The 144179-nt window shown below is 38.6% G+C and overlaps 3 protein-coding genes and 1 long non-coding RNA gene across 11 annotated transcripts in view; all 4 read left to right on the top strand.

Moving 5' to 3' along the window:
* Nucleotides 1-23547: 23547 nt before the first annotated feature.
* On the top strand, nt 23548-89127 carry spon1a (spondin 1a). Its single transcript, XM_051380469.1, has 16 exons — nt 23548-24222; nt 25145-25251; nt 29487-29620; nt 38968-39041; nt 39506-39628; nt 44736-44884; nt 69811-69875; nt 77018-77219; nt 79446-79586; nt 81152-81227; nt 81375-81557; nt 85267-85437; nt 85595-85762; nt 86794-86958; nt 87867-88133; nt 88215-89127. The coding sequence occupies exons 1-16, from the start codon at nt 23991-23993 to the stop codon at nt 88376-88378; spliced, it is 2421 nt and encodes an 806-aa protein (XP_051236429.1). The 5' UTR covers nt 23548-23990; the 3' UTR covers nt 88379-89127.
* A 19352-nt stretch (nt 89128-108479) lies between these two features.
* Nucleotides 108480-129988, top strand: syt9a (synaptotagmin IXa). Of its 2 annotated transcripts, XM_051380479.1 has the most exons (7): nt 108482-109345; nt 116347-116842; nt 117444-117999; nt 124989-125109; nt 125206-125377; nt 125656-125785; nt 127866-129988. In XM_051380479.1, exons 1-7 carry the CDS (start codon nt 109198-109200, stop codon nt 127932-127934), a joined length of 1692 nt encoding a protein of 563 aa, XP_051236439.1. In that variant the 5' UTR covers nt 108482-109197; the 3' UTR covers nt 127935-129988. The 2 variants fall into 2 exon arrangements, with proteins under 2 accessions (XP_051236440.1, XP_051236439.1); XM_051380480.1 differs by lacking the exon at nt 127866-129988 and having other exon boundaries at nt 108480-109345; nt 125656-125794.
* Nucleotides 129989-131299: 1311 nt separating this feature from the next.
* Nucleotides 131300-134195, top strand: LOC127352294 (uncharacterized). Its single transcript, XR_007881067.1, has 3 exons — nt 131300-131458; nt 131872-132063; nt 132153-134195. It is a non-coding gene; the product is annotated as an uncharacterized LOC127352294 (long non-coding RNA).
* Nucleotides 134196-141167: 6972 nt separating this feature from the next.
* The window catches only part of ppfibp2a (PPFIA binding protein 2a), an 18932-nt gene continuing 15920 nt past the window's right edge, over nt 141168-144179 (top strand). For 2 of the 7 annotated variants that reach the window (XM_051380456.1, XM_051380454.1), the window contains exons 1-2: nt 141172-141294; nt 142261-142508. In XM_051380456.1, the coding sequence (XP_051236416.1) occupies nt 141231-141294; nt 142261-142508 (312 nt within the window). In that variant the 5' untranslated portion in view covers nt 141172-141230. Of the gene's footprint in view, nt 141295-142260; nt 142509-143188; nt 143742-144179 lie in introns of those variants that run through there. The other 5 variants (XM_051380450.1, XM_051380451.1, XM_051380452.1 and 2 more) reach the window with 5 other exon arrangements.

Raw genomic sequence — 144179 nt, 5'->3', positions numbered from 1 at the left:
AATGTTTTGAAAGTACATGTTTGCAGTGTTTACACTAAGTACAGCATTTTCAACAAGGTAAAATAGAGCTGTCACAGGTCATGATAATGTAGAATCTGTTAATAATTTATCATCCATCAGTACTTTGAGGACAGGGCAGGAAAATGCAAATGCTAAGATGCTATGTAAAAATTTACTGTATTGCTTTGTAAATGATAATTAATTAGTGATAATCTAGTTGGGGTCAGTGTGTGGAAATGATTCGTTTTTTTTGCAGTTGTGGGGAATCAGTCTCACAACTGTGTACCCATTAACCAAGGACTTTTTTTGCATCTTTTAGCTGCCACATTCATGGTTTTGTTTCAAGCTCTTTTTTTTCTATAAAAATACATATTATACATGAAGAACACATACAAATATACCATACATATGTACACTATCAATTCAGTCTGACCGCTTACCATCAGAAAACAAGTCTAACAACCTTTATATATTGATTGGAAAATGTCTAAATATGTGTCTGAGTCCAGGCCTTTCACTGAATATGTTCTGTTGCATCTCATTATTGGACTCACCTTCACAACAAAGAGGTTATTGATTCTCTCACAGTGTCAGAGTTGCCTTCACATACTAGATTAAAGACAGAAAAAGTACCTTAAATGAAGCTCTGTAATTTCGCTCATTACCACCCACCTCAAGTGTTAGGCAAGTGCCTTTGAAGAAAAAAAGCAAATTAACTAACTAAGGTGATTCAAAGGACACAAACTTCCTACAGGGTAATAAAAAAAGAAATTTGGGCATACTAGAGTGCCCTTTTTTCTCTCCTCCCTCTTTCAGTGATAATGTGCAAGATACTGATGAGGGTTAGCAGTATATAAAATCAGTAAACTATTATATTATTGTTATTGTTATTGTTATTACTATTATTATTATTATTATTATAAATGATCATCGGTAAACTGCCATGATAGAAATGTTATAATTAATCCTAACTCTTACACAATTACAGTTCCTCTTTACTGTGTCATCTTCTGTCCAACAGGTTCCTCTCCATTGTAAAGGGTGTTATTTGTGATATTCATTTGTATTGTCAGCAAAACTGCCACTCTCACCCATTCCGTCTGGGTCTTGATTGCTCCTCCATAAAGCATTAGTAATAGTAGAACACCTACGGGTCATATACATTTTCATTCATTGTTTGCTCTTGTAATGAAAAACAATATATTACCATGGAGCCCGGGTAGCTCACCTGGTTGAGCTGGTGCCCCATGTATCAGGGTTGGGTCATTGCTGCGGTGGCCATAGGTTTGACCTGTGGCCCTTCATCCTCTCTCTCTTCACCCCTTCCTGACGCTCTTCAGCTGTCACTGTTGATCAAAAGCCCCCCAAACATTTATAAACAAAACAATATATAACCTGAATAGAATGTAGATGGAAAGACTGGCTTTTATTTTGGCAGAATGTATTACAAAGTATGTCTATCATCAAGGGTTTGATTCTGGTCATTTTATATGAAATCATTGAAAATGTATGCTTTTAAAGGAAAATCATATTTTTTGTAGTTTTGGCCATCATTTATAGTTTCCTCATGTTCATCTATTTATGCAATGAATACAACTCAGGGAATGCATTATGTAAGAAATATTGTCAGGTTTAGGTGCCCTTAGTATTTTACAGCAGCTTTGTAACTGTACTGATTATCATTTACATCACTGTGAAAGAGACATATATATCTGTCTTTCTTTGTTGATCCAAACTGCCTTGCTAGAGATCAGGATCATGTGTGACCCCTTCTCTGGCCCTGCAAGGTTAGAGGTCCTTCCCTGGGCACTGCTCTGTTTTGCTAATATTTTGCCCTACAGCACTCAGTCCTATTTATGGGTAAATAAAATATGCTTACAATAATAAACCTGTATTTCCATGTTTTTTAGATGAGAGGAAAGTAGAAAAGGTTATTGATGGATAGACCATGGTACAGATAGCTTGAAGGTAAAAGGGAACTAGAGAGAATTTATTTTATTTATTTATTTATTGAGAAAAGGCTAACTCACCAAAAGGCAGAACTTCACTTCACATTCACTAGCTAAAATATAATTAAACTTCACACAAAGGTTAAATGTTAATCAATTCACCAGACGTATTGGCTAGGCTTTAAAAATAATCTAAGGGGAAAAAATTTAAAATTTAATGTAGTAAATCTGTTAGCTAAAGGGGGGCACTGATGTCAAGCTAGGTTTCTTGGTCTTGATGAATGTCTTTGTAATGCATGCCTTGAAAGTCATTAGTCCTCTTTTGCATGGTAACCCCACTGAATTGGTTTAAAATAATTCATTTCATCTTAAAGTATTCACCAGAAGTGAGAAGGAGAATGTGTTCTAAGACACTTGAAATGCTCACTGCCTATAGAGCATTATGATTGTGAGGTTTTGGAAAGCAATGGAAGTGTTATATTTAAGAATGGGAGTGACATACAGTGCAAGAATATTTGCTATTATTTGCTAATGCTAAGATGCTAACATTTGCTAATGCTAATATTATTTGGATCTTGCGTCCAGTTCAAAGACTGTGCTGGGGCACAAAACTCAACGATGAGTTAGCGAGAAAGGTAGTGAGTAAACTGATGTCGCTATGAAAACAAGACCCAGATTGTAAATATTATTATAAAGATTATTTAAAAGGTTATATATATGACATTTAAAACATTAGCAGCAAACAACTATTTGCTATGTAAAGATAAAGTGGAGTCATGGTGGTCGCGGTGGTCCTGAGCTGAGAATGACATCACACTCCCTCCCCCTGTGTTGTTATCACAGCCTCTGTGGTTTATTTACAAAGCCTGGTCTGCTCGACGTGCAGCTGGGTGAGCGACTGAAACTACCGTTGTCTTATCAGCGTCAGTAAGGATTAATGGTGACCAAAACAGAGTTGGGGATTGTTTGAACAGTGGAAAGTCTGTTTTATTGAGTTTTAGTGTATCTGTCCACTTTGAATGATATAAAATATTTGAGTGATATAAAAGGTCAAATTAGCTACCGTTTTTGTCCAGAGTCTGTTGGCGAGTGATTGTTATATTACAGGTGGTTAAATAATAAGTATATTTGGTAGGGATCTTTTCCATTATGTTGGCGGACAATCTGAGCCTGTCAGTGGCAAAAACAAGCACTTTTAGTGGACGTACTTTGACGAGCACAGTTAGCTTGTGTTGCGGCCATTGCAGCCCCTCTAACTCTGTGAATTTAGGGTTTATTTTGACCAAACCAGTGTTGGCGATAGTTGGAAAGACTAACAAAGTCAGGTTTTGTGAGTTTTATTTTGTTTCTGTCCCATTGTTTTGGTCAGAGATGCTGGTTCTCTAGTGCAACATCCAATGGCAAGTTAATTTTCGTATTTAACCATTACATTTAAAATGTAATTTAAATTTAAATGTAATTACTTTTTCCTTAAAGTATTAAGAACAGGCAGGAGCTTTGCTGTTCTTTCTCGTATGCAATAACACTATGTTGATGTGTGCGTGTCTGTATGTGTGCAAACTCTCAAGTAATGTGTGTCTTTCACTGTGACCAGACTAAGAGTTAATAAATGGAGCAAGTTCAGGACAAGTTCAGAGACCTCCGGCAATGACTGTCTTTTATTTCTTTTTCCATGTTCAGGGACCCGAGCTGCATACAAATTAGAGGTAGGACTAGTACAGCATAGATCGCCTGGGGTTTTCAACATCTAAATTGGTTAAAATTGGTAGTCAGATAATTCTAGTAAACTTGGTGGCTGAGAATCAGAACAGCCGGTGCTGTTTTATATAACAGTCATACAACTGCATCACATGTCAGTTGTATTTTTATGAAGTGTAATATATTCATTATTTTTCATGATACTTGCTGCTAGTAATTACAATGAGCACATACAGCTTTCAGTTAAATTTTTTAGGGGCTTGTTATTAAGTTGACTTGCAGGGTGAGATATCTGGTATGATATGTATATGCTGTGGGTTTCTTAATGATTGTGACTTAGTGTTACTTTTATGTGCTACTATAGTGTACCTCCCCTATGGTAAACCCCTTAGGCTGTTCTATTGCTCTCTCACAATGTACTGTTCTGTCAAACTGCCAGTCAGTTTATTTGTCCATGCATTTTCTAACTGCTTGTAGGTCTGCTTATCTTGGTTTTTATGTGTTGCACAGTGTGCTTTCCAACTGGTGCTTTATATTAAATGTTATGCTATTGTATTTTAAGGGTCATGTGTGCCTATTATTTTCTGTGCACTTGGCAAGATGTTTTAATTCAATAACTTGGCTCATGCTACATTTACATGTAACCAACAACAAACATGCAAATGGGATCTTTAATCTTTTTGTTGGCAAACATAAGATGCAAATAATGCATCACTGATGGTATAAAATGTACTGATAATTTGGGGATGTAATTGTGTATTCGTGCATAAATTACTTCATCAGAACAGTATGTACAGCTATGGCATTCACTCTCTACTTCATATATTACATTTCCATATCCATTTGTTGATTGGAGTTACAGGAGTTAGAGATGGTTGATTGTATTGAATACTTCCATCCATGGTAAAGTCAGTGTAACCTTGTGTGGCACCTTGACATGTTGTATTACACTATTCTCTTTCCCTAAGATTGAAGAGGATAACTACTCTTCAGCAGGGCAGAAAATTACATTAACATTATCAAAGGACATGCTGTTCTACCTATGTTTGATAGGGAGTGATTTTGTCAGTGTTGATGAGCTACATTATTTGAGAGACAATGAGAGAGAGAGTGATGCAGCAGATTGGTCTAATTAAAAATCACATTTCCATTGGGATTGAATTTATCTTGTATCTTATATCAGGGTACACAGCGATAGTGTAAATGCATTATTTAAATCCTTGTAGAGAACCTCAAAGTGTGATCTTTCCGATTGATTCTCAGTTTTCCTAGGGACTGTTGTAGCGTAGGACTTGGGTTCATATTAAACTTAGCAGTAAGTATGAGAGGGGACTGCATACATGTAGTGGAAGACAAAATTCTCAAGAGAATAAAAGTGTGTGTGTGCTTGTATGTATGTGTGATATATTTAGTGCATTCGGTAGGGATGTGTTGTGAGGAAGCTGATAATTTTAATAGTGCCCCATTGCAATGGAGAGCTAATTTTTCACATGTAGTCAGTTTCTTTCTGTCCCCTCACTGGGTGGCCTTATTGTGCTGATGAAGCTCTTTGCTGCAACACTGGATCAGATGTTCAGGTGTTTCCCCATTCAACTTCACACACTGTGTTTTGAAAAACTCCACTATTAGCTTATGTTATATCCTCTCCAGAAGTTTACCTAGAAAACAAAGATTAGAAAATGAGCCTATCATTACCATGGGCCACAATGTCCAGGGTGAGCATCATTAGCAGAGGCCATGGCAGTTTTAAAAGCCTTAGTGAAAATGTGAAATTGCAAGAAATGTTGATTATTCTTCTTGTTTCCTGGGAGAGGCACTCATATGGAGTTGTTACTAGGGATGCATTATTGCTTCAAGACCTTACCATTAGTTAACATATCCACATCCCCGGAAGTAAATTACATAGCCATCCAACCGAAATAGCAACCAACTATTCAGTTTTAATTGGGAGTGTACCATTAGGCCATTGATGACAGAAGGCAAAGCAAGTAGAGTTCTAAGAAAAACAATAATTATTCAAGACACAGGATACATTTATATTGTATTCACACTCACATGTCATGGTATTGTGCGGTATTACTCTAGCTAAAACAACCACACTGTGCTACAGTGATTCAAATGTTCGATACGTCTCTGCGCTTTGTCTTAAAGTAGACACATTGAAGCCAAATTGATTTGCTGTTTGCAAACCCATAACTGCTCACACATTAAGACCATATTGTCGAATATTTGCAGGACAGCAATAACAAATCTAGCCTGATCAATGACTATTATTACCATTGTATGTGACAATGTAGCTTTGGCAGGAAACCTAAAATGGTATTGGAGTTCACCTTTTGTTCACAGGATCAGCATAAGACAAATGTGTATGTACACACAATTATTAGCATGTGTTCCCACAGAAAAGGGGTGAGGGATAAATGTACCACCTTCAGGTTGAGCTTATTCTCCACTGTTCCACTTAATGGCAAACTACTTTCCTCTGCAAACACAGTGGTCTAATGGACCGAAATCAACAGAAGTACTGGCAAATGTGTTTCTTTTTTTGTTTGACTGTATTTTCATAGCATTAGTTGTTCGGTTATGGACATTATGAAAGCAAAGGCCAACTCTGCCTCAGTTCTGTGTATCCCTGTTGTCTTTTGTTCAAGCTGCAAAGTACCAGGACTAATCTTTAATCGAGATTTGATATGCTCAATCATCTGCTGAGTATAAAGCATACTCTGGAGTGCAGTGAGAGCGAGTGGGAGTCAGTGTGGCCAACAATCGACATCCACGTCAAAGGACCATGCTAAAAGAAATGCTGGCATGTTTCTAAGCAACACACAATTGCACAAACACACACAGATGCAACCAGGAGTGGGAGATGTTTTTTCTCATAGTGTACTTCAGGTTCCTCTGATCCCTGATAGTCCTCAATTGTTTTGTTTCCAACTACAAAACATCTCTTATGCTCCCCACAGAGCCCTACGCCTCCAGTCTCAGGGGGATGAGTCAACCTTACACACTTTCAGTTCAGCATCTAGCACTTTCCAAACTCCCCTCTCTCCCACTTGCTTTTATTGTAACTGAAACAGAAATGAAGTTTAATTAACATGAAGTTTAATTCCTGTTGGAGTATATAGCAGATCAAGTGCCTGTTCACTGAAATTGAACATAAAAAAAGAGGGATTCAAAACAATTGCCTGATAAGTAAACTGACCATAGAACAGATGTAACACACAATATAGTATCAAATGCTGACATTTCACAATTGCTCACATCACCTCCACTATTTCTCCTGTTGATCCCTCCATAGCCTACTCTCAGACAGCCCTCTGCATGTCTCTATCTCAGACCAGCAGACTGCTTGACATTATCTGCTCCTTGCTGAAGCCAAAGTCAGGTTAAGATCACAAGCTCTTCATTAGTATTCAGGTTTAAGAGAGCTCTGTGGAGCTGAGTGGGCCTCAACTTTTGGCCAAAGCCTAGCTCAAACAGAGAGCTATTGAGAACCGGGAAGCAACAAGCATCCCAATTCATCACTCACATCAGTGCCGGTCTGCAATATTTTCTAATTCTTGCTAACCTTGTTAAGCATTCAGTATGCCACAGAGTCACTGCACAATTTGTCAGAAACCACCCTACTGTATGTACAGTATGTATTTCACCCTTTTGCTCTAAGAGCTATGACAGTGGCAGGAAATAAAAGTATGCATACAACATACTTTCATTATAAACTCAGGTTAAGAGCATACATATTTTTACCAAGATCTCTTTAATGAAAAATAAAACTCTCTCTCAGCCCTAACCAAGTAGATTGCTTTGGTCTTATCTGCTGAGATTTTGAGATATCCATCTCTGATATTTCTTCTTTGCTAGTTTTTCAGGCTAAGAGCAGCACAAATGAAATTCCCATCACTCCTATTGTAGGATTTCTGCTATCCTATTAGCGGGGTGGCCAAAATCTCAGAGGGATATCTGAAAAACCCTTTGTAGATGAAACAGAACTATTTTATATAGCTCGATATCACTAGTTATAAGCGGAAAAATATGTTACCTTGGGTGAACTGACCCTTTTAAACAGCAGGACATGGGCAGGTAGAATCTAAACAAAATGTCTCACACAATATAGACTCATTCTATTTAGAAATCCTTTTTATTTTGAACATGGTGTGTGATGCAAGTAAATGGTGTTATTATAAATTAGAATGCACATTCATTAACAGTCTTTGCAAGTATACTGTGACAAAGTTCTGCATGTACCACTTTCTAACACTCTTGAACTTGGATTGCAGTTGTAATCAAAACTGTGAGATGTCATTACTATTGGAGTGTGTGAAAGCAGAGAGAGAGAGAGGCAGAATATGTGGTGTTCACTTAGAGTGGAGCAGATTTGCCTCTAGTATAGTCACATTTCTTCCTTCTTCTCAAGACGGTAGCTGTACAAAGGAAACAGAAATGTCATTTCAGTTTTCTCTCCCTAACCTTACTATCTTTGTTTCATTTCCTTCATTTCATCCTGATCTGGACCACATAGTAGGTTTTCATTTTCTGCATTATTGTATGCCACCTTATTGTATGTCACCATAGCCCATCCCCATCCCCTTGTCCCTCTTTTGTGTAGCAGTCAAGAACTGAGGGAGCCAGTAGATGTATTAACACGTAAGTCTTTAGTGAAGCCACTCTAACATCTGCTGCCATCTCTGAGGTTTTTTGTTAGTACTTTCCTTGTATTCCCCAGATCCCACACAATCTGATCCTCTCTCCAGTCTGAGCCACATCTGTACCCAGGGTAGTCATTTCAAACTAATGATGCCTGGAATAGGGACTTAGTCTTAAGTCTGTCTTTTTTTCTTTGTCTTTCTTTCTTTCTTTCTTTCTTTCTTTCTTTCTTTCTTTCTTTCTTTCTTTCTTTCTTTCTTTCTTTATCTTTCACTCTTACTCCCATATATCTTCAGTAAAAAAAACACATGAAAAAAGTGACCTTAAAATGTCCTCCTGGCTCTGTGAGTCTGACTGACCTCTCAGTGTGGAAATATTTGAAAAACAGATGAAGATTTGGATTTTATTTTCTTGCCTCCAGACTCATCCTCATGAGCAATAAAGTGTGTATTTCTGCTCTAACAAATTGCAGGCACTCAAGGCTGTTAATGTGATGGGACTTTTGAGAGTCTGTCTTTTAATGACTCATATTAGGATGAATAAGAAAGCTGTACTGTCCTTCTTATGGTGTTGATAAACTTAGCTTAGGTTTACTGTAACGGTCACATTCTCCATCTCAAAGTGGGCCTTTGTATAGGTATTAATCTAATTTTATAAGTCAGGTGAACCTTTTATTCATCCACCCTGCAATTTTCCCCTTTTAAATAAGGGGCTTTGCTGACTTGCAGAATATCACAATTTATCATTTTTCATAAATGCCTCTCTTTGCCTTATCAAACTCCCTAATCTGATTCATCAACCTGTCTGTATTATCATCTGTTGAATCTGACGCAATGGTAAAGTGAAATGCTACCAGGCTGTCAACGCACTCCAGAGAGCATCATCTCTTACTCCGACTGCAGTTCAGTATCAGACACACACATGCCATGTGCTTTTTTTGTCCAGTCTATTGAAACACACCTCCCAACATGCTGGGCAGAAATAAGTCAGGCTCCAAGAAGAGATTGTATCGGGGAAAAAGGGGATGGGAAGAATGGTTTCAGGTGAAGCTATTGTGATTTGGGGGAGGTGATGGTGTCATGAAGAGGCACAGGGAGATAATGCCCTGCTGTTGTGATGATCTCTGAGATTAAGAAATATCCCAACACATAATAGAACTTGCATGTTAGAGAGAAATACATCTGTTTATTGCCTAGAGGTTGGTATGAAAGCCTGTGTCTTTTTGTATGTGTGTGGGTAGGGGTGGTAGATGGATGTGTGTAAGCTCATCCCAGTGGGAGAAGCGCTTATAGCCGCGTAGCTTATATGTCTATGACAATTTATATCGGAAAGTGACTAGTGTGGGTGCTCTGTGAAATGAAAAATGTTTTATTGCGAGATCTAGTTAATGTCTACAAATACTACATCTATATAGGGATAGAAGGCAGGTAGGTGGGTACGGAATCTGATTCCTGATACACATTTTCATCTACACTCTATCCAGCAATAAAAAGAAGAAAAAAAAACATCCTATGTGGAAATGCCTCTTTTTCTTTAACCTCTTAAAGGAGACACTTGGTGTTTCAGTCCATGTAAAACTTGTACATATGTTTGTTGGTGGCAACTTTTGGTTTCAGAAGCCACAGAAACTCAGGGCAGACTAGTTTACAGACGGAAAGCAATAAAAAGAAATGTGATTTTTAAGCCGACTCCTTAAGTGGTTAATGCCACCAACATAAGCCCCCAGCTTGTTTATCTTAACTATAATCCGGATGGAGTCAAGACAGTGGTAAGGGGAAGGTTTTAGTTAGATGTTGATAACAGCAACAGAAGCAGCAGTCAACAGCACATTAGGTTTACATCAAGCATGCTGATTTGGGATTAGCTCCAGCGTGCGATAAAAGGTGAGATTGTATTGGTGCGTTTAGGCTTCTTGATTAGATGCGTGAAATACAAAGACGCAGGAAAATATGAGAATGATAATTTCATAAGTTCATTCTGTTTCTCCACCACTTTGGTCCAGATGGAAATCTCAACTACACCTACTAAATGGATTGCTATGCAATTTTGGACAGACATTCTTGATCCCCAGAGGATGAAGCTTACTGACTTGTAGTGATCCCCTGACTTTTTCTCTAGCACCACCAGCAGGTTGACATTTTTGACTTTTACTGAAATATCTCCACAACTATTGCATGGATTTGCCATTCTTTCTAGATCTCTTGTGCAATTAAATATTTGGCTATGAATGTGAATTTCTTCTCAACATTCACACATTATAGTCTTTGTAAAAATTATATTTCAAAGCTGTCTTTTAGGACAGTGTTGGAGGGATGGGATTTGTGAAGTCCACTCTGCCAACTGGAAACATTAAGGAGTAAATCCTCCTTGACATGGTTCCAGATCATCCAAATTGTCCCGCAAAAAGGATAAATCCATCCCTTCAAACTTACATCAGCTGATACTCACTTGAAGTAGAATTATTTTGTGTCTGGTGTGCTGGGTAACCAGGTGTTATGAAGAATGTGTTCTGATAGTTATAGCATGATATATAATATTTGTAAATTTTACTAGACAGAACTTCATCAGCTTTACACAGCTGGATTGCTTCAATTTCTTAACAAGAAAGTCAGGAAGATGAATATTCTGCCTCTGTATACATTTGAGAATAAATATATATTCATATAAGTTTATATGCAGCCCAATTATTCTATCTGCTGTCATACAATAAACAGAACTGTACTGTACTAGAGTATGATTAATACTATTTCTGGCTATTGTATCTGGATGCAGTCACACCCTTCAAAGAAAACCTGCGTGTTTTGCATGTGATAGGAACATGAAAAAATATTACTTGTAGGTTACCCAATTAGCAAATTTGCCCTGGGACTCATGATGTCTCCCATTATTTACTCTGATGATTGAAATAATTGTCAATGACAGTTACTTTATGTTCTCATTTTCACTGACGTCCATGACATTTTCAGCATGTCATACAGTACTTACTACTTAAAGATCTCAAAGTTTCCTTCAACTTAATCAAGTTCAGTAAGGCTTATTTCCCCAGAATCCATACAAACAAACAAAGCTTGATAGGTTTAATGGACATGAATGAAGATATGAGTAGTCTGGTGCATTCACTCTGCTAGATGGCTCTACATGACTACAACCTTATGCTTCTATGCTATGACCAAGCAGACAAAGGGGACTAGTCTGACTTAATCTTCAAAAAGGAACTGTTTAAAGGGTTATCACTTTACCTTGGGCTGATTATCAGAATGGAATGTAAACAGAAATAAGCCTACAGAAATGGAGAGGCTAAAGAGAAATGGAATCAACAGAAAGTTGTGACATTAACCACACGGAGATACTGGAAGAAAAAATAAATGACAAAATTAAATACACTATATACACTATATAATACACACAATAAAATACATAATACTCAAACAGAACTAGTTTGTCTTATGAACTGCCAAACTGGAAGGGGGAGTGAAAGGCCGTTTGCTATAGAGAAGTAGGAGATAGGGTTGGGTGATTGGACAAATTTATTGGTTATTGGCGAGTCCAATGCTGATTGTTTTTTTTTTGGCAGGTTTTTCTCTCTTTTTTTGCTAATTTACTGGTCTGTCTCTGAAGAATGAGAGCCACTCAGTGACAGATGGCGGCGCAGTACACACTGGGTCGAAGATTGAGTGAGAGGAAAAACAGCTGTAGAGCCAGTGTATTTTCACATCTAACTGCAGTGAATTAAGGGGTTTATTTCAACTAGTTTGACAGGAAATACAGTTACAAGTTGTTTTACAGAGGCTCTAAGACTCTAACTCTGGGGAAGACAGGTACACTGCGCCAGGCAGGAGAGTGACTGGGCGGGAGAGGAGAAGCATGAAGCAGATAGAGGAGTGAGGGAGGTCGGGGGCATCAGTGTGGCAGCTACAGAGCGTAGAGCCAGAATATTTTCACATCTAACTCTATTAGACGGTTAGACACCAGAGTTGGTGATTGTTGGAACAGTATAAAGACTAATAAAGATGGTTTAGTGAGTTTTATTTTGTTTCTGTTGAGTTTGAATGAAGTGTGTTTTAAGATTGCTTAACAAGGTCTTAGTTCAGTATAAACTTTAATTTAGAAGGTTTATGGTAGTTTTTTAAATTTTAACATATTGCCCAAACCTAGTGGGAGACACAATATTATTAAATATGGGGATAAAGATTTTTCATTTTCTGAAAGTCTCTCCCGGGGGGCATTCATAGTATTGCACTTGCTTGTTCACAGGAAAAGTGACAGAAATTGTTGGATCAAGAAAGAAAAAATAGAGAGAAAAGATCACACTCTGGCTTCTGTCTGACCTCCACACAGCTGGCTAATCACAACATGAAGTGGGTGTGAATGTCAGGTTGTCAGTTTCAGAAAGTTATAAAAATGGTAGCACACAGCCTGCTTATCTGATGTTGGAAAGGTTTGGAGAGATCAATTCAGCACTTTGAAGAAGCATACTGGCAGCTTGACTGTGGGAAAGGTCTATGCCTTTTACCTTCAGACCACGCTATGGATTATCTGCCACTACTGAGAAAGCATAGTTGTGCTGCCATAATTTAACAAATTTCTGGTAACTTTTTCAAATTCTCTTGTAAAAGGGGCCGTGTTATCCATTTCATTTGCCATGTTTAAAACGATAATACAGTTTTTAATTAGAAGAAAACACCATTTACAAATGGCAAGTGGCAAGGTACAGAGACATGATACATGTCTCTCAAGCAATGAAGCTAGTGCTTTAACTTACTTAGGGCAGTGGAGTTTATAGTGAGGTGCCAGGATCTAACTCTATGGGTAGCCAATGATTCATCTAGAGTTTGACTCTTATACCCAATCTGGATGCAGTTTCGGTAAATACATGCTTTCTTGTTCTCTCTTACACCTTTTTCCTCTACTACTTTGTGCCCTGAATGTAATTTGATAAGCATCTGCTGAATATATTTGTGATTAATGAAACTTTTCTCATCCCAGAGGAAACTTCCTTGTTAGAAGCGGCCCTATTTCAAAGGAACTTCACTTAGATACGTGCAATTATTTGGCTTTTTAGCCTCTTTCGTGCTCTTTGTCCTCTGCAAAATGCTCAATTCTGGGAGAGAGCTCAAATATCACCTAAAATGTTGATGATACTACATGCCATATTTCTATGAAAATTTAAGATTCCAAACCTGGATATGCCTGCGGCATAAATACTAGTTATGTAATTGATGTTTAGAATGACTTATAAATAAGCTGTGGAATGCTGTCAGAGACATCATGAGCAACATTTATTCAGACACTTTCACATTAATGTATAATTCCTATGTGCTGTTCCTTGCTAGGAGAATAGGCGCAAACAGAACATTTTAATGCAGATGCTTAATAAATAAAATGCTCAACATGTACGTGTGTGCACTCTCCAGAGCAGTGTGGCATGATGTTTAAATGCTTTATAATTCCTATGGTACACACACATATACACATGTATATCTCACATGAGCAGATTAATACATAATTTATTTCCATATACACAATTTGAGAATACATGCTTGAACTCTGCAATGAGAAAATACTTCATGAGGCTGTTTCTGTAGTAATGAAAGAGGATAGGTCTTAACCTCCCTGCTTAGCTACACATGTGCTACACGTACAGTTGGTTCTACAGTATGTATTTGGTAGAAACCCTCAGCCTTCAGCGGAGCTGCTGGAACTGTCGTCAGTTGTGGAAAAGAGATACAATTCTCAGTAACTGATAACAGATGAGCTTGGTCTTTATTAAAGAGGGATGTTTTTGGATTCCATTTAAAATGTGTTGAATAATGGGCAGGAGGTAGGAGTACTTTTTGCAGAAATGATCTAAACATTATCTATATCTACAGTGATTACATAAAACGTAATCAAAACCAGATTCTAAGTTAAATTGTTTCGTTTTTTCGTTTTGTACTAGAAGAAAATATTATAATAAAAATATATTTGCATGTATTTCAATCTAATTGTGATCATTTCACATATTTCAACATATTTGTAGAATTCTCAGGCAGTGCTTACACAAACCATTTATTTATGGAACTTGTTGGGCCAAGTAAAGTGCACTGGAGGCACTGACTGCCACTTTTGACTGCATGTGATACAGACTACTAACTACCACAGAAATCCCCACCTGCTGGTCCCTTTATCCCCCAAAATAAAACATTCTGCACTTTTAGAAAAAAAATTATCTGTAAACAATTATATTTTTCCCATCGACATAAATGTTTGAAAACATCATTACTGTTTTTACATTACAAAATTGTATATATGTTTTTTGCAAGAACTGCTGCAAATTCAGTCATTTTGACTGGCAGTTATCCCAACAAAAGTTAGTAAGTACAGGCATCCATATATAATTTTATAATGTATGGATATAATAATAATAATAATAATAATAATAATAATAATAATAATAATAATAATACTAATAATAATAATACAATGTATTTGTATAGCATAGTTTTACACAAAACATATTTAAAAATGATTTTAAAAAAACAATCAAAAAGTGTTTTAGAAAGAGCAAGCCATTTGATGGATCAGAATAAACATACATTTAAAGTGGTAACTTAAAAACAGCATAAAGGGCATTTAAAAGCTTATGGGACACCGTGCAATTAATTATAAGCACATTATAAGATAGTGTGACTATGAAACGTTGAGGATATTAGAGAGGACACAACCAGTAATCTGTGAAATAATAAGCTAAATTACTGAGGTTTGTATACAAGAAGGACTTTAAAATAAATTCTAGAGTAACAGGGATGTGTTAAGTTGCTGTCTCTCAATGGATTTTTTAGGAAGATCAGTGAAAAGTACAGTGCAGTAGTCTAGTCTACTTGAAATTAAGGCATGGATTAATTTTTCAGCACCTTGTTGGTTCAGGAATGGCCATACTTTGGGAGTGTTTCCAAGATGAAAGAATGCCACCTTAATCACTTTGTTTAGATGGGGCATAAAACTTAAGTCTACACCCAGATTTGCTACTTCTGGCTTGAGCCAAGAGGTCATCCAAGGGTTTTGAGCAGCTCATCCCTTTTGGCTTTTGGGCCAACTAGTAGAGTCTTATCCTCATTTAGTCTTAGCACTAAAGTATTTTTCAAGGCCATACAAAGAACATTGTGTTGCAATCCAATACAACAACCCTACGATACATGCTTCTTTTTATAGCTTCTAAATGTCAGGCAAAATTAAATTCTAGAGTATGTTTTGAGTCATTATATCTATCCACCACATCACCACCAATAAGTATGGTCTTAAAAACTTGAATCATCACCTCTTTGACCTATAAGCTTCACAAATGTAATATATGTATGGTTATTGTGTATGCATATATAAATATGCATGTAATATGCATATTCTTGTAGTGTTGTGTGAAGTAGTGAAAAGAGAAGTCAGAAGATAAAACATGCTGCTTGAGTGAGTCTAGAGACACACAGGTATACCTTGGCTTAAGTTTTGTAAGCATGATGTACTTTATGCACAGATTGTATGTACTGTACAGTATGTAGTATATTTGTGTGTGTTTGTGGCACTAGCTTTTAAATTATTTATTGTTTTGATATAGTTTTGAGTGGTAATGTAGTGGGTGTGTTTAGATGAGAGATACAGGACCTGAAGTGCTTCCGGGCATGGCATTTGAAAAGAGAGAACACAAAAGCGTCTTCAGCTAACGTATGCAGGTTCTGAGCTAAAGGTCAGCAGCAACTTAGAGGGCTGAGATCAAGAAAAGGTCAAAGCATCTATGAAAATGCTGGTAACAAAATAGAAAGTATCATAAACAAGTGGAACATATCAGGTCCCTGAACTGATGATAGTCCAAATAAGCAAAAAGTACCATTAGTTTTATGAGAAAACTTAACAATTTGTGAAATTAGATTATCCATTGACAGACCTATTGTACAGTAGGATTGAGATTTTGAATGACGTGCCAATGAGAGTTTGTTGCCCAGACCAGTGTTCGAGAATGTCACAGCTCTTATGGCCCAGACAGCTTAGATGTTAATGTGACATTTAAACTGGACCACACTGTTGGATGTCTTGGCCTTCAACTATATATGGACACTGTGTCCCATAGTCCTCTAAGAGATATAAACAAAATGTCTGCTGTCACAAGCATGACCACACATGGTCAGTATGTGTGTGTCATGTGTCGTAAGATTTGCATTCAGTTTTACAGTGTTTGCATCACTGTGTTCAAGAAAGGTGCCTTTGAGTAAATTCACTAAATGCACAGTTGTTATTTCATCATTCAGTATCAGGAGTAGATGCAATAACTGATATAAACTGAAAAGATTTTTGCAGTTTACTTTAGCCGGTTCCAAGTTTTCATCTACAATAGAATACTAAATTATTTGTTTAAATTGCTGGCAAATTGATAGAATGAAACTCTTAACTCTACTTGATGCATGCACTGGGCACACATACTGTACACACACTATCCGGGGTTGTTCAGTCTATCATTGTTGAATATGGGTTTCGGTCTTATGGATCCCTTCTAATGTTGTTTTATTCTGTCTGGTGAAGTGCAGTCAGATCCCTCATAATAATGGCTTACATCAGATCTGACAACACCTGAGTGCCATGTCTGGTTCCTGTAATATGCCTTTGTTGTTGTGAACGTATTTCCTTGCCTGACTTGTGAGAAGAGTTATAGTAAGATAGTAAGAGTATTAGTCTAAGGACAGAGAACTTATGGATACCTGTCTTAACAGTTTTTGGTAATTGGAATACTCCATTATTAGACTTCTTGTTGTAATGTCTTTTTATGGTTTAATAGTTTCACTCAGCCAGTTTTTAGCAGTCAAACACTGTATTTGGCTTCCTATAGACTAGAGGCAAACTTTGGCTGAGACAGTCTGTTTCTGAAACAGAAACATAATAGTTTCTGACAGGGTGTGTGATTTCCTCAAAGCCATTTAGATATGGCCTGGGTCTCCTAAGAACTAAAGACAGGATTCAATAAGTAATGCCTCAGCAGACCCCAGCACCTGGCGATCCCCGTCACCCTCTGGCTGACTGTAATCATTTGTGATAGCCCCCGTACGATTGCTGGCCTCCCCACAGCACATGTTTCACTCAGGCTTTTAGACGGGCATCAAAATGCATTACCTCCAAAGCAGTAGATGAGGGCCTGGATGCGTGAAACCAGGGTGGAAATCAAGACATTAACTCTGTCTGCACACCAAGATTGCTGAGCTGTGCTGTGTGACATCAGAGCCTGTTATACATATACAACAAGGACCATTAATGCAATAAAGTCCAGTATATGTTAGTCATTGTCATACGTACGTTTCAGCCTGCAGATTTTAAATAAATATGTATGAAATGTATAAACTAAAAATGATTGCAATTAATACTCAAGGACAGCAACTTTGTGACTGGAGAGGAGAGAGAAACAATTTTTCTTCCTTCTTTCTCATCTATATCCTCTAACTACTTATCTTTCTCCTTCAAATTAAGTGGAAACAACATGGTAGATATTTTCAGGTTCCCTGCATATAGTGCTATTGCATGGTAAATATGGCCTTAATGACTCGGCAGCAGGGGGCTTGGTTGTTTAATGAGCAGGCTCTCCTGCTCCACCACGAACAAATCAGAGCCTAATTTGATTTTCCCTCTTGACCTCTATTCCTCGCAGAAAACAACAAAGCACCGGGGATTTTTTCAAAGGCTTATGCAGGAGTAGAGCAATTCAGAGGTTTGAAGAGAGCGAGGTGATAATGATGAGATTTTGCTCTTGAGGATATAAAGTATATTATACTAACACACATTATGCTAACACACACTTGCAGTATATAAAGCACACATACTGTATGCAGTTAGACATATGTACACAAACATTAGATGAAAATTAGATGAGAAGATTGATACCACCCTGTTGTTTGTCAATTAAATATGGAGCCACCACCAGCAGTCAGCGAGCTTAGCTTGGCTTAGCACAAAGACTGGAAATAATAGTTTTAACAAAAGTGTAAAAATTATGTTCTATGTGGGGTTATGGGTCAGACTATTTCTTGACCGGACACAATAACTTCCTGGAGTTTCCACTGGTTGCCACACATAACTCTGCCAAAAACGGCGAATTGTCAGTTTTTACACACAGGCAAATAAGTGTATTTCCAAAAATGTTGAACTTTACCTTGAAGCGTAGTTTGAGTTTTAGACTGTGCTCAATAATAAAAAAATATTATCATTTTAAGCATTTTAAATGACACCCGTAAGAAAGCACAAGCTTTTTAAGGAGGGAGCTGAGAGATTAAAATCAGTATTTGTATCTGTTTTTGCAGGACTCCTGTTGGAAACTGTTCTGATTCCTCAGATGTGGCAGCAGAAGAGACCACTTCAGAAGCAACCAGCAGACCATGGCATCACTACAGAGGAAAACACACAGTGGGTGTCCAGACCAACAGTAACAACCTCATGTGCTGATACCACCACATCCACAGACCACATGTGTTCTGTCAAACTGATGTCAGCAGCGAGAAAGACTTGTTTTTTTAATACGAGACATGAATCATTAAACTTTTTTCTTTTGAGGTAGGAAATGCGTTCGGTGGAAAGTCTAGTGAGCGGGGTCAAAGTTAGTGACATTTTTTATTATTCTTTAAAGAATTATCTCTTATCATGTCAACCTGCCTCAAATGTTTTACAAAACATTTTTACTTTTGTGTCACACCGTGGAATTAAAATCCGTTTTAATATAATAATGTTTAAATCACTTTTGGTTGTCCAGAAATGGTCAGCTAAAAGTGAAGGGTACTTTCAGCATTGCTGTTTTCACATCCCTTGTTGCACACACACGTACCAGGTAGTGACGCAGTTCATTCAATCTCCTACTGTTGCCTCTGAGTAGCTCCCCTGGAGCTGTTGGGGGCTAAGTGCCACACTCAAGGGCAACTCAAGAATAGTTGTTGAAGGAATGACAGCTCATAATTCATTCAACTTCACCACACAGATTTTATAGACTGGTTTGGGAATTCAAAGCAGATCGCCCTGGACAGAAGTTACTTCTCTAACAATTTGCAGTAATAAAACACAGAGACACTGTCATCTCTACATAGGCTTAGAAAAAAATAACTGGGGTGTAATCCAAAAATCATCTATAAATTCCATATTCAGCAATTGTAGACTCATTTGTTGGCTGACAATTGTCTATTTTTAAACAGAAACAACCATAAAAAACCACTTCAGGTATGGTGCTTTTTGGATTTATATTTCTTAATGCAGTAATACAGCACATGTATAATATTAAGTTGTACTGTGGTAAAAGCAATCTAGTGCTTTAATTTTATTTTATTTTTTTCAGAAAGAAGATTATATATTCATGAGGTAAATGGCTTTGAAAATTCTGTTATGCTAAGTGCAGTTACACAGGTCAACATTTTCCATCAGCTATATTACTTCCATTGGTAAAAGGGAAAGTAAAGATCTTGCAGAAATTGTTCTGATGCACACTATATTTTGTAAAAAGGCAGGGAGTAACCTGAGCACTGAAGGTGGGAAAGAGATTCTCAGCAGGGCTGTGAGACAAAATGCTTTAATGACACCTGCTGGTGTAGCATTCTGCAATCCAGACACTGTTCCTCTTCTCCCCCAACATCCATCCATCAACCCAGCGGTAGATGCACAGAGCATAGCCCCTCTCCATTTGTCAGTGCCCATCAGAAGTTGTTACATTCTCATTACATGCCTGCTGACCCTTTTGAAGACTGAAATAAACTCTGGGGGTGTTGCAAAAAATGTCACAAAGGATAAAATGCTGCCTTCCTCCTGAGCGAGATTAAGCAGCACAGAAACGAGGGGATTACATCAACACTTTTCAGTTTATTGCTTCACACCCAGTGTTGTCATCGTGTAACGTGTCATGTTTTTATTTCAGTGACCGCAGGACTCGTGGTGAACAGACAACCAATATGCTTTGGAAGAAAAAGGAAAATGTGAGTTAAAAAGGCAGAAAAGAACATGAGGAAGATAACAAAAGAGGGAGGCAATAAGTGATCAGAAGAATTATTTCCTAGCCTGTTCATGAGACACAGAAGGTCAAACTACAGCAAACCCCAGAATGTATTTTAAAAAAGTGTTTAGTTTAGTATAAGGTAGTTTTCCTAACATGGTGTGATCCAAACACCCAGTATGTGTTCCAAAGAGATCTTATTTCAAACATTAAGGCTTTAAATGTGCAGGAAATGGTTGAGATGGGTGAAGTCCAGCTTTTAAAACCCCCACTAAATTACAATGTGTCTATTACTGAGCTCAACAACACTTTGTGGATTTTAGGAGCTATTAGTTGTTGAATCAATCCATAAATAATTATTGGATAATGTGTAATAGAAAAGAATAAACCAAATATACATAAATGTCTTCATAAAATGTCACTCCACGCACTATTCTTCATCATTTATTAAATGACATTATACTGGGACACAAAGGATACTTTCCCTAATGGAGAGCATTTGATCATGATCATGAGTTGAAGCTGGACTACTGACATTCGGATAACTGATTCTGATTTAAAAAAGTCTAAAGGTGAGTATGTTCCTAAGAAGAAGACAAAAGCAGAGTGAAGAAACAGAAAGGTAGAGAATAAAGAGCTTACATGAGAGCTTACATTTTAAGAATCGTCATTCAGATTCACCTGACAAATGTTTCAAGACTGTGGTGTTTTTTTATTGGCTTTGCAAAGAGTAAACAGTCTCAAAAACCTTGCTCTCTCCCAAAAATCTTGGATTAATTCAGAAAGAGGCCATCATCACAACTGAGGGATTGTTAAAGGTTTGAGTTTCAGCTGAGGTGTTGAGGGAAATTATAATGTACCAGTATTTCCCTTAATACTTCACCAACAGAGTAAAAGTAGATATCTTTCAACTGGTGTTTTATAAACCATATAATTCACATGCAGGTTTGGATGATGGATATTAAAATAATAATGCTAGAAAAAATGCTAGAATTGCAGGATAATACTACTTAGACTTAGATCTTATATTTATATTTAGCATCAAGTGGCCTATATGTGTTCTTTTGAAAAAAATGTCAGCCAGATGTTTAGATTACTGATATTGAGTAATGTACAGTAGTACTCTGGTGTTCATCTTCAATTCCAATTTAACTTTTAAACGTCCATTGTGTGACATTTAGGAGGATCTATTGGCAGAAATTGAAAATAATATTCAAAGGTATGTTTTGAGTGATGATCTGAGCCATGTTGAACCACCATGTTTTTTAGTAGTTTAGAACAGACAAAGCCTGTTCTCATTCCCAGGTCGTCAAATACAGACGCAAGTGGTGATCAATTAGTTGCAATCTGCAACTTCATTGTTAGATGCCACTAAATCCTACACACTGGTCCTTGAAAACTTTGGGTTCACAATTTTAAGGAGTGATTTTGCTCACACCGACAATACAAACATGCTGATGCTTAGCATGTATAATGTACCATGTCCATTGTCGCATGTTAGCATGCTAACGCTTGCAAATTGGCACAAAACATCAAGTTCAGCTGAGGATGATGGGACTGTATGAGTATTGGACAAATGTTGTCCTGATGGTGGTGCTAGATGAGAAATTGCAGCAACACCAAATTCATTACAATTAATTCTGAGGCAGGCGATGACTACTTCAATCCAATCCAATCCAATTACAGAAGATGTCAGTGGATTATCAAAGTCATTAGGATACATTGTCTGGGCACGATAAATATATGTAGCAAATTTCATGGTAATGCATCCAATCGTTTTTCAAGATGTTTCACTAAACAAATGTAAACCTCCTGGTGGCGCTGGAGTAAAAGTCAGGGGATTGCCAAAGTCTGGAGGCTCAGTCCTCTGGGGACCACGCATGTCGTACAAAATGGCATGGCAATCCATTCAGTAGTTGTTGAGATACTTCCATCTGTACAAAGTGGTGGATTGACTGAACAACAGACTGACATTTGCATCTTAAGACATATGCAGCTAACATGGCTAAAACTGTTACACTACATATAAACTACTACAATCTACATAAGTGTATGCGGTGAATCTGCAAGGCCATATTTTACTGCTTACATGACAACTTAATTATGAGCTGCATCTGTGGTTGATGCAGCATGTGAGAGATATTTCGACCAGATATTTCGTTACTGAGATATTCAGTCAACTTTATGTATCAAACATGTTTTTATTGAGCAGATATGTTTGACATACATTACATTAGTGCAATCAATGCTCATTTTCATAGTTCATACAATTGTGCGTGGGGCATTGAGGGTATTAGTAAACCAATTAATAGTCACACAGGTAATATCAAAACAAAGATTGAATGAAAAACTGAAAAGGGGGGAACTAACAATGGGTTAGAAACAAATAAATAAAAATAAATAAACAAAATAACAATTATGTTGATAGCAAAACAAAATGAGTTGATCAGAGATCCCCTCCCCTCCTTTCCATCCTCCCTACCACCCCAATATCTGCCCCTACTCCCACCTCCTCCCTAGTAGTCTTCCCTTTCTCTCCTCCACCCCACCCACCTGCCTTCCTGTGCAGAGACCTTCACTGTTCAATCATCTCTGCTGGATTTATATTTACAAGATATGTTATGAGGGGTTTCCAGGTCTTGTTAAATTATAGGAACCTATCTTTTAGAGCTTATCGTATCCTCTCCATATGGAATGTGTTAGTCAGGTCCTCTAGCCACATCTTAGGAGTGGTTGTGTTTTTCCATACCATGAGAATTAATTTATTTGCCATTATGAGGTAGTAAGACAGAAAACGCTGCTGTGCTGTGTTTAGCCTTCTGAACGTGTCAGATATACCAATGATGATAAGCAGCAGCTCTGGCTTAATCAGAAATCCATAACCTTAGACATAATGTTGTGGATATCAGTCCAAAAGGACAGAACCTTGGGGCAATGAACAAAACTATGGAGGAGGGATGCCACTGAAGTTTGACATTTATTGCACATAGGTGACACCTCTGGGTATATAGGCTCTCTCTATAGGGTTCTTAAGGCTCTCTTCCCATAGATCCTCTGGGATTGATATGCCAAATTCCTTTTACCACTTCGAGGGGGAAAAAGACAAAGCAATGAATTCAACACTTATCACTTATTATTTAATTAGTCACCTAGACAACCATTTGGTATGCTTTTTGAATTCCTTTGTGTGTGTCTCTGTGTTCGTGTCTTCCTTAAGACTCTTGAGTGATCATACACAAACACACACACACCGCACCCACACCGAGAGTTCAGTCCAAGTACGTCAAATGTGTTGCCTCCTCTCAGCACTCATTGGTAGGAATGTTTGTCTTTGTCCTCAGTCTGTTGGTTCAGAGTATTCTTTACCTAGTCTGTTAGTAAATAGCTGTGGCCTTGGAGACAGCCGCCCAGCGCGCGTTCCTCGCTTGGCCATTTCCTCGGACCCGTGCTATCCTGCTCAGTGTGAGCCAGCGGCGGCACGCAGTGTGCAGTTCTCTTAGAGTGAGAGTGCACAGCACATCCCAGTCAGTCCTCCTCCTCCTCCTCTCTCTCTGTCATTCGCACCAGGATGGATCTACCCTAACCGAAGTCTACTTCAGCAGTTGGCAAGTTGGACTCTCATTAAGAAGTGCAACGGGAGCTGAAGGTTTCTTCTGTACCCCCCCTCCGGACAGGATTCCCTTCATCTCCGCGCATCAACTTGGCTGTCGGAAATCCACACGATGACAGCAACCGGGCAACATTCACGCGTTATTCTGCTGCTCTGCTTCATCTCCACCGCAGCGTGCAATATGTTTGCATTCACCGAGGAGCCCTCCGACAGAGTCGGGAAGTCAGACGGGTATTGTAGTCGGATATTACGGGCTCAGAGCAATCGGAAGGAGGTCAACACCGAGTTTCGCCTCCGCGTTGAGGGAGACCCAGAGAGCTATCAGCCAGGCAGCACATACAGAGGTTGGTGTTTATCCGCGAGATTTACGCACACTGCGCTTGTTGGCACTATGTGCGCATTGTCAAATACACACTAATTTACGGTCAGTAGGCTATGCAAACTAAGCCAAATATGTTTCTACAGAGTCTACTTTTGATGAGCGCAAGTCTATATGCCCTGAAAGTAAACTATATTTGATTAGTAAAGAGATGACCCTTCATCACAATAGGGAAATATGCATTTGAACCAAAAGCCTAAGGTGACAACAATTTACTTTTAACCCAATGTCAACACCCATGAGTTGACAGAACCCCTTAAAATTTAATAACGTTTATATAAAGCTGAATCTCTTTGAGACCTCTTTCATGCTTTTTACTATTCTCTTTCAAAGTTAAAACAGATTTAAAAACAACCAGCAGCCCCTCATTTTATTGCTTTTGTCTGAAGTGAAAGTTATTGGGTGCTGTTAATGGGCATGTGCCATCTGCCCTGTGAATCTCAAAGGCACATGCAGTTTCATATTATCCAAAGAGAATTTCTGAATTAGCTTGAAATGGGGAGTTGGAAAATTAAAACCATCTATACTAGAAATGTTTAAGTCAAAAGGATTCTCCTAAGATTCAGATACATTTGTACAGGACATACATTTTTCCTCATAGTAAATGAACATCCTTTTATTTTCTGCTAGATTGAAAAATGCATAAAGAAATGCTAAAGATCTCATGAAAATACTGCCAGGCTGACACTGTACCATTATAATTACTGTAACCTGAACTACCTTCTCAAAAATAGTTGCATAAAAATTAAGAAAAATGAAATTTATATCAGAATATATTCCACTAGTCTGACACAATATTATTTCTAAATGAAACACTACTACTGTATATGGGAGCAAGGATTGCAGTCAGTTGATGCTTGTTGTCACTCTTGTTTGCTTCCATCCAGTGACTCTGATTGCATCCAGTCCCTCCTACTTCAGAGGGTTCACCCTTATTGCCCTGAAGGCGGGTACAGAAGGAGACAGGGATGAGGACTACATTGGAAATTTCCAGGTAAGGAAGCAGCAAATTATATGACTGTTTGTACAATCAGAAAATGATCGCACTATTATTACAGAGCAATTACATGGTAATTATATTAACTCTTTCACTGTAAAGTCCATCCTTCATATCAGCAAATAGGTACATTTAAATTTAAGACTCACAAACCAACGCAGTTAACCACACCTGGCCTAACCATAATGTCACTCCAACACAAGCACTGCATAGTGTGTGAAGAGGGAGAAAAAATAGATCTTACTGTAGATGGGGGGATGGGGGTCTTGACAGATTTTCTCTTGCACACAGCCTTCCTGTCTTCACATGTCAAAGTGTGATTATTCTCACCTCACCTCCTCTAATAGGCTTGATATAGCATATGAAAAGAGCATACTCTCAGCTCAGCTCAGCTCCATGTAGCTTTGCTTTGCCAGGCCATGAAAGTAGATGTGCGTGGAATATGAGTAATTATGTGTGTGTGTGTGTGTACAAGCAGGCATACAGCTTACATATGTAGGAAGTGTACCTTTTGGTGTAGTTGGAAGGCTGATAAGCATTTTGGTCCAGCTGGAGTACTGTAGGAAGCAGGGCGAGAACAGAGTGGGGCCAAGAGTACGAAAGGAAGAGAGAAAAGGCAAGTAAGCTGGTATAGTTACGCACAAGTGATAATGGCCAAATATGTGAGGCCCTTTGTATTTATAATGCTGTGTGAGGAGTCAAGTGGTAGAGAGAGCGAGAAGATCGGTTGATGGGGTACGTGAGGATAATAATCATTCACTGTAATAAAATGATAAAAAAAACATTTCTAGAATGTATAATGCTAATGTAATGTCCTTAGATGCAATTAACAAACATTCACAGTGTAGAACTACATTTTAAGTTGTAATATTACATGAAACTTAAATGTAACATTACAATCATAAGCTTTAAATTAATTCTTCTTCACTGGTTCTTGTTCTGTTCTCATGCCTTGTACCTTACTATGTCCTGCCAATGTGCAGTTCATCCAAAGTCAAGGCTGCAGTGTCAAGAAATGTAGAGGGCTTACAGTGCACAAGATGACATCCTGTTTTGATATTATTTGAAAAGAACTGAGCAACTAAGGATTGGTTTTAGCTGTATCAAGTACACAAATGTTAGGGAAATGCTGGCTGTAGTTCACGACAGCAAAGCCAGTTTACCATGATACAGTGTATTTATAATAAAAATATGTAAGGCATATACAGTAAGTACCCAGTTTTAACCTAAGCTGAAATTCCCAGTCCTGCCCAGATCTTGCAGCTTTCTTAGAGCAGACCTTGTAAAAAAAACAGTTGTTAAAAGGGTTTAACAGCATGTGTGGTTTTCTTATTTTCAGACTTTTGTGAACCTGTCGGTTTCAGTCGCTTCCCACATAAAACCCTATTATTTTATTGAACCTGTAGTACAATGCATGGGGAGGTTTGCACAGCAGTCCTCAGGCTGTTCTGATCACAGTTACTGCCATGCTGTGGCACTCTCTGTGAACCTGAGCCTTAAATATGGGACGGCATGAAAAAACAGGAACATTTTATTTTTGTCCTGTGTGCACCTCACATCTCATTACCCAGCGTTAACACTGGCAAGGTTTATTCAGTTTTATTTGTCCTTGCAATTGACTTCATGCTGTTGTTATTTAGTGCCTGCCTTGAGCGTGCTCCTCAGCCATGTGTGGCATGGTTTGACAGGGTGCTAAACGTCAGGGGTAAAGAGGGGGAATCGCTACATCATTTAGTCACGTTCAGTCTCTTTGCTCCACAGATGGATAAGTGTGGAGTACACAGAGAATGATAGATGTGATAGATAGATGTGTGACCATAGCCTTTAAGTGTTGGTATCAAAAGTCAAAATGTCAGAACTGGGACCTGCCTTTGATTAGACTCCTGCTACATTTCAAGAAATTGAAGGTCTCTTTCATGGCTGCAGATGATCACCTGTCTTGTTACGTGACGGCGCAGTAAAAATCAACTGCTGTCCAAAGAGCTATCCCTCTATCATCACCTGCTGAGTTAGTCTTTCATGTTTTTTGTCTTTTATGTCAAAACACACACAGACACACACACACACACACACACACACACACACACAACGCACACACACTCTCTCTCTCTCTCTCTCTCACACACACACACACACACACACACACACACACACACACACACACACACACACACACACACACAATTCCTCCATTCTGAAAGAGCCCTGGGTGGGCCGGCCTCCAGGCATTGAGAGAAAAAGAAAGAGAAAAGAAGCTGCAACAGAAGACGTCAGGCTTTATTTAACATACAGCTCATTTGAAATCTGCTGGTGTGCCCCATCCCAGCCGTCTCAGGACAGCTCCCGACTTGATGAAAAGCACTTTTATTGAGCTTTCTGGGAAGGTCAGCTGCCACCGTGTGTGTGTGTGTTTGTTGGCAAGAGTGTAAACCAGTGGGCAATGCTGGCGATGTGTGATGAGACATTACTTCTCAGCAGGGTGAGATGATAGAACAAGAAAAGGCAAATTGAGGGGTGAAATTGGTGCCACTTTGACTGCAAAACATATGACATAATCGTAGACATAGGCATTTGCGTGCATTATCATCACATAATAATTCCAACAGAGATGGTTGACGCATAACCTCCATACAAATTGTGCTGTTTGCATTCACTTTTCTGAAGTCAAAAGTAATTTTAGATTGATGTCGAATGTTATTGTTTCGGTCTGACCAGCAGCTGCTGTAGAGCAACCAGAAACACAACTAATTTATTTTTCTTTTCCTAACTCTCACCAAGTCCAGTCAGGACAGCCCAGGATGCCTGTTAGAAACCATGGGAACATAGAGGGGGGTTGGTGTAATCCGTCAGTCTGAGATAGGCTGTGCACACACACACACACACACACACACACACACACACACACACACAGCTCCCAGGCTCTCCTTCTCGCTCCATCTCTCCCTCTCTCACGGACTCTAACTCACACACACTCACACACAGAGGCATACACGTCCACACACAATCCACTTTCAGAGGGAACTCATTCATAACATGGTACGACAAAGGAAATTCTCTGCTGACAGCTTTATGGAGTGAGAAAGTTCCTCGTCTTTACTGCCCTGATGTCACTTCCTATCAAACAGATCCTCGGTCCCTGGGCATTGAATATTAGCTTGCTGGCGGCACTCCCTCATGCAACCCACTCTACTAATTTCCTGTCCAGTTAGAATCAATGAGATGCTTGGTGTCTCAGGTGTGCACCTGTGTAGAGAGGGCAGCATGCATTTGGACTTTTTTGGGACTTGGACATTTAACCCAAAGAGTCTGGGTACTTTTTTTTTATGCTTTCTGAAGTGATAGTGTCATGGGTGTTAACTCTCTGATTGATCTAAGTATTGATTAAATTGAATTCAATTTACTTTATTTTACCAGGATAATCCACTCTAGTATCTAGTATGACTTTTTCCACTGAGACGGCTACCTTTCAGCTCCAGGTAGATGCCAACTTGAGCACACTAAGCTGACATATATATTGATAGTGGATGAAGAGTGCAATATGTCACTCATTCACGAGACTAGATTTATTGCTTTGCTGTTTGGTGTCAAATGCCTTAACCAGCTTTTTTGTACTATAACACACAATGAGAAGTTTTCACAATGAGGAAAATCGCAATATCCAGCCGTATCAAAAGTATCAAACCAACAAATATCCTAGCTCTTTTATTCTGACATGGTAGTTCCCAGCATCTCTGGCTTGTGACCCCTTGAAAAGAAGTTGTGCAGGTTACATATATTTATGAGTTGTGAGCAGTTCCACCAAGGAGTGACTTTCCTTCTATACCTGGGAGACAGTTTTTGTCTTCTCTCGTCTCATGTTAATCATATCTCAAATTTGCTTGGTGACCAATTGAACCTCATGATACTTTCATTCTGGTGTGCATGTGAGAGGGTTCTGTTCAGTTCAAACTAATAACTGCTAAAGTCAGATGTGGTTCATAGGTAAGCTTTAAACCGCAAAGGAAGACTTCTGGCATGATTTATTTCTTGTGAGTAAATCCCTTGATATGTCCTGAAAATGTCAAATGGATGTCAATTTCAGCTGCTAGTTATGTTTATAGGTGCTTGAGCTGACAGTGGGTGAGGAAATTAACATCCTTTTTTTATTCATCACTAATCTCTTTGTGTGTGTGTGTGTGTGTGTGTGTGTGTGTGTGTGTGTGTGTGTGTGTGTGTGTGTGTGTGCTTCACAGATAATTGATGAGGAGGAAACACAGTTCATGACCAACTGCCCTCATGCAGTGACAGAGAGCACTCCTCGCAGACGCACAAGCATCCAGGTGTTTTGGACTGCGCCCCCTAGTGGCTCCGGCTGTCTCCTCCTTAAGTATGCGTCTTGTATTTTTGTCAATGTGAATTTATTATGATTATTTGATAGGAGATTCATAGCATTTTTATCAGTGAAGATAGATTAAATAACAGAAACACTTCTCTGTATAATTAAATACAGTTCAACAGTACCACAAGCTACATCCTCCAAAATGAGTCTGTAAAATCACCACCTCTCTAATACAGATACAGTTTCGACAAAAATTTTACATAACTTCCGTGAAGATAAAATTTATTCCGCGATTGTTGCATAACTTTTAAACTAAATCCCTTTTAAATACATGCTTTTCAAGATTGGTCTAGCAGACTTAAATCAAATTTTAATCATTTAATATTTAGTTGGTGTATAATGGGATTGTGAGCTGTGAGCATACAGTATATCAAGTCCACATGTAAAGTAACTCTGTTTCATTACATTCCTTCCCCCAGGCTAAGCAGAGTTACATGCAGAATGTCTTGTGAAATTTTCCTTCCTACTTGCCTTCATAAACTATTCATTACCTTTATTAGTTATACGGCTGATTGACACCAATCAATTCTGTTGTTGTGTGCCCTCTGGGCTTTCTTGGGTATAGAAGTGTAGTCATGTTCAGCTGAAGACATATCATTGCAGAAATCCGTTTATTAATCCAGTACTGTGGGGAAATACAGGAGGTGGAAATACCGTATAGTGAGGAACTGTGACTCACAGGGCCTTCTGATCAATGCATTATTTAACTGTTTATGTGCAGTCCCCGGCCAATAGTCGGTTTCTCTGCTTCCTTGTCTATACCTCTGCTGTTTAAAGGGATGATAAAAAAGGTTGCATTTCTCAGTAATGCATGTTATTATTTGTGATGAGTTCCCTTTTCTATCTCTCTTTTCTATGTTCCATTTCCCTTGTCCTCATCTTCCTGGAGTATCTTCATGACCTCCCTGAGCTTTCATATACTCTCTCACATTGGTGTGACTGCTCTCCCCGCTCCTCACTCCCTCCTCCTCGCTTCTTATCCGTCTCCTCTTTGTTTTCATCTTCACTGTGGTGTTGTCATAGTTTTCTCAGAGAAGGTCATGGTGCATGGCATTTATGCTCTCCTCACAGAGACTGATGTGATGATGGCACAATTGAATTCAGTTAAGCACATGGAAAGAGGAGAAAGTGTGACAGAGCGTACAGTCTAGAAGGAGATACTTGAAAGTGCAGAGATGTGGATGTAATACCAGGACGCACACAATAGGGGAGGGAGGGAGAAGCCTATAGTTCAAAAGAGATGCTTCTGAAAATAATGATTGAGGCTGGGAGTTGGTACTTGCCACTGTTCTTCTTCCTACCTATGAGTTATAAAGATGACAAGGTTTTTGTCTGCGTCTGTGCTGCAACACAACAAAAGTCTAAATAAAGTATAATTTATTGAGGAGGTACAACTCCTGTAACTGACAAGTGCAGGGCTTTTTTGTCTGAAAACTGTTCAGAGGTAGAGAAACTCTTGTACACTATGGCTGTGTAATCATATAGCCCATCCACCGAGAAACATGGGCACATAAACACATAGTTAGTGTAGTCAACAAACATGCTCTGAAAGAAAAAACATAATAATGTGAAATTATATTATAGATTAGCACATAGAGGACATTTTCATTACCGCCACAGGCAGGGTAAATGTTTGTTTTTAATTTAATTCCATATCCCCAAAGAGTTCTGTCACTGCCTGTCTGTCTGCCTGCCTCCCTGCCTGTCTGTAAAATATCATGGTTATTTAAAAAAAAAAAAAAAAGACATCTGGCCATGAAATTAGGTGTGTGTGTGTGTGTGTGTGTGTGTGTGTGTGTGTGTGTGTGTGTGTGTGTGTGTGTGTGTGTGTGGCATGTGTGTGTATGTGTGTTTCTGTTAGAAATCTCCTGTGACTCAAATTGTTCTTGCTCCTCCCGAGTGGTTTGCTGCAGTATAATTGATGGGCAGTTGCTGTCTTTTAGATGGAAAGACTGAGCTTGGTGGTTTGGTTTTGTCTTGGTCCGTGATGATAGGGTCAGACAGGGATGCTTATTCAAACTTCTGAACTCAGATCACTGACTTTGAAAGTTTTACCATGCAATCTAGTTATTTTTGGCTTTCTTATTTGAAAATCAGATCACACCAAAGTTTCCTCCATTGTATCTCTGTTGGAATCCTGCTCTTCTTTTGTGAAAATGTATTCTTTAAATTGTTTTTTTTTGCAGACTTCAGTGGTTATATCACCTTCCCGCAGTGATACAGACATATATTCAGGGTGTGTTCAGTACACTTTGACATCACTGTGGGGTGAGGTTACAGATGCAGCAGCGCAAACTCCTGACAACATCCCAGTCGTGATGCTGGGTGTGGTCAGAGGGTTCGATATCAAATTCAAATCCAGTAAGGATATCTGCTTATTGAATCTGATTCCTTTCGAATCCCTTATCAGATTTAATTAAGTTAAGCTTTCTTTTATTGACTTAAAAATACTTTTAAAATGTATTTAAGTTAATTTATATCAATTTAGTGACAATTAAGAAATTCAAATATTAAAAAGTCTTAAATGGCATTTTCCGAAGTATCACATGTGGTAGCATGTTTTCAATATGTATATTTGTGCAAAGTGGACAAGAGGTTGTATGCTAAAGTTTGCATGAATTTAATCACTGTGTAGGCACGTAGTGGGATTCTGTGTGGTTTATTTATGAAATGTTACTACATTCGATGGCATTTGAAAAGGACAACATTTAGCGCACTCACTGACCAACTGATTGACATCTGCTTGGTAACTGTAGGCACTGTTCCTTCCCACCACTAATAAACCTTACATTTGGTTAGTCACTCAACTTATGCTTTGATCCCAACCCGCCTATCTGAATTAAGTTGCATTGCTACAGTAGTCCAAAGAGTTATCTCAAGCTAGTTACAGAACTGGCTCTGGTCAGGTGCACAACAGACTTAATCCAGCTTCATTCAATTCAAATTCCACCTGAAGAATTCAGTGAAAGGGTTGCATTTGAGCCTTGTGTTCCCACTTATTACCTGTTTGTAGTAGCCTTTTCTACTGCTGTTGATTGAAAATAGTAGATGAGTGACCGTTGCATTTAACAGTCACTCATCTACCATTTAAAAACCTCCTCTGTTCCCCTAATTTTTATCCAAACTGTTCTTTACATAGTGCCAGAGCTAACAGTCAAACTTACCTCACAGCAATGTTCAACTTTATGTCTAATTGGATTGAAAATAATTGGCTTCCATTCTGCTCATTAGGAGCAACTTAATGATAAAATCAAACATAACCTGCAATTGTCCAATGTGGAAGTGAAACTCTAGTCAGTAGCTATTCTCACAACTGAATCCTTGTGGTTGGCTACATTCTGGTTATTCCACAGATCCATAGTAAGTCGCATCAAAATATAATCCGTATATTGCAGTCACCATTGAAGTTGCCTCTATCTTTTATCTTTCTATTTGTAGGTAGGAAGCAATGTATTTGTCATATCCCTGTGGTGTGCAATATGTTGGGGTTGTTCTGATGGGCTGTCTGAGTGAGACAGTGCATCAGTGATCAGATGAATGTCACAACCACGTGCAGCCGTCAGAACCTGTTTATCTCCTTCAACACACAGATCAAGGAGGACTCTGACAGGACACTGTTTTCAAGCAGAACCATAGATGTTAAATGTAAATGCATTTGCTTTTGTGCAGCGGATTTATGTATTGTCTCTTAGTTGTTTCTTTGTTTTAGGTTCTGGTTGTAGCAGCAGCAGTAGCAGATAGAAGAAAATGAAATTATTTAATCTCTTGGTGTAGCAGAAGAAGAATAAAATAAGAATTTATTGTCTTATTTTACACATTTGTTGGTCATGCAAATGAAAAACATAGCCATAAAATACAAAATCTATTGATTATTTTATTTTTCTTTTCTATTTTTCTCCCTCTCTCTTCTTTCTCTCTTTTTGTTAAGCTCTCACACATATATACATACTCCCACTCTCACCTCCCCACACACACATTCAAATCAGTGCACTTTTGGGGTGATTGGGATCGGTGGTGGTGTGGATCCAGCAAAGTGAGATAGAATTTAAATTGGATGTTAAATAAGCATTACTCTGCTTGATTGTCTGGCCAGCCTTGGAAAGTGGGCAAGCAGTGAGGCAGAATGTGCTCCTCTCTCTCAGGGAGATATGTGAAATTGGGGTGATTGAATTAAAGCGTGAACAATTAAGATGTGCTGGTGGTGCCGTTTACCTTGAACCATTTCATCCACGTTATGAAAGGCTGTTTTGGCCATAAATCATACTTGCTCTCTGACATCCTTATCCCACATATATACCAGTATACCCTCTAAAGCAGTGGTCTCCAACCTTTTTGAGCGTGAGGGCTACCTAAAGAGATACAATTGTTGTGAAGGCTACTTTGTTATACTTGATGATTTAAATGGATGCTTTCAGTAGAGGAACATAGCAGTGTGTTATTTCATCTTTAGTCATTTGGAAGTGGAAGTAATTTTCTCTGGTTGTAGTATTAACACTGAAGGCTCTTATGAGAAATCTACTCTTATGAACTAATCAGTCAATTTACTCAACTCACCTAATAAAGGTAAACCAATTAACTTGTGTAATTAAAATGTAAAAGTGTAACTTGACAAGAATGTTGGCAAGGGCTTAGGCCACCATTTATGACACACATAATGAATGCCAAATGCAAAAGGACAGAATGGGGAAGCATGGTTTCAACTCATAACATATAATAAAAGCTAGACGCAATATACGTTTTTAATGAAAAAAAAAAATCAGTAATGTAGTTAAATGTTTTGACACAATGGAACACAAGTAGACTTCGTTTGAATATATATAAATATATATACGTATTTAAGATTTTAAAAAATCACCTTGTATGTGACCATGTGCATACAGGTCCTATAGAGCCCTGCTCTATAGTAAGCATGAGAGACAGAGTTGTGGTGTGTACAAGAAAGAATGATATGTTTATGTGAATTAGGGTGTATTTGAATGAGATTATGTACACTCTGTATTTAGAAGTACAGAGTGTATATGAGTGAAATCGTAGTGTGTCTCCGAGAGAATAGTAGTGTGTGTGAATTTGTGTAATGTGTGGATATGAAGAGAGTGTAATCAGGATACAATAGTGTGTAGGAGTATGTAGAGTGTGATTTATGGCCTAAGTGGCCTCTCATATACCATCATGTTGTCCATCATGTTCCTCTACTCAGTGTGCAAGCTTTGACCATCTCTGTTGTTTTTTTTTTTGTTTTGTTTTGGTATTGATTACTTCTTGTTTCTTTCATTTTGTAGAAGACCTTTTGCCCTCTAACCTTGTGTTTTTATTTTTCTTCCTGTCCATCTCTATCACACACTGCTTATATTAAAAAGCTAAATTAAGCTTAGAAACACTGAGAGAACAGACAGTGTCATGTTACTAGGTGTACATTCACCGTCACAGTGGAGATGTGGACTGTACAAATTGCTATCCCCAAACTATTTGATCATCATTCATAATAATAATAATAATAATAATAATAATAATAATCATGCAAGAACTACTCGTACGAGCACATTCGTAAGTAAGTGTCAGAAGGCCCATAAGTGATTTAAGAGAATTTGTGGAATTTACCAATTTTCTCTTTGTTAAAATTTTTCCCTCACAAACTAAATTTATAAGTGGTCCTGTACTATTATATGAGTCATGAACAGTCTTCCATTTCTTTAATGGGGAAAAACACTTTCACAAGAATTAGTATGACGCCTTAATATGAATGAATTTGGTAATAAGTATTCAAGTCAATTCAACATTGGCTGGAATCATTTATTTTGGGTACAAACAGAGGAGGCAGCTTTATATGGAAATTTAGGGGTGCTGATTATTCATCTGAGAGAAAATCTGAATGCTTATATCCTCATGAACAGGTAGAATTGATCAGGCTGAAAAGATTGATTTTACAACACATTTGTGACCTGCTCCATCATTTTGAGTCACTTTGACCCAGAAACACATTTTGAGTTTTCTTCATGGCTGTAAAGAGGAAAGTCTCAGCTTTATGGCGATACCAAAATTATTTTTCTACTCCAAAATTGTATGAGACACGCTCTTCCAAAGGTCGACTGTCACCAAACCTTGTTTTTGAGAAAAAGGGCTCTAAAGATAGCAATCAACATTCCGCCATATTCCAAATGAATTGAAAGACATTTATAAACAGTTTATATTCAAATAAATAAACTTACAAGTCAAAGTGCTTTACATAATTATAATCAGAGACATTGTGCGCTACCATCGGGTCAGCCATGAGTGGAATATCTTCCTCCTCGCCTCCGTCACACTCACTTTCTTCGCCATCACGATCGGAGCGCGAAATCCGAGTCAGACTCGGAGGTCGAGTCGCCGCTGTCACTCTCACTCTCAGCTGCCGGTGCGGTGAAATAGTCCGTAATAAGGTCGATCCAGTTGTCGTCTGAAGTAGCATGTCTTACAGGAATTGAATTTAAAAGTCGAGCAATGTCGTCGTAGCGAAAATTCATTTTGTCTGGGCTGTCAATCTGTCAATCTGTCTCTGTGTCCGTGTCTATCTAAACTGACAGTTGACAGATGACACAGATGACACAAACACACTAGCAGGTGTTTTGAAATCTGACACCTGTTTCATTTTATTTATGCTAGCTATATGTATCCTTTGTATTTTACATTAATTTTGACATGGTATTAAAGCTGAGACTTTATTTATTTAGAAACATGTAAAAACTGAAAATAGCCCAAAATTGTATTTTCTTGTAAAAACGTGTTTCTACACAAACGGGCCGCTGCGACATCCGACTCATTTTGATGGAACGCGTCACATTTGTGCAGTTAAAGGTTTGGTGAATCTGACTTGAAACAAACTAACTGGGTAAGGTTGGTTCACAGAAAAAAGTTAGTTTGAATATAAAGGGATTCTTGCAAGAGGCCTATTGTTACATTACAACATGTATATGACTGCCATTCACTGATGACTGACTGCGTGGTCCATACAAATACCCATCCCCAAACTCCAAAACAAATCATTTAGGAAGTCTTTTGAAAGCCAGCTTGGAGAGATGTCTTGGGTCCATTTAAACAACTGGCTCATATCAGATTAAAGGCATACTACAGTTTTCAAACAGCTACCCCTAGAGTCGCTGCGGAGTACTTATATTTAACGTTACTGTCGTAAATACCACTCACCAGAGCCGTCTCTATATACGGCTCTGTGTCTCTGCACTCACGGCCTGATCCCCTCCCCCCGTATACCGGTACATAGATAGATAGATAGATAGATAGATAGATAGATAGATAGATAGATAGATAGATAGATAGATAGATAGATAACTTTATTAATCCCACAATGGGGAAATTCACTTGTCACAGCAACATTTGAGTGAAATAAATACAGATATAAAAAACAGGAACATTTGCATACAGCAGGTCCAAGGTCTTATTGTCTCTGGTGGTGCATGTGACAAACTGGTGGAAGGTTGGGAGTGTGGACGAGAGAGAAACGTGGTTGAAGTCCCCTGTGATGATGATGAAGGCCTCCGGGTGTTTCGTTTGTATTCCTGCAGTCACAGTGTGACATCACACGCTGCTACTGCTTTCCCAGACGGAGGAATATAAACAGTGATGATGATAAAGGATTATGATGAAGACCACTGTGATGAATATAAACAGAGATGGCGATAACACTGGAAAATTCCCATGGCAGATAATATGGACGTAGTCCGACGGTGACAAGCTTGATGTCCGGGCTGCAGACACGCTCTTTCACAGAGACGTGCCCGGGGTTACACCACCTGTTGTTTATGAGTCCCCCTCCTTTCTCCTTTCCGGTCACGGTGGTGTCCCTGTCAGCTCGAACCATCTGGAAGCTGGGCATGGTGACGTTGGAGCCGGTATCTGCTCATGTAGCCACGTTTGTTTCCAGTGATGACTGCAGGGATGAAGAGTTTAAACCTCCTCATCTTCATCCTCTGTTTAACCCCCGCTCTGCAGCCTCGCCGTCTCCTCCTCAGCTCCTCCGGTATGGAGGAAAAATAAAAAGTGCTAAAAAACACCCAAAAAGTATTTAGGCGACGTGAACAAAGTAGTAAGAAAGTAAGAAAGTAAGAAAAGAGTTAAAAATAGCAAAAAGCACAGGCTGACCAGGTAACGTCTGAGTGAATGCCGTAAAGCAATTTGTGATTCTCGCGAGATTTGGCGGGGCGCCACCTTTCAGACTTGCATTGCTGGTTCTGCCAACGGTGTCCCTCTCCTGCTTTGCTATCGGGATGATTCGCTATACTATGAGTTTGTTTACCATCGAAATTACTTCGAAGCTGTTATACTAAGGTAAAATCGTGCATAGTGTGCCTTTAATATTTCCTTATAACTGTATGGAATTTCTTGCTGTGAAGACTCGGTTCTGGGAATGGCACAACACAGCTTGGCTTAGTTCGATACTCCAGAATAAATCGTATCCGAACAGTCCAGCTGGATGGGACCCACCTGGATCAGACCCTACCTCAGCACCTCATTGTTGGGTTTTATCCCCATGGAAACCTTCCTGCAGCCAGGGCTGGTGTAAAAGGCTGGTGTTTGTGAGGAAGTTAGGTGCCTGGAGGCTTGTTTTCTGTTGTTGTTTTCTCAAGTCTGCTGGCCTATGAAAAGGTTTGTTTGTGGCTGATTTACATGTCAAGGCCCCTCTTAGACCTGTGTTCCCAGTGGAACAAGCCTCTTAGACAGCTCAATCTAGAGAAGCTCCCCTCTGCCAGGCCTCACATTTTGTGGAGCATTACTGGTGGCCTGACAATCAATTCTTATCGACACAGTGCATAACCAACAGTATAGTGTGTCTGTGCGTTTCTGCATATTTTTTTTCACAAAGTGGTGTAGGACCTTCCTTAAATGCACAAATTACTCTAAGTTGCTGTCTCTTTTTTAACTTTTCAGTCTCTCATTTCTATGTACGTGTATATCTTAATGCTGAGTCATTCTTTTTGTGGTCTTTGTATGAGACATTGAATGCCTCTATCTGAAAGATAGCCCGATTTAGCAATTTCCCTGTGGGCTCTGATACCTGCTTTTAGGAGTCTTCTGAAAAAACAGGAAGATTACTATGAATATGTCTGCACCTGTTCCATCTGACACAATCCACTGTTCAGACTGTATCAGATCTTAAAAGCCAACATTTTCCACATTTCCCGTTGTCTGTTCCTTTCTTTTGAAACCTCATGGCTTCTCCAAATGGTTTTCTCTTTTTCCCATTTTGATATTCACTCTTACTTTCCCCCTTTATGCCTACATTTGCACTTGGTGCTGCCCCCAGCAAACTTCACTCCTGAATGCCTCCATCTCTTCTTGTGTAGGGCAAGCATTGTGCAGAAGAGGATAATCTATTTCCAGGATGAAGGCTCACTCACAAAGCGAATGTGTGAGAAAGGTAGGCTTCTTTTATTGACATGGAATACATGATTTAACATGAATTTCTTATTCCTTCAATCTCCCTGCTGGTACTCTATTTTACTCCCTACTGATAATCTCTTGTTTCTGTCTTCTTTTACTCTATTTTTTTTCATTCTTGATTTTGATGCAGGGACTTTCCTCTCTGCTGTTATGTTTTGGCATGTGAATGATTGTAAATGAGTGTAACCCCTTGCTGTGCATGACATTGGATGCCACACTGAGCAACAGATCAAAAGAACTGTGCCGCATATCCTCCCCCCTCCTGTCTTCCTTCCTTCGGCTCCCTACTTTCTTAAACTATTTGTCTCCTGTATAATGGGCATCACTCTCATCTGTTCCTTATTATAATGAGCAATCTTTCTATGTCTGTCTCATGGGCTTCTGTATTTTTCTCTTTTTGGCTCTTTTACCTTTCCTTCTCCTCCTCCAATTTCTGTACAGAATCCCTGTATGGAGACACTACAGATAAACCTCTGCTCGACTGTTGTGCTTGTGGAACAGCAAAGTACAGAGTCACCTTCTATGGGAACTGGTCAGAGAAGATTCATCCCAAAGACTATCCACGTAAGCACAAACTCTGCTTGTTGTCATGTCATCTCAGCTCCATAACACATTTAAACAATATCTATCTATTGTGTATACTATCTATCTTTTTACTGTCAAAAACTCACATGAAAACATCTGAACCAGTAGTGAATTGATCATGCTAATAAGTATTGCCTATGTAGCAAAATCCTGTTGTAATTTAGAGTACCATGTGATGGACCTCCATTGTTTTCCAATGAGCAACACAGTTTCAGTGGTTTACATCTTTCTGCTTTACAATGAATTTGTTTTTTATTTTTAAAACTACATTATGTGGCCAAAATACACTCATGAACCTTTTGAATATGAATAATTGGGCTTGGTAGTGAGAGCCACAGACTAGGCAGCAAAGTCAGAATGCATTGAGAAACGGACTAACACATTGTTGTTTGTGGTCTTTTAAACAATTTGTTGACATTAACAAAAATACAGAATATCAGCAGCCCTATCCTTTAATCGCAACTGTAGCCTGAAAAACTCTAGGATATGTCCCTGACATGTGGGTAGTTTAGCCCCAGTACCTGGCTCTCGTGTGGGTGGTGAGCTACAGTATAGTTTGATGTGATGTGCGTGTAACCTTGAGCCACACTGTCAGGATGTGAATGGACTCAAGGATTACACTGGCTCTCTTGTCTAAATCAGGTTCTCGTCAGTCAGATCAATACACTGATTAAAATGGAATAAGATAAACCCTGAGATCGAAAGGAGCCCTAATTTACTGTCTCATAGAGGGAGTAGTTAGTATGTGACTCACTCTCACACACAGATACGCAAACACACATCTCGCAGATAGATCAACTTAAAAGAGGATAGGGCAAGCTGTGTGGTTTCTGTTTCATCCCGACCCTTACTACGCTACAGTTGGATTTCTCCTTGCACAAAGTCATATCCTAGGTAACCAGTTATTATAACACTCCACGGATTTCACTGGACCGTATTATGTACTGACTACACTACAATACAGTAAGCACATGATGATCTGTCCTGATTTGTTTTCTGATGATACTTGCCAATCAAAACCCAACATCATTTTTGCTAGAAGTAAACTTAGTTTAACTTCATTTCTGGTGCAAGCACTCAGGCATTTTTTGTCACCTGAGATATGCCACTATGTCACATGTCATCCTTCTATTTTTAACATATGTCCTTCAAGTGCAGGAGCCTTAGACCATTGTGGTGACACACATTCTGAGACCAAAAATTCACTGTTAAACAGGCCAACAGGGCTTTTTTTTTACTGCTGACATGATAACCTTGACAGTTCTATTTTCCTTCTCCCTTTTGTCCCTATTCTAAGTCATGCAGCAGTGCAAGGCTTTTCAGCCTGAGCCATTGCAGCTCGCTCGGGCACTGAGAGTATAATGAGACAGTGTATTGCCTGGTTGTCATCAAAGACTATTGGATTAGTGTTAGAGACACATAAATAGGGGGAGAGAGTTCCCTTAATTGACCAAATAAAAAAGTATACCATCATAGACAATTTCCTCTTACTCAAGAGAAGCAATATATTGAAGTCCAGACTGAAAACATATTTACCAAAACAACACCTTTTTCACCTTGACAAAATGTAAAGAATAGTTCTGTATGATTTCATATGAGGCTTATGATGCATTCACAAACACAAGGACATTTTTCATTGCTTTGCAGTAGATAAAATTCACTTTTAACCAGACCCTAATAAAGCTCATGTAAGCCACATCTATATCCAAACACCAACATCATCGTTTAACTGTCTGATCAATCTATTTTATGCTCACTATAAACAAATAAATTACTCACAAAACAGTTCTGTTTTTTTTCTAGCATTAACAGTACAGTACAATTCTGCATAATTGTGTTGGACTTCATATCCAAAGATTCTAAGTTTATTTACAAACATCTAGCAATACACAGAACAATGTTCTAGCAGCGGGGATGAAATCAAATCAAATATAAAATCAAGTTTATTTATATAGCACATTTAAAACAACCAGAGCTGTCCAAAATGCTGTACAAATTAAAGTGCACGGCACATCAGTAAAAAAGGCACATAACACCAATTAATATAAGGCAATAACAAATATGTGCACAAATGTAAAAACAGAGACAGAACAAGACTAAAACTAAAACCCCCTAATGAACAAGCCATAGAAAACATATACATCTTGAGTTTTGGAGCTGACACCCTAAAGGAACGATCTCTCTTACCTACCAACCTTGATTGATCGTGGAACTTTTAAAAACAGATCTGAGGATTTGAGAAGCCTGGAGTTGGAGTAGGGACAGAGAAGTTCTGAGATGTACAGAGGTGCCTGTGCACACTGCTGTCCAGTCTAATCCCTAATTTGGGGAGAACATTGTTGAAGCCAAAATGGAAAGCACGGTTTATCTCTGTATGCATCGGCACCATGACAATCTTGTTGACCTTTTCCCAGGTGTGTCGCTATTTAATCAGTGGTTTGTTAAATGTCTCTGTTAAGTCTACTAGTGTTGTTCTGAGGTCCAGTAATGCACCATGGATCAGAGTCCTAATAACACGTAGAGAGATGTCACATATCATGTCACTGCTCTGTTTCCCTTCCTTGCATCTTAAAACGAACATTTCCACAAAATGAATATGGAAACCAGCCACAACACTGACCACAAGCATTAATCCCTACCAAAAATGCAATAAAAAGGAGGACACCGACTTTAAGTTATACCCACCTTTGAAATAAACTAATACTACCTCTACTTTAGGTGAAAGAACCTGATGATGGATATAAAACTGCCAACTGGAGCCATCATTTTAAAGCTATTTAGTTTTGGGGAATGATTTTCTTCTTGCCAGGGTCAGACATTTATGAAAGCGTGGGGCGGAAATGGCCTTTTTCATAAGGGACCATCAGGAAAAATATTAAACACCTAACATGTTTGAAATAATCTTGACAGTCAAGACAAAAATGGGTTGATGTGTAGGAAAGTTGAGGAAAAGGCATAAATCCTTTATAAATAAATGTTATGCACCGGGAGCAGAAAAGCATTTACCAAATCCTTTAACAGCAATAAGAAAAGGGCACATTTCACTGCTAAAAACACATTCAGATCAAACCCTAAGAGATGATACTGACATTGCCAGGCCGAGTCCTCAGGCAGGTCATTCCAAATCCTGGTCATCATTAGTTTTTAACCGGGACACTGGAAGAGTTGGAAGGCTTGTGCATGCTGGCAGTGTAAGAAAAGTTTAGAAAGATGGTTGGAGGCCAATTCCTGTAAGCTTTAAAAGTAAAAATCAGTAAAATCATAGAAATTTTAAAACAAACAGGCAACTAGTAAAAAGATGCAAAAAAATTAAAAGATTCTCTCATTTCTTTAGTCAAAGTAAGAACTTTACTGCAGCATTTTGAAAACACTGTTGTTGTACCTCTCTTTGGTTGGAACAGAAAACAGACATTGCAGACCTCATATTGTCATGGCAAGATACAATAAATGCATTTGTGCCATAAAAATATAGTGCAAATCTAAGTATTCCTTGCTTACTGTAAATGAATGCTCATGAATCCTGTTCCTGAAGATGGGGTCATTGTTCTAAATTAGCCAAGCAACGACAGGTTGAATATAACTGAATTTGACAATTGTATTCAGTACTAGAAGTTACAGTTGTGTAGAGTCCAATTTAATTAGTTGCCTCGGTTGATTGGACATGTGTAATCATTTTAAGAATTGGAGAGGATGTCTTTTGTCATGGCATCAAATTAGTGTACACAGAAAAAAGACTAAGCCCTGAATCTAATGCACAGCATTTAAGAAAAGACTGTGAGGAGCCAAAGCCAGTCAAAGAAAGTAGAAAATCTATATCAATCATAAAATCATAACCCAAACCCTAACTTTATCAAAAACTTAAGTCAGTATTTGAGACACCAGCAACTAGACGTGTTTAACAACCATGTGAAGTATCTTACAAATAATGTATTTATGAGCACAAAATAAAATGAAAACACTTCTCAAGCGGTCCTATATTAGCCATGCCTGCAATGGCCTATGAACTGCTGATTATGTTTTCAAAATATACTATTTCAGGAATCCTGCAAACACAGAGATTAGATTATCAGTATGATTCATCTTTGTTCAGACTCACTGGGAATCAGCAGAAGGCAGAAAGGGTGACTTGCAGAACTGCAGGGTAAGGGCTCTATTTAGGGCATGAGGTTGAGAGATAGACCTATGACCGATACGAGGTACTGCACCCTGACCTAATAGGTAGTATAATCGTGTTCAGACAAATGGTAAAGTTGTTCAGGTAAAGGACTCTCTAACGTGGGATGACGATCATCTTTCAGCTTGAATAAGTAGCTGTTGAAGGCATCTGAGGTTTATGTCTTTAAAAGACTCAAGGAACTCAAGCATACATTTTATGTTGACTGGAGTCATAAAACCACTATTGTGCTCTCAGGGTGATGTTGCTGGATGTTATTCCAGTCCATGTACTTACATATAGGGGAATGACATGTTTGACAGTAATATGAGATAATATGATAATATGTCTAGTTTCTGTGCGTTGAGGTAGACATGTACGACTACTGAAGGTCCACAATGAGATTAAGGATACCCCAAATGACCTGTAAACATCAACAGTACTAGATGGAACAGCTGTACTCCATGCCTTACACCTTACATAACAGTGGATGATTATGGTAGGACCTCCACTGCCTCGAAGTTAATTGTGTAAGGCTTGGGTTTGCTTTAGCCTGTGCTGTCACCTCTGATGGATCATCATAGATACTACCACTGCTGCATTCTCTGTATGATTACAGGTAATAGGGCAGATATAGAGCTCCACTATGTCTTTTTTCCACACCTTTGCCCTGAGCAAGAGCAATGTAGAGAGAGACTGAAAGGATTATGAGGGAGCATAAAATTAAAGTAATACACTGTAGGTGGTTTGCAGCAATAAGAAATTATTTTTAGACTGAAACAAATCACTGTTGTCAGTAAATATGTTTCACCAGAAAAGGTGCTTGGTCTGTCAATCAACAGACAAATGTATCAATCAACTGATGCATCATCATAAGCATCTCAAGTGCCCTGTGTCCAAGTAATGATATGTTTTGTTGTCTTATTTCACCAGGTCGTGCCAATCACTGGTCAGCCATCATTGGTGCCTCCCACTCTAAGAACTATGTACTGTGGGAATATGGTGGCTTTTCCAGTGAGGGAGTTAAACAGGTGGCTGAGCTGGGGTCCCCGGTCAAAATGGAGGAGGAGATCAGACAGAAGGTAAGATTCTGCAGCACTTAAAGATGACTGAAAGATGTTGCACACATGTTGAATATGAAGTAGAATGGTAATGGATCAAAATGTCCAGAAAAAACAAAACATTTTGAGAATTGATATATACATTTTTTCAAGATACACAGTGAGGGTATTTATAAAATGCTTGTGTTTTATACAAATATTCAGCCTTATTTCTGCAAATCTTTTGCTTCAAATAAAACTGGTAAGAGATGAGTTGCATAACCCAGCTGGCGCCTCAGAGGATGTTCCAGAGTGTGCACACCTGAGTTCAGTATGGGATGACAGTGTTCAGTGTTGCTTTGGCATTGTTGTCGAGATTGATTAGTGCTTTCAAGCATCTATGCTATTCTTAGCCTGCTTCTACTGTGTAAACCTTACCAATACACAGGATCAGGGGGGAGTACCTCAGTAGGACCTGGTTTGGATGTTAAAAGAAAAGGTTAGAAGGAGATTTCACTGTCACTTTTCTTTTTGGCCTTTTCATGGCTTTATTGGATAGGACAGCCAAAGATTGATAGGAAAGGTGGGTAGAGAGAGAGGGGATGACATGCAGCAAAGGGCTGCAGGTCGGATTCAAACCCAGGCCGCTGCAGTAACTCCGTATATGGGTCGCTAGCTCTACCGACTGAGCTAACCTGACTCCCCTTCACTGTTGGTTTGTATTGAAATCAGGCCAAATATACATATCTCCTAAAGAGTCAGCATTAAATTCTTGCACATCAGTTCATCTTTGATTAGATGCTCATAATGGTCAGTGGTTGCTTTGGAAGTAGATCTACACAAGGTATGAACAAATAATGAGCTGTTATTTTCATTAGTTAGTAATTGATTCCAACCAGGTTTCGTCTCTCTTACTACAGGTTACGTCTCTTTTACTGCACCCAAGAGAAAATTTCTCTAGTTTCACTTTAGAACTGGCTTTCACAGCATACTTTTACACATTAAGTTGTAATTTGTATGTATTTCTTGTACTCCACTTTTCATGTCCTTTCTCCTACCTCAGCCTCTCTTCTCTTTATAATTTTCACAAATAGCATGGTATATCTTTCTTATTTCCCTCTTCTGCATGGCTATCTCTCTCACTCCTAGAATAACCCGTGCTGGCAGAGCAGATGGTCCTGCAGAGTGCTTATTATTGGCTAATATTGAAGACCTGGAGTCACAGCAGATAATGAGAGCATAGTGTGAGCAATGGGGTCTCTGTGTCATTGCCGCCTTCCCACTGCTATTACAGCACACTCTTTTTTTTTTGTATTATTCTCATCTCTCGGCCTAGATCATTAGATGAGTTTTTTCTGAGCTAAGAGGTGCGAGTGAAATGGCCCTAGAGTTGATTGACCGGTACAGTTGTACAGTGCTAAAAACATAAATTTTATTAGTTATGTATTATTTAATTGCTGTGTTTGCAGTTTCTGGAAGGCAAGCTATGAAAATTAATTTACCCACACCATCGATTAGTTTTGTAAACCAAAAGGGACAGCTGTCGGTTTTCTACAGGGAGGTTGAGAATTATGGACTTACAGCAGTTGGATTGAGCAGTGAATGGACCTTTTCTTATCAGCAGGAACAGTAAGATGATTTAACAGGAAGAAATGAGGCATTTTTCCTCACCACCCATGATTATATCACTACCAGGTGTGGCATGGCTCAAGCTGTGGTTGTCGAGAATAATTGCTCAATAGTGAAGTGGGACTGGGTGACACATGAATGACTATTACACAGGCGATCAATGTAAACCTTGATTAGTCTGATACAAGGAAGCTGCATGCTATCATTCACTGCCTGAAAAAAGCCAATGAATAATCAGCCTTCTTCAATACTCTGCACAGGGCTTCATTAGTGCTATTTTTGTTTCTGTGTTTGTTGCCTTTGTGTGTTCATAGGTGGACATACAGTATGATTGTACTGTAATTAGGTGATAGCGCTGAGCCTTTGTCATGTAATTTTGCCTCACCTAACACGTGTTCTTTGTGATTGACATTCACAGCTGCTGTGATACCTAGAAACTAAAAACTCTTTTGTTGCCTCAGACAGCTACCGCACACGCTCATTGTATCCACTTTTATACAACTCAGACAACACATAGAGTCTGTCGATGCCCTTGAGGTAAGGAGGCTGGGTGAAGGAGCCATGCAGCGCTTCTTGCTAAACGCTGACACAAACAGAAAGCTGATTCTCTTTTGTCAGGTGGGGCGTTAGGGGGAGCAACTAGCGATGAATGCAAAATTGATATGCATAGCCAGACTCCACTCCAGCCAAGGGGTGCACTGATCAGTGTGTTCATACAAAGTTCCATTTGCAGAACCAAGCAGGCATGCAGACTGTGCAAACATGTGCGCACACACACACACACACACACACACACACACACACACACACACACACACACGTACACACACGCACACACACGCACACACACACACACACACACACACACACACACACACACACACACACACACAGCCCTCTTATCCTGCGCATGTCAATTCAGAGTGTGACGACTTTATTTTATTTTTTTGTTTTAGCTTTCAGAGCTTGGACAAGGGTGTGCTGTTCCATATGTTGTGTTGTTACTGCTCATCAGATGTGTGGTGGAATAATTACATTTAGAATTGGAGCTTTATTAAAATGCAAAACTACAATGGCAGTCATAGTATCTTGTATGTTTCCCTTTTAAAAGACAGTTGTCATACTTTAAAATGAGTAAGGATGTAACATGCACAATTTGCTAAATTACATTTGTCCATTTCATATAAGCATGCTGCCTGTCCCACTCAATTCAGCCCTCACCATGTGACTGGCTGGTAATAAAAATATGATTGCATGTCAGAGCCTCCTCAAACACAGCCTTCACCCACACAGTCTAAGCACCTCTGCACCCACACACTAGTAATCATGACACCATGTCACTCATCATATCAAAAGGGCCTGAGATTATTAGTGTGACTATTACTGCTCTTTTAAGAATTCATATAGGAATGAACAGCGTAAAATGTCAACATAGATTGGACAGGAATGCACTTTGATTTGATTTATGATGCTTGTCACCAGACCAGAGATGCAGATCAAACTTGTATTTGTTGAGTGTGCCCCTCTGTTAGTAAGTGCATTATGTTAAATAGGTGACATGTCTCCAGGTTGAGTAGTTCCAGTATGAGTCAGAATCTAATGGGGGACCCCTTTTTCTTTTACAAATTGTTTTTTCAGACTGTAAACACATGTGCAACACTGGTCCATTTGCCAAGTACAAATGCTCTTATCAGAGGACTTGGCAGCACAGGGATGCAGCCTGGGTCCGTTGTTGTTGTCTCTCCTTTCATGTCTGAGGTGATTTGTATATGCATTCAGTCATTACAGAAGCTCAGTGTGTCACTAATGAGAAGTTTAATGAGACTTTCTGCATGGACCAGCGACCAGGGCCAAAGCCTCAGACGGATTATGAAATCTCCTATTTCCTCTCGCAGCATGGGGTGTTTTTCATTATTGCACGGTACGGATGCTTACGGAATCGTCTATTATCCTGAGCGCCACAGCTGGGGCACAGAGCAGAGACAACCCAACTCAGGCCGGAGCCAAAAAGAGACATTACAGATTAATGACAGGAAATTCAGATCCATGTCACTTGTTACAGCTGTGGTTCTTATAATGGTGTCTGGCATCTTTTTAGTTTTACAAGAATACAATACACTTTCATGGATAATCTATGTGACTCCTGGGATACACCTAGGTTCCTTTTTGATTATAAAAAATAAATGCAGGATACTTCTGAGTAGGATTCATATTAAAGGTATAATGCCAATTGCTACTTGTATTTTATCACGGACAAATTTCCAGGTTGATGAAAGCTCCTTCACAGTTTGCAAGGAACGTTATAGCTGACTCGCACATTTAGTTTGCATTATGAGCAAAAGAACAACAGGTATTATGGAATGAAATCGCTACTTGTTGTTAATCTTTCTCTCTCTGCTCATCTTTCTGTGCACCTTGCAAGGATTCAAATGATAATTGTGCAGTTCATTTGTCGTGAAAACAGTAAGGTCTGCCATCTGTAAGTGGGAGGCCTGCAGTCAGGAGCGTGGGTAGAGAATAATAGATTTGCAGGTTCCTTTGGGTCCTTGACTCTCACTAAATGAGCAGGTGTTTATGTGTGTTTCCCTTTCTATACAGAGTGTTACTTCGCAACCACTTTACACTGCACAGAAAATCTGTATTCCCCATGTGTCTTTTGGTAAACCTTTAATTACCTCTTTTGGTGGCATTGCCCAGTCATAAATCAGTTGTAAATAGCAGGATTTTTTATATCTGGAGAAATTATGTAACTTTTTAGTAGATGCTCACTTAGAAGAGCTACTGCCTTTTGCATTGTTTGTCTGATCTTCTGAGATAGAGGGCGTTCATGGGAAGGATGAAGTGGACTTTTTTCATTTGATTTAATCATACCAGTGAACTGTTACTGTCTGCTGATTCCTCTTTTTGTCGTTTCTGTCTGAGGAAAGTCACAGTGCTTTCAGACCATTAACTGGTGTCATAGCCGTATTTCATTCTTGGCATTGTTGAACCAACAACACACTCAACACAATGTTTTGGAAAGAAGCTGTTTTGTTATTGCTTCAAAGTGTTTTCATGTGGTGCACATACACATTTCACTCCATTCTTTTCATTGAGTGCACAGTTGAGAAACAAATACATGACACAAGCACACTCTCCCTAAGTAAACACATAATAGTTGACATTTTGATGATGAGAGATTGTGAATTTTCTTTTTCTCCCTCAGCCTCCTAAGACCTGTATTAAGCTGACTGACGTATTATGATCAGAGAGGACTGAATGACTTGAGTTATTTTCTTGCGTCATTAAGCTTTCTAATGTCTTTTTGAGATCCAATCGCTCATCAAACAATAAGAGATGAAACCTTCACCTTGATGTCATTCAGACTTGGTCTTTCAGCCCCCACATTTGATTAATTCCTTGGCCAACTAATTATCTTGTGCCTCCATGCGGCATGCAAACATGTATAACACATCACTGAAATCCACACCCTTTTATCTTCCATGAAAGGGTCCAGTTCATGATTACTCACTCACTTACAATTCTTATAATGACAGTTATATTTGAATTGATGATGATGATTATTGAAATGTGTATGTGAGATACTCATACGGTAGGCATTGTGCTGTATTGTATGATCTCTGTTCTTCAGACAAGTGGCTTGCTGAAAGGGTCAAGCTGTGTAGGGGATGGGGGTTTAAATGCTATTAGGATTCACAGTCATTCAGATTTTTCCTCTTGAGTTTCTTTGAGCTAAATCCTTTCTCAGCCGTGTCATAATATAATGAAGCACAGAGAGGCTGACCCATCACTCTTAAAGGAGGCCATGCACTGAATCTTTGCCAGAAAAGTAACAATCTTTCAATTTTAATGTAGATTAAGTGATGTAATACATGCCAAAATGGTAATATATTATCTTCAGGTACTTCACAAACAGTAAAAAAAGGACCAAATAAAAATGTATGAGCAAAATACTGTAGATAGATTTTTGGAGAAACTGATTTGCTCAATTGTGTTTTCTCTATCAACATTCATAATAAGATTTGTCAGTCAGTCAGTCAACTCCAATCTCTTCCAGGCTTTTCTTTTTGGGCATGCATATGCCAGCAGGACTTGTTTTACTGAAGTGATAAATGATACATCTTCGGGGCATGTAAAACTGTCTCTTTTTTCACAGTGCAGTGGTGACAATTCCACCAGGTAGATCTCTTCAAAATGCTACTTCAGCCCTCTGGACACAACAAAATGTTAACATGACAATTCACTCATAAGCTACAGGTGTTTTTTTTATCTTCTTCTGTTTCTGTTGTCTTTATTCTCTTCGCTCTCAGCATACCATTTGTCATTGTCCTTGTGTATCTTTCAGTGTGCTGCTGCATGAGGTTAGGTTTGCCACAGTGGGATAGCAATTAGCTCTAAAGGGTCCTCCCAGAGGGTGAGTCTTGACCCCACCTCTGTATCCAACCATGCCAAGCCATGGTGCACCATGCCAAACCCCAATTGGTGTAAGAGTATGGAGAAATTCTTTAGTTATTCACCGCCAACCCCGCCATGGCCACATCTCCTTTGCTAAACCACTCTTGTGTTTTGTTTTCTTGGTATCTTCTTGGGTGTCTGTTTTTTTAAAGCAAACACCCAATTGTAGGAGGGAACAGTTCTTTAATTTCTCTCGGCCTGTCAAGTCAGCTTTATAAGCCTAGCAGAGATATTCCTGTTTGGGAAAACAAAGCTCTCAAAACCTTAATGCTTGCTTTGGTTCCCAGGACTGTTATTATGATTACCAAAATTGAGCAGGACAGCCAGAGGCTAACGCATTTTGAAATGCACTGAGATAGAGTTGGCTAAACTGTGCTTTGTGTATGTGTATGTGTATATGTATGTGCATGTGCGTGAGTATGTACATGCACATAGTTTGGGCATATGAGTGGGTTGTTTATTTTTCTCATAATGAAAAAGTCAGAGAAATTTGTTACTTTATCTTTAAGAGGCACACAGTTCATAATAGCTTCTCATGCAGCTTTCTTTTAAGGTAGATGGCATGTATTTGTGGGTAATATGTATGATTTGTTGGCATATTCACTGTTTGCATGTGTCCACTTCTGTGTGTGTAGCTCTTAATGTGGCACCTTAGTGGTGCTGGCTGGCCCAGGACTCACAGCTACATACACAGTCACAGGGATAAAAGCTAGATAATTCTGGAACCTCACACAACTTGGCTGGAGGCAGCTTTGATAAAGCTACCCCATTGTCCAGAGAACTGAATAGAATAAGAGAGTAGTAGCAGGCACAGGAGAGCAGACTGGACATTGCTCCAGTCCCTCTTGTTTGTGCATCATAGCACTCAAGGATTAGGCATGTGCCTTGCTTGTCGTTTGGATATGCCAGAACCTTTCTCTGAATATTTGTCAGTCCCTGTGAGTGTGAGATGACACAGTTTAAGAAAATTAAGATTCAAATTTATGCTAAATATTGGAATGTTTTGACTTAACATTGTATCTGTAGTCTCCAAGGGAAATATTGCCCTCTTTTATCTCTTATTAATCAACTATTAATACATCTCTTGTGGTCTTTCATGTGTTCATCTGTTTATTATGAGCCTTGAGAATTTAACTGGAGATGTCATACTTGATGTATCTATCTGTTAGTGTGTATGCGTTAGTTGGAGCCAATGATGCTACAGCTTGCAAACACACAGTTAAAGAAGTGAACAAGATGTGGACAGGGGTTGGAAAACATTGTCAGAGAAAAGTTTTATAATGGAGCGTGGAGTGAAGTGAAGACATATGTATCAGACCATATGGCTTTCACATGCTTACTCAACTGTAAAAAGACTTTGTGAGATGAAAGTAAGTATTACTCAGTGCATCTCATATTCATCCCATCTGTTAGGGAATGCAGCTGCTGTGATTTACCCAACATTAAAGTTAACATTTGATGTGTGCATCGTACATTACAACCTGTATAGACCTGAAGAGCTGATTCCCCTGAATGAGGTTTTTGGATATGGAATAGAGACCTCTCATATTTATTTTTTATTTTTTTAGATCTTCATAAGATCATGGCCAGCTAAATACAATAAACCCTCATTTAAAATCTGTGTGATCTTTTATTCATGAGGTGGCCTCGACAAATCTGTCTTCTGCAATGGCTCTCCCTGTTATGTTGTCCCTATGTAAATGAGACCATGGCTCTGAGGCCATGAATTCACTGCAATCTCCATATCATTTGGTAGGTTGGGGACCTGGAGTCTGTCTTCTCAGCCATGGGTCAAACAGATGAAGGAGACAGAAGGTGATTGACAGTTAAGGACACAGTAGAGCGTTTAGACGTGACCGCACGCATATATCTGACATACAAATCAAATACAAGTGCTATACACATAAGATTTGTCTTAACATTATAGTCTATGATATGATAGAGCATGTAAGCACAATCTAATCAACTTTTGATTGTATATTGTAAACACAATTAGCGTCTGTTACCATCACTATTATTAGTCTACAATAGCTTTTCATAAGAGAGAGCAAAGATTTATTTTTCAGAAACACTGTTTTTGTACCGCCACAGCTTTTGCTAATACCAGGTTATTGCTTATTCCATTACTTTTAGTGTGCCATCTTTCATTTCTAATGCTTCATTATTTTCCCTCAAATGCATTAAAAAGCTCATTACTCTGTGTGTGTGAGCACACTGCACACAAACAGTAATAATAGTTACTCTGTGGGTATGATTTCTCTGCCTATAGAGAGAACTAACAAAAACATGACATTTATGTTATCAGCTTAGGTTGGCTTTATCCTGGATGTTCAACTTTAAGGGCAGTGAAACTCGCGAGTTCTTGTTGCAGTTTATTGAAAAGTTTTTTAAAAAATTAAATACTGCATTGTGGTGTCTGTTTGATTTATCAGTGTTGTCTGTTTTGCCTACAAGTCTACCTACTTTATATAACTTTTAGGCTGATTAATTTTTTTATTGTTCTACTATATTCATTTAAATTCATGATATTTCCATTGGATACAGTGTTATTGACGTAATTCTACTTAAAACATCCACATACTATAGTATAAGTTCCTATATGTATAATCCATGTATATAAATGGACACACACATTATACATTCTGCCAAGACATCACAGTCTCTGTAGGCTTACATACTGTGTATCTATGCAAAGCAATCTTTTGCCTTAAGCATGGTTTTGTTTTTTGTTTTGTTTTTCCCCTTGGATGTAATTCTGAGTTTATGTCTCTTGTGAGAATTATGTATTCTGGTGCATAGCTGTGTGTGATACAGTGCTTCAATAAGGATGTACAACTCTGGTGTTGTATACATGATAAACACATGGATGGATTATAGAAACTTCAGGGCTCAGCCTTAGTTGGTAGAATTTTGTTTTGTTACTGGCGGTGGGCAATTTCAGGATCATCACACACACTGCAGTGCAGTACATCTAGCCCCAATGGCCACTGACCTCCTTACAGAGAAAGGATTCTGGAAGTAAGAATGAAAGTTAGTAAAACGGAAGAAAAGCTTAGCGAGCGACAGACAGCCTGAACTGGGTCATCAAAGGCAGTTACCTCAATTCATCTCTAATAATATCCCCTAGCCCTGGGCGCAGGTCTGCTGGAGTTGCCTGTATGATGGCTCAGGCTGCTTGATGAATGAGTGTGCCAGGCAGCACTATAGGCTTCCAGACTGTGCTGTAAGGCTCAGAGATTGCCACCGAGGACAACTGCAGTCAGCAAATCAATTCACAGTTCTCTAGAGAAGTAGTCAGCGCTTACAAACTCATCTGCCTTAAGCACGGACGATTCTCTTGTCACCACGTTTCCTCCCTAGCCTGCAGGATGTTCTCCTGTCCTGTTTTGAGCATGATTGGTGTGACTGAAGTGACTTCACCTATGCAGTATCGGAACTGCAGCTTATTCTGCAGGGCAGGATATGGGGATGTCAGTGGAGATTTAATTAACACCTGAAGGCTGTGTAAGCCTTTTACGCTATGCGCTGATAACAGCCAGCATGCATCCCATTGGAATTTCGAAGCAATTTTTTATGTCTATTAATAGTTTGGAGTACGTGCTGGGACAGACAGATCAGAGATTCCTGAGCAGAACTTTGATTACAACATCAGAGGTGCTCCTATCTCACACAGGGAAAAGGCTCCTTTAGACCAAATGGGGCTTTGGCATGCAGCTTTTAATTTCACATAATTGTGATGTCCTAGGGAACAGCTTGACCAGTTTAAATACAGAATTAAGTATTCAGCCATTTTTAGTTGGGGCAGAATCCCACAAAATACAAACAAAGTCATGCAATACTAAAATAAGCAAAGCAGTATTTAGTTGTTATACTTTTCTTGTTATTTGTATTCAGAAATGTTAAATTTGTTCAGCTTCTCACATTGCACTTTCACATAAGTCACCAAGAGATAAAGTAGAAATGAATGCAGTAGTTATTCTCCTCCTGCTACACATCGGATGTTTCCATGCCACAATCTTCAGTGTCAGGTTGCTTTATATTATAGTGGTGACAAAGCATATGAATGACTTATCTGCATAGTTCTGCACTCAGAGGAAATAAGCTTTCCTGATAATATTAACGAGGTGAAAAATAACAGAGGTATTTGCATGTTAATTAGCTCTAATGATCTTTTTAGCATGATGATTATACGAGTATGTGCTGCGGCTGATATTCCAAAGGGATCTGAAAAGGCAGAAGCTCCAGCTGTTACTGCTTCATGTGGATGTCTTCCTGCTATTGCAGTGAGTAAAGGGGTGTTACCTCCCTCATGTTGTTAGCATAGCCACCAGGAGCTGGAAATAGCCATTAGTATCATTTTTCTCCAGAAACTGTGTGAATGATATTGACAATTTCCACAGCAGTCTCCTCTCGGCTTTCGCTTCAGTGTCAGACTGGCTTTGTTGGCATGAAAGATGCTAATACGGTTTTATTTGCATTGGGAACCTGGTCGTCTGCACTGCCTCATCTGTTTTCTAGAGCAAGACTCTGGGCAACATTATCATCATCACTGTTTAATGAAAACTCAACCCTGAAGAGTCTCAATTCCGAATCTGAATGCACAATTTCAAACATGTTCCACCCACTTATACACACACACACACACACACACACACACGCACACACACACCCACACACACACACACACACACACACACACACACACACACACATCTGGAGGATAATTTTGACATGATGGACTGTTTGTTTACTTCAGTTATGACAGTTGCCTGATCTTATACAGTTTCCTTAAAATCATAGAGAATAGAATACATCTATCTTTGGTCCTGTGAGCATTGGTCTTGCACACATGTTGGCATTAAACAATAAGTAATTAAAGGGCAATTCAAAGACATGCAGTGTAAAACAGACAAACAATGAACATGCAATCACACAAAACACAGAAGTCAGAACAATTCCTTTTATTTGTTCACCAGTCCATTGATTATTCAGTGTTTAGCAGGTGGATACTTGTAGGAATAAATTATTTGACAGGTCTTTTCTATTATCAACAGTGTATGCTGGTAGTGGCAGCCTGAAGGCAGAATGATGTATCCACTATGGAAGGGTTGAGATGGCTCAGCAACGATTTCACCAGATATGCAATGTGGTCTTCTGAAGGCTGTGGGATATTTGAGCTTTTGCTGGCAATAGTTAACATTCTCTTAAGTATGTTCCTGCCTCCCCAGCAAGGTATGTTGAATGTGTAAAGACCATGTGTAAAGCTTTATTTATGGTGGTCTTGTATCTGCATCAAAGTTATATTATTTCTTATCTTTATTTGATAGTACAGCTGATGAGTGACAGAAAATGGGGGCACAAGCTGTGACCAGTTATTTGTCTTTGTTTAAAAGCAGTTCATTTCTTTTACACCACAGCGAGAACTGATTTTATTGTTGTTTCACAGGATTCCAACCAGTGCTGTATCATCTGCAAATGTGATTAACGGGCATTTACCCTGAGTGATTTTAACCGTATTTCCAAAGGAAAATGTGAATGAATGTGCGTTTTCATGCACTTCCGTTATGGGAATATTAGCATTATTTAAAATGTTTCTCTTTCAACTCAGGTTAAAAACAGGTGGATGGAAACACAGCTGGTTATTGATAATCATCTCCTATAGCCTCCATCAAAAACTATTGGTGTTATAAACTGATTAAACCACAGAAAGTGCACATATGCACTACGGTATGGGTTTCCAGGTGATTATAGACCTCGTCTAGTAAAGTTACTGACACAGGCCTTTGTATATTTTTTGGTCATTCCATCCAACATGGTGCATACGCTTATGTTTTACTGTCTGTTCCCTTAACACATCTTGAAGCAGACTCTTGTGAGACCACTTAAAGGGGATACAAAGGCTATAGCATTTTTTTTGCATATTCCAACACCAAGTTTGCCAAAAATATTTATATTTTCCTACGTAGCTTCCTTTAAGGGTCTGCTACTATCTTTTGTGTACAACTGTTTTGAAGAGAATTGTCAGGGTCACTTTTGGAGGGGAAGTTTTGACAGGATTTGGACAGGCTTACTTCATCTCCACCCTAAAGTTTAAATGCAGCCAACAGAAACTCATGGCTTTGATGCTGATGAATTGAGACTGCTGTTACTATTTAGTTTTGGTGCTCCAGTATTGTGTAATTGTGTTTTTTATAAAGGGAATATCAATATCGAACAATATAACAACAATGAACAATAAAAAAATGCTTTGATTTCCCCTGACTCCACTCTGCCTACCAGCTTGGGAAATCCCTAGCAAGCAAACTTAGTTTTGTTCATCTTAAAAATATAATCAATGTTGCCCTCTTATAGCTAAATCTGTACTCATGACTGCCTTTAATCTTTTAGGTGTACTTTGACACTATGTGCATAGTGTTTTTGGAAGCAAATTAATTTCACTATCATAACAAAAATGCTGTTTTACCTCAAAACTAATTAAAAGGATTGCAGATTTATAGTAGGTTTGATTGATTATAGCAAGTTTTTAATAGTTAATTCTGTCGTGTGAAAGCACATAGACTACTGTACGGCTGCCTTCCCGCCCATATTCATATTAAACCATTACAATTGTCAGTGGAGCAAGCAGGCAATATTAAACCATATTAACACTGTGACTCTGTTCCTAACCATTTCTTATTTGCGATGATGCCAGTTTAAATGCCGTTTCTTTCCTAACAGGGAATTACAAATGCTAAATCAAGCATCGCAAATGAAGGTTCACTGCGCTTGTCAGGACTAGATGGAAATTATTCATGCAATATGAATCTTTTCCCTCCAAGATTAGAGAGTATGTCATCTGCACTGCATGATGTGTCTTCTCTAATGGATACAAGCAGTTCTCTGTTCTGGAAATGACTCTACTGAGCTTTTTTCACAACATAAGCCAGTTTGAGTGAGCAAATGTATTAAAAAATAGAAACATGTTCAAGGTAGACTACACAAGAGCTACCTACAAGTAAAGTCTTTGCATACATATTGATGCTTAGTAACCTGAACTCACCAGCTTCCAGGGCTCACAGGTGGGAAAGAGGCCTGTTCATACTCTGAATGTCTCCTACTAGGAGCCTTGAGGCCCAGTGAAGTGTACTTCATCTAATTAGATTTTAAGCTATGATTTAAATTTTTCCTGTTTGCTTTCCACTCTTTGTTTTCATACATTTGCAAATTAATATCAGCCCAAATTAGTCTTATTTTTTTAGCACACGTCTTAATACCTTTCTTCTTAATCTGTGATGTGAAAACATCATAATAACACAAGCAATATTCTGTTGTGTGCTACATGTGTGAAGGGGCAATGTCCCAAACGGGATATTGTTTGTAGTTCATATGTGAGTTTTACAGTTTTTGTTTTTGACGAAGCATAGCTGTCACTGTAAAAAATGGCAAAGTTGTTGCCATCCTTTACGTGTTATTGTTCTTCCATGCATTGTTTTTCTTCTTCTTTTGGCATACTTATTGGCAGATTACAATATTTAGGCATGTATCGTGCCTCATCAGGTCAAGGCGAATTGCATGCTTACGGTACGGTTGAAAAACTGGAGTTCACATTTACTTGATACTCCAGCTAGTCTACAATGATGCAGTCAGTCTAACTGTCATTGTGAAGAATTATTTTTTTTATATTTTAATACCACAAGGTCCTTTTCATGCAATCATAGGTTTCTAGTTTTTAAAGGGCCATGGTTAAGACTGACCTTTGACAGAGCATTTATCTGTGTCTGCAATGCATAATCTTAATGGGCTCTTACTCTTGTGTTGAGTTTTTATTTCTTTTTTAGCCTCAAACATTCATGCTCTGTCTCCTTTCTACTGTCTGTCGGTCATATAAAACCATGTAAAGGGCTGCTTAGGGACCAGTATCTGGTATGACTGTTGGAGAGGAGTCTTTCCAATTAGCTTAAAAAGATTGTGTCAACAGTTGAGTAATTTTGTGGTACAACATGCACACATACAACATGTGCAGCTGTAATTAATGCTAAGTGCTGCTGTTTTCTGGAAAGGAATTTGCCATGTTAAACAGAATTTATGCAAAGTAGGACTATACAACATTGTTATAATCCCTCATAGCAGTCCTAAATTGAATTTATATTTCAGTGAATGGAATGTTCATCTTAATGTCTGCAATGAATAATGACTAGGGGTTACATTTAATTTGAGGCCTGTCATCTTCAAAACTCTCAGAAAGAACGTCTTTAATGTGCATGTAGGTGACTGTATTACTGAATAGATTCTCAATACTTATGATCTATATGCCCACCTTCCTCCTCTCATGTCCAATTGATTTCTGCCTGGAGGCTTTAAGCTGGATAAGTCTCTCTACAGGCCCATGTTTTCTTTTAACTACAAGTGGTAAACCAAATGTATCACTATCTTTACCTTAATTTATTCCACTGTACTTATTTATTCAGGGAAGGTTCACTGAGAGGAAGGAAAGCCCTGATCACATTTGCTCTGTTACACATTCATACCTGGAAGCTTCTCAGTACAACCACAGCGGTTAGGGTTAAGGGCTATGCTCAAGGGCACCCAAGTGCTGCTTCTTCACTTTCCCCACCCATATTTTTACCAGTTCTGGATTGAACCGATGACCTTCCAATCACAAGCTTGCTTCTCTAACCTTTAGGCCACCACTGCCCATTTCCAATTATCCACCAAAATTTATTTAAAGAAATTACAATTAGTTTACATCCTTTAACACTTTTAAGCACCTTTTTATTGTTTTTTCATAGAACAGTTTTTTCCATAACAAGTTAATACTGAAACGTCCTAAATCTAGTTTTAAACTCTGTAAGCTTCAGCAGTGCCGACTACAAGTGCACTTGCCACGGGCACATGCCACGTATGTGTGGCAAAGAAAATAAAACATTGAATAGAGGTGCGGTCTAGTTCTTTGCTCATGAAATTATTCCCAGGCCACACAGACCAATAATTTAATGGAAATTCACTAGTAGCCTGTTTTATTTAAATAAACCCAACTCTCTATTTAAATCAAGATTATGTGCTAACATTTTACCGTACCTTAAGCTTGTTAAAAGTACAATTATGTACCCCATTCTGTTAGCCATGATTTTTTACCTTTCAAATTAAACAAAATGTCCACAGTTTTCACCTTAAGGACATTTTTGATACCTTACAGGGTATTGTTCTGACAAATGTACCTTTGGGTACAGAAATGATACCCCTATTTATCTGTGTGTACTCATAAGTGAGGTTGGCTCTATCATCATTCACCCATGCACTAAACTAAAATGTATTTACTGTATACAGGAATAGAAATATGTAGCTTTATACTGCAATTCAGATCTACTCCCCAGCTGTTTTTTTCAAAAGGGGGAACATTACTTTCAGTAATTCCAATGATCATCCTACATCTGTGATACAAATGAATCCCTAAGAAGACAAAAGCATAAGACTTATCTTTTGCTACATAAGACACTCCTATTTTTAATAGTCAACTCTTTTCCTGTGTCTGTCTATGCTGTTTTATCTATACTCCCAGTGTCCCTCACCGTCACATTAAAAGCAAATAAGTTTGCAGAGGATCTGACAGACAGTCTGTAGAATTGTTGATTGGTGGATTAGGGGCTAAAAGAGTTTTTCTTGTGTAATTGTGACATTAACATTTTTGAAGACAGGTAAAGAATATACACTTGAAAGGCCACTAAACTATTAATGGAATCTAGTTATTGTGCTTCCTGTAGAAAGAAGAGAGAACACATAATGAACTAGTATCTGCTGTTGCTTGTGTTGACTTGATTTAAATACATTTGAGATGGTTTGTAGCATATCATTGTTGGTTCTTCTGTTTCACAAAAACTTTTGTAATGAAACACAACACTGTGACACCCTTCATCTCATAGAGAAGCATCTCCACAGAGAGAGAATTGTACTTCTTTTAACACTTGCTGTGATATGATGGCAGTGTGTACTTTTTTAGCATCACATTCCCTCTATCAGTAGTCCCTGTATAATTACACATGCTGTATTCACAAAAGGGAACTTTCTTGTACAGTCAGTACTCATTTCCACCGATTGATATGCTGAAGCAATTCTGGGTGTTTTGCTCAATGGAAGGTAAAGTTATTTTTCACTTCTGCATCTATTTGTTTTAATGTTGTGGTTCCTTATCAGCACAAACACATAGTTATTATTACCTGTATCAGCCAATGTTTTCCATTCAGTAATTTAATGTCTTATTTAGTTGTTGAAATAGCTAATTGTTGTCAGGTCTTAATAATGTAAAGGTGTTTCTCATGTTCTGTCTCTCTGGTGTGTAAATCTCATGGACAAAACCACTTAAACCAGCTAAACTACCACCTCAAAAAAAATTTGCATAGAATTCAATCAACACCTCTAATACAGTGCCAACTAAACTTGAACATTATGAACTTCACAAAGAAGGGATTTATTGCAGAACTGTTGGATTAGATTAGGGTAACCGGTTTACCAGATAAACAGGTAATTCACATAATAATATAAAATGGGTTAAGTTTGAGGTTAAATCCTCCAACAACTACAGCAAGTATTCACATTCATTCTTGTGCTTACATGTTACAAGCATGAATAATAAAAATAACTTTAACTGCTAAAATGATTATAAATCACACAGGACCAAATAGTTAGGTAAAGATTGCAGAGGCTAATGCAAACTGTGCTTGTTGAATCACCTTGAAAATATGGCTAAACCCATTGGCCTTGACAGTAGCCATCAGCCTACTGTGATCCATTGTAATAATGTGTTTTGCCTTGGCATGCGTACTGGTCACACAAACACACACACACACACACGTGCAAACATTGACATACACAGATGTTCAGAATCACTTACAGTGTATGACCAGGTTGGCATTTGAAAGCCAATTAATGTATGAGCTGACATGTAATCACGCCACCCTGTCAATGAAAGGCTTTGGTGCAGCACAGATCAACATGCACACAGACACGAATTTCACACATGGAAATGCATACACACATACAGATTTACATGCAAACTGACAAGAATATATTCCCCAGCTACAGCACCTGCGCCAGAGACAACACAACACGTGTATCAGTGTTTCCTCGCAGGTTTATTTTTGGTGGTCTAGGCTCTGAAATCTGCCACCTGAGGCGTGACTGCCAAATGGCATTGCATTCACAAGCAATCACAATCATTTGTCCTATATTATTGTATCATGTGGGAGGATATTTCAAGTGATCACACAGACTTACAAATTACATCAAAGTACAAACGAGAAAAACTTTTTGGGTTGGTCACGTAATTTTCAATATAGGGAAAAACACTGTAGCAGATCTGTCTGACTGAGAACTTACTTTGAGTTTCACCATTTACATCTCAACAGGACCAGTTACTTTAGTTAGTAAATTAAGCAGGATCAAATACTGCCAGAGTCATAGATAAAACATGCTGAAAGAGTAAATGTAATTGCACTAAAATGTGTCCTGTAATAAATTCTACACCCTTCACAACTAATCACTTTGAAGCAAGGTATTGCCTGGGTTACTGTGGGCATGAGGAACAACCACCCTGCACAGTTGTCCTGGTAATGGAAAAAAAGGAAAAGACTTGAGGGTTGCTAAGGTTTTATGTGCCAATGGGAGAACCGTGACACTACTCGGGTATTATCTGGCTGAGGCAGTATTTAAAGACTACACCTTCATCCCGCCTTGAGCCAATTTCATGCCTGATATCCTCAGTGTGAGGGACTGCGACAGGGCTATTCCACCCCAGCTGGATAGACTTGGCCTCTGGGGTTCAGGGGCCTCTGATAATAGGCTCACTTCCAGCACATAGTGTCGCTATTTAACAGGTCAAGAGCAAAATCAAATCAGTGTCCTTGCTGTCTGCATACTGGAGAACCTTATATTGATTAGTGCAGTCTTGAAGATTGAATCAGAAGAAAAAACTTAAAACTTAAGATGTAAAACAACCTGAAGTTGGGATAAAAACAGAGGCACCATATGGATGGGAATCATAACTCAATACTATCGTGATGTCTTGGATTTTTGAGATACTGCAAGAAAATCACACAGTCACAATCTGATGGCTAAATTCTAATTCTAAACCAAACAGCAATTGACAACCAACCACCATAAACTCCTGCAATGTCTGGTTGCTGCTTCACATATTGTGCCCTTGGGCAAGATCTTTTATTATAGGCCTGCTCCTCTGAAATGGTTTGCATGGTGCTCATGATTACTGCTCAGATGAAAAAGATTAAATCTAGCCTATAAGAAATGGACTCATAGGGTACATCTAAAATCCCTTAATTGCATCCACATTTCCCTCACTTGCATCTTTTTATTGTAACTTAGTCCCTCCCACTGAACATAGTATAGTTTTTACACGCATTTTCAGTATAAGTGTCAATCCAAAATGGCACAAATATTACCAGATTTTTAAAACACTGTTTAAAAGTCATACATTTGTGCTCGGAAGAAAAATTGCCTAGAATTTATTTACAAGAGCTGAAGACCTCTGATATATATCCACTACAGCATATTGCTTGTCTAACTTAGCAGCATTCATCAGTAATATAATACTGGGTAATAATTCATACTGTAGTGTCAGAGTTCTCAGCCACATGATGTGAAATTGGGTTATGAATTATTAAATAGATTGGTCTTTAAATTTGCTGCCACACAACACCCAGTTCATGAAAGTGCTTCTTTTGGATTTAAAAAAAAAACATATAGGGAGGGAATTACTAGCCTGACGTTGATAAATGTGCCCTTGCTTCGCTGGACTACGGTGAGATAATTGACTTGGAGCAGATGTTGTGTGTATACAATACACTGTATAATATTTTAATAAGTCACACTTTCCACTGTGACGCTAGCCATGGTGTTTGTCTAGTTGGTCAGATGTTTCTGGCTGCTGTGGTATTACGATATCAGTACACTATATGATTGAGTACAAAAACATAATTCCTTTTGGATATGTTTAGGGAAGTTATAAGAGCAATGATAAATTGTTGGAATGACTGAAAAAGTAAAGAAATCTTGAGACAAAATAGGCAATGTTTATTTTAGCTTCTCTTGAAAGTCAAAATCTTGAAGACTGGAATGTGGTGCTCATGATCTTTTGTAAAAGAGTGAAAGACAAAAAAGAGAAAGAGATCAACTGTAATGCATCAGTATTCAATAATTTAGTGAATGTTGTGGTGCTGAACAAGTGATGAAAGCACCATATTTCCTAAATGCATCTATTCAATGTTGCAAAAAAACTGCATTATTTTTGACTGACACTGTTTTGAAGAAGCCTGATGGGACTCAGGGTCGTAAAACTTAGTCAGCATAAACAATAATAATTCTTTAATAATTCAATTCAAATGAGAAAACCCCTTGGAACCTTGAAATGTGAAACCAGTGAGAAGCAGTATGTGGGTTTATTACTAACTAATGGCTTGCTGTACTAAAGCATATATATTCTTGAGCCCATTCTAATGAGTTCCAGAGAGGTTGTCCCTTAGCTGCCATCCCACCGGATACAACAGAATTATAGATTTGCTTTGCTCAATATTAAATTAGTGGAAGGAAATGACAGGCTCTCTGAAAAGCTAACTACTGTACATGTTGGGCAGGCGAAGCAAGGGACAAGTTACATTGCTAATAGGGTTCAGCTTTAGACATCCCTGTCATTAGTGGAAATGCACTCCATTTGAGCAGCAGAAGGTCTACTTACAAGTAATCTCTGCCTGCCTTTGACATACGCATGAGGGGGTGGATTTAGAAATAATTCTGTCAGTGGGAAGACTTTAATTAGTGGTGTAAGTTGTCCAATTAACAGCTAACCAGTAAAGTCTTCAGTTAGTATTCTGAAAATGAAAATGTATGGTAGCCCTTATATGCAAAAAACATTTATGAAAACAAAGCAAAAATACAACAGTTAAGAAAACAGCAAAATAGTAAACACACTTAACAATGCTCTAATTAAGATTAACAGAAAACAAGATGACAAAAAACTAAATTTTACCAAATAAATTATAGGCATGTTACATTTGTAGGGATTAACATGGTTCCAGGAACATATTATAAGGTACCACATCTCCCTTTGTGCTCTGGACAGGAACATTAAGTTTCTTATACTATAGGGGAAAAAAGTGTTCAGATGTTGCAGCCAGGACATTTTGGTCGAAAAGGATCATACGTAATGCATTTCATCAAGAAGACGATACCTGTACTTGTAGGTTTAAAGCCTGAATGTTCACCTGTTATAGCTAATATGTATTGTTACTGGGAGCAAATGGTTTTATGGATAATGTGGAAGGCAATTTTTCAAACTTTACAAATAAGTTTTTCTAATATGTTTCTCTGCATTTCTAGGATGTTCTTTGTCATTCTAAAACATACAAATGGTTAAGCGACTGTATGGATGCAAGCGCAGTTAGGCTTAATTGAGAAATGCATTCAGAGTCTTGGGATTATGTACTAAGGTAATGATCTGTTGCACATTTTGTCATTAAGCCAATAAATCTCTGTGCTACCAGTCATTAAATTTAAACAGCAAAGTTGTGTGAAGCAGTAAAAGTAAATTTATTTATGGAAGCATACTTTAATATTTATCTCTGATGGATGGACACAGTGAAAGACTGCTGCTTTTTCTGGAGTTCAAAAGAGGATTTTACAATTGTTTATGTGAGAATTAATATTAGTAATGTGCCTTTGAAATTTGCTTAATTTCTACTATTTGTTAGAAAGATACAAATTCAAACCTTTGCCAGTCAACTTGCAATTTGACAAGCTTCAAGATTTCAGTCAAAATCATAATGCTATAGCCATCAGAGTCAAAAGCAGTCTATTAGGGTATAAGGGTCCCTGGCCTGGTAGATTAATATTCTAGCTAAAGTTTGCAAGTGGTGCTTTTGGTGATGAAGGAGGCTATTTGCTTGTTTAATGCCGTTGATTTGCATGAATCTTTTAGTGACTAAGATGAAAACTCTGAGCGCTCAGCTCATGCAACACAGATAAAAAAAAAAATCTAAAAGTAAATTCTAAAAAGCCCTTGGAACACAAACTTAGTGAATTTGAGACCACTGTATCAGAGGTTATCTTTTGCTTGTGTATTCATAACTGTATAATGTGATGTAACTAGTACATTTGAGGATTACAGAAAAGTTGCAAGTTATGCTGCAAATCCATCTGACTGTAAGGAAATAAAAAATGAATAGCACTATGCCGAGGGGCAGCTGAGCCTCTGGCTACAGCCTAGCTTGCGGACAGTGTACTGACAAGTCTGCAATTAATTATAAAACTTATCCATTCTATCAAAAGGTCTGGGGAATTACTAAGTGATGGGTTTCTGGTAATTAGTAAGTAATGATGGGAAATATTGGATCACATCCTCTATATTGATCCTACAGAGACTTTTCTTCATTTGACTGAAGACTCAATTATGGTTGAAGTGGCAGCCAGCAGTGATAGTCTACTCTGCACTCTGTTGTTTTAATGCATGTAGGGTAACGATGAGGTCAATAATAAATTGTGTTTGGAGAATAGGAAAATTAGACAGTTTCCATAAGATTATCAAGTGACTTTTGCCAAAATCCCCTGAAAGGTTCAGCTTGGTTGGCGTGTCCAGTGTCCTGGGGTCAAAAGCTGATCAGTTTGCTTGCTTGCATTTTCTTGAAGTAATTAGCTGATGTTGAGTGTCTTAAGCCATCAGCTGTTACGCTGTGTCACCACTGGGCTGAGAATTTGAACCTGAACCTCCAGTAACATTTTTGTGTCAAAGGTCTTAAGGCTAATGTGTGTATTTGACTACTGATTAGAGTTTGCGTGATGAGCCTATAATGAGCAGGATAGCCTGAGACATGAGGCTCTACTTTTAAAAGCAAAGAAAAGTTTGTGTTATTTAGGAAAATATAAAGATTTACATGTGATTTTAAAATTGTTCTTTAATGTGTGTTACTAACTAGCTTTTGGGTTATATTTTGCATTATCTTTTGGTATTTTCATGACCAGGTCATGTGTCTGCTGATCATCAATTACATCCAATCATATCAGCTCCACTGATCGTCATTAAAAGCGGTGCCTTTACCAGCATGACTTACTAAGACTTTGAGTAAGGATTAAAGTCCAGAGTCAGACTGTCCTCTCCTGAGGAGAAACAAATATTTCAGAAAGTTACAGAGTTGCAGCAAAGTAAAATCCACATACTGGTCTCCACTTTAATAATTTATAATTGTGGAGAAAGGAGGAGAAGGCTCGGCTGATTCAAAAATCCCATGTGGCCATTCAGGTATAGTTATTTTAGGATGTTCAAGGGAAAAATACATAGAGATAAAAGGAAAGTGAGATCGACTGAGAGAAAACTATTATGTTGTTACTGGGTTTGCAGGTGCAGAACGTAAAATGTATCCTTTTCAGCAGTTATGAGTTGCATCTTGACAGTTCAATTTGTTCTGCAAATGGCTTCCAAAAGACAAAATTATGGGCAAAGGTCTTTTTTTTGGCTCACTCACTAGTGATCCATGTCACCGTCTTAGATGCTGCCTCTTGTGAGATATTTGTTTCTCTAAAGGTTTCATAGCAATATTTGCTAGCTCTATTTCTCATCAGACCTGTATTTCCAAGCTCCTTCCTTTTCACCTTCAACCAGGGAAATTGTATAGTGAAAATCTCTGTCCTAGATCACATTTAAGTGACAGATTGTCTGTTGAAAAAAGCAATCTCTTATAATACAACCTATATTACCCAGTGTATCTTCCAAAAACATAAACGTGCTTCCTTGTGCAGAAGAACAACATAAACAAATGTTTAAATAATGTTTTCACTATTTGAATTCACTTGAGAACCTGAGCCAGTAGTAGCTCCTTGAGTTTTATTTTTTATTCCACACCTGTTAGCTGCTATTCATTGAAATTGAAAGTACCTCACTAAATACGATTTAACACTGACTGAAATGTTTACTCAGAAGTGTAGAGCTACTCTAAGAATGCAATATTGTGTTGGGTAGTGAGTATATGATATTAGAATTCTTAGCAGTGGCACAGCCCATCAGTAACATCCTTGAATCTAAAATAGGATTAGTCTGCTGTGCTTAGTATCAGCCTTTCAGATTTGCTGAATTGAAATTCAATAACGCAGAGTAAGAGATGGGGGTGCTGTCATTTTGGTTACTGGAACAAAAATTACTTTTTGACCACAGGAAGTAAATGACTAATTCATACTAATGTTCTGGAATATTTTAAACACCTTTTTTTAATGAGAAGTAGTAATTTGCATGAAAATGCATTACTGTTCATGTGTTTGGCAAGAGAACATTTGTGACAGTGTCTTCTGAAGGCTTCTGAGGGAAGCAGCGGGCTTTTGACTGGAAGGTTGATCGATCCTCACCCCGGCAGGATTAATATTCACCACGTTGGATTCTCATCCTTTCATGTGTCTGGCCTGTGCATACTATATCCTGAGGGTTAGTCACAAAAACACAAATACAATGTGATCCTACACAATAGCTCTGCAATAAATACTATATATATATATATATATATATATATATGTGAAGCATATAGTGCTCAATTGATATTGTACTCTTTTATATATACCTTGATAATTGGAGTTAAAACATTTATTGTCTCTATTTCTAAGCAGGTGACAAGAAGCATTTCACAAAAAGAAATGAAACTAGTGGGTGATTCATGCTTTGTTGTTGTTGCACTGCCTTAACCAAACTGCCTTGACCTGTAGGGTCTGCAAACTGTTATTTAAATCTGTCAAATCCTTCAAGGGTCTATCCTTCTATGCATATCTTGCACCATTTCACTGTGAAAATGCATGTTAAGGCTGATGAACTTAAACAGAGCTCAATCTAAATAGAGCATTATATATATTCTGTGCTGCTTAAAATCTCCATTCCAGCCACTGATCAGTGTAAAGAAGCTTAAGAGTATGTGTGCATTTTCTTCTGACAAATTACTAGAGAAAAAGCCCAGTGTGACATTATTATTTTATTAACTCAACATATGATCATTCATGGATTTATGTTAACTGTTAACTAAGAGAGAGAAAATTGTATTGCACACAGGAATGCCAGCATCCTTGATCTGTCTACTTGAGAGCACGTTAAGTTTCCTCATTACTGTAGACATCAGTTGCACTTTATTGTCTGGGAAAGACTTGAGCAACCTTGTAACTGAGGCAACCTCCCTGTGTCCCTCAGAAAAATATCTGTACAGTGCCTAGAAAGACTGGTATCCAGAAAGAGTTTGTTTTCTTGTTCTTGTAGTAGTAGTTCCTTGAAATAGTTTGCCAGAACGGTTACTTTGAATTTGTATTGGAGCAGAAACTAAATGCCTTTCTATCATTCTAACCTACTTTCAGCTTTCCTTTGCATTTGTGACATATTCTAAGGCCTATGTGAGGATTTTGTTGCAAGGTCTTCTCCAATCTTCTTTTGAGAATATTTAGTTTCAGAATGTTATTGTTGTTAGGGTCAATATTTCCTCTCAAATAAATTAATCTTTGCATTTTCTTCAGCGTTTTTCTTTTGAAGCTGTGTTTTTAGCTCTTTTGACCACACATAATGATCTCCATCCACTGACCATAGTGATTTTGTAGATGATCCTTTATAATCATTCACCTGTAAATGGTAAATGGTAAATGGACCTGTACTTGTATAGCGCCTTTCTAGTCTTCCGACCACTCAAAGCGCTTTTACACTACGTGCCACATTCACCCTTTCACACACATTCACTCAGTGATGGCAAAGTCCATCGAACAGAAACTAACATTCATACACACTCACACCTGTGAGGTGTGATGGTTCAAGAGTGAAGTGTCGATTATTTCAGGAGACTGAGATTGAGTTTTTGTGTCTTTTTTTTCTCTCTCTCTTACTTCTGTAGGGTGATGACGTCCTGACGGTCATCAAAATGAAAGCACAGTGGCCAGCTTGGCAACCACCTAATGTGTAAGTAATTTATCCTGATTATCATAATGCTCACCACTCATCTCCTACTGACTGCTGCTGGTTTTGCAAGTTTTATCACTGCAAGTCATCTACATAATTTCTCACCATTATAAAAAGTTTCCATCCACCCTGTGGTTTCCAGTAATTTTACTACAGTATATAGTCAACTTGGAGAGTCTTAAAACTAGGGATCTAATCACACTAGTAAACATTAGTGTAGTCTTCACAGACAGATAGGTAGTATTTAAGAAGAGGAGTTGTTAAAACTCACAGCCCACCTGTAAGAGATGGAGTCTGGGATTAAAACGTCCTCTCCTTTAAGTGCCAGCTTTAATGTTAAAGTCCCTCATGTACTTGTCTTACCCCTGCAGTAAATTTAAAATAGGCTGGGCTTTAATCATTCTTCAAGCAACTCTGTTGGGACTGTAATGAGTCCATGTTATATAAGCGCCTCCACCATTTTAATTTGAATATTATGTTTGACATTTCAAGTCATGGTAAATGAGTCATTTATCTGGATCCACATAGAAATTCATTCAGATGTGTGATACCATAATGTAGGTTCTAAGGTTTTAAGGCTTAAGGTGTCAGAACATACAGTGAGAAGTTAGTATTCTAAGTTGGACCCAGAGCTTGCTGATCAATGAAAATCCAGCTCAAAGGTGGCCTGAAACTGCCAGTACCACACCATGCTCACAGTGTGTGCATACTTATTTACTCCTAAATTCATAAGAGCCATTTAATCTCTTATTCATGAGAAAAACAAGAAGCTTGTTGGCTCAGCTTGCTCAGAAGAACTTCACTGGTAAAGGCCTGTGCAGTGTTGTTTCCTCAACCACAGGGCCTAAGTGAGGGCCATGCATTTAGTCTCCAAAGGGAAGAACACAGCCAGGAATAGAAGCAATGATATCCACCAGGGCTAATTAGCTTACACTGTGCTGTGTAGGCAACCAATTAATTGTTTCACACAGTGATTGTGTACGGCACATGCAGGAGTGTGTCATATCAATTACGTTGGCTTGGAGAAAGAAAAGGATGGGTTTTTTTTTTATAGATGACTATGTTGAGTATTTAAGTTTATGTTTTACTTAGCCAACAAGAAGACGTACCTTGTTAAGTCTCAAAAGAGTCTTTAGAGAGTTCATTAGCTTTACATATGAGCCGCATGAAAAATGTATAAATGCATATTCATTTATATTTATATGTGTAAATATGCATGTTTGTGTGTATTATTGTGCTTATTTGTGCAGGTGAACCTAGTGTATATATGTGTATAAGAGGAAAGCAGCAACCATAAAGAATGAGGAAGTGATTAAAAAAAGCTTATTACATTAGTAATTTTTTACCTCCATGCCGGCGATACCAATGCTTGTGAACGCTGAATCTCAGAAACACCTTGAGGGAATTTCTTCAAATGCAGCACAAATGTCCACTTTGACTCATGGATGAAGGTTACTGGGACTTCAGTAAACATGTTTTTGGCCCTAACTTGATTACCATATTTCCCAACCGGTCGGACAATGAATTGGTGAAAATTTTTGACTCAAAGGTCACAGTGACCTCAAAATGGTAAATGGTCCTGTACTTGTATAGCGCCTTTCTAGTCTTCCGACCACTCAAAGCGCTTTTACACACATTCACTCAGCGATGGTAAAGCCCATCCAACAGAAACTAATGCATTCATACAAATTCACACAACAATGCACGGCATCGGGAGCAATTCGGGGTTAAGTATCTTGCTCAAGGATACTTCAACATGTGGCACCAGGAGCCAGGGATTGAACCAACAACCTTCCGATTAGGGGACGACCCGCTCTGCCTCTGCACCACTGATCTTGACAAATGCATTTTTAACTTTGTAACTCAAGAATTGATAGGTTAGTTGAAGTTGAACTGACAAACTAAAAAGTTTAATGGATTATAACAATGAAGTTCAATGTGTTGTCATAATGTCCTGGAAAAACACTTTTTGGCAGTTTTTCAACACCATAACTCAGGAACAGAAGGGAAATTGAGACCATATTTTACAATTGTTCAGACACTGAATTAGTGACTCTTTTGACTCAAAGGTCCATTTAATTTAATCAATTTAAGAATTAATTTGGCGATTCCAGATTTTACACACATGTTGACTGGGACAACACAATAAGTAAAGCACAGTATAGACTTTAATCTTCCCATCTAATCCATTCTGCCTTTCACTATAAGTATATTAAATTAGTCTGTACAGACATAGACGTGAACTGCAACTTGACTGTTTGGCAAAGGCATACAATCGTGGGGCAGTAATTCTTGTTTTAGGATAACTATGTGGTTAAAAACCAGTATGTGTACTGCAACTGTATTCTGTAAAATACAAATTTTCAATTTTATTGCCTAGAAAGAGAAAAATGATTGCTGGAACAAACGGCAAAGCAGCAGAGATATAGGGGGAGAGTAGACGTGGGAGATGAGAAAAGAATAAGGCTGTAGAAGTGACAGCCATTATCACACATATTGCAGCAGTATGTCTGAAGCAGTGGTTCCCAAGACCCAATATATAGTAGGAAAAAAACATAACCTTTTTTTTTTTTTTCAACAAAAAAAGGTATACTAGACACATCCTTAAGAGAGGACTTGACCAACTGTCTGTATGTTTCAGGCAGGGGCAAATCTAGAAGGGTGGCATGGGAGGCAGCGGCCACCCCTAAAAAATCCCTGGCCACCCCAGCTGTCACCCCAGTTTCGTGTCAAAAGCTGTCAAATTTAACACATTAATTTTAAAAATAACATGTTAAAAAAAACAGACATCAACACATAATTATGTAATGATCTGTTATGACACCATTTTAGACTAAGTGATAAAAAGACATGCATTTGGAAAAATGTATGAAAATTTCGAATTAAAACAATTTATTTATTTCTAATGTCACCTTTAGATATTTGTATTCAATGCTTTACTAATGTGCCACAATAATGTATAGTTTTTGAGTTAAAATTTCTTCATTTTCCAAGCAAATATTGACATGTAATTGTTTGCGATTAAATCAGTATATATTTCTGTCAACCCTTACAGTCTCCATGCCACCCTCTTGCCAACTCATAATAATACCTCTAGATCCGCCCCTGTTTCTTTTTTAAATATTTCACGGCTGATGTGGTTGTCCAAACTGTAGCAGTTTAGTCCATTAAAACACTACCAGACCAGCTCAACTGTTTATTGTTCTTAATATCAGTTTACCTGATAGTCCCTTCTCTATTATATAAGTTTGCAGTCACAGTATACAGAAATGACTTTAAGCAGAGCTAGACCTTAGTTTTTTTAATGTTAAATCTACTGGTTAGCTTCCATAGGTGAAACAACCAATCAGTGTCACAATTCATCATGGCTTCCTGAGGTGTCTGAGGCAGTCTCTTTTCTTGTCTGTAGTTGGGCTCGAAAGGGAAACAGAAACCAATGTAAGCCTACAACATGACAACCTGAGTGACCCTTGTGCATGGTCGCCTAAGATGCAGTCAGGCTGGCAGATTAGCTAGGAGCTTAGGAGTTAAAATAGAGCAATTTTTTTCTAAATCAAAATGCCCTTTTAATCAGAACACATTTTCGTATGCATCAGAGTTTTTAATGCCCATAGTATAGGCCAAACTGCTGCCGCTCTCCTTGTATGTATGCACATGGAAGGGCAGGGAGGTGTGCTAATATTCTGCTTTGGAATAAAAGTTATTTTGACCGAAGTGGTCCTCACTGAACTCACTTCATACGAAAATTCACAGTAGATGTGGTTCTAAAATGCCAAAAAAATGAAAGTTAGTTTTTGTTTTCAGAAATAGGAAATGACATCCTACCGACAAAGTAAAAACAACCATCCTTAGGTCCCTTCAAGCTGTAATCACTTGGACAAAAAGCGTTGTGTGTAATAATGGCTCTCTCAAATGCTCTGTAGGAGATGAGTCAGAGCTAAAGTTGATTTATTTCTTTGTCTAATAAACACAGACAAAGTTGAGGTACTGTTTAAGGTATAGGAGTTGTATTTGCTGAAAGCAGTGATGGAATTTTTATTCAGAACTTAAGATTAAAATTTTGGTTATGTCACTGGCCACCTACACAAAGACATATCTATCACTAGTCCAGCTGCTCAGTATAGGATCTGTTAAGTTCTTTTTTACTTTTTTAAAGCAACACCCAGCCTGACTGAAAGGCTTCCTCAGGACAGGCTGTTCTATAAGCACACAATTCAAACACACTTGTTTGCATGAAATGAAATGACATCCTTTCTCAATCAATCTTACTCAAACACACTCATGAATGGACTCCACATATTGATGCATAAACCAATTAGACAGTGCAGTTTCTCATAGATAAAACAGATCATTCTCAAGTCCTTACAAAAGATTCTGCTAAAAAAACAACCTCTGACTCTCTTTGTTTCACTGTATCCTCCCACTCAGTACCAAGTAACACTGTACTCCACAGTGTCTTCCTCCTTTAGTTTCCTCACTAAACTTCTCTTCATTAGTCCACCCCCTGTGTAACTTTTCCCACTTTATACTGGATTAAAATGGTTGGCTCCATGACAGCTGCAGTACCTCCATGACACTCAGCTGGCTTCTTGTTGTCTTCCAACTCCCACTTTCTTTTGTCAGGCGTCTTCCTAATAACCAGAGGACTACTTTGGTGTTCTGCGGGTTACATTTGATTAGCAGCTAAAAAAATAAGCTGGTTGTCAATGGTGTGAAATAAGGAACTTTTGAAGACAGGATACAGCTGTTAATGAGCTGCCTCTACTTTTTGGGGTTGGCGGCACTGGTTTATGTCTGTGTATAGTATGGTATAGTAGTGTAGCGAGCCATGCCCTACTTCTGGGCTAGCTTCTGTTGTACCAGCTACTGTGCAACCAAGTATTTTTGCATACTAGAAACATATGAAGGATAATATTGCAGTTCTTCAGCGCTTATTGGTTATCAGACTAAGCTTTGACTACCCTTAGTGCTGCTTTAGCAAATGTGCAGAACAAAAATTCAACAAAAATAAAATGATTAAACTATTTTGACAATTTATTACTTTTTCACCATTTAAAGGACCAGTGTGTAGGAATTAGTGGCCTCTAGCAATGAAGTTGCAGATTGCAACCAACTGAAACTGCTCACCTCAAGTGTGTAGGAGAAACTACGGTGGCCATTAAATTCTGAAAAGATGTAAGAAAGGCCTTATCTACAGCCAGTGTTTGGTTTGTCTTTTATGCGTTGTCTGAACACAATATATATTCCATTTCTGCCAAAAGATCCTCCTAAATGTTTTTGTGACCTGGACCTTTAAGCATGAAGACAATGTTTCCCTTACCTTAACCAAGTAGTTTATGCTCAACTCAACCAAACATACTGTAAACTATCAGAAAACACTGATTTGCCATCCACACAAGTACTGTAATTTGTGAAACAGTCAAACATAAGGGAATGAGTATGTAGGGGATTCGTTAGAGCCAAATATCCATGTAGGAACAACTTGACACCTACTGACATTCATATCAACACCACTCAAAAGATATGCACACATTTAAAAACCAGAGACATTTTGGAATAACAAACAAATTTCACTGGGGTTATCTAGGGTGATTAATCCCTTTCTCATTTGCTGCCAGACTTGCTCTCTCTCTCCTTTTCTGCCAGTCACACTTTACCTTTGCAGTACTCACTGAGCAGTGGCCTAGGAGAGTTTCGTGTTCCCAGGGGATAAGGGCTATTTCACATCCTCAGAGGCAATCATTAGGAGAGTGTGCAAGGGCAGGACTGAGTTGGCTGAAGTCAAATGGGTTTATATGGGCATAGTGGCAGGTGAAAAGGAATCACTGGCTAATTGACTATGTTACAACAAAAATCTTCCCACACCTAATTAATCTTGTATTGGCTGGGAAAATTCTTTAATTAGTTTAGCTGTCAATCATTGGTCAAGTCAGATGGCCAGAGGTGTGTTTGTGACTGTGCTGGAAGAGAGCAAATGTAGTGTGGAGATAGAAGTGAGTCTACAATATTTCAAATAAGTAGTTGTCAGTACTGCGATTTGTGGCACTGCATGTACCTTTGCTGTCTCTTTCTCTAAAGGAGAGTCAGAGTTTCCTACTTGGTGCTCTGTCTCAGCCTCATGTATCTGGTAGATGAATGCTAACAAATTTGTCAATCTTAACTCAGCCTGCTAGTGTTACTCTCCTTTACTGTATAACAAATAGGTGGGTATATGTTATATGTGTCTGTAAAATATAAGGGTTCGGTATAGGCCACATTGCATATCTTATGCTTTTGTGTATATATTTATTCTTCTTGGGTAAAAATAATTACTTTATGACCTCTCTCTTTTTTGGTTGTAGCCTAGAGTGCACTGGCCAGCTATGTTATTTAGGTAAATATAAGTATTACATTGGCCTTGCTATCGGCTCAAACCAAATATTAAAGGATTTGAATCGGGACTGGGGCCAAAAAAACTTTATCCGGCTATCCCTTGTGTGTGCTAGACTGGTGGTTTGATTATATAAACCTTCTCACTGGCTGACTCTTGCATGAAGTCCCCAATTTAGTGTATAGTGTGGTATAGGAGTATAGCAAGCCTCGCCCCACTTCTGGGCTAGCCTCTGTTCCTCTAGATACTGAGCAAACCAAGTATGTTTGCATTCTAGAAACACATGAAACATAATATTTTGTTTCTCTGCTGCAATAATTTATTGATGATCAAACCAAACTACCCTAAGCACTGCTCTAGCAGGCTGTAGGGAAACACTGTTGTTGCATTCACAATTTGTTGTTGATGTTAACCTGGTACACAACCAGTAAAATATCATAACTTGTTAACTTGGGGAACAGAAACTTGTCCTAGTTTTCCTTTTGTATTTACACTATGATGCCCATTTGAGGGCAACTTGCTGATGACACAATTGGAAATGTATGAATTTACAAGTTCACAAGGAGCCAAATGCATCATTGGGTTTGGTTTTGTTCGAGCTGGATCTTATTTAAGGCAGAGCAGGTGCCCTGTAAAGGACACACCTTCGTGGGCTGCATTCTTTGAAGCTTTCCGCTCATCAGTTAGGATGAAGCTAACATCTTTCTCTCCTTTACTCACACTGATAAATTCATTTGATTCATTCAGACCTCATTCTCACTTTCTTCCTCAGGCGGGCCGCCCCCTCGGCTGAATTCTCAGTGGACCGGACCCGTCACATCATGTCCTTCCTGACCATGTTAGGGCCCAGTCCAGACTGGAATGTGGGTCTGGCCGCTGAGGACTTGTGTACCAAGGAGTGTGGTTGGGTCCAGAAGGTGGTCCAGGACCTGATCCCTTGGGATGCAGGCACTGACAGTGGGGTGACATACGAGGTTGGTAATAACATTCAAACATTTTGATATGAATTACTTAGAGATGCAGTTTATTAAAACATTGTCTCACCTCTCACATATATAGAAATGTATATTTAACACTGTACTTGTTAAGTATTTTGTGAAACTTCCTTTTCAAAATTATGAAATAAATCACTTAACATGTTATCCCTCTGAATGTATGCCTCAACTAAGGACACAACCCAACAGTCCCATAGCAATCACAGCCTTTTGCAAACCGTTATTCTCTCCACCTTTTATACCCTGGATAACAATTCCTCCTCACTCTCATCACCAGTTGAGTCTTGCCTTCACACTCGCATTTTTGACCTTGTCATTATACCGACCTTTTCTTCTTCATCTGCCTGTCTGCTAACCTTCGCAATCACTCTCCCTCTCACCTCTTCACATACTGCCAGTGTGCAACAATTCAAGTGTCATCACCCATCCAATTCTCCTTTTAACAGCCTTGGACGTCTTCCCCTCCTGCCCTCACCCAGGGGTGCTGTCTGCTGCGTGCTCAGTGTCTCCAGTCAGCACTAACAGATTAGGCTGTGTGTGCGCATGTGAGCCCAAACTCTATGATGACATGTGTGAAACCTTTGGCTGATCCCTTCTAGCGCACAGATGAACCCGCTGAACCGTGCTTTCTTGCTTGTTTTGGCTGGCCTCAGGAATTATTTCACTTCTTCTTCTTCTTCTTCTTCTTCTTCTTCTTCTTCTTCTTCTTCTTCTTCTTCTTCTTCTTTCTCTCTCTATATTATTTTCAATCTCATATTTTTTCCATAGCTAACACAGCCCCGGCTTGCCTTCTACATATAGTCTGATGCATTAATTTTTTAACTCCATAATACTTAACAACAAAAAAAAAAACATGTTACATCTGTAAAACATTTTTTAAACTGAGCTGCAGAAACTGAATTGTGTACAGCAGGGGTTTTCAAACTGTTAGGTGTGAAGGAGGCAAAGGTTGCTGTAGGAGAAGGAGACAGGTGTTCTAAAAGCTAATTAGTTAGGAAATTAGTTATTGTAGTTTGACCCGGTGATTTGGCCCACTGATCAGCATGGTCAGCAGTTGGAGCTGCAGCAGTGGCCGGGACACTCAGCTCATGGAGGCAATTAAGGTACTCTAAAACCCTTAGTGTCTAATTGCAGCAATTAGCATTAAGAATCGTACTTCTCGGATTCATTACTTTGTCAAATATGACCCCAGAGACACGAGACACATATTTTAGATTCAGTGTGACTTTTAATCTGGGATATCATTATCCCTGATTTCCTCCCATAAATCTGTTTAAAAATCATAGAAAAAAGGCGTTCTTTATAGGTCTAGAATCTGCCTGAGAATTTTAAGTTTTCTTCAGGATCAAAGCAATTCAGCGATAGTTGTCTGCCACACCTGATATACAGTAATCTCAATCTCAGCTATTCACTTTAATGCTCATGATTTTCAATAAAAAGAAGAGACTCCCATGAGTTTTACACTGATAAAAAAATCAAAGATATGAATATTAAATGACAACAAAATAAATATTGCCATTTCTTTGTTATGACAACTCTCTTAAACTGCACTATCCATTTAGCTAAGAATAAGGACAAAACACACAAGCATCAGGTTTAAGCTTCTCAGAAAGATCAATGAAAGAAACCCTCAATCCAAAAATACATTGTGCAGTTGAGGAACAGAGGCTGTTCTGGACGTGGGGTGGGACTTTTGCTCTCGGTTAGAAAATTGTTAAAGGCACAGGCCTGTAACAGAGTAATGAGAGCCATCCTTTGTGCCATTACTTTTACTGTATCTTTTAATTAGTGGCCACTCGTTACCCTTCTCCCTGTCTCCCCCTTTCTGACAAACACAAACAGTACTGCTCATTTCCATTTTTTTGGGTGGCCTCAGTGGGGGGTGAAGGATGAGCTGGTCTTCTGCCTCCAGACAGCCTCTGGCAGTGATGCTTCTATCAACCACATGCTGGCAGACCTTTACTGTTGACTAATAAGAGCATCTCCTATATAAACTACAGTGCTCCTCCACAGCTGCTCTCTGACTTTGTGACTTGTCCTTCCGGTTTTGTGCTTTGTGTAACTTTGACTGACTTTGCTCTCATTGTACTTGCACAAATGTATTTTTCAAGCAAATCCTGACAGTGTGTTATTTTTGAAATCCCAAAGATCCACAGCTTTGTGGTTTTTTTCTTTTTTTTCTGTCTTTCTGTGTCCTTCTTTTAGTCTCCCAACAAGCCCACTGTGCCCCAGGACAAGATCCGTCCCCTGACCAGTCTGGATCATCCACAGAGCCCTTTTTATGACCCTGAAGGGGGCGCCATTACTCCTGTGGCCAGAGTGGTGGTGGAACGCATTGCCAGAAAGGTCTTTCTGTTTTCATACCAGTCAGATCTTGTTTTAAATATAGATAGATAGCTGTTGTAGGATAATGATCATAATACGAGCAATTGTTTCATGGTAACATACAGTATTTTAACAGACAAACACCAAGACCATCATACAGTGTTGACAATTGATATACATAATGATATACTAACAAGACTTGAATTGTACTGTATATATTACTGCAGAGGGCAGTACAGTGATCCAGTGATTTGTCTCTTTTGTCTCGCAGCAAGCCAAAAAAAAAGGAAAGGTTTGAGGTTGGGCTGTTGAAATGTTCTGTTAGCCTGATTGCTTTTTTTTTTTCTCGTCATAGTCACTGATATCATTGCTTTATTTATACTTTGAGATGATCCTACTGTACTCCCAGCCCAGCTCTGCACCTCCTCTTCACATATATGCTTAGTTCTCTCTAAGTATATTGTATACACTTTTGATTCTATGCTACACTGATACATCAGCCAAACTAGATTAACATAAAAATAGAACTGGCATCTTGTAATATCTGCCATCGTTGTGAAGTATAGATGCCTTTAAAAACTTTAAAAGCAGAGACAAAAGGGAAGGGAGAGAGACCTTTCCTTTTTCGTTATCTCTGCTTAGCAGATGTGTCCAATCCTGTCCATCAATACAGCCATTGATCAGTGTTGGATGTACCTCCTGTATTTATAATGTGCGGGGTGGGATCAGGGTTTAACAAGATAAAATCAAACCAAAGTAAAATATAATTGATGTTATCTAAAGTCAGTTATTATTATTATTATTATTATTAGTAGTAGTAGTAGTAGTAGTAGTACGTAATGTGCGGTTCACTGTCAGGTACATCAAACAACTCTACTTCAACATAATCACAAAAATGCAAATGTGATTTCTTCAATGAATATATTAATGACTAGAACTGAGTCTTCTGTTACCACTATGTAAGGGTAATATTTTGACAAATCACCACCAGTGTCAAAGTTCACATGTATCAGAAATAATAAATTACATAATACCTCAAATGTGGAGTGATCTAACTCCTAAAAGAACTTCCGCCAATAAAATGACATATTGAAAAAAAAAGTAAATTTAAACATTTATGGCTGATATTAAAATTCACTCTCTATGAAACTTTTTCTAATTATACTTTAATGGGTGGTAAAAGCACTTTCCCCGGGCTGTAAACCAGAAAGGGATAAAAGGTTAGCAGTCCTTCAGTGGCATCTAGAGGCAGCTGTGGGGATTTTGGAGGATTTATTTATTTATCCTTTTGCCATAAAACATTTTTCATAATTTATTTACACAAATAACACACACATGCACACACACTCATTACATTTTCAGAATGCAATCTTATACCGTATGTCTTATGCCTGTGGATTGTTCAGATACCGCAGAGCATTTGAAAGCTCATGCTGACATTCCCATTTACTGGCTGTCAATCTTTCGAATAGCTTCCTGAAACAAACGAAATATTTAGAGAGCGAACAAAAAACCTTAACAGAGCACCGACAGAATGACAGAATATGTCACACTCACAACATTACTATGTGTCTGTGTTTTCACAGGGCGAACAGTGCAACATTGTGCCGGACAATGTGGATGACATTGTGGCGGATATTGCTCAGGAGGAGAAAGAGGAAGGTCTGGATCCTGCTCCCATTTCCATCGTGCTCTCTCTCTCTCTCTCTCTCTCTGTCTCTCTCTCTCTCTCTCTCTTACACAAGATTAAAAGCATAGTTACCAGTGGTAGGCTATTATAGTATCTATACTTTGTTTACCATCCTGCAGATGATACTCCTGAGACCTGTATCTACTCCAACTGGTCTCCATGGTCCGCCTGCAGCTCGGCCACTTGTGAAAAGGGCAAACGGATGAGGCAGAGGATGCTGAAGGCCCAGTTGGACCTTAGCGTTCCCTGCCCACACACCCAGGATTTTGAGCCTTGCATGGGGCCTGGATGCAGTGATGAGGGTGAGTATCTATCTAAGACTGAAGGGTACTGTTTTCTCGAGAACAGAAAAGTCCTGTTGATAATGACGTAAAAGACATCTGAATTAATTAGCGTTCTCTTAAGGTTCAGCATTCTCTAAGCACCTTTATGAGCATTATTAATCTCTTTAATAATTTTTATTGAAATTTTAGGATAATTGCTTCCATTAATGTTCTAAAAATAAGGATATGTTGTGGGCCATCGATAATACCAAATGTACTATTCTACAGCAGCAAGTGAGTGCAGAAGAAGAGGCAAGAAGAGCCCTTTGTTTATATGGCTTTTACATTTTATAGCAATTCAAGTTAAATTGCATGAGGTCATTAAATATATTTTGTAAGATTTTAAGAGCAAGTTCCTCCAGAAATTATGTATGGTTATTATCTTCTGTTACTTTTTTCATTGCATCTCCCTCTTTATGTTTCTTTTTGTCTCCCCATAATCATATTTACACCAGAGGAAGCAGGTTAGGTGTAGATCAGTCATTCTGTCACTAATTGTGTTCAACAATGGAAACTAGACCTGGTTGCCCATTAAGGTTGCTCAATAGGTTGGATTTGACTATCAGTGAAATAAACCTTTTATTGCCTGTTTAATAGCAGACATATTGTGCTTCTAGGGGTTCATTATTCGGGCCATGTTTTACCCCTGGATGCTGATTATGTAGAAATATTAAGACCCTTCTGATAAATGATAAACTTTATTTATATAGCAAAGTTTTCTTCAAAGCTAAGTTACAAAGTGCTTTACAAGGCTAAAAAAGATTAAAACACTTCAGCACCACAGTTAAATCAAATGGGCAAATAAAAGTACAGAAAATGAAGACAAAATTATATATTGAAAATAGAATATCATATGTCACAATAAAATAATTGGCCATAGATTCAGTCTCACAGATTATTGGCAAAAGAAAGTAACTCCTGCTTCGTCCTGTGGGTGCCCGTAACCCATGCACCCAGGCGTCCTTTTTCAGCGTAGCTTGGCTGTCTGCCTACACACATCAATGGCCCAAAAATAACATCTTGGAGTGACTATGTTTAAAAAGGGCTATAAATGCTACATCGTTCATCTGATGTGGCTGTGAACACCCTGAAATTGAAGCTGGAAGTTGGCATTTTAACCTCACAATCATGTTTCAGTTCAAATCCAGTGACCTGGTGTACAGCTCTAATACGACAACAAAAAATTTCTTAATATTTATCCCCTGACACTTTACCTCTATACCCAAGCTCAACCGCTACTGAACAATATGCCCCATTCCCAGAATCCATATTGGCCTGTTTTAGTCAGTTTTTACGTGTACAAATAATATATTTATTTTCACAGCAAAAACTGCCACCTAACTTCAACTTTACATTTCCTTTACTGATTTAATCACAATAAAATCATACACATTTCGTATGAAGTGTAACAGTATAGCTTGCCTCTATAAACTCAAATATTACTGGGATTGTCTAGGATAGGAGAATTTAACCTTGATTGAGCTTAAAATCTTTAATAATAGAATGGCAGTGTTGTGGCAGTGTGAGTTTTTAGCAGTCACTTGAAAGCCTGATTTTCTGTCCTTATATCAAAAGGGAGACAGTTCCCAAGGGCAGCATCACTGATATGTTTTGTGTCTCACTTTTTGGTACAGTGAGCAGTAGAGAAAAAGATCTGATGGCTCTATCAATGTCTTATCTGCAGGGGACCATAAGCATTATTGTCAGAGGGAAAGTCCATGAATTGATTTATAGACAAGTAATAGAATCAATCCTAAAACTATCTGGAAGAACTTAATAACAGGGATGATGTGAGATCGTTTCTATGGTCCAGTTAAAACTGTTATCTAGTTATATTCCTTATGTGCAACTGGAATATTAGATTGACTCGATGATACGCACAATAGCACCCTAATTTCTTTCCTGCACTGTAATTTGCTGAGATAGTGTAGTTAATTGTAAGGACAGTTTCTTTCCTCATGCTTAAAGACCAAAAACCTGAACCTCTGTTTTTAATTTACCCTGGTTTATTTAGCAGAACTTAGTGTTTGTGGTAAAACAATCAGTTTAATGCTATTGGGTATCAACTAATAATAAATAAACCATCTTAAATAGTTACATTAAAAAAACTCTCATCAATTATACATTATATTTTCTAATTTACTCAACTACATTCTGTAATGAACTTGTGTATCAGCACTTGACCTCTTCCTTTCCTGCTCAAATGTTTGTGTAGGTAAAACAAAATGCACTGAGGCTCACATAGTCAGATAAAAATCCAGTAGCAAAGAAAAGCAAGTTGCAAATGTTTTTGTCAAGTAAGTGTAACTATATGCTGGAACCATTATCTGTAAATAACTGAGCAGCTTTACGAAGTTCAACCCGACAAGAAACCAAACAAAAAGTTTGTTTGTGCTGAACACTGACGCAGAATTAATAACCTGAATAACAATGGGACTAGACATGAAATATAGCCTCTTGGCTTTTACAGCACTGTTTTATTAATGTGCACTGTCCCTGTTAAATAAACCAACAAATCCACTCAACAGCCCCAAAAAATGAAGCCAAGGGCAAGTTCACTCAGAAAGGCTATCTATATCCCTCATTCATTCTCATTTCTCATTCTCACTCTTTTTGTCTCCTATTCTATCAGTTAAATCAATCACGTCATTACCCTCAAACTTAAATCTAATCTATCAGAAGTCTACTCGTCATCACATCCAGATCTTCAGCCATTCTCTGCATCCCTTCACCACCGACGCCAGTGTCTAGACTACACCAGGGGGGTTTCCTATACAAATCACAGCTTTACCAATCCCTTATATGATGACGTCACTATTTCTCATTCACGCTTTATTGTGCACATGTCAATTAAATGTATTTGTTCATTCAAAAGTAAATCTTGTCTTACTGAAATGACAAAGCAAGCTGTGTATTGCACTCTGTATGTACCGGTGCAGCAGATGAAACAATGATGGAACAAGTTTTTAAATGTTACATGTGTACTCCAACAGCTGTAACTAGAAAACATGTGACAAATATATATATATCATGACAGTTCACTGGTAGAAAAAATATAATCATCGCTGAGCTCTGTAAAAACTCTGTGGTACCTCCACCTAAACTAGACAGTTAAGAGCTCAGTTTGTTTTGCATCCATTTTTGACTTCAAATTTGTGTTGTTTTTCTTCTTTTCTTTCACCTGCAATAGTCCTACACTGCCCCACATTTCAGAGAAGTCACCTCCTCTCAACACTATTTAGACTAATGACTGTCAATCACACATCCAACGAGATGAAGCAGTCTTTCCTATTTGGCTCCTGGTATTTTTTAAACCAGGAAATTAGTATTTAGGTAAAGAAACAACATAGAAGCAATTTACAGCAGTCTGTGACAAGACAAATAGCATCTATTAAGCTACAAATTCATGCGTTTTATTTTCCTGTGCCTTTAAAGGTCCAGTGTGCAACATTTAGAAGGATCTATTAGCAGAAATGGAATACAGTATTCATAGGTATGTTTTCATTAGTGTATAATCAACTGAAAGTAAGACTCATAGCTGTTTTCAGTTTGTTGCAATCTACAACTTTGCCACTAGATGCCACTAAATCCCATACAATGATTCTTTAACTAATTTTGAAAGTTACCAAAATCACTGTCCTCTCTCAAAAATTGCTGACATCATCCTCTCTATCCTCTGACTCTCTAGATGCTTCCACCTGTATGATGTCAGAGTGGATCACCTGGTCTCCGTGTAGCATGTCCTGCGGCATGGGCTCACGTTCTCGGGAGCGTTATGTGAAGCAGTTCCCTGATGATGGCTCAGTCTGCACCCTGCCCACAGAGGAGACTGAAAACTGTGTGGTCAATGAGGAATGCAGTGAGTTTTCCCTTTCCCTTTCCATGTGTCACATATTTCTGTTAACACGTGACCTCCCAAGTGTAGCAGTTATTGTTGTATAGTTAGCTATTACAGTAGATCTAATGTAAATAGCACTGAAAGTTTACTGTAGTTTATCTTTCCCTCTTGGCCTTAGCTCCCAGCAGTTGCCTGGTTACAGAGTGGGGTGAATGGGATGTCTGCAGTGCCACTTGTGGTCTTGGCATGAAGAGGAGAGAGCGCATGGTGAAGATGCCTCCTGCAGATGGTTCCATTTGTGGGGCAGAGGTGCTAGAAGTGGAGAAGTGCATGATGCCAGAATGTCGTGAGTAGCAGCATTTCCAGGATCCTGACACCTCCTACACAACAAATCTGGTAAAGATTGTCTCATCAAGCAACTGAGCACAAGGGTCCAGTTTCCTAACTCGGTGTAAGTAGCACTGATGAGACAATCCTTGTTTTCCTGTTGCAACTTAATCAAAGAGGATTTGTTTTTCACCCAATGCCCCTTCATAATTAAAGTGCCAGTCGTTGTTTTCCTGCTTGTATTCCTAAGTGTTTTCTTTTAAAGAAGTGATTTGAACAGTTGCATTTGGGTAAAAGGTTATATATACAAAATGCACTTGCCACAGGATGTGGAACTAGAGCACCAGCATCTCAGACAAAAGCAATGAGACCGGAATAATTAAAACCATCTTTGATAGTCTTTCCACAGTCTTCCCAACAGTCACAAATGCTGGTTTGGTTGAAAGAAAACCTTAATTGACGGAGTTAGATGCAAATATATTTGTGAAAAGGGCTGCAGTGACCTTACCATAAGCTAACGTTAATCCTAGGGGACTAATTCAACTGTCAAAATACGACCACTAAGTGCTTATTTTGGCCACTGACAGGCTCAGATTGTTATTTTTATTATTATAGTGTGAAAAAACATTAAAGAAAGGATCCCTACATGGATAAACATTTTGTTTAACCAGAGCTAATATTGCTGTCACTTACCAAACTCCAGAAACGAAAACCGTAATTGGTGCATATTATTGTAACCTCTTCACTTCATTAACTTCATTCAAAGTGGACAGAAACAAAATAAAACTCACCAAAACTGTCTCTGTAAGTCTTTCCACTGTTCCAACAATCACCAACCAGAGAGAGGCAGCATGTGAAGCCATTCTTGGCTCAGGACACCATGACTCCACTATATCTTTACATAGCAAATAGTTGTTTGCAGCTATATTAATGTTCTAAATGTCATTAATATAACCTTTAAAATATTTCACACATGTATGCATTTGATATTAAAATACACATCTCAAGGCTGGATGTATGTGTTACTGAGTGAGTCCTGTTTGTGTATAGATACAATCCCCTGCATGCTGACTCCATGGTCTGACTGGAGTGACTGCAGTGTGACTTGTGGGAAGGGTATGAGGACACGACAGCGCATGCTCAAGTCCCCCGTGGAGCTGGGAGAATGTACAGAAGAGTTAGAACAGGTGGAGAAGTGTATGCTACCAGAGTGTCGTAAGTATAAACATCTCTATCCACACACCCACGTACTATAAATGTACGCACGTGTCATTTATAGAAATTAATTTCATTTTTGTTTTGCAACTTGGCACCATAATGCAGATACATACACTACTGGTTGAAGTTACTTCAAAGTGCAGAAAAAGGAAGTCAATCACTGTACTTTGTACCTACCTATTCCAAATTTATAGTAATTTAGTGCTTACTGGTGTGTTTGAGAGGTAACGGATGAGCTGTGAGTTCACATGTGAGCTGCAATTAAAACTCATGTCAATGGCATAAAAGGACTTGAAAGATATGAAGTGTTTGCAATGAGAGGTTTAACATTAGCAAGGGAATATAAAAAATACTATAAATAAGGGACATTTTATTGAGGTATTAGTATTAGTTTCAAAAAGCCAGTATCCGTTTGGATATACTTTTTACTCACCGTCTCTGTTGTTTACTTTTAATTTATGTAACAGTTACTCCATGATGAGCTGTGTGGTTATCAAAAAAACAACACATGAAGCATAGGCATATTTATTATAGATACAGATAGATATATTGAAGAAATACACTGTAATCAGAACTTGTGTTGGCGTATTTATCCTCCTCTCATAAGAGAAATGATACTTGCAAGAGCATTTTTTTCATGTCAGTGCTTATTAGTTTACAGCAGTGGTGAGGATGCTACATCAGACCCATGTGGTTTTGTGAAAACAAATCACACCCTCTGGCAAACCCAAACAGTGTTCTCTGTGGTGCCACTGTATAATTTAAGATAAAACACACTACACTCCCTAGACGTGGATTCATACATAATCCATGACTTATAGTTACCACTCTCATATTGGTATTATACTCCATCACAACTTTCTCCAACTTTCACCCTTTCTTTTTGTCCATTTCTGTCGCCTCAGCTATAGATTGTGTCATGACAGAGTGGACTGAGTGGTCAGAGTGCAATAAGTCCTGTGGGAAGGGTCATACGATCCGGAGACGCGTGGTGAATCTGGAGCCCCAGTTTGGAGGAGACCCCTGTTCTGAAACCATCCAGAGGAAGAAGTGTAAGATCAGGAAGTGCAACCGAGGACAAGCCAACAGCGATGAGAAAAAACGACGCAAGGAACAGCGTGAAAAGAGGAGGAGCAAACAGGGCAGAGCTGAGGTCACCTCCGAACATCCAGGTTGGCATCTGACCTCATTACATTAAGAACTCCATCACCACACATTCGTCTGACAGTCTCTCTTCCCTTTTCTTGATTTAGGGTGTAAAATGAGGCCGTGGTCGAGTTGGACAGAATGTACCAAGCTCTGCGGTGGAGGAATTCAAGAACGGCTCATGACAGTGAAGCAAAGGTTTAAGACTGCCCAGCTGTCCAGCTGCAAAGACAGGAAGGAGATCAGGGCTTGTAATGTGCACCCCTGCTAGGAAGGAGAAGGGGAACTGGGGTTGGTGTGGAAGGGAGGGAGGGATGACAGTGGGGCAGGGAACAGGGCAGGGCATGGTGCACCGTCACACAACGATCTAATGCACTCTGTTTAGGGCTGAAATGGCACACACTTGAATCTGTATTGGTTAAATCCAGAGCTCAGGTCAGTTATCATTAAGAGAGGATGAACTTTAAGATCTCACTGGAAAACTCTGGATTTAAACTAGGCCGATTCTTCTTTGCCTTTAAACTAGCTCTGATAGGCGTACGGCTATTTGCAAGGTTACTGTAAACTTGTTGTGGTATAATATATCTTGAAAAATATAATTATGAAATATACATTTAATAATAAGATAAAGAACTGTTATATCTTGTGGTATCCTTAAGTAGTACACTATATTCCAGACTTTAAAGCACAGGTGCCCAGCCATTCCAGTGTTTTATATGCCTTCAATTGTTCAGTTGTTTCTAGGACACAAAATGCCCAGTTGACTTTTTACCCAGCTATACTGTTGTACATGTAGATGCACCATGATTGAGATCTATATGATTTTGAGCATTATTAGAAGATTTTGTTACTTTTTTGCTGTGGAATTTTTTGATAAGAATGTGTCCCAAGATTCTTACCAAAGTCTTGTGTAGATGTTTTCTAGATCTCTTTCCCTCCTTTTCTTTATCTCTGTTCCTCTAACATATTAATATTTTGGAATAATATCACCTTTACAATAAAAGTAAACGTGACAACTTGTCACCTGGATCTGTCTTTTTATTTGGGGGGATAAAGATGTAATGTAGGCAGTTGATTGTGTACTCTTCTGCTGCCACTAGATGGCAATAACTAGCTTAAAGCCTTTGCATTTCATAAGGAAGCTGGTAACTCCTGAGGCTACTACTACTACTACTACTCCCCCCCCCCTACGTGTAATGGCCACAAGGGGGCAGTACGATAAAAGGGGGATCAATTCAAAATAACAGAGGGGTATTTTATTACTTTTTGTATAGTCATTTTTATATACATAATTTTTGAAAACTGCCTGAAACTGAAAATATGCAACACTTTATCATTTATACAACAGCAAACTAAATAACTCCTAGTCAAAGTCAGTGGAACAAAACATAATTTGACAGTAATGGCCTTTTAGACATGCAAAGGTCTTTTGTTGCTCTACAGAGAGGTAATCTCACTTTAAAGGCACACGGAGGTTGGAGTGCAGTGAGTTTTAATATACATGTGCTGGCTGAAATCTTGAAAGAATCTACCCGGCTCTAGTGGAATAGGTGGGGGGAGGGGACGGCGTCAGGCGTTCCTCACTGTGGAACTCTGGGAACAGGGGTAAGAAAAATTCGATACACACGCATAACAATGCCATCCCTGTTTCCATGCCAACACCGCCACACATGGGGGAAGCCTAAACACTTCACAGGCGATGGAAACATGGAAGGGGAATTATTACGGCCTTGATTTAGCTGTTTTAACAGAAATTGCTGTGGAGATTGTGACATTTAAATAAATAAATGGATGTGTATTTGTTTATCTTCGTGAATGATCTGATTGGGAAAGACTTCTAGACCTCATCCAGTCTAGTAAAATGCAGGGTAGCCTGGTGTTTATAGAGCCCATCTACAGTTAAGTAAGATCAGACTTAGACTGGAAATCAGCTCAAAAATGCAGTTATGCCTAGACCTTGCATGTCTCTGTGATATTATAATGAGTTTCCTCTGTCTGTGGATACATTGATGAATATTTATATTCTGGGGGCAAGCCACACTGCTGATATAAAAATTGAACTCTTCCTCATTTAGCCTGTTTCTGACTGAGCTTCTAAGGTTTCAATAACTGTGAGGAAAATTCAGGTCCATGACAGGGGACAGAGGTACTCAAGCCTCGCAACCACATGAAGGTAGCATCTTTTTGCATCACTCATCCAAACCATCATCTTTTTCAAAGACTGGCTTTTATTTTTGTGCCACAAAATCTTTATAAGGCAAGATTTGTGTACTGTAAGTTACTACAACACCCTATCCTTATTTATGCCTCAGGCACAACGGTGAGCAGTGAAACCAGTGTGCAGTAGGTTTATGTGAAAGAGGTTTCACAGTATACAAAAACTCAAAGAACATGGATGATCAGTTTCTAAGTCTCTGATTTTTTATATATAAAGTCATTTCAGATTTGGCAATGATGAAACCTTTTGGATACTAATACTAATCACTAATACTAATCTGACCTTTAAAAGAGATTTAATTTAATTTAATTATCATTTTTCAAACTGTGGTCATCTATGTGCACATCTAATGATGTATTGAGGCTGTATACAATGCCTATAAATAGATACACCTGCAAGAGTACATAGACTTTTGACAAAGAAATAACTAGACTTAAGATGTCTACTGTCACATACTGTCACACTTAAGAGTCTACGGCCATGTTAGCAACACTGCACTTAGGCACTGGTTCTTTGAGATTAATGTTAAATTAAGCATACTAACATGTGCACACTGACAATGGTAAAATGCTGATTTTCTTTTGTTTTTATGTTTACCATAGTAGCATGCTAACACTTGCTTATTAGCACTAAACACATAGTACAGCTGAGGCAGATTGGAATGTCATTATTTTTGCAAATATTTTGTCATGAAAGAAAGTGTAAAAAGTGAAATACTGATCTGATGGCCCAAGATGAAAAGTCAACAAAGTAATTTCAATTCATCCTGAGGATGTCTGAACCAAAATGTCATGGCAATTATTCAATAATTGTTGAGATATGAGATCATGAGAGATTATCAAGAATGTATCTAATAGAATAAATAAATTGTATAGCTTTAGGAGCCATTTAACCCACTAAATGTACATACCAAAGACAACAATTTGTGAAAACATTACATCCTGTGCTTAAAGTTTCATTCAACTATTGTTTTCATATTTCAGTGTGTGCAAAATACAGAGTGAGAAAGAAAATATATTAAATTTGACCCCATGGTGGTCTTACCTCCTAATTAAAATGGCAATGCTCAGACACAAATGTGTTTTCTTCCTCAACAACATCTCTGCCTGGTAACAATTTTATAATTAACAAAAGTTACTTTATACTTCATATTTGCCCTTTTTGTTTTTCTCCTACAAGCTTACAAGCTAATCTTTTAATTAATTAAATTGTCCATATCTATATCTGCTGAAACAAAATATGTTGTGCTGTAAGGTATTGTACGTGGCGGTCCACTGCTCAGCATGATTACACATTTTGTTACCTAATATGATTATGAAGCTTTTTAATAATTTAAGCTCAATAATGATACATAATTGCCCCCTTGCCCTTTGGTAATCTACACAATGATATACATGTTAATGAAGCAATACATCGCCAATATTTTATGTTTAATTATATCTTTTCAATGAATATCTTTACATATAAACAAAGAGTAGTCTTTGTCTTAGTCTCAGATTGACACATACTGCAAGCATGCCCCATACTGGTATGGCATCTGTCTGATATGACAAGCTATAATTTTTGTTGAGCAGTTTAAACAATCATTTGTCTCCCTTTAAATTATTCTGAATGGGAGGGGAAAACCTTAGCTGAATGGGGTGAATTGGTTATATAAAGTGGTATTATTGTTTTCTTTCATTTTGACAGCAGACATTTTGTTGTAGCTTTGTAAAGGCAGTGAGACATGAGAGAGAGAGCTTTGTGGAACTAGGATGACGGGTGATTGAGTTGGCAAATTCTGTTCACTTTGATTGGATTTGCCTTTGAGCATTTTCAAATGTGACGGGGTCAATCTATTCATTGACAAAACATACAAAAGGAAAGGAGAAATACATAGAGCAGCCCTTTTAAATGTAGGAGGAAATACAGGTACAGTTTAGCTCCCTGTTTTATTGGCCTCAGAGGCACTTCCTCAGCCTGGACAGAGAGACAGAGGAAATATAGGATTTCATAAACTAATAAACCTCAGAGGGAAAATCAATATCGTGGCTAGCCCTGCAAAAGCTCTTTTCCACAAATTTATAGACCATGGCAACAATCAATATCCTGAGTTTATAACCTGTTACAACTTTGAAACTAGGAGGAATCTGTGAAATGTCAGTTAACATTAGAGTATAATCAGAATATTTTGTTAAATAAACAATTATAGTCTGTAAGGCAGAGCTGGGGCATTTCCGTGTGAAGTTTGCAGCCCTAGGCAGATAGCCTCCCTGAGGATATGGCTAATTATCTGGCTCCAGTGTTATGCATGTTTAATTTCAAAACTGAAATGGCTATTCTGCTTATTGTCCTGCTCATTTATTTTCCTCTTTTTCATTTACTGTCACCCCTTTTTAGTTCTGGCAAAGACTAGGAAAACCCTTTTACAGTGATAGCATAAGATGATTTTCCTGTCATGTTATCTTCCTGTTGCTGGGGAAACACAATTTGCAGGGATTCATGGAGCACTAATCTGAAATTGACTGGCATTCCACAGCAAGGATATGGAAACTCACTATGAGACTTCTGTAGAGCCTCATTGTCACTGTAAATTAAAGCTTGAGTGGGTGACAACACAAATGAAAAACAGAACATCGAATAATATAAAATTTTTACAGACATGCTAAATAGTTATGTTGTTAGGTATACCAAATTATATCCAAAGTTATAATATCTGCTTCTGAAATGGTCTCACTTTAGCTTTCTGACCTATAAGCTCAACAAGATAAACTGAAATATGAACTTTAGAATATCCCTAATGCCCCAAGGGACATTCTGGAAACTTAGCTAGGTGGATAGTTTGTCACCCCCCTTTGCATGCCAGAATCTATACTAGTCTGAGGGCATTGGACAGTTGGCCTGTGTATAAACACTGTATGCTGCAAAGTGGTGGAAAATATAATAGCAATATAATGCTAAAATTGAAACTGGAAATGCAAACTTTCAACAACATAAAGAAAGAAAGATTGGAACATTTAACTTATTAGGAAATTCTAATAATTTTAATAAAAATCCCTCCTATCATGGCCAATATATGTTTAATGTTTCTGTGTAACACAAACATCAAATAATGTGACAATGGACTGATTGTATTTCTAAAGATGTATTGCCCTGTGTACTCCCCTGCCTCACTCCAGATATCAATGGTGAACTGAACATTGTGCAGAAATTAAAATTATGCTTTAGGGCCTCCTTGTTACCATGGCAACACAGTTATCCAAATAGTCAAAACTCTTAAATTACCATATGGGCTTTAAAGGGATAGCTCATTTATTTCTCAATTATTCTCCTGATATTAAAATTGCATTTCATCAGTAGAGTCACAGACAACCCCAGACCAAAGCCAAGATTTTCTCTTCTGCCAGTTGATAATCTATAAAAATAAGCTCAGTGCTGCTCAGTATTACTTAACATTTAAATTTCTATTAAATAATGTAGAAAAGCTGTACAACTGTTGAAAACGTCTGAGGTACTCAAGAGGGTAGTGATTTAAAAAGCCTTTAATATCTCATGGCTATTAACTCATAGTAAGAGTTAAAAAACATGCCTATGCGTTTCAGCCATTGAGGCCTTCATCACGGGAAATACAAAATGGTTCCCTTTGGGCTGTTCGCAAGTAGTCACATGATCAGTATGGTCAGGTAAGTCACATGATTAGTGTAGACAGCCAAAGTAACATGACAAACCATGTTCAGCAGAGAAAATCAGACACACAATGTCAGTATAAAACAACAATAAACAAGCTATATATACAACATCTTTAATTTTAAATTTAAAGAAGGCACATTACATTTTCAAATGCCAAATGAAAAACATGATTGGGCGCTTACAGAAAAGGAGAGAAGTCAAGTTCCCCATTCAAACCAGGATGTTGTGTAGCCTTCAAAGTATTTTCAAAACAATTCTCTCTTCAAGTGTCTTTTTCATCTGTGCCCCTTTATTGAGCTTTCTATGTGATCTATGCCTAATATCTTTAACAAACTACCACTGCCATGGTCATCCTCTTTGCAATGTAGAGCCATGGTGTATTGGGGGTTATGTTTGGCCTGGTCTTGCCTTTAGTTTATGCTTTGTTCTAAAAACAGCCACATGGACTCAAGTCTGTAAACCACATATAAAGTATTGCAATATATAAATTACTTTATGTTATAGTTATAGCCTGATATTATGTCAGTAAGCAAAACTCAACAAGTGTGTGAGTAATCAGCAAAGGTGCAGGTGATTTGAAAATGTCATGTGCTTTCTTGCCTAGATATAGTGAAAAATGAAATTTGTATATATAGTTTTCTATATGTTTATTGTGTTTTTTTAATGTGTGGTTTCCCTTGCTGAACATGGTTTGTCATGTGACTTTGCCTGTCAACACTAATCGTGTGACCACTTGCTAACAGCCTAAAGGCAACCATTTTGTATTTTCCCTGATGAAGGCCTGAATGGCAGAAACGTGTAGGCATGTGTTTTAGCTGTTACTATGAGTAAATAGCCATGAAATATTAAAGGCTTTTTAAATCACCACCCTCTTAAGTGCCTCAGATAGACAGTTCTAAACTAGTAGGATCCCCTAACTGAAGAGCACCAGAGAGACACCCCTTTTATTTATGTTTTTTTACACCTAAGCAGCAGCAGTTTGTTTAGTGACTTTTCAATGTAGAAAAATTAATGTCAAACTCTATAGTTTTAACTAAATATTCAAATTTATCTTACAAGCAACTGGATCTTGCCTCAAACCACACTGAAAAGTCTCACTACCATATACTGACTCACATTTTGTATTATGGTAATTAAAATTGGCATCAATCAAAAATCAAAGGAGCCACAGATCATGTATAATGTTTATTAAAATATAATTCCAGCATTTGTTTCATCAGTAATTAAGAAGGACTATTTGCTATTTTATTTAGAGCTGATTCTATAATCCACTTTACTGTCAAATTAAACAAAACTCATTTGCTTTTGACCTTCGTAGCAGCTTCCAAACAGAGATTACACTGTTGTTTGTTGGTGTCTCCATATGTGGGTATTTATACATCATGTTTCTGTGGCTACATCCAGAGAGAACTTTAACCTCTCTCACTAGTTCTGTTGATTTCTTCCTTCCATCCAGATTGGCCTGGGTCACAATGAATGAGAGGGAGATGCAGAGAAAACCAGCATCACACACCCATCTGTTCTCATGTCATTTCTTATTGTTGTCAGGCGAAGTATTAGAATATAAAATCAGGAAACACCACAAGAGTAAAAAAAAAACACCCTAAAGATTTGGAGTCATGTCTCTATCTCTGTTAGTTTGATAGCTGAAAACAACAATTTTGATAGTCATGGCTAAATAGGGTAATTGTTTCAGGATCGCCACCAAAACAAAATCAGTTCTTCCATGGCCAGAAGACTATCTATTGAATTTGATGGAAAGGTGAGATATACTGTAACCATACAAAACATGAACTCTTCAGTTAATTGCTTTTGTGGGTGCTTGTGAGGGATAGGAAACAATCTTGTGATAAAGTTGACTGTAATTGGCTAACTTATTCTACTGGTTATCCTCCGGCAATTTTCACTCCATTCAGTGTTGCCAAAAGCTCAACAAAAGCTTTGAGACTTCAAGCATGTGACAAAGCTCTCTTTCTGTTACAGTCTGTCAGTCACACACGCCTGTTGAGTATATAGTCCCCGGGTCTAGTCGAGTTGTCAAAAACAGTAGGTCCTATGTCCTTTCCTAAACACTTTTCCTTGACCTCCACAGAAAATGCCATTAGGTCAGCGAGAGATGTGAAGGAGAATTCATAAGAACTTAGGAAGAGACAACTGCTGAGAGAATCCGACTGCACTTTAGAATAATTTAATAATGCGACGGCAGATGTTGATGATGTGTCTGCTGTGGTGAAACTACAACCATGTTGTTTCATGTAGGTGATATACATGCAGATACACCATTGTAGTGCCCTGTAGAAACCTTGCGCCTTCAAACTACTTCACAATTCCACACAGCACTCTCTCACTGGGTGAGGCCTTACAGTTATCCATGTAATACTGTATAATATAGCCCACAATTTTAAGTAATTTCATTGCATGAATTAATATCAGATGTGTGATGGTGCTGTGGTTACACTGGTACTTTTTCTTTACATGGCCATCAGCTGGGGATGCTTATTGTCCAGACTGATTCGGCCTGCCACAACACAACTAACAACTAACATGTAGGCTGCTGTAGTGCTGACCAGACTCAGACTCACTGCTCAGTCAGTGTGAGCAGGAGCAAAGACGATTATCTGGGAATCAATGAGAAGAGCTCAGTAGAGGAATGACCTGTTTATACAAGCTAATGGCTCCCGAGCAGCGCCAGAGCATGTAATGGTTCCTACTAATGTTTTCTCACATCGTTTAAACTCTCTCTCTCTCTCTCTCTCTCTCTCTCTCTCTCTCTCTCTCTCTCTCTCTCTTCCCCAAGGAATCCTTTATCTCAGGCAATATAACTCTTGCTTCTTCAAATCCTGTTTACTCCTCCTGAATTGGCTCTAGTGTTATTCCCTTTAATCAAAAGGCTAAAAGCTATTTTGATTTTCTTGATTATCACTTTGTCTCATTGTCGGCTTGCAAGTGATATGCCATATGTAGAATAAGCTAAAGACTAAAGACAAATCAACTGGGTGAAGGGTCATCAGCAAACAGGCTTGTGTATATCTGGCTACATTTAGCTTCCTCTGCCCTAGTATTCAATAAAGTGGAACAGTACATCAAAAGTCAATAAAATGTTGCTAGTCAATGCTTCAAAGATGGCCATGGTGTTTCTACTGACTGATATATTGATACGCACATGAATGTTTGGATGATACTGCTGAACACCAATTCACCAATTCATCAATTCACCAGTTCACAAGCACACGTTCCACCCAGAAACTTTTAGCCATACACCATTAGCAACATGTATGAGGTTAGCACAACAAGCTGATTAGTGTGCAAGTCAGTCACACTATGGTGAGTGCAAATGAAATGCTGAAGCGTCCCATAAATCAGTGGTTTGGGAACAATTTGGGTCTGTGGTCATTTACAACTGCAATGGAAAGAGATTTGTGGATAAGACAAGTCTCGTGACTTGGACTTGAGCCAGACTCAAGTCACAAATTTGACTTTAGACTTGAATTGATAAAATGAAAAAGACTTGCAACTCAATTTGAACACCAGTGACTCGTGACTTCACTTGGTATAGTGTGCCACAAATCAGTTCATTTCCTGAATCAACTAATGTTAACGCCATTCATTCCCAACCAACACTTAATTTTAATTTTATATAATTTTATTGAGCGCAAAGATAATGTTGTACAAAAAACTAATTGCAGTATGCACAGGTTGAAAATTACAGAGGTGCAATAACTTTAAACTTTGTTCAACATTGAAGTTGTACAAAGACTGGTAAGTCAAGGCTAATATTAATATTAGATAGCAAGCTATGGCTTAGCTAACGTTAGCTTGAAATCTTAGTAACTGCGCTAGTAGCTAGCTAGTTAAATCAATGAAGCTGGAAACTCACTACATTGCATACAGAGCAATCTGTTGCGTCTGCTGTAAAGCCCTCCGCTCCTAGTTTTTCTGTAGGCTGCCATTGTACAGCAATGATCTGTTTGTGGTTCCCTCCATGCCTCATACTTTGATGTTCACCCAAAGAAAGATGACAAATCAGCTTCTAAATTAGATGCAGCAGTGTACAGTATGAGAAAAGAATGTTTTTTTAACATTAAAAATGTGAACTATATAAAAGTATGAACCTGAAAAAGAACCAAATATGGCCTCTTTAATATATTATTACTCTGTTGCTAAAATGGAATTATATTTGGTTAAGAGCTCATTATGTCTTGTTTGGTCCTCCAAACTCAAAGTTTAGGACTTAGGCTCAACTTATGACTTGTTAGTCTTGACTTGGGACTTGCAAAACAATGACTGCTGTTGTCAGTGTCGCTCCACCGTTGTAGGATATGTGAATGGAAAGAGATGCAAATGCACAATCGATGGCTTCACTCAAGGGAAAAGAAACGTCCTTGTGCATTTGGGTTTTTTCCAGTTGTACCAAACTCTATATAATAATAATAATACTCTTTCTAATATGTGGTAGGCTATATTCTTTTTTCTTCTTCCTGTGTTGTGAAAGTATTTCTTGATGATAATGAGAGTGTGCAGATGTAAATGAAGCATGAGGAGAACTTAATGGAATGACAGACCATGGTGTCAGATCCAGAAGGTTTCAGTAGATTTGGTGGAATGAATTATTCAGACACAGAGCATCTTCTGAGCATGCTGAAAGCTCAACTCAGACAACAGATTGTTCTATCTTATGAGAAATCTTTTGTTGCTGTTGAAAAGATGCCTTTTCAAGTGAAAACAACACAAGCAGCAAGTGGTCTCTGAATATAATCACTACAATACAATAGAAATCCTCCCATAAAATACAAGTAGAATCCTTCCTTGCTACATTGCTTGGAGGAATGAGTGAAATAATGATCAAATAGTGTAATGAACTGACATAATGTTATTAGAGTATGTTATGAACATGGCTCAATAACACTTATGTGATGCTACAAGTCAAAATTATGGATTGTGGCAGCTTGTCTTTTCCTGTTGACGACACAGTTGTGCCGTTTGTCGTGGTTATTTGCATCTTAACAGGTCCTACCACCCTTGTGACTAATACTGTTATCATATAACGTGCTTCACAGCCATACCCCAAACACTTTCTTGATTAGCTTACTTCTGTGTTGCTAAGCAATCTCAGTTGCTCCAGCAGATACAAAAGCCAGAAAATTATAATTTTTAATTGAAAAATACACCTCAGTCATAAACAGTTTTGGCTACAGAAGATATCAGCTTTTCCACAACACTGACTGAGAGTAGCATGCAGGCTGAAAAAGCAATTCCCCACTTGGAAATTCTGAATGTACTGCAACATCCAGACTAAAAATGGGACAAGAATTTATAACTTTGCAGCGATAACTATCTCAAAGAGACCGGCTAGCTGTATCCCTCAAGTCCACGTGGCCCATTTTCTTTTGGATGGAACAGATTTTCACCCTGAAGGAATCAGTGGGTTCATCAGGTTATCCCTCTGTCACGTGGTTTGCCAAGTAAGAAACGGTCTCAGTTCAGGCCATTCCCGGCTGTTCTGCGCCAGTGCCACCCCGATTCAACACTTGAGGAGTAGAATAGTGATCAATCCCTCCACCTAAGAATGAAACAGACAGCCATAACCAGAGACATAAGAGCTATAGAGGTACTTGCCGCACTGTTACCACGGCAACAGGCCATGCGGGGGGTTAGGGGGGTGGTGGGGGGCATCATCATCGGCTGTCTGAGATTGGCTGCTGGTGGTTTGGTGCAATGGTTCAGCTTAGTTGGTTGTCCGCCCTCCGAGAGAGACGAAGTGGTTCGCTGGTTTTCAATCTACCTTGATCTGGAGGAAGCTGAGCAGATTAATGATGGAAAGATGGGGAACGGACTGTAGATCTGACAACTGAAAGTCTGGGATAAGCACATGGAGCCTAGAAAGAAACATGTATGATTCAATTACATAATAGCCATATTAGAAATTACAATTATAGAAGACTCCTATTCTTTTTGTGTTTCACAAACTGATTTATTTTCACTACATTAGATGGAAAGTAAGGGTAAAAAAACGGTTTGATTTGCTGTACATTTACTATTACATTTATTATAAAAATAAAAAACAAAACACGTACTTAAAAAGTAATGCTACTACTGCTTCTTCTACAACCATGTGGTGATGAGCAAATTCAATATTTATCATAGCTACCTTGCATATTAGTTGTATGTTCTTTAAGGGCACCACTGTCTGGAACATTCAGTCAGTAAAGCTTGTTGTGTACCGCTCACCATACTGAACCCAGGGGACAGGTACAATATGCACATCCAGCCTCACAGATTCTATCCAATAAAGTACTACTGACATGCTAACACAGTCACAAACATGAGATAGCTTACTGTCCCATGGGTGCATACTGTACTGTGCATACAATATAATAATAATTTTCCAGAAAACATACATTATGCAGTAAGTACTCACATTAACACAAACAGATGAATGCTTGCACACAGACCTGCCCTGCTCCCCTGAGTCTACTTACACATTGCTCTCACTAAGATGCAGAATAAGAGAGTGGATAGTTACCACATGGCTCATACTGCTAACCGCCCTCAGAATGAGGATATCACTCAAAGATAATCAATCACAGACTGCTACACACAAAACATTTCAACATTGTTATGTGTGGTTCACAAGTGTCCATGCTCACCAATAACAAAGTGCAACCATCCTCCTACTGAAAGTAAAAATCCAGTCACATTTAGGAGGATCTATTGGCAGAAATGGAATATAATATTTATAGGTATGTTTTCATTAGTGTCATCAAAAACAAAGTGTGTTCAGCTAGTTGCAATCTGGAACTTCACCGCCAGATGCCACTAAATCTGTCACACTGTTCCTTCACTTACAGTATTTCATACTTTTGTATAGGACAAATGTAATTTATCATGTGTTTTTTACTTAGATGTCTACAAAATGAAAAAACAACTTAATATCAACAATGAATTTGTTTTCTTCTCCAGGAAGTAATGTTAATGCCAAGGAAGCTTTTAATCATTCCATGACAGTTTCATTAAACTGTGACAAATAGAATCTGGTAATGTCAGTTCCATTGTTTCCTCATGCTTATGCAAATTATTTCTTTCTAATTGCTATAATGTACCATGACCAAATATGGAACATCTGGGAGCCTGCTATAGACAATGTGACTACCAGCAATTTGGGGTTTTCCAAGTGATTCAAGTTGCACTACTGATTAGAAAAGCAACAAAATTCCCCAGTGCCTCATGGCTAAATGAAACAAGGCATTGCAAAATGCTCCCATCCTTTCAAATGTAAATTCTATTTATTGTCTAAAAATAAAGGCATTATATTTCACAGCTCTGGGGTTGTGTAGAAGCAACACAATTTAAACAATTTGCTAAACTGCATGTCACATACAGTACTAATGTGAGAGCAACATAATTTTGCCAGTTTAATTATCTTTGCCCAGTACAGTAGACATGTCAACTGCAGCTGGAAGCTGTGTGCGTGTGTCTGTGTGTGTGTGTGTGTGTGTGTGTGTGTGTGTGTGTGTGTGTGTGCACATTTGTGTTCTTTTTGATTTTTATAGCAGAACCCTCCCACGAGCCTCAGCAGGTTTAGCAGGTGTTAACCTCTCTCTGGGAGGTTCCCTCCAGCGGCAGCACACAGTCTAGCGGGGCAACACTATTCATTCCCTGAGCAGCTTGCAGTCTGCCAATCACACAGGTAGAGATGATGGGCAGGCAGATGAGTCTCCCTCAGTCCCTAAGTTATATTACTTTCTGCTCGTGTTCAGGGAAAAAACCCACACTGTCTTTCCAGTGGCAGCTCTACAACAAGCTGTTCATTAGATCATGTTTTATCTGATTAACTCCTGATTATGGATGTTTTTGCTTTCTTACGTAGTCATCCTTCTGCAAAGATTAACTACGCATATCCTTCAATAAAATATCTGCTTTCTGAAACATCACTAGATGGACAAAGTTCAGCTCTAGACGCTTTGTTGTTTCTGTAAGGATTCTGTTTGTTTCAAATATGCCACAAGGTTTTAGTGCATTCACTTTCTATGCCCTTTTAGGACTGACAGTAACGATTGATCACTGTTCAGATTTACAATAATATTATATTTATAATTTCTACAACATTCTGCACAGATTTCCACAGCAGTTGTTATTTCCACACTTGGGGGCCTCTTGTTACACTAGCTGTAGCTGCAAAAACTATTGATCTTAAGTATAAGCCCATAGGGTTGGATTTAACTCTATGGTGATTTTTGTGACTGTGGTTTGTGGTCCTGTTTGGATTGTCATTTTATACGCCTCTTAGGATATAATATATTTACAAGGGCTGTTGTGTTATATTGCAGGATATTATAAAGAAGTCCTGTTATTTTGTCAACCCCCAGATACAATACATTTTACCACCACCATACGTCTTAAATTCGACTATGATTCAACTCATTAATATAGCAAAATTGTCCATACGAGGTTTGCCTATTGATGGCATGATTATGTGACAAGATATTTGACAGCAAAATCGTAAAATTGTTTTACATTGTGTCAGCGCCCTGTCTTATCATTGCCAAATGGTAACTGTCGTAATGATGGTTAATACCTTTGGGAAGTGGTACTTGTCCTAATTTAAGTCTAATCTACGTATACTGCTGTACAGAACCCAAATGAAATCAGCACTGTGGGTGATAAAACCCAAATCGTTTATGAGTTAATCTCATCATACAGGGAAAACAATTGCCTTATATGTTCAGAAAACAGTGTCCATAAACAGTGCCGTGATATTTGCTTTGGGAACTTGAGAGCATGAGATTGAGCCCCAAAGCTTGTCTCATTTCAAATACATGTCTCATGCCTCTGCTGTGTTACCTACTGTTAATGCAATAAAAAAAGCACCACAATGGAGCTGTAGAAATTTGATAAGGTCTGTGTTCCTGGCTGTAATAGAAGTGAAATATGTTTAAATATGTTTTTAAAGGTTTTGATTTTCCCTTGGATGAAGATTTTCATTTGCTTGTCTTTCTTTATGTCTTCTGTCTTAATACAGTCATTGTTATTTATAACACCTTTGAGCTTCATGTCGATGCAGAAGAAATACTCACACAGCAGACCCGATTCTATGATCAACCTATTGTAAGTCAAAAAGGACTCCATGATGAAAATATAGGATTATCAGTATTAGAATCAATATTTTGTCCATCACTGGCAGTTAATGGAATTCAAAAAGCTATTTGGAAAGAGAGTAATATCTAATATCTAATTCTATTTAATCCAATTCTCTCTGGTTACAGAGAATGGCCTGTGCCTCTGTGGTTATTTTTAGCATCATTCACACATGATTTTGCATTTGGGCATGCAGAGAGATTTGAGGCTATGCTTCCATTCAGTTAACACTGAACCTTCCAAGTTGATGCTTTCATGGATTAAATTAATTGCCTATTTTTTAATTAGCAGATCAGATGATTGGATTTTTTTTTAATAGGCAATTTGTTGCACACTTGGGAATACGCAGGTCTGATTGTTGTGCACACAATGGCACAGAGCTGTGAAAGTTGTGGAAAGTGATTCAGTGGTGTGGTAGTTGTTGCTTTGACAACTCTGCATTTTCCGTGAACAATTAGTGCACTATTGGCAGTGCTGCTACTATAGCAGTGGGTATCCCAGGGTGCTGGCTGCATCATTACTGTACATCCACAAGTCTTGTGGGATAAAACGTTGTAATTTATCTATTTATCTGACTTTTTCTTATGTATTTTTCATTAAAAAACACAGGTTGACCAAAAGCAAATACTGGAAAACACTTGTTGTTGTTGTTGTTATTTTAGTCAATTTCCCTGCTCACTACTGGAAAATGACAGTGGTTGCAGTAAACATTTCACATCTGACAGATGTACTGTATGCTGTAAAATACTTCATTACTGTTTTTACTCATGTGGTCATATCCAACAGGAGTCACTCATCCCACTGTCCTTCACACTTGTCTTGTCTTTTTGTTTTGGCCTGTACAAGTAAGTTGGATAATTACTAATAACAGTAGATCTACCAGCAGGAAGAAGCTGAGCTCAGCGTTGTATTTATTGTCTTTCTCTCTCTGCAGGCCTAGCAAGCCACAAACCAAGGGAGACACAGATACTTTTTGTCTTAGGTCAGCAACAAAGCCAAGGGATATCAAGCTGATTCCTAGGGGCTAAGTGGACAAGTGATCATATCACAAAACAGTTATAATGGAAGGCAACCAGCCATAATCTCAGAGATCATTATACAACTCAAAGACCCCTCCAAGCCAAATCTGATTGTTACCTGTCACCAATTTGATGTAAGCAAGAGAGGATAGTATACACAACTGTTTAATTCTTGCCTTTTTAGGTATTGTTTTTATCCTACTCACAGGGGAAAAGAGCCTTGCCGAGTATGTTTTGCACATGGGCAAAAGTAATGAAACAAACATGGGCATGTTCATCATAGGATCAACACAGAAATAAAAGTTTGAATTCTCGATATGTAAATACAGCTGCTGGTCAATACTGATTGTTGTCCTGCATGAACAGCAGTTTATACTATATTATTTTATTTTATCTCTCTCTAATACTTAAAGTTATAGATGCACTATTTAATGCAATCATTTCATCAGTAAAATTGTTCACTATGGCTTGAGGCATTTATACCAGCTCATGCAGCTCAAGTTTTAGCTTCTGCAAAACAAGCTGTCTGCATGCAAAAGCAGCAATACTATAGAGAGAAGTAATGTTTTGTTATAACTGTCCAGTTAAAAATATCTCTCACGATGACACCTGCATATGCTCCTTTTGCTTACGTCTGTGTCACGTGTTATTTTGTGTTATCTCGGCTCTACCTCACCTGCCCACTAGGTCCCTTCTGGCTCATTATGTTACCTGTAACTATATACAGACGTCTCTGTCTAGAGGGACTTGTCACATCATCTAAGCTGCCTTGGTGTTCGAGCCATTCTAATTACCTTGCATGTTATCTGCTTATGTGATTGCATGATGCGTTTGTTCTACTTTCCTGCTGAGCGGTGTTTGTCTGACACTGCCCAGCATCAACTGACTAACAGTTGATTCAAGTGCTGTTTAACTTTATGTGCCTTGTCTCACAAGTCCCTTGCTTGACTTTATATTTATCTGAAAGGTGAACAAACTCCCACTGTCAGTCTGCCTCAGATGTACTGTATATATACAATGCAGCTATACAAGAGAGGGCTCCTGATCAACCACTAAGAGAAGACGAGATATATAATGTACTGTTACCACAGGTTTCTAAAAGGGACACAATGATTCCTTTTTTTAATTCGATTTCAACATACCAAGAAAGCAAGTGGGATGAGCTCACTGTTAAAAGGGATATGCACAAAATACACATCTTAAAGACTTTTTTTTTAAGGTCCAAATTCATAAAAGTGCCCCACCACTAAAACACCAATGTCAATTCTTAGTCTGACATTAACTGACATGAACATTTAATAGCAGTCAAAGTAGATACATTTGACTTTTTCATTAATATTTGCTTACATTATGTCATTTAGCAGTTTCTGTCAGACTTAAGAATATACCATAAATGTATACCTGGTGTATCCAAATTTTTCTTTTATTTGTTTTTAAATTTCTGGTTCTTTGAGCAGTGCTGTCAACCATGGATGATAAATGTATAGCACACAAATCCCTGTCTGAGATACTTCTGTTGGCTTTATGGTGAATATGTCTGTGTGTTTCCTCAGTGTATTTTTTTTCTCTCTTACTTACAGTTCTTCCTTCTTATCCCCTCCCCCCCACACACACACACGGACACCCTATATTATTCTGTTCATGATATACACAGCACGATCTCTCTCATTCTCTCTCGCACACCGTCTCTCACTCACACATACCAAAATATCTTGAATTGGCTTTGCCTTTGTGCCTTTTGTTTTTTGAGACCCATTGCCTAAACCCTCAAGGCCTCTCTTTCTGCCATAGAGAAAAAAAAGAGGCAGAGAAAGAGCAATTGAGATGAGAGACACTTCCATCTCATTCTGCTCCAGCTGTGTGTGTGTGTGTGTGTGTGTGTGTGTGTGTGTGTGTGTGTGTGTGTGTGTGTGTGTTTGTGTGTAGTGTGTGTGTGTGTGTTTTCTGTATATTTAACTCAAGAAAAAATAATGTTCATCAACAAAGATTTTGGGCTTTTGCTTTTTCTTGGGCATCATATATATGTATGTGTGTACTAACTTGAGTCTTGAAGCCTGAAAATCCAAACACAACCTCAAGGGTCCAAACCAATTATGGTTTAAAGCAGCACACTCACAAAAACCGCCAGTCACAGAGGTACTTCACTCTCCTAGAACAGCTGGCCCGTTTTTAGTCCTGATTCTGACTGGTTTCACTCTTGCCTCTGGCATACTGAACAATTACATTTCCTATCTGCGCTAGACAAAAAAGGATATCAGCATGGCAATGGTTTCAATCCTCTATCATCAGTTGTTTATGACAAGTGATGCAGAAACAAACACCAGGTGTTTCTTTCTACATCACTTGTCATAAGCAGCTTCACACACTGGTGTCCCACAAGGTTCAGTGATTGGACCCCTATTTTTCTCCCTGTACACAGGATCTCTTGGTGATGTGTTCATGTCACATGTTTTTCCATACCATCCATATGCTGATAACATTGTTTTTCTTTTCCCTCTGAAACTCAGGTGGCATCTCAAGTGAGTGGCAGATGTTGACTAATGATGATGGCTCAACATGTTTAATGACTTTAAACAAAGAGTGAGTTCCTTCTCGTCCCAAGATAAAGCTATTCCTTCTGGGCTTTTTTTTAAATTTCTTTCCTTTACCTCATTTGGATCACTTAACCAGAGCAAGGACAAGTAGAAGTCCACACTCAGCTTTGAAAGAGCTTATGGGGATACTATTTTTTATCACCTTCCCAATGTTGTTGACCCAGCTGGTAAACTGAAAGATTCATTTATGCATGAGCAGAAAAGAACGAGATGGAGATAGACACTGACCCTGAGAGTTATGATATAAAATAGGAAGTAGTTTACAATCAAAGAATACAGCAACTAGTGAAGAGGAAAATGATTATAAAACAAAAATGGGGAGGAGGGGGAGTAGAAACAATGTTGGAGCATTAATGGACGGTGTGCAGGAGAGTGGCTGACAAAATATGAGTTGAAGAGAATAAATGGGTGAAGAGTGCCTTCTGTCTTTTACAGTTGCCATGGACACGAAGAAAGCTGACTTACTGCTGTGTGAAAATTTTTTTGAATGGAAAACACATGCACATACACATGATTACCACACATTAATTCCATGATAACCACCATCACCTACTTGTCTCTCCAATCACAAAACTCCCTCCTCCCTAACTGTTCAAAGAAGACAAATGTGTTTTATATAAATGGCATGCTAACCACATTCACATGTTGTCTTGTGTGGAGATAAAGCCTTTTTTGGATGCCTGCTCGGCGCTCATTATTACAAGGTAGGAGAGCAAAACACACAATTTGCAAGACAGCAGAGCAACAAGATAAACGCACACAGGGCACAGCTCATTAGAAGCTGTGTTTATCTTTGATGGGAGATGACTGCTGGGCTCTTTGTTCTTGGTGGAACAGACATGAAAATCACAAACACTGAATAGCCATTTATGTGTCATTTTTTTCATCCCCTCATCTTTTTACCAGTAAATGTAGAGGGTCCTGAAGCTCTGATACATTAATAAAATAAAAAAAAAACATTAATAAATTCTGTGGTAACACTGTTCCCTCTATTGGCATCATCTTTGAACTTTATTTTCCCCCAGTAACCTCATTAATGATTTCTATACATCCCCATTACATCAAAGGAACATTTTATACCATACAAGAGATTATTTCTCAGTGAATGTTATATAGATTTGCTTACAACATATGTCTTTGTATGGTGCATGTCACAAACTGCCTAAATGCATTCATGGTGTCTTACACACACACTCAGGCCATTACTTTTTCCACTCAAGTGTAATGGTATGCACCCTGAAACCATATAGAGTCTATGCATTATAACTGGGCTTGTCAATCACTGTATGAGGGTGAAATTGACTGTGTGCTTACTTACTATAGTCACTACTTACTGAATGGTTGAATAAATGCATAATAGGAAAAGCAGAACAAAATGCACACTGTTTGAAATATTGACATTGTACCGTGAGAAATAAATGGAACTGTTGGTTATAATTATTCCCTGAGCACTTCAGAAACGATTATGAGCAATACAAAAAATGACCAGGAAGATAAATAAGTGTCCCTCTGTCTGCATGCGCAAGTATTTGGGTGTATGGCAAGACAAATCATGGATGTCATTGCGGATGAATCACCAGGACGTGAGGAGCTCACTGAAAAAAAAAAATCTTTATTTGAACTGGGCAGTGTCTGCGTTGGTTTTAATGGTTCCTTTAAGTTAATGTACACGAAACCTAAATATGTAACGTTACATGACTGGCTTCTTAAGTGACATCTTGTTTCTCTCTCTCTCTCTCTCTCTCTCTCTCTCTCTCTCACACACACACACACACACACACACACACACACACACACACACACACACACACACACACACACACACACACACACACAAAGAGTCCACAAAACGAATATATATATATATATATATATATATATATATATATATATATATGTACACTAGGTTCGTGGAGTGGAGAAGTGATCGGCGTTTGCTACAGGTAGTACTGCCCTCAGATCCAGCTATTTCACCCTGTAGTAAAAAGCTGATCAACTTCTCCTGAGCTTGTTACCGCTTGAAGGCGTAACGCTAGACACCAGACCAAGGACCACCTGCTGTAAAGATTCATTGTAGGGAGAGTCCGGCTCTGAAGCGCGCATACATTTCAGCACCTTGGACAGCGCGCGGCGCCGCAGTGGCAACGTGTGGATTCAACCGGTGGCTTTAAGCCACAGCAGTAGTGTGAGGGGACTGTGTGACTGAATGTTGCATAAAAACTCTTTCCGTTCCACATGTGGGAAAGGGCTGGCTCTCTGGATCACTCGGACTAGTGATTTTTCGTTCTTTCCAACACAGACCGTCGATTCCATCGTGTGGGTAGGCGTGCCGTTGGATGCGTGGTTGACTCCAGAAGCCGTGCCGAGCAGCGTGGAATAGGTGACTGTGAAGCGGGCGGAGTGGTGTAGTGGTTGTGCCTAAGAGACCCTCCATTTATAAGGATGCTGGTGGGAAATGCCTGGAGACAGAGATGACGAGATTTGTCAAAAGGCACTTGAACTCCTGTCAGATCTTTGTTCGAAGGGGGACGTGCAAAACGAGCACTGCTTGGATTTTATCTACTATTTCCGAGACCTTGCCAGGCCACGCTATACGGATTCAGGTGAGGCATCATTTGCACACTTGATTCAACGGTTGCATTTAATTGAACTGACGTGAACGCGCATGTGACTTCTTTCATTGAGCATTCATGCGTCTAAAACTCAATAGGTGGTCCATGCTAATTGGTTAGAGTGCTTTCACACCCAATATTCCTTATTTGCAAATTCGATCTGCTCCACATTCCTAGCATCAATTATCCAGTTTAATTATGTAATTTTTCTTGCAACGATAATGCTCTTGCACGGCGACAGCCTCTCTTATTCACTGACAGCTGAATTCGATGTCTAACATTTTAAATTCTTATTTCCAATCTACCTTCACCTAAAGGCTGGTATTCTGCAAGATTCAAATTCTGTGGTATTAGTCCAGTTCATTGTTTACACATGCACAGATTCCGACAGTCACAGACGGACACCAGCATATAAAACTGGGTGTATAGGCTATATCCTCTTCCCTGGATGAGTTGCGCTTCTACCTGCGCTCGCCGGTAGCAGTGACTATCGTGGCACACTATCCTACTTCTTAGAAAGTTTACTTCACATTTAATTCTTCATCCTACTTAAAACATACGGGCAACGTGAAACATTTACTAAATGAACGCACTCCAAATGTGTTGCAGTAGAGAAGAGGGTGTGTTTTCAGTCACACGTGAAAAATGAATGCGACCACAGAGTCACGTTTCATCATAACCATCACCTAGGTTAACCATCTTCATCGGAATGGCATTTGTAAGTGTGAGTGTGTGTGAGTGTGTCACTGTGTGTGTGCGCAAAATAGAGAAAAATCGAGGGAGAATGTGAAGGAGGGAGCAAGCTCAACAACTGCAATCCTTCACATACCTACTCCATTAATCAAGCTTCCATTAATTTGCATTGTTATTGATCATTACTCACAACATGAAAGCCCTCTGTGAATCCCCACTCCTTTCCTCTTGTTGTCCCCCTTTTCACCAACCTTTCACACCTCCCTTTTTCCTGATCTCCTCTATTCCCTAATCTCCCAGCTCTCTCCACCATTCATCATATAGGCCCTGTCTTGTCTCTTCCATTGCACTCTTGTGGAATCGCTATAGTAGGTACTATAGTGGAGTTAGCTAGGATTGCTTGCCTATACGGTTTAATTCTAATTCCAGCTGTCATGCATCCCCCATGCATTATGGCAGCACCCATAATAGGATGACAAGTGAAGTAGATAAAAGTAGATAAAAGATCAAAGGTCCAACACCCTTTGGAAGGATTCAGACCCAGAGTTCAGAATGGGCTGGTTGGGATTGGTACTGCTCACAACCATTTATGTGTTTAACATTAATATGACAACTTGAGAAACCCATCATGGTAAAAGTTATTTATAACAGCGATGTCCATTAAATATGTAGTTAGAGTCAGCAGCTGGTTATTTTTACACCTCCATTTAAACAGATGAGATTTAATGTGTTAATTGATGAGCTTTAGAGGTGCTGGTAGGCAGATTTTGTTACTTTTGCGCAGAGTCAAGCAAGCTGTTTCCCCCTTTTTCCAGTCTAAAGGCTAGGCTAAGCTAAGTGGCTACAGATTCATATTTACCGTACCAGCACTATGTGGTATCTATCATTTTATCTAAGACTTGAAAAGAAAGCAAATAAGCATATTTCACAAAATGTGGAACTATTCCTCTAAGCTCGGCATGTGTACACCATGTAATAGAGGTTCCCGAAAGAAGACCCAAAGCAGTGCTGTTTTTAATTGTCGCCATCTTATTAGTTAGACACGGACCATCGGGTCATTGCAACTAACATCCTGTGAGAATGGAAACCAGCAGTAGTCGGGGCCCTAAGGAAAACCAATCAGAACAATTCACATGTTGTGTACTCCATGTTAATATTAACTGTAGGGGAAAATTAAGCAATTATTCATAGTTTTTTTTAAATACAGTTTTAATTCCCTGAGATGTGTGATAAAGGCCAATGACAACACCTCAGGAGGTAGAAGGTCCAGATATTGCCTTTTCAGCACTTGCTTGCCTCCTACACTGTGCACCATTGAAGGTCCTGTGCTCTAAAATTGGTCCACTCTCTTTGCTGTGAGTTTTTGAATCCTTCCAGATGTCTATAGATTCTTCCCTGACAGGCAGCATTTGGGCGGCCTGCCAATTGAAATGTGGGATCAGTGTCCTCAGATGGCAAGTCCCTCAATTTCTCCACATTATTCTCCCAAATAACACATACTCTGGTATTCACAGAATCTCAGAGCACAGAAAGGACAGTTTGTCTGAGTTCCTGTGCAAGGTTTTCAGCGCCCACACACAGAGCCAGTTCTGTAATAGACAGTGCTATTTGTTTGGAGGATAGGTTATGCAAAATCCAAACTATTATTGTCAAAGTCTTTTAAAAATTAGTTGTGACTGAAACCAAACAATCTTTAAATGTAGCATGGTATATTGTCTCATTTATTTTGAACCAGCATGTGGATGGCCTAACAAGATTTAAAAACTGAAGTCTTACAGCATAGTAAAATCATCCTTGGTAAAATGAGGACATTCAGCTTAAAAAAACATAACAGTAATATTATTTCCATATTAATTAACTATACTTCTGTCAGCTGCAACACAAGAGGTGATAGTGTGCAGTTTAAAAATTCTAAATAAAAGTTATCCTGGGCACTGCCAAATAAAAATCGTGCATTTGGTTTAACTGTGAGACAGTGAGGTTAGCCATCAAGCTGTTCTCAGATACTTTTAATTACATGCATCATGTCGCTGTGCTAGAAATTAACACACATATATGTGTTGTGTTATAGTGCCAGTAATAATTAGCTCCTTATAATGTCAGATAATCACTGAAAAGACACATGAGAGAGCTTCTAAGTTCATATAAAAAATACTTTATTATTATTATCTATGCACATTCTCTTTTCATGAGATAATCATCATCTACTTGATATAAGCTCATTATGTTTATTATGACTATTATCTTTTTTGAAACTATATCAGCATGCATTTCTTTTGAAATCCTGGATTTAATAGTTAATAAAGTGACACACTGTGCTAAACAATGTGAGGGCAGTTACTCAGGAAAAGCAATAATTAGTGTCTCTTTACTGAAATGGGATAATTTTAGTCATTACTATGATTAAAGTAATTACACAGATTACTTCTGAGTTATTATTTTCCAACAAATCTTCATGAACATTGACTGCACATACATGGATGGGCACAAAATCACATTGCTTTTTTAGGCAACTAATAGCTTGTTGTACAAACTGGGCAAAAGTCTGAATCATTGCGCGCATACACAGCGAAGCTTATCCAATAATAGACATATTATAGATGATACAGTGGACTGAGGCTGTGTAAAAAAAGATTTATATCAAAGATTGAAAATATTTCAGTAAGTGAAAGTAAACATTACAGCATTTATGCAGGCATTAGTGTAGTCTTACTAGATTGGAAAGCTTCTCCAAATGAATCAATAACTAACATGTACCATAATAAAACAGTAGGTTCAGTAGGTGATTAATGGATAAACCATCACTGGGCAAATCTTTATACAAATTAAAAACCTCCACTTTTAATTTCTGTCTTCCCAGCTTCAAACCATCATCCTGCCCCAACATTTGTTGCTGGGCAACAGTTCATTCCTGCACAAGATTATCATCATAGTAAAACAAAGCTCATTATGTAATTTTTTAATGTATCAGCATTATTTAGCATCACATGAAAATATAGAAAAAAACATATTTGTAACACAAGTAACACTTTCACTAATGGTCAGTAACATTTAACAATTAACAATGCATTACTTAGCAATGCACACCCCTAATACTCGTCATAAATGATCAAATGAACATCTACCACAAGCTGCAGGAGTAGTAGTAGCTGTAGTTGTATATGAGGTTATCAATTCAGAATCATAAATAAATTCACTGTAAAAAATGAAGGGGATTGATAAGATGTACAAAACTGCATTACATATTTCAGACAAATATGATGCAGAGTTAGCCACATCTAATGGCTGCTAGAAACAAAATTCCTTCTTTGTGTTAGTATCCCTCAGCTAATGCTAAGCAAGGAAACTCTGTCAAAGGAAGCCTGAGGGAATTTTATCCTCAGAGGACCATTACTTTGGAAGATACTCGTTTAATTTGTCGAACTCAGACTGCTGAATCCTAATGTTACCTTTGACTGAACTTGAAAATGCAGTTTTGCACTGTGTGGACACTAGTAAGGTGGAAGGAATCACTTCACATCCTCTTTCAGCGGACATGTGAGCATTGTGTTAAGGTAGACTTGAAAAATTAGAGGGCAAAACGAGGTGAAATAAATAAATTAAGAGGATACTTATGTCATGCATGGACATTGCAGTGCATGGCAATACATGTCCCTCTGCTCTAGGTGGCCAAATGGGCTGGGCTGGTATTAAAGCCCTTTATGGGTCAAAACAATATTTATAATGATCGCTGTTATTTCACCACACTATCATTATCTGTTAATTGCAAAGCAACTGTCTGTTGCATTTTACCCTCCAGCAGATGTATGTGAAAGGTGCTGCTCAAGACTAGATTTAATTAAGATGCAGTGGACAACATATCACTCATGTGCAGACTTTGCTGGACATACATAACAGTTAGTCATGTTGTGAACTGCAATCTGTTCTGCTGTTATCTTGTTGCGGAGTGATTTTAATAATCACCACTTAATCTTTTTTTGCCTCATAAAAACTCAAGGATGCATAAGAGCACAGAGAGTGAGGAGCAGACACAGCATATAATATGCATATGTATGCCTTTGATAAATACACGTAGTGAGATAGTTTTAAAAACTAATCTCAGAAAACTCCACCTTTGGGTAATGTATGTTGACCTGATGAGTAGCTCATTTTGTTATTGGAGTTTTATATCAGAATATTCATAGGAGGTGTGTTAGGGAGTTGTACCTTTCTGGGGTCTGACTGACCTCCAACACAAGTAACATCGCCTCCATCAAATGTGCAAGCCAAGTTTGTGGCAAAGGGAAGGGTTATCACTTCAATACTTTAAGTCAGGAGTTTTTTGTTTATTATTCTTGCTGTTACTTTTACACATACGTCAGTGGGGTCTGTGGAACCCCAAACAATGAGGAAACATATTGGCTCTTTCTTAGTTTATTATAAAGCACTTATTAATGCCTTATTCTGCATAACCATATTCTACAGCTACTAGTCAAGACTTTCGAACTCTGAATATGTTCCCCATTCTAAAGTGTGGTTTTGCTCATATCTAAACTAGATATTATACTTAAACTGTGACAATTCAAAACATTTAAAAAAAGATTAGAAGAGATAGTTAATTTAGGGTTATTTGGACACTATTAATCCTTGCAGTTTTGTTACATAAGACTACACCAAATTCATTAAGTGTTATTAACGGAGAATGAGTATTCCTGTGGTACTACCACCTTATAAGACCCACAGTAAGCAAAGCATTTCAAGATCACAATTCATCTACTACCTTACAACTTCCTTATTTATTATAATTAAGCAGTAATTAGGAGGTCATTGAGGGAAAAGTCTTAGTTAGAATATGGTCATGCAGAATAAGGCATTAATAAGTACTATATAATGACTAATGTGCAGGGTAATAAGCAACTACTTAATGGTAAATGTGTTTGCTTAGTATGAAGTTTTAAGGAATTTTAACAAAACGGGTTAAATGATAATAACTATCTATCATGATAAATATCATTCCTTTGACGGGTAAGAAATTAATGCATAGAGTCATAGATAGGACCTCAGTACTGTCATGTTACAGCAGTTTCTATGATTTATCTTTCAAAAAAAGTCACCCACTTCTCAACAGAGATGATTCAGAAAGCCCTTGTTGACTCTGTTGGTTCACACCTCACCTCCCTTTCCATGGTGACTCGCACACCCTGTTCTGGCGTAAACAAATGCACTGCAGGAATATTCAATGTCATGCTCTGAAACCATAAATTCTTACAGATTCAAGCCTGGTGTAATACTCCTGTAAAACTTTTATACTCCCACAGCCACTGCTACTGCTCTTGTGCTCAAGTAGGCAGACATAAATGTATGCCGTGCATCAGAGTTGCTGGAATGTGTTTGGTTACACTGCTACTACCCAGGACTTTGTGGGTCTGGTTGGGTTTTCACTTGGTGTTGATTTATTTACCCAATAATACACAGTTGCAACCATAGACTCAATATAAAGAGGTTGTAACCTCAATTTACTATAACACTTCAACCCCCCCTTTCCAAAACTGGAAACATTTTAAATTGTCGTGAATAAAAACAAGAGTTTAACCCCTAAACAGTTTTCCAGTATTTCAATGAGAATGTACGAATAGGCATTTCCTGCTGCCTTTGTTTCAACAAACGATTCCTCTGTTATCAGCAAAGGACTGAAAATTACAGCATGGGGCACACTCCGCTTGGGAGGCAGATATCAGGCTCCAGACAATAATTAAATAAATGTAGTTAATCTTAATTAATCTTGTCAGGATTATATGTAACAATAAAGAAACAAAGATGAGCAAAACCCAGAGTAGAGCTAAGTAGCTAGTACAAAGAAGCATGATTTGTCCTAAAACATTCTTCCAATGTGACACCACAGGTGAATGAAAAAACAGCATAATATATCACATACCCATGAGTGTTACTCTAACATGACCATGATAAATAAGAGTTTTCACACTACTTAAAATATAAAAGATGATAATGATGGTGATCCAATCCAATCCAATCCAATCCACTTTATTTATATAGCACGATTTTAACAGACACAAGGTTTCCAAAGTGCTGCACAAAAAGATTCAATGTTCAATTCACTGTTATTTGTATACGCCAATTCATAACAGCTTTTCAAATAGAGCAGGTCTAGACCGAACTCCTTATAACATTATTTACAGAGACCCAACAGTACCACCATGAGCAAGCACTTGATGGTAAAGGGGTAATGTTATAGCTTAGCAGAAAGCAAACTGAACTCACTGTCAGATCTTTATTTCCTGTCTCTCTTGTCACCCTCTCAGACATATCGGTGAGTCTGTTGTCACTGGTCGTGACTGCCTGTGGCTTGGCCCTCTTTGGGGTTTCCCTCTTTGTCTCTTGGAAGCTCTGCTGGATACCATGGAGAGAGCGTGGGCTTTCCCCAACCACCAAGGAGGCCCATGGGCACCTCAACCCCACCATGAGCCCTTTGCACCCGCAGCCTGCACCCAGGCAGCCAGTTTACACAGCCGTCGACCCCCCGGCGCACAACCGCCGTGAGTCGTCACACTGCTCTATCGCCAGAGAGCCCACTCCTGTGGCGTCTGTGGTATCAGTGGAGGCTCCGGTGACTCCTGTATCACCACCGCCTGTGGTCTTGGCCACACCAGAGGCAGCTATGAAGATCAGTCATACATCTCCAGACATCCCACTGGATGCCCAGAGTAAAACCCGGGAAAATGGGGTTCACACTAACCCTCGTATGCAGAGACAGACCACTGAACCCCCACCCTCTGGCCACTCAATGTCTGAAATTGGGTCAGTATAAGATTTTTGTTGGTTTCTTTGCCTTTGTCAGAACTACTAGATTTGTCCTTGAGAAACCTGTAACACTTCTGCTGCCATCCAACTCTTAACATTAATTGGTATTTGAACTGATCAGTGCCCTTCTGCATGCCTCTGAATGCAATTGCCAGACAAAAACATCAATATTAGACGAAAGAACCTGGCTCTGCATTTTCTACGCCCAATGCCAATTCTTGCTTTCAACAATATCTTTGCATGGCAACAACACTTTTAAAGTTAAGCAAAGATTGTGGTTATGTCAATGAAATTATGCTTAAGGTATGTTTAGGGTAAGGCAACCAAAACACTCTTTTTAAGTCACAAAGCAAAGATCAATTACAGGTGTGTGACAGGACAGGAACTCTGGTCTCCTTCATGAGAACTGGTCACTACACACCAGTTCCAAACTCCAAACCTTACTTTCCACCTGGCTACATATAGGGCACACTACTTTCTACATTGGCACTGGGTGTAATTTCACAGTCTTGTCCAATTTGGATATAAAATGCCTACAAGCCTTTTCTGATTCCAACTGTTGATCTTGTATGATGATGTTTGTTTATTCTGCCTACAGACAAGGGTCCATTCGCAGACATATGAACCTGTCTAACCCAGACTTCAATGTGGCCCAATTCCAAAGGCAGGACTCCCTCACAGGAATGGGGCTGGGCCTCGGGCGCCTCAAACCTGAGCTCTACAAACAGCGATCCCTTGAGGGAGATGAAGGTAATCGCAGGGGTGGGGGCTGTGGGCGCCTCCATTTCATCCTCAAATTTGACTGCGACCAGGAACAGTTGATAGTTAAGATCCACAAAGCAGAGGATCTCCCAGCCAAGGACTTCTCTGGTACCTCTGACCCTTATGTTAAGATCTACCTACTCCCTGATCGTATGACCAAACACCAGACCAAGGTGCACCGCAAGACGTTGAACCCTGTGTTTGATGAGGTCTTCCTGTTTCCTGTGGCGTACTCTGAGCTTCCCACACGTAAGCTACACTTCAGCGTCTATGACTTTGACCGATTTTCACGCCATGATATTATCGGCCAAGTGGTTGTGGACAACTTCCTGGATCTGGCAGATTTCCCCAGGGAGACAAAACTCTGCAGGGAAATCCAATATGTCTCCACGGTGAGTCTGCAATTAAGTTAAAAATGATATCATCTTCATTCAGACACACCATGTTATATTTAACTTTGTATTAATAACACAAAAGGCAAAATGTGTTATATTAAGTCTGACAACTTTATTGAGAACTACATATTTGGTTCACATTTCATTAATTTCAGCACCGTCTGTCCCTCAATAACATGAGTATCAAATAAAGTTGACTGCTTTTTTAAACACGATGTCAGCTCTGAATAAACGAGAGAAGAATTACTTTGTAGGTAGGTCACTCACTTTGAGAGGATTTCTGTCTCTACCAACAATACATCTCAGGCATCTGTACTGACACATAATGACTTTCAGACATTTCCTTTATTGCCTTGTAATTCTTTGTAGAGCAATGAATAAATTCTTTAAATGTGCTCTGTAGCTAAACATTGGAGAGATGCAGTTATTTAAAACAATGAAACCCTGCAAATGCAGATATTCCTTTTATTTGAGATAGCTGTTTAACAAAATTCCATCCTTTTGTAAGAACCATTATTACTGAACACAATACATACAGTTTATACAGGTGAAGGGCAGAGACACATTTTCATTAGGAAACACATTTACTGCATTTGCCACAGCTTATCTAAATGCAGTACCCTCTGCTGCCTGGGACTACCCACTTTTTAAAACATATGTAAATTAATTCCAGGGTGAAACTGCCTAAGGTCAACAGGATAACCCATGTTGCCTTATTATTGACTGTGTGCATGTCTCTCTCTCTCTCTCTCTCTCTCTCTCTCTCTCTCTCTGTGTGTGTGTGTGTGTGTGTGTGTGTGTGTGTACCTGTACCTTAGTATGATGTCACCAGTGTCACCATTATTATGCTTTACTGGTTGTCTTACTTGTAGTCTTTATCCAAATAATTCATTCAAGAGCTCTTTATACTATTTTTGACTGTTCCCTGTTAATGTTGCCTTGTACAGCTGATATCTGACACATCTATTGTGTAATACACAATACTGGTACATATTTATGGGTATATGCTTCCAGTGATTGCTTCATTGACAGGCATCTCAGTGTGTGAGCTTAAACAGCTTTAATGTAAAATTGATCCCATTTGTCATCACATGCTTAGGTGGCATTAATGAGACTCCTTGCCAGTGATTGCTGCAGACAATTCATTTCATCCCAGAGAGGTCATGGAAGCAAAATCAATAAACTGCTAACAGGAAAACTATGGGTTTTTTTTCTGACAACAAGTGTTCGATTTTCTAGGTCCAATCCCTGGTTATTTGTGTTATGATAAAATTTAATTTGCTAGAGTAACTGCTGAGATCTTAGTCGAAACATGGCAACACTGCTGAAATAGGTCCAGTGGGGCAACAAATACAGTTAGTCTGTAAACTGTAATGGATGTGTACAATGGACAGTTTGGATTCTAGTTCACCTTTGTTTTATTTTCCGTATAAGTTTAATTAACATGTTAGAACCAGAACCCCCGAAAAGAAAACCCAAGCTGTAATATATTGTAGTTTTTTCTTTAAGACAACACTGAAAATTGCTGATCTGTAATGGCAACTACTGGCACATTTTAGCAAACACTTAAGTCACTTCTATAACATATGTATATAAAGGAGCATGGGATTATATGAGTAGCGTGTGTCTGTCTCTTGTGTATCTAATAAGCAAAGCATCCTCTACCTCTGCTGTTGTCCAGGTTTGTCCCCTGCAGCTGCATATGCAAATGGTTGTCTGCACTGCAGCCATTTCTGTTTAATGAGCTTTGTCCCTTAGTAACCAGATTTTGTGTGATCTACCTGTCAATCCAGGTTAAATATAGCCACCGTAGTAATATGATATATGTAATTTCGCCAATTCTGCCTTGAAACTTGTTAACGTGTTTTTCTACTTTGAGTGAGAGAGAAGAGAGAGCTGCATCATTTAATTTTCAGATTCATTTTCATAGTATTTCAGGCTTACATTCATAGTAACTGCTCCATTGTGTATCATTTCTATTTATGAATCTTATTATAGGGGCCAGATGGAAGTCTTGCTGTACAAGAGCAGAAATACATATGAAAGACATCTGTTAAACATGTTTGGATGGTGGTGAATTTGTGTAACAGCCACAATAATTATTCATCTAGATTTGCCTATCTAAGCATATATTGTTCTTGCATATCTTGTTCCCATATTATTTATCTACTAAATCAAATCAATGCATGCTGAAAAGGTTAGAGCAGATTAATTATTGAGTTATATACTACAAAACATCAGCTGCAACCAGAATGTGAATGTGGCCGTCAGTCATGTTGGGATTATACTGAAAACTGTAGATGGATATTATTCTTTGTATTTTAATGTGATTATGTAGTTCGAAACTGAAATTTGGGTTTTACAATCACTATTACATATAGTAAAACTCAATTTCCCCTATGCAACCTTTTTCATCAAAAATTTGCAATTCTGTTCCATATTTAGTTCTGTTGCTGTCTCGTGCAAATCACAAGCATACCTTTGTCTGAAATGAGCCAACAGCAACTTATGTAGAAACTGCACAGTACAGTTCAGGTTAAATGATTAGCTAGCTTACCTAGTGTATTCCAACCCTGTAGTTATCCCTTTAGCGTTGTTTCTGGATGAGCCCACCATCAAAGTCAGGTGGCTTAATATGAAGACAAGGAAATCCACATATGTAGGGGCTGGATGGATGGCACAGGACTGTAACCCAGGAGACTGCTGTTGGTGTACTGTGTGAAACCAAAAGTGAACAATTTCTTTGAAGTAACATACGTGAGTTATGTCAGCTACATTACCCAAGTTATGTTTTATTCATGTAATTATGTTATGTCAGGTACATAAGTTTCAACCTTTTCATAATCCTAACCAAGTAGCTTTTGTGCCTAAAACGATACCAATCTCTAAGGAAACTGAGCAAAAGTAGGCATCTGCAAGGCAGTCACAGATAATGGAAGATGCCTGAGAAGAAGCAAATCAATACAGGAGTGGTCTTTCAGGCAGCTAGTTATATAGAAAATGGCAGCCAAATAGACACAGCTTACCTCATGCACTGCTTGGAAATTCCAGATAGCTACATGTCAGTGTATGCTTTTTTGTTTTTTAAGATCATTCATTAACAGTTTACAAATTTCATTTGTAATTTCCATGATCATGCAAATATATTGTTACAACTGGGTTTCTCTGGTTGCAAAAGTATATTACAATAGTGAGGAACTGGTGTAAACGCGTACGGTGGGATACATCAGCTGAAATAATGCCATTTTGGTCATGATCATTCATACACAATGATCACTGATGTTGTATGCTATGTTCACTATACTGTGAGGTTGACATGCAGTCTTTATTTTACCCGATTAAGGCTGCTGGATTTGTAAGAATATAGATTTTTTCTTCTGTTTTAATGAAATTTGGACATCTGATGGGGTTTTTTTGTCGTTTTTTAAACGTGTGACTTCAGTAATGAGCTCATATTTGTGGCATGGTGCTGTCTATTCTGTATGGACCATTGGCTGGCAAAGACCATTAACAGCTTCCTACTCCTGGCCTCTAAAAATATTTTATCTCTGCCTCTTTCTTTCTCTGTCTGCCTCAATCTCTCTTTCTCTCCCTCTCTCTCACACACACACACACACACACGCACACACTGTATTCTCCTGCTTCACTCAGCTGCTATATTTGTGCAACCTGTGAGTGCTGACAGCAAAGGTAGGTTGCACAGATCCCACCAAAACCCATTGCTTGACCACACTTACTGCACTGAAACAGCTACATGTAGTTGTTCAGCCCTTCACACAGTACAAGCCATATCTATAGCCATCACAACCCCACTTGGCATCCACAGTCAGCAGCTGTGTCCCACTTTCATGATCCATACAAATTCTAACTGGGTTTTGAGTACATAAAACTGACAAAAATAAGTTGTAGTATATAAATAGCAGATGTCAATATGTGAAGTATATTCATTTGAATTTTGAATGAGGAGTGGATTGACACTGTGGCCCAAAAAACTCACAAAAGGAAAGGAAAACTTCAAATTAAAAAAGAAATATGCTCATGAAAAATATTTTTTAAATATTATGGATAAAAAGTATGAACTACACTGTAAAGTGTTAGTATGTAGTGTTGTGTATAGTGTGTAGTTCTGTATATGATAGGGCATCAGCAACTTGAGGAGCAACAGGGTGCTCTCCCTGTGCTTTAGGGTCACAATGTGTCATTCTGTTTCTCGCAGGCTTCAGCCACTAATGAGCCCTATAAATTAATGCGGGCAAAGTACACCAACTTGACAGATTACACATAAAGGGTCGCGCTGAAGTGGGTGACTGCTTGGCCATACCAGCACCCCCAGCACTGTGTTTGGAAAAGTAGAGAGCCATGCTCAAATGCAATCTATTTGATCTCTCATACAGTAAAGCAAAATCAAGTAATAACCCCCCCCCAGGGATGCCCATGTAAGTCATAATCCTGCACTGTGCAGTCCATACCATAGGGAATAGCCAGACCTGTACAAATTAGCTGGGTGAATACATGCATATTTCAGTGTGCTTCTCTGGAGTTAGGGCAGCCACGCCAGTAGATGTTGTTGAAAGCCAGCGTGAAGCAGATCACAGGGATGTGCACTGAAATTTGCACTTATCTCAAAGGCTTATCCTTATATCTTTGCAAGCCAGCATTGTGTCTAATGCTGACAATGGCACACAATTTATCAAAAGTGATAACAGTTTACAAAGGTGTCTTTTTGAACTTGAAATGTGAACTTTTACCAAATATATACGTTATTAAAAATGAAGTCTAGCTATCAGTTCTCAGTAGGTCATCATATATTTACCAAGAGATAGATGATTCGGGGTTTACATTTACAGTATGGACAGCTAGTGAGCGAAGAGGAGATGCCAAGGAAGTCTAATGGAGATATTTGTTCTGTCAGATAGAGACTTGAGGGGAATATTAATATTGACAGGAGAACTGATATTTTTGTATAAGCTCTCAACTTTGTGAGAGTTTACACAATAGGTTGTTTTGTGGGGCAGTGCTGACGCCTTTATTATTGATTGTCAATCAATGTTACTCAGTCAGAAGAGAATTGGATGTGACAGGTGCTGATGGGGACCAGAGATTCACAGTACTTGGAGTGCTCCATTTTCACACTGTTCAGTTTTTTTTTTTCAGTTTTGCATGACTCTGCTCATCACACACACACACACACACACACACACACACACACACACACACACACACACACACACACACACACACACACACACACACACAGTACACACAGACTCTTACACTTCTCAAACATTTGCACACATGCCCCAAACATTCACCCTAATAAACAAGCTAATCATTTTTGGACAAAAGTACAGAGATAGGACATTTTGTATGCAATCCAGTAGGGCCCATTTTTCATAATCACTGTACAGATTCAGTGACTTAATTGACAGGTACAATCGGATTATCATTAAGTCATGATTGCCAGTGGGATTGACCATATGGTTTGTTTCATTGCCAGATTTGGCTCATTTAGCTCAGCAATAGAAACAGATTGACGGAAGAACGTGTTTTTTCTTTTCATGATTGTGAAAATGACAATGTCAACGCAAACAAAAGCTATATAATGTATTACCATTATGGCTTGTTTTGGTTTTGGTTATTTATCATTTTGATTGAGTTTGGCTTTTAAAGTGCAAGGACATAAACAAGTACAGTATGCCATAAACAAGTACAGTATGTTCAAATTGTGAAATTTGGGACATAGCTTGTCAGAGATTTGCAGTGTGGCATTCGACCAGCAGGCATTAAATGGCATTTTTTGCTTAAAAGGGATTCTGGAGCACATGTAACACGGCACTAAGGTCTGTCTTCCCACCTGTATCTCGAGTGTGCACAAAAACCATGAAGCATGTAAAGCCTACATTATCCTTCTGGCATGTGGAATGAATTTTTCTAGAGTGGTTGTCAGTTAATCCATCATGCAAATTTAAATGCTTTAGTAGTCCTGTTGAAGACTTGATCCTGATTGTAACAAAATACTCAAGTCAAGATACAAGGTGATGTAGGTCTCAGGAGGGAAAGTCTTAAACTCTTTTTCTTTTTCCACCTCAATCTCTCCCTCACTTTTCCCTTCTGACACTCATACCGGCCACACAGGCACACAGATTACAGATAAAAACAAGTGCCAATCACAAAAAAACATTTGTTTTTAGCAAAGCTGACCAATTGTAGAAAATACTGATTTGCAAAAAAAAAGAAAGTAAGAAAGAAAGAAATAAATAAAGAAAGAAAGAAAGAAAGAAAAGAAACCTGGCTATACTGTACAGCTTATATTATTTGAAGGATGCTGGAAACTGTCTGACTTGACAGCAGCTTTTTGTCACCACCTCCTGCTGCTACCGCCTGATCTTGTCCACATTCCAGGCGAGGCGCAGTTCATCTCAAACAAGCCTAATATCTCATTATCTCAATCAGAGTTAAATGGAGTGTCTCGACAAAATCAATGTGACACTATAGATTTTTTTAGTTCTCAGGTTTTATGTTGACACCCCGATTAAACTGAGTGAGATTCCCTTTACAAATGATTACACTGGAAGGTAATAGCAGATGACACCTGATACAAAATAACCAACACAATCTTCCCGACATACCAATAGATCAGCAAGAGATTCTGCTGTAGGAGTTGTTGTCTTCACCAGACACGTTTGTGTGCTTTCCTGTTTCTCACTTCTTTACTGGAGTTATTTTAAGAGCAAGTGATATGTGAGCTTCTGCCTTCCTGCAGCTGAACAGAAGTCTCCGTGTCGGGTGAAATGTGGGAGGCTTTTATTAGAGAAATGTGACAGAGGAGAGTATAACAGAAACATGTTTTAACTGTGACATGTTTAAATGTCAGATGGCCGTACCATTATTCCTCACCTTCGGCTGGTGCACAGTAATGAAAGGCAGCAGTGACACACCTAGAGCTTATGGTTGAGTAATTGTGTTTTGTATATATTGTCTTTCAGGATAATGTGGACCTTGGTGACCTGATGTTTTCCCTCTGTTACTTGCCTACTGCGGGCAGATTAACCATTACCATGATAAAGGCTCGCAATCTCAAGGCTATGGATATCACCGGTGCATCTGGTAATTCAAAACTGATACTGTCTGTAACTACAGAGTCTCACTGGTATCATGAATGAAAATGAATGCCTTCACTTTCTGTTTGTCTTACTTTCATAGATCCATATGTGAAGGTTTCACTAATGTGTGAAGGTCGCAGACTGAAGAAGAGGAAGACGTCGACGAAGAGGAACACTTTGAATCCAGTCTATAATGAGGCCATTGTCTTTGATGTCCCTCCAGAAAATATAGAGCAGATCAGCCTTTTGATTGCAGTGATGGACTATGACCGGTTAGGACCTTTCACAAGGCTTTATATAAGCACCTCTTTTTGCATGAATCATTTTAAATTTATACTTGCTGCTGGACAAAAAAGATGAAATGTTTTCAAAGCGCCTTGGAATGATTTTGTAAACTCTGACTCTGTTTGTGTCACATATATAGTTAATAACAGTTTCAAATTGTTTCGTTTTTCTTCTTTTCACTCTGAAGATGAAGTGCATCATTATTTCTGAGATGCAGGGTAAGTCGTGATCACATTTTTTCTCTCTGTCCCTCCCGCACCTGCAGTGTAGGCCATAATGAGGTCATTGGCGTGTGTCGAGTTGGCAACGATGCAGACAGCCTCGGTCAAAGCCACTGGAGTGAAATGCTCACATATCCACGAAAACCTGTCGCCCACTGGCATCCTCTCGTTGAGGTGAGGTGACTTTACTGTGATGGGTACGATATGTGTTTCCATGCATGACCCGGTTTGAAGCATGAATATATTTTTGTTCTTGTTAAACATAATTTGCTACTAATGCTGTCAGAACTGGAGCTCTTGCGCCTAAGGCAGGAACATGCTGTTAACAGCCATAAATTAGAGCAAAGTCTAATGATGAAAGCAATTTAGTAGCTGTTATGGTCTGCTATTACAGTAACAGTATCAATACATTCAAATCATCACATAAATCAGTCAACAGAATGTAAAATTCTGATGGTTTTGTTATAATGTTTTGCTAATGGAGGCAGATTTTGTTACAGATGAAAGCAAAATGAAGATTTCCAAGAAAAAAATATTAAATAGGATAAAGCTTTATTTAACTATGAGGTGAAACTTTATAATAGCAGCAGTAATATTAAGTATAGAGGAAACAAACATCTTTTTTTATTTTAAAAATTGACCCTAAAACGAAAAAGAAGATTACTAAAGGCCAATAAATAGATAAGTGACATTTATGAAAACCTTACTATTATTAAAAAATAAGTATGAGCAACACAAAAGAACACTGTTTTGCCAAGGCTAGAGGACTGCTGGATGAAAAAAGTGTAAATGAATATGCAACTAAGCTTATCACTGCCCAACCATTAAGGCCCAGTGGGCTCATTAGTATTCACTGATACAGTAGTGTGTTGTTACAGTGAGGCTGTGAAAAGATTTTTGGTCAGCGGCAATGGGAATATGGCTATAGGCTACTGAACATCGAAGTAAAAAGAGGAAAATCTGCCTTTTGATAGTAGCAAGTAGCCCAGAAACATTATGTATCTGATTTAATAATCTTCAGTGAAAAGAAAGTGGTCCACGGAAGGTGATGCTGTTTCATGTGGATCTGATGGGAGAAACATAACCTGCTCTCAAGCAGATCATATTTTCTGTCACCATATGATGCACAGTACCTGAAATTGGGCTTTTTTGTATCAAAAAAGCACCAGTTATCTTGGTAATTTACTAGTCTAACAGTTCCCTATACAGGACGGACCTCTTGTCTTTAAGAGAGTGCCAGTTCACTCATTCTTAGTCTTTATCTTCTTTCTTATTTTTTTAGATTAGAGTGCAGTGGGAAACTATCGAGGGAGACAAAGTAGACAAAGCTCTGACATGATTTAGCCCCAGGCATGTGGGGGTACATATTGGTTCCAGATAAAAGCCACTCAGCTCCTTAACTTGTGTTTTTAATATGTGATAAATAAAATAAATGCAATTACCTTAACACCTACCCTTGGAAAAACAGTTGCACAAAAAAAAAAAACACACTGCAGAAGAGTCCAAGAGCGAAGACAGAACCGATATTCTGACAGAAGAAAAGAGGAAGTCACGCTGAGAAGTTGAAGGATGGTATCTCTGACCTGTGCACTCAGCCTGGGAAATGGTTTTATAGTGTGTATTTGTGTGCACATCAAAGGTCTGCGCGTGCAAAATACAAAGAAACAGTGAGAGGAAATTGAGCTTGTTATGTTTCCTCCAGGGCTAGTAGAGTATGTGGTACTGTGAAATCTTCACTGGAGCCTCAAGAAAACCTTATTTACTTTCTCCCAATTCATTTCAGTCAAACTTGTTCTGTCTTCACAAGCCCCTTCATCCTCACGCTACTCCCAAAACTGCAAAATAATGTAGTCCTAACATGCCGATAGGTTTCAAGTGCAGGTCTATTTGTTTGCCAAGTAAGCCACTTTGTCTATAAAAGCTTTTTCTTTTTTTTGCTCGCAGTTGGCAAATAAATCAGTCACAGTAGCACAGTCTATTCCAATAAAACTGAGTGAATACATAAATAAACCAACCTCACAAAATCACAAATGAAACGGGAATCATTCACTGTTTGTTTTACTGCCCAATTCATAACTCTGTAGGTGGTTAGTACAATTGTTTGGAGATTCTAAGATGAAAAGCTGGGATACTGAAACATTTGGCTCTGGTTTTATTTGATATGACTGTACATCTGTTTATGTGACTGCGTGAGAGACATTTGTCTTGCACCGCACAGCTCTAACTGTCGTTTCTGCATGACTCTGCTTTGCAGTACCAGGGGACCGCAGGTAGTAGCCAGGGAGGATCCTGTAATTCTCTGAAGACACCTCCTTCTCCGTAGCCTTGAGCAACAATCCACATAAAAGGGCCCCAATCAACCTGAAGCCTCGGCTATACCTTTCAGACAGTAGTGCTGCTGAGACAAATATGGTCCTAAAAGAAGAATGCAGATGTCGATAAACTACTGATAGAAAAGAGACACAAACTGTCTTGAGCTCTGCTCAGCTGGATCAGTTGCATGTTGAATGACCACAAAGATGGATGTTTTCTTTTCTATAATGTCCCATAAGAAAAACAACAGGCATATGCAGACATTTTAAGTCTGTGCTATTCCTGGGTTTATACAGTAGTTACTGTTTTTTACATAGTCTTGTTACTTGTTTTATTGAGGTGAGTCTGTATTTGCACAATGTACTTACAACCAGTTGAACTGCCATAATGTTTTTTAATTTGGTGGTGAATTGGTGCATGAGGTCATGGTTTAATGGCATATCTTCTCCTTGTCTGTTTGTTTTTGTTTCTATTTTTGGGAATACGGCGTGTTGTTCTGTCGGTTGATGTGCAGTGACGGTTAATTTCTAGACAAAATATCTGTAAGCAAAATATGTTAAATGTTATCAATAAATATTATTACATAAAAGAAACAACCATTGTTGATCTTTGCCAGTTCAAAATTTTAAAATCTGTGAAACAATAAAATATGAAAAGTCAAATCTAAAATGAGTTGGAAAACAATTATATTGTGAGAATGTTGTAATTTATTTTCTACCGTGTCAATTCAATTAGTGTATTAGACGTACAATCCCTAAAAAGGCATCCAAGTAGATTTCTGAACAGGAAAGAAAGGCTGCATGTGTAAGCAGATTATGAATGCCTGTAGGCACAGCTCTGAAATGAAACTTTAAGGAAAAAAAAAAAAAAAACCTTGGATACATATCACACATTTTCTATGGTTCCCCTTGCAGTGAGCAATCAATTTAATTTTAGACTATACTCTGGACTATGTACTCAAATGTGTTGCTCATAAGGTGGCAAGATGTTGGTGAGCATTAAAGTGGGATTCAAACTGACCCTTTAGACACTGATGGATGGGTACAGCATGTAGCTCTGTATTGCACGTAAACAGGAAGTGATTGTAAGTTAGATATGGAGTAGTAGATGCTTTTTGCATCTGGGAGTTTTTCTGACTCCTTAAGTGAAGCTAGTAGCAGTCACAAGGAACTTAATTATCCTGTTTTAATAGTTTCCCCCCACCTTATTCCAATTAAGAACAGTTAGTTCCCCTCATCCTCATTTCTCATTTTATTTGCATAAATTGCTTCCAGCCAGCACTTCTGTCTACTGTGCCTGTAGTGAGGTTAGGCGTCTGCTGTTCTATTTGCCCGGCTTGTTGGTGAGAGGCCAGCCCTGGCAGTGAGTGAATGTCACATTAAAATGCTGTAACTGCAATAAAATGTCTTTCATTTATTATTACATGCACAGACTATATCCTTCAGGCTACACAAAGTATGCTGTTTTAATGGAGCATTCAAAAGTGCAGTAAGCACAATCCTCAGAGCAATTGCATTTTAGAAACAACCAGAGGAAGTGAGCTTAAAATACTGAAATGCCATTTTCCTATTTTCATCAAAACATATTCCAACAATACAAAAATGTTATTTGCTTTCAAATTGTGGTAGACATCTTGGTGTGTTGAATGTAAGTTAAACGATATTCCACTTATCATGTTTGTGATTGTTGTATTAAGACATAAAAGTAAAAGGCCCAGTAAAAAGAGTTTGTAAAATAATAAAAGAAGAGGAAAATATTTTTAAGATGCTGTAGGACCAAATAAAATGTCATGAAGGGCATTTTGTAAAAAGGTCAGTTGTGGATAAAATACATACATTAAATGCAAAATTATGAGCATATAGTTTCACACTGGGGGACATATATAACCCATATATCATATTTTAGTTAAAATGAAAGAGGCCAAAATGAACAATGTCTGTCTTGCTTTCTTTTAACTGAGGCAAGTTCTAACCACCAGCACTTTAATGTCAAGAGTTGTCATGAGCTCAATCTGATAATGCCTTGTACTTCATGGATAATAAATTCATGTGCTAGCCAATTTCATCACATGCTTCATCATTTTATCTACTGCATCTATGAACAGATTGTCATGTTACTTCTATATCATTGAAACATTTTTCATCATCTGGGTCACAAAGGCTGTAATCAGTTAACTGGTTTGCTACAGTATATCAAGCTATGAGTGAAGTACATGAAGCTTTGTTGTATACTGTACCAAATACCTTGAGTTTACAGGACAAACCTGTTTCACCTCTACAAATATTCACCTAAATGAGAATCTTAAAAAGATGACCTCTTGCATAATTAAATACAATGAAAATAACTGTACCTACAGTATTTACATGTTATTTTCCTTTACTTTTTATGTCACTGTCCCATCGCTTTAACTTCCTGTGAAATCAACTATTTACTCTATGGGCACTTCCAAAAAACATTTACAAAAATTGCATTCAGTACTGCTAATCTCCCAACCCTCCCATCATACATAATCTGCAACTTCACAATTTGTGAACAAAGTTTGCCACATGGTAAATACAGCTAACATCCACTAAACGAACCATGTTTCTTTTCCTGAGACCTCTCGGCTGTATTTAGGATTCATGTCATGTAACAAAGCAAGACAAACAAAATGCAATTTCCCTGTGAGTTTAAATGTCTGCCTGACCACTGTACTGTTCCAGTTATCACTAACATGAACGCTCTTATCTATAGATGGTTTGATGTTGTGGGGCTCCAGATGAATAATGCAGGTCTCCCTGGTATGAGTGTTAAGGGTCTCCCATAGTGCCTTCATGACAGCTAGCCTTTAGCTGCTGCCATCTGGTTAATAACCATGACCTTGTCCACTTACTCTGTCCCAGATTATACCTCAGCCTGAGTGTATATTATGATGGAATATCATCTAAAAGAGAAAAAAATTAAAGGGTGGGTGTGGGTTGTCATTGCAGAGACAGAGGTGTGTGGGTTGCTTGTTAAGGTCTTGTTAGTGGGCGCTGTGCATGACACATTTCTGGTAGGCTGTACGACTGTGATCCAGTCAGGTTGATGGTAACAAGGAAGGGTAGAAGCACTCTTTTCACAAACCATCTTGCCTGCTGATATAATTATCTGTCTGACATTTACTTTACATAGGCAAAGAGTGAGCAGTTAGTATGGCTCTTTATGTGCAACAGCTATTAGCGACCATCTATTCTGCATTATATTTGTGTGATTGCTGCCACGCTGATTCTCAAATTTTAAAACCCACTACTTTTACAGAGGAGCCTCTTATGCAATGCTGGGATGATAATGACGTCTGAAAAGGGCTTAGCTGGCTTAGCTGGTTTAGCCACTAATCTCTGGATGTTTGTGCACTAAATATCCTAATCAAATGTGTGGGTCGAAGCTGCAGTGCCACTCCTCATCCTCCAAATCTGAAGACAATAGTGGACTGGAAGAGTAACTTGTCAAACCGCTGGACAACAGGTCATGCAGGAATGACACCTTCCACAGCACATAAACAAAGTAACTCTTGTGAGTAATCTTTTATTGTTACCAAATTTACAACACTCTCTGGCAAAACGTGGTCTGGTTATGCTCCGGAGTACAGTATGCCTCGGTCAGGTGAAGTCTTGTCATTAAGGGTTGCCAGGTAACCAGTCAAAAAACCAGGAAGCTACTGGCCCTGAGCCGGGAGCACAACCCGTGTAAAGCCAATTTTTTTTTGTTTTTTGTATGGATTAAACAAATGGGATAGAATGAGTAAGTGAACTGAGCTAGCCATTGTGGTGAGCTTTATTACCTTTAGGCTAGTTTTTCTCTTCTGTTCTAGTTAACCAGCTGCTGGCTGTATTTACTGTCAGGATATTACGAGTCATATCATGCTATTTGCTTAGATTTCTGTCTAATTGTGGGCATTGATGTGATAAGTTTCTTTCTTTCAAAAGGTCCAGTGTGTAGGATTTAGTGGCATCTAGTGGTGGAACTACTGATTGCAACACTGTCACCTCACCTTCCTGTTCCAAGCATGTAGGAGAAACTATGGTGGCCGTGAAACTCGAGGAAAACGCAAAAGGCCCTGCCTAAACCCAGTGTTTGGTTTGTCCGTTCTGGGATACTGGAGAAACATGGCAGCCTCTGTAGGTAACGACAACACAACAATCATTTTATTTTCAGGTACACCAATGAAAACATACCTATGAATATTATATTACATTTCTGCCAACAGGTCCTCCTAAATGTTGCAGGCTGGACCTTTAAATCCCACTGAGACCAGGCACGGAGCCGATGTCTCATTGCAGACGGGGCAGGCACCTTTCGTGGGCCCTTAATATATAGGCTGGGGGATGGGATGGAAGGGGTCCTATTCACCACCACAGACAGTGCCATGGATTTATCATTAAACAGAAACCTGCTGAGACTGAAGCATTACAACTTCTGATAGGCTGTTTCAGAGCCATGATCAGATAAAGGATAAAAAAGATAAGGTTGACTGAACTAGCAAGCGTTCAGATTTTGATATTCAGTGATGGTAGATGCTCACACAGCCACACAGCTATATAGCCTACACAATACAGCCACATAATCAACCCACACACGGCAACAGAAGGGTGCAAGCAATGTGTGTCATGCCATTACTGCAATAACCAAACAGACACAGCGGTGCAGAAGCAACTCTACTTTTGGACAGAGAGTCAAAAACACCAGATATCCAGCATCTATGACAGGCCTGTCATCACAAATACTGAATATGAAACAACTTACTACGTATGCTTTCACTCAGCAGCTGTCAGTTCAAATCCAATCCAGCAAAAATCACATGAATCCACTGTAGTCTGTATGAAAGGTCTAAAACAGTCCAACACGCTTGAACACGACAAACTCGATGTGTTTCACCATCATCATCTTCATCATCACTATTGCTTTCAGCTACCTGCAGGGAGCTAGCTGCTGCTCCTTGCTAACATTTCCACCTGTTTGTCTAACAGCTAACAGCAGGACTCTGTCGGACGTGGAGGGTTGAGTTGTTGAGTGAGAAGAAGTTTGAAAGCGGAAAACATGAGTCAACAAGATTCTACCTCTGCTCTCTGGCTTTGTTTTAATACTTATATTGTTACGAAGAACAGCGAGGTAAACAGAGATAGAGCAGATAGACTACCAGCGTTTAAATCTCCCGGTGCTGTGCTCATCCAACGCAACGTGACTGGCGGGGGCCCTGTTAAGGGGGTACTAAAGGGGCGGAATCAGCAACAGTACAAATAGGCCCACATTACAACCGCTGGTGCTGGCTGCTGCGTACAGTCGAGAACCCCTTGGCAGTAGTGAGGACTCGTCTCTGCTCTGCAAAAGACAGACTGAGTCTGACTTTTTATTTTTCAATCAAAACACACGAACAAACTTCATTCAGCTAAACAACAAAAAAGCATGTTTAGTCAGGCAGATTGGGCCAAAGGTGGGCCCCTAGAGAACTATGGGCCCCCTCTCGCTCCGCTGCAGACTTTTCTTTAATATGAATGTCAAAGAGTGAAACAGAGGCAGAGACAAATGATGACGTCACATAGAAGCTGTGAATAGTTACAAGATGAGTGTGGTTGGATGGATACTCTGTGACGGGTGGCCAGTGATGCCGGTAACGCGTTACTTAGTAACACCCTCACTTTTTTCCGTAACGAGTAATCTAACGCGTTACTATTTCCAAACCGGTAATCAGATTAAAGTTACTTATCCAAGTCACTGTGCGTTACTATGTTTGTAATTTTCCTTATATTTTCCTTAATATACTTGCTTTCTTCTTGCGTCTCTGGGAGTGAAGTCACGTAGCCTACGCGACAAGTCACGTTTTCAGCATGAGGACAGTTCACGTGTAGGCTACGCAGACACAAACATAAACAACAATGGAGGGAGGAGAGAGATAGGCGTTTGCTAGCTGGAAATACAGTCACTATTTTGAGTTTGTGTCAGCTAAAGATGGCACTATTAAGGTTTGTTGTACACTCTGTGCTGGTGGCGACAAAGTGCTATCTAGCTACAAAAACACTACGTCAAATTTGAAGAAACATTTGGAGTCGCAGCACTGCACAGTCAGAGCAAGTCCCACCAGGTGGTACAAAGCAGAGAGCACCCAAACAACAAAAGCTGGACTTCGGTTCAAAACCAGTAAGTGGGGGAGAATTGAAGATGTTGCTCGGGCAGTATGTTGTAGACTTAAAATGTCAGGAGATACATTGTTGACGTTACTGTTAAAAATGCACTTCCAATAAAGTGAGTGTTGGCAAAACCGGTTGTCATTTTTATGTTGAGGCGGCGGGGGTGTTGTTGGCAGCTGCTGAATGTAACTAATAAAGTAACTTGTAATTTAACTTAGTTACTTTTGAAATCAAGTAATCTGTAAAGTAACTAAGTTATTTTTTAAAGCAGTAATCAGATTCCTTTTTTGAAAGTAACTGTGGCAACACTGTTGCTGGCAATGGAATAAAGTGGGATAGGACATCTCTATGATTTTAAAGAACCAATTTTACTTCCACTTGCTATTATGAGTGTGAACTACTGGAACATGGGAAACAAATCATTCTGTCTTCAGTGGAACTAGGCAAGCAATACACTTTTCTTGAGCCAACAAAATATACTTTTTGGAAATATAAAGTAGTCGTAGTAATATAAAGCACACAATTTGCCAAATTTTTTGAGATTTAAAGCAAGCAGAAAAATAGCTATTGATAAATGAGCACTATTAATCACAGACAGTTGTTTCTTCCATTGCACATACTGCATAAATAGATGCATTACAACTGGAAGTTAAAATTGTGAGTATTGACATGTGGACATGCAGAACAGCACCAACAGCAATAATAAATAATAAGTAAATAACTGTAAAACAGGAGATGTTATTGCTGTATATTGTTTATGGTCAGGGTCTAGGACCCAGAGTAGACTGTCTAGCACACTGCAGCAAATGCTCCCTCTGGTGGTCAGTCTTGATTTCCTTTTTACCATTACTTGTGATTAAGACCCTTACGTAAATCTCCCATCAGAGCAGATTCTCCATCCTCACCTGACTTTATTTAGGCAAGAACAATGATCTAACTTTGTGGTGCAGATTCTCGTCCAAGCAATGTCACACTCCTCTGCAAGCTGCTCCAGCGCACAAGGTATTATGGCAAACAACATAAATATTCTGCGTTGCAACTGCCCTGTGTCTCTAGTAATGCTATTACTGCTATTGTAGAGATTGGGCCTACAATGTTGCATGCAACTGTTACTTCTTCTGTTGTAGACTACAACAAACAAAAAGGAGGACACATGAATAAAAAAGAGTCTTATGAAGAAAATTATTGCACAATTTAATTGCCTTCCTAATTAAACTATGCAGAATTCCAAGGGGAAAGCTAATGTTTCAGCTAACTAACTTTTTCCAAAACCTGTAAAATGAATAAGATGTTTTGCACATCAGAAACCGAAATTAAATTGGGAGGTTCAATGTCAACTTTCTTCAATTATATGATTAACAATTAACTGCAAATAACATCTGTAACAGAGGCAATAATATATCGCAGTTAGGGCTGCATGCTTTTGTGGTCTCTTCTACTTACTCTCTTACATTTTAATGAGGTTTTGAGTGTCTTGTTTTCCACACTTACAATTTTAAGAATTTCAATGCTGTGTTAGGGTATGCCGTTCTAATTACGCTGGTGTCTAATTACTTTTGTAAAATGGAGACTGTGGACACATACCGTATTTAAACTGGCTGCTTTAGCATACATCATACAATCCATATCTTATATAACATGCAGTCATGGAAAAAATTATTAGACCACCCTTGTTTTCTTCAATTTCTTGTTCATTTTAATGCCTGGTACCACTAAAGGTATATTACCTGAAGAATGAAATGAACACGACAAAAATGGAGCTGATTCCATAATACTATTTGACATGCTTAAGCTTAATTGTATTCCCAGGATATATAATGGGCCATTTCATGTCATAAGCAGCACTGCACATGCAAAGGCCTAGAGCGGTTTCCTGCTTACATTCAAGCCATAGCACAACTCAGAAGTTGTCAGCTCTGACATAATGCCTAAAAAAAATTAATTATGTGAAGCCACAAAGGCAGCCATCTTGGCACTGCTGGAAATTGGCATGAGTGAGAGACAGGTAGCCAAAAAACTGAAGATCTCCAAGACAGCCGTTCATTACACCAAGAAAAAGCAAGCCGAGCATGGTACTACCAAATAGCTAGCTGGTCGAGGCAGGAAACGTCTTTCTACCCCACGAGATGACTGTGCACTCATCCGTTCCTGTGTCACGAATCGTCGTCAGACCTCCAGGGACCTTAAAAATGAGTGGGCACTGTTGAGAAATGTGACTTGTTCAGCAAGGACAGTTCGAAACCGACTTCTTGAAGCTGGTCTGAAGTCACACAGGGCACGGAAGAAGCCCTTCATCAATGAAAGGCAGAGGAACGCCCGGTTACTCTTTGCTAGGGATCACAAAGATTGGACTGTTGATGATTGGGCTAAGGTTCTCTTCAGTGATGAATCCAATTTTGAGTTGATGCCCACTCCAGCCAACTTACTGGTTAGGCAAGGTCAGTTAAAGCCTTGATGGAGAACCAGAACATTCGAACCATGCCTTGGCCTGCTCAATCACCAGATATAAATCCAATTGAAAACCTGTGGAACATCATCAAACTCAAAATGGAGAACCACAAGCCCAAAAACAAAGCAAGTTGGTTGGAATTTTTGCAACAGGAATGGGCTGCTGTGACAGCAGAACAATGACGCATGGCTGCAGTCATCAAAAACATGGTTATGCAATCAAGTACTAACTCCTGTGTGTATCATGTGACTAAAACAGACAGAAAAGAAAACATGGAATGCCTAAAAGCACTGTTTTTGGCAGTACAATGCCATAGCTATTGATGTAAGAACTTAAGTGATTTTGGTTATTATCAAGAAAACCATGGAAAATGGCTAGATATCAGCTCTTAAATTAAACTCTTATGAGCTGTTTTTGTTGTTATCATTATATGTGTCCAAACAAATGTACCTTTAGTTGTACCAGGCATTAAAATGAACAAGAAACTGAAGAAACAAGAGTGGTCTAATAATTTGTTCCATGACTGTATTGTTTCTTTGTGCAGCTGACTTGCTGAAAAGCAGTCTAAAATGACTAGATAAGAGAAAACATAAATCACAGAACCATATCTTCTCTTGGGTGTAATGTTATGCAGAAAATGGGTAGTTGTCTCCAGACGCGTGGCCCCCTAGGCCTTGTATTCCAGTGTCGATACATTCACATATCATAAGGTAGTATAACATCTTAGTCTCCTTCAGTTTTTCTTTTTACTGTACTTTTAACACGAGTGAGTAATTTCACTGCAGCACTAACAGAACAACATATGGTACTATATGGGATTGCTGACTCCGTGGTTTGCTGTCTCTCTGCATGTGGTCTGTAAAGCTATTTGTAGTTGACTGTCCATGAACTAATGGAGAGTACTCAAACCTCCGCTAGATCACAGGCTCAATTCACTTCTCTTCAAATCTTAAATCCTCCTTGCCATACTGGTTGCGACACAGTGAAGTCATCCTTGATTATTAGGAAACTGGGAAGGCACAGTATCACAACAAATCAGGAAAGAGTCATCAATTATTGGATCCCCTAATTTAAACTTGTGGACCAGGTCCATGCAACATCTGAAAACAGTAAGAGAAAATCTCATAACAGATTTTTATCAAAAGATTAGGGGAAAAAAATAAGCGCATACATAATAGGAGATAATTAAATGACTTCTAGTGGCTCCTATTCATCTTTGACATCTCTATTTTGTTTGTGTGGGTGCAATGTTAGGAACATATTCACATTCAAATTCCACATATATTTTCTGTACCCAGGTTTTCAATACATGGAGACTTCAATTAGAAAATCATCAATTGCAACAATTGCATTGTTGCTGAGTAATTAACTTAGAGAAACAAAGAAGAAACAAGGCAACAGAAATAGAATGAAGAACAAAAAGATAGAGGAGAGTCTGAGAGAAAATGTCTTGATCTCATCCCCAGAAAAAACAGTCTTTTATCGTGTTTTGCAGCGATGTTAGTGTTGCGAGTGTGACGGATACAAACAAGGCACTAGTGTCTCATGCTGTGCATTTCCCATCACCCTTGGTGAGGAGCAGTCTCTAAACTGATCATGGCTTGGTAGCTCATCCTCAAGAAGATCGATTCTCCACTCTCTGGAAACTACATTAGTGTGAACATACTGGTGAGACCAAGGTCAGTGTTTTTTTAAGTGTCCACAATACACAGTACATATAAAGCACTGTAGGTATGCTGTAATTTAAGTTATCATTCTTATAATTGACTAAATAATGAGAATTTATATAATCTTTTTTTAATAATATTTAATTCCATATAAATATTGATGCTACTGTCACAACACTAAGAAATGACAGCCATTACAGTTTAGCTAATGGTCTGTATGGGGGGAGTGAAATAATTCACAATGACACACCCTGTGATAATTCAAGCATAAAGCCTGAAATCAAGTCACAGTTCTGTTAAGAAGTGGAACAACCTTCAGAACCCATCGCATGTTATTTGCCTTTCTGGAAATTGGAATAAACACGTCTGACCACATTGCCTCAGCTAGGTGTCTCTCTCACTGTCTCTCTTTCTTGCATTCACTGGCACACACTATCACATAAATGAATATTCATTTTTTTGTTTTGACATAAAGAGTAGCCAAAGGACATAAAAGAGTAATAAAATGTGCTTGTATAAAAGCATTTATATTGAAACTGTGTCACTCCATTCTTTCTATTATATGTCTTTATACCTTACACACAGCACAAAGCACAATAGCTAAAAATGTTGTAGATCTTTAATATTATTACCATATTAATGACACGAGATAACTCCAAATACAAATATGTGATCAGGGGGCTCTTACAGATGTAGAAGGCTGGAAATGAAAAAAGTAAAATATGACAGGTTTTCGCTTATTTTGTCTTCTATTATTATTATTATAGGATTAGACTTACTTCAAAGCTTGCCAAGTGATACTTTCATCCTCCATCAATAGCGTTTCATTATTTGGCAAGGTTGTGAAGCTTTTTTCAAAACTTTGGAACAAACATTATTTTGAAATCTCTGTACTCAGAACAGGTTCATGAGGAATATCTGTCTCAATCCCAACAGCAGGGTACAAATATGTTTCCTAGTCTACTGTATAATAATGACCAATGTTATTTTTTTTCCACTGTCCTCTCTCAGGAATTTGATGGTGGTGCTTGCTTTTGACCAGGAGAGTGACTATGGTTTGTTCGGCTTTACAGACAACAAGGCAGGTCTCTGACCTCCTCCTCCTCTCACATCTGTCTGTACTCTGGGAATTCAAAGACTAAGTAGCACTGCAGTGTGAATAATAACAGGACAACAGGCACCAAAACATGGCAGACATGACTGGTGATATAGATTGTTAAATTAGTATAATAATAATAATAAACTGCTACATATAGATATGTTTGAAAAATGTACTAACCACAATATATTATTCATAGCATATGCTCTTTATTTAAACACATGCACATTCTCTGTAAAGATCCTTAAAAAATGTATTCCATATAAAAAAAAATGTACAACGGTTGGTTTTCTGTAAGTTGCAAATCATTTCTGTTCTTGCATCCCCCCATTTGAAATATGTGCCCTAATTGCACCAACAGATGTCAATATATATCTTACTTATAGATACATGCTGGAAAAGTACCATATTTTCTGTATACGTTTAGTCCATATATTATTAATTATTTCGGCAGCATGTTTATTTATTTAGAAGTAATCTTAATTTATGACAGAGATCTCTATATATGCGGATATGTTATTTTTTTCTTGACTAGTGATGCACCCTGTTGGCCATACTGTATATAACATGGCACGGTTTATGTACTAAAACAACAAGTAAGGTAATAAATAGAAAGTGCTTATTTTGTAAAATCAGTCATGTAAATCATTTAATTAGACTAAAGGAGAATCTAAAGTCGATCAGGTATAATCTAGTGGCATTTGTGCAGTAATCCTCCCAAAGAGAATGGATGAATCAATGCTAAGTAATAATTGACAGATTCATGTTTTATTGAATATAAAATAATACAAACAAATGAATGAGCTGTATCTCTTCCATTGTGCTAATTAGTATACTTTTAAAGCTAAAATAAAGCTTCTCTATAGAGGTTAGTAAGGTAACACAACAAGTCTAAGTGTAACATCATTTCATTTCTTATATCACATGCAGGCATAAGCAATAGTTCTTAGTTTGCTGAACTCGGGGGGGCCATTTGAAGCAACATAGACATGTTAAATGAAATGCAGATTAACTTGTTTTATATGAATTAATAATATTAATGACAAATTAGATTGTTTGGCTTTTATCTACATGGATTAATGTTCTCTTCAGGTGACAGGTGATCTCTTTCCCAAGGAATGCTTTTCCTTAAGATGTATAATTAACAATTAATTCATTGTTTCACATGGCTTATCTTGCGGATGCTGTTTGGTTACAACAGAGCAGCAATAAAACATGGTAGCTTACCAAATGTCTAAGTAACTGCTGTGTGTTAGTATTGTAATTATGTTATGCAAGTCACAACCCTGACTCTAATATCAATGAATGAACTATTACTAGACCCCAAGGTCTTATGGGTGCAACTGCTCAGTCAGCTGCTGCTTTTTCCAGCTTCATTGTGCATTGCTTGTTATTACAACAAAGCGTCTTCTCTGTCATCACTGTCAATCAAAATCTGGTTACCATGGTCCAATGTGCTGATGTGACCTCTGTGGCTGCAACAGAAAACAGTTTTAAGCCAAATATATAGTTATTGTTGCTTCTTCCACTTAGTTTTTTGCACTAACTGGTCAGAATTCATTCACAAATGTAGTTGGTGTAGAGTGAACATATATACAAACAAACTTAAAGAAACAAAGAAACAAACTATTCTAAATATGAGCTTTGGCCTCATGTGCATAACAGTGCTGACAATGGGTATGGCCCCATGGCCGCAAAATGAGAGGAGAGTTTAAACCCAAAAGCCACATTCAGGAGGTTATTTACTTGGAAGTCACTCCGATGTCAGGACAGCTGTTGTAGCTATGCTGTAAAAAGATCTAAGTGTGACAAGGGAGGGGAGTAGCCTGCGACGCTGTGTCTTTCTGTCGAAGATCTCCCACTCTCTCATTCCAACAGCTAACACTCTTCTTCATATCAGTAGATGAGGATCTGCTAGTGCTGCTACAAAAGACAATTTGTTGCCATGGCGTCAAATGCCAGCCACATGTTGGAGGCTGCCTTGGAGCAAATGGATGACATTATTGCTGGTAAGAGTTTCTGTTTTCATTATCAAACCTTCAATAGACTGGCCAGTTTGTAATGGCAGGCCTGCGTAAAACCGGCACTATACCCACATGATTTTCACATACATTTATAGTACAGAAAAAAAAAACATTGTAAGGATTTTAAAAATGTGATGGATAAGTTACGAACAGGAGAAAAAGAGTTAGTAAAGCCTTTTTTGAGGAGGGGAAACCACTTTGTTTTAGTTGTTTGACTGAAATATAAGTAGGTTTTTGATTAGATGAGTACTTTGAACTTTTCTGTAATCTCTCGTCTCTTTTTCCTTCTTCGCTCAATCAGGCACTCACTCTTCACTTTTGCATATTATTGCTCTACCATGATTGCCTAAACTCCAATTAACTTTCCAGAGTCTTCCTTTCTGCATTTTCTAGCAGAGGTGATACATTTGAGTCAGTGCTGTTTGTCACATCTTCAGCAGCCTGTTAGTGTTTTTGACCGGGGTCAGAGGAGAAAGTTCTATTAATAGGGGTGACGATCCAACCATTAGCACACTGTAATGACAAACTATGCTACAGATAACAACTAATAGTCAGACACTGTCACTGAAAACACACACAATCTACATTACAAAACTATTTTCGGGACAAATTTGTCCACATTGTGTCCTCACAGCATTACTGTACCTTTGATTCAACTTCAGATAGCATATATGAAAAGTACTTTATGCAACTTAGACATGATGATTACAGTAACCTACAAGTTGAACCTCTAATTTGTGGATTTCAAAACCCACAGTCTTCAGTACACAGCTATTTGATGCTATTTACATCCAGCGAGCCACATGGGAGCGCAATGGTGCCCTCAAGAGGTCATTTTAAGAACTATTCTTTGGCACTGCAGCCTGCCAGTCATCTGTTGCACACTCAGTACTGATGCTCAACAAATTAGGATGCTGGAGTAATCAAATTTCCTGTTGTTCTTTCCTCTAGGAAAAATGGGCGAAGGGCTGTTCAGTGCTCTCATGAGGTTAGGTGGCCAGGATTACCAATCCTCAGAGTGTACCTCACAGTTGACCCTTCCCCCAAGCGTGGACCCTGCCCTCAATGCTCTTCAGCTGACTGAGGCTCTCAGGGTGGTGCTGGAGGGCCAGGGGAGTGAGCAAGAACAGGAATCTCTCAGGAAACAAGTCTCCACTGATACGGCACACGTTATACTAAAATGGCTGGAGCGAGATGAGGTGAGTACTGCGTCACTATCATCTGAAGGCCCTCAACACTCAGACAGGGATGGAAGACAAAATGTAACAGCATTATATAACACCCAGTATGCAAAGCCAAGACCCAATCTGAAATATTCAATATATGAGAAAGGGTTCTGTTAGAGAGTTGTGCTAAGGCACAGTCTACCATATTCTACTACTACAGTCCATGGGTTTTATTAGTCACTTAATATGGTGGTCTTTGATCTTGGTCATCAACATCTGGAGGGCTTTTTCCTGTCTGCTAAGAAGTAGAGAGCTGGAAGCTGGATCTATTGCAAACTGCACCGGTAATGAGATCCAGAGCTCCTGTTTAAAGTACAAGCAGTTGCACCCCTGTTTTCATTGTCCAATTCCCACTTATTTCCTCCATTCTTGTACCCCTGCATTACTCCTGTCCTCCCGTCTGTGAAACAATTGTTTGTTTGTTTATTTTTCCTCTTCTACTCTTTTTAAATTTGCTATTGTCAACTTTACACTCACGTTCCCTTTCAGTCTCCTCCACTGCCTCCACCTCCCCTTTCTGTGTCGTCTTTACTGACTTGTTGCTCTGCACCACATCTGACAAGCATGTGCTGCAGAAAGTTTCCTCTCCCCTGTGCCCCTTTAGGAAGCCCCGCAAAAATTAGCTCGACCGAGAGGTACTTCAGACAGAGCAAGAGAGCAGGCTAGAGACAGACAGAGAGGGGCACAGGAGACAGGAGAAAGAGAGGACAGTAAAAGATCATAAGGTGCAGCAGAAATGCAGAGATGTGGTAAATAGTGAGCACTTTGAGTGTGCTTCAGAGAGGAAGCAGGAGAAAGAAAAAGGGGGAGTTAGAAAGAGGTAGAAAAAAGTAAAGAGAAGAAAGAAAGGGAGTATAGCCAGCTGGCATAGTTTGAGTTTTTCGGCTCGGCTCTAAAAGTCTCAGGCTGCCCAGACTCCAAACCACATGGACTAAGGTCCTCTCTGCTCTCTCTACAATTACAATATGGAGGGTCTGTAAAAGGAGGAGAGTTGGATTCAGGGAGCTCAAGAGTGCAGAACAGCTAGAGCCCTGCTTTGTCTTGCTGTGGATTTTGTTATCCGTTCATTCCTCTTGATGCTTTATAGCACTGGCTAAATTCTGTTAGTATCTAACATTAAGAGCCAGGACCTGCTGTACTGTACAATGGGCCTGCAGAATGGAGTATGATATTGATTTCTACAAACATTTTGCCTGGCTTAGGAAGGTAAGACATTCTTCACTTGCATGTCTGCTCTTCATACCTTCATACTGCAGAAGCATTGCAAAGGATTGTGTTTATTTTGCTCTTGCACTGTTGTTGCTTTAACAACATAATTATGGTTGGCACGGTACATAATTTGGGAGGAGGACATGTTTTGTTTGTGAGTTGTGCTGTGCTGCAGAATATGCAACACGTGCACTCTTATATACAATCTCCTCGTGGACTGGAAAAGTTTATGGTAGGCTTTTCATTAAAGCTGTAATGAAATATTATGACACAACAGCTAAAATATATTCGAATGGATCCCTGTTGAGGTGACACTAGACAAGTCTGCAAAACTGGCCATAAGGTGAAAGTGTGAGAGTAGAAAGATAAATGGATATGCATGTCAGCTGAGATCATTTCCTGCCACTTACCTATAGGGAGTCTTTGGACAACGCA

The sequence above is a fragment of the Dicentrarchus labrax genome, unplaced genomic scaffold (genome assembly GCF_905237075.1).
Source record: "Dicentrarchus labrax unplaced genomic scaffold, dlabrax2021, whole genome shotgun sequence".
Lineage (NCBI taxonomy): Eukaryota > Metazoa > Chordata > Actinopteri > Moronidae > Dicentrarchus > Dicentrarchus labrax.
The sequence above is the reverse complement of the archived record's forward strand: the minus strand, read 5'-3'. Positions and strand labels throughout refer to the sequence as shown.

Coding starts and splice junctions, on each gene's coding strand:
- spon1a (XM_051380469.1), top strand. CDS start 23,991: ATGACAGCAACCGGGCAACATTCACGCGTTATTCTGCTGCTCTGCTTC. Junction 24,223..25,144: donor GCCAGGCAGCACATACAGAG/GTTGGTGTTTAT, acceptor GCTTCCATCCAG/TGACTCTGATTGCATCCAGT. Junction 39,629..44,735: donor TCATCCCAAAGACTATCCAC/GTAAGCACAAAC, acceptor TTATTTCACCAG/GTCGTGCCAATCACTGGTCA.
- syt9a (XM_051380479.1), top strand. CDS start 109,198: ATGCCTGGAGACAGAGATGACGAGATTTGTCAAAAGGCACTTGAACTC. Junction 116,843..117,443: donor CACTCAATGTCTGAAATTGG/GTCAGTATAAGA, acceptor TTCTGCCTACAG/ACAAGGGTCCATTCGCAGAC. Junction 125,378..125,655: donor GCAGTGATGGACTATGACCG/GTTAGGACCTTT, acceptor CCGCACCTGCAG/TGTAGGCCATAATGAGGTCA.